Genomic DNA, 139,935 nt, shown 5'->3' on the forward strand with positions numbered 1-139,935 from the left:
TAGTACACTATACCTAAAGACTCTGTCGTTTTTCGGCAATAGTACACTATATACCATTGGACTTAGTCGTTTTTTGGGCTCGTGGAAATAAGCGTTCAGCTCAAGAGTCCCGGGCTAAATCACGCTGCTCCCGAGAAATTCCTACGCTGCTCTCACGCGGGATGTGCAAAATGGTAATGCTGGGAGGGACGGGCGGGCGGTTTTTGAGAATGACGTTTTTCGCAATCGAAACAGGTACATTTCCTGGTTGTGCGGCTACCGGGGGAGGAGCTCGTTTGACGGCCACACGAGAACCGCGATCGATGGGCCCCGTTCTGGTTTTATCCAGCTTCCAAGGCTCCTTCACAGCCGTAATCTCAAGTCATGGTTCGGAGGTGCGGAGGTGAGCGTCGGATCACAGAGCCTCTGAATGGAGCCCCGCGCTCCGCGCTCCTCCGCGCTCTAAGCGCCGCTCAGACCGGGCATGAGAGGGTCTATTTTCGGCTTGATTTTACCAGACTCGCGGGCACTTCCAGAAGCTTGCTGTTTGCTCTGATTGCTCGGGGCAGAGCACAGTGTCACGCCGACCACGGGCTGTACGTGGAGGTGAGAGCTGGTTGTAAGGCGGATCATGGAGCCTCTGAATGAGCCCCGCACTCCTCCCGCTCTTAGCGCCGCCCAGACCCGGCATGAGAGGGTCTATTTTCGGCTTGATTTTACCAGACTCCGGGGCACTTCCAGGCTGACAACGGGCTGTACGCGGAGGTGAGTGCTGGTTGGAGATGCTGGGAATTGAACCCAGGACCTCATACATGCTAAGCATGAGCTCTAAAATGATAGAATGGACAAAAACAATCAATAAGATAAGATAAGATCAGATCAGATCAGATCAGATCAGATCAGATAAGATAAGATATTCCTTTATTGTCCCACATGGGCACGATGGGTTCATACACAGGCCCCAGATGTACAAGGTTGTGGTCCGAGCTGCCCAGGGGAGGGAGGGGGAAAGAGGAATAAGCCTCCTTGGTGTTGGCAAAAAACAAGTCCAATGTTCTATTGTTTCTGGTGGGGCAGGTAACATACTGGGTGTATGTTGGTAGAACAGAAGAGGGAGAAGCGTGGTTAAAGTCACCAGAGACGAGGGAGAGAGCCTGTGGGTGCTGTGTTTGCAGCCTACAAGTGCAGGAGAGCAGTGCTTCACAAGCATATTCAGCATTGGCAGACGGGGCCACATAGACTGCGATCAAAATCACATGTGAGAACTCCCGGGGCAGATAATATATCTTTTCTTCCCGCATTCTCTCGTTCTGTCCGCCCGCAGCAGATGAAAATTGTCCAAACCTACAATAGAGTCTGGCATTTCTGCTGTTAACCAGGTCTCTGTGAAAATCAAGACACTGCTGTCCCTATAAATCCTCTGGGACCGCATGAGGCTCGCTATTTCCGTCATTTTATTTTGAAGGGACCTCACGTTACCCATGACTACGGCGGGAACCGACTTCCTGTTTGTCCCTCTCTTCTCTCGGAGTTTACGTCCAGCCCGTCTGCTTCGTTGCGTTTTCCTTATGATGTCCGCCGGGATAACGTGAAGATCTCCGGGTAAGACGACTGTTCTCCGCAGTTTCATTAGTTCCTCCTCTGTGTAAGCGCGGTACGGCGCCGACTCAGAGCCAAGACACATCGCCACGACACGACGAAAACACTCAATCCAGCCGAATAAAGTCAAAAACAGTTGAATTAAAAATGATTCCAGCGCGTGTCCCTATCCTACAGTAAAATAGAAAAAATATACTAACTATATTTACAAAATATAGGAGATAAAGCACAATAAGTGTGAGAAAAAAGAGAGAGCGTTTACACCGGGCTGCTAGCTGTACCAGCGCCTTATGACGTATAAAGAAGGCCTCATTGATGCTTGAGAGTTAAGGAACAGTTCTGTATGTAATAGATATAAGCCCATTCCACGTGCAACAAGTCTAGGGATTAGTATTTTCCTTGTGGCTCAGCCTATTAGACCATGGACCTGAAATCCACAATCCCGGATTTTGGAGGCTAGTATCCTGTGCATATTGCTTATGGGGTTATGTACCCATAATAGACTCAAATTGCTTCAAAATGTCTATTCATGGGTCTTTTTTGACCTACATCTTCTTTCACTACTCAGCTATCCTTTTCCCCAAAAAAGAAATAACAATATAGGATGGAAAAAAGAAATGTGCTGCTAGATTCAAAGCAAATGTGGAACTGGGAGCTTGCGCTGAAGATCGGCTTCCATCATCCAACACATTACTGACTAGCTTGGTTCATTTGGATTGACAATCGCAATAATGCAAGTAAAAAAAAATCTAGCAGAGGATGGTATCGATCCATCGACCTCTGGGTTATGGGCCCAGCACGCTACCGCTGCGCCACTCTGCTGAATGGCTATGATCATGGGACTCAAACCCACAATCCCGGTTCAAGAGGCCAGTGCGTAATGCCCATGGGGCTGTATACGTCTAATAGACTCAAATTGCTTCAAAATATGAAATCTAATTTTAAAGGAATGTGGAACTGGGATCTTGCTACGAAAGACTGTGCTCTAACACTGAGCTACATAACCATCTCTTGCCTGTCATGATTATTTTCCAAGCAAGACCTGGAGTCAACACTTTTCACTTTGTGCCATCAACAGAATATTGAATGGAGATGCAGGGGATTGAAACAAGGATTTCATACATGCCCTCGTTCTGAAAGAATGGCTCCGAAATTAAACATCACCAAACATGCTGGTTTATAGAATAGAACGCAATCTCAAAATCTGTGCTGCTAAACACACGTTGCTGACAGGAATCGAACCTGCGCGGGGAAACCCCAATGGATTTCAAGTCCATCGCCTTAACCTCTCGGCCACAACAACAAGACACATTTAAACTGTGTTTAAGAAAGTGGAAATTACCCACATTATTTTCTGAAACTAGCGCAATTACATTACCAGATTTAACTCTCCATGAATTCATGGAGACAGCATGTTTTACTAAGCATTCTAAGCTCAGGTTTGGCGAGACATACCTATACTGGAAGTTGGGAATGTCGCCCAGGCTGCCTGAATGGGCCACTTTGTCTCACCTTCCTGCAGGTAGTGTGGATGGATGAAATAATATTGTTTGAATTTTATAAGTGCTGCAAGGTTCAAAGGTAATGCGGGACTGGGAGCTTGCACTGAATCACCACATGTGCTGATTTGAAATATTTCAGTGAAGGTCTCTAAAATTCACTGCAGTGTAATCTGGCAATTGTCTAAGAGAAATGCTCCAAAAAGAAACACCAACCAACCTGCTAGTCTATAGATGCATAGAAAAGCTAAAGGTTGATTACAAATTTTCACATGCTGCGCCCAAATCGATACCATGTTTCTATGCCTCTCTTCACCTCCGTCCAGCTTGAATGTACTCGTAACCACAGCGAGTCTTGTACATAATGCAGCTACAAGTGTTCCAGCAGGACAGACTAGATATTCCCATACCGGGAGTTGAACCCGGGCCACCTGGATTCTTTAGCTAAACAGCCCTAAACAGAATCCCATTCATTTCCTATGGTAGTGTTAAACCACTACGGATGTAATATACTTTTGGCCAGCGGCGGCGCTGTGGCGAGAGCGCGCCATGTTTGAATGCAGAGTGACGTCATTCATTCAGTGCGACCTGGACAAGTTTAGCACTAGATCTGCTCCTGTTTTCACCTTCTTATGGACATTTTACTGCCCCAGAACACTCGTATTTTGTGGCATTTATAACGGGCATTTGAAGACGTTTTCAGGTAAAGTTCGTCTTGTGTTTTGCACTTTTGAAACTGTGTTTTTAGTCACATAAAGTCACTGCTACTTCCATGTCTCTGTTGAACAACTAAACGCGACTTTTCTGTCAGTTTTGTGTGATATTCAGCCCTGTGAAGTTAAACTTTATTACATTTAAAGGTTTGCAGTTGTGCAGTTTTATATAAGGTGCAATATTACGTGATCTGTGTGTTGTGTTGTCTCTTATTGTGCATAAAAGTAGTTGTAGCTTCAACAATTCATCACAAGTAAGAGAGACTTTGTCCCACAATGGGGAAATGCCTTCACTTCATGTTAATGTGGAGGACATTCCACAACTGTTACCTAGCAACAGACTATAAACAAGAGCCAAAATCCATATGAATGACTCAACAATTCCTCCTGTCCTCCTCTGCCCCATCCTCCTCTGTCCTGTCCTCTGTCCTGTCCTCCTCTGTCCTGTCCTCCTCTGCCCTGTCCTCCTCTGTCCTGTCCTCCTCTGCCCTGTCCTCCTCTGTCCTGTCCTCCTCTCTCCTGTCCTCCTCTGCCCTGTCCTCTTTTCCACCCACTCGTGTCCCCACCAGCTCTCCTCGTGAGCCCTTGGGTGAGTATAACTACATAAATCGTGTGTTCTTGGTTTGTGTGGAGTCACACAGAGTCACACCGTGTAGAGGAGCAGTCACTTCTGTTTCATTTCATGTCTTTTCCTTTAGTAGTGGCTGAAGAGGACGCGCTGGAGAGGACAATGCTCAGCATCTCCGTCCAAACAACACGTGGATGTGTGTAATGTGTCTGTAACGCTTAAGCTCCATTTTGGATTTATCATGTGTTAAAAAGGTTTGTCTTTTATTCCAGCCGTGTCCAGTCGCTGCTGAGCTCCATCATCCTCAGGTTTACAGAAGTTCACACACAGATGTCCTGCCATGAAAGACACTTTGGGACACGTTCTGTCCTGTGCATGAGTTCAGTTGTTCCTGACCCTGTTCAGGTCCTGCTCTGAATTCATGCATCTGTGATGAGAGTAAGTCATATTATCTGGTGTTCAATATGAATGAGTGAGAGCTTCTTCTGCTCATTCACACTAACATTGCTAAATAAAACAGCAATATAAACTTACTTATGATATAAACAACAGGTCAAATGTAAGTGTGCGTTGTTACTAACAGCTAAATATGACTCATTATTCTTCTTCTTCTCTTACAGCAACTGTTCTGGAGGAACCACAGGATGTAAGAGCTTTTACTTGTTGCTTATTCACTGTAAGATCAAAGTTGATCAAACGTATCATATATTTCTTTCCTCTCTTCAGCTGCTGCAGATGTGCTGCCCCTTAAGCCTCCAGTGCCACTTCCACAGGAGCTGAGGTTTGTTCTGCCCGAGTCTGGAAGTACTTCAGCTCCAGGTCTGACATTTTAATAGAATAATCTAAACAAACATAAACCTATATTGTGGTGTTTTGGTTGTTTCAGATGCAGCTCGTCCCACACATTCTGCATCTGATGCTCCTGGAGAAGAGACAACCCAAAGTGAGTGAGCTCCATGTGTGTCTGTGTCTGTCTCAGTCAAACCATCACAGAGTGAACAGATGAATGCTTCATGCTCCATGTGTGTCTGTGTCTGTCTCAGTCAAACCATCACAGAGTGAACAGATGAATGCTTCATGCTCCATGTGTGTCTGTGTCTGTCTCAGTCAAACCATCACAGAGTGAACAGATGAATACTTCATGCTGACTGTAGTTTCACAGCCAGTGCAGTGGTTCTAAATGTGTGTCATGTGTTGTATTTCATGTGCACACGTGTTGCTTATCACTAAAACATTCATCTGTTTTGTTCTGTAGTTCCTCCTCCAGTGAAGCTTCAGCCGCAGTCGTCACAACAGGCCGCCTCCCCCTCCACTGCCCCTGAGCCAATCAGCCAACAGCGCGCTACACCCGACCACAAAACTACATATTTGTCATTACATCATCATCACATCAAATTATTAAATGCATCATCTTCACTCAACATCAGCCCGAAAAAGCTGGAGCAAACACAGACACTCTGGCAGCACCACAACTCTGCCTGTCGTCACCACGACAACTGTCGTCACCACGACCATCACCTCGTCTCCTACAGCTCTGACCATCACCGTCTCTTTCTCAGGACGCCCTGAGCAGCAGCCCTGAAGAAACACCACCTTTAAGGACATTGTGGACACAGAGTTCTTCCAGAGGGAGCTGGAGGCCACAAGACAGAGAGAGGAGGAAAGGAAGCAACAGAAGAGGAAGAGAGAGGAGTCACCTGCCCCAGGGAGAACGTGCAGGTTCTGCCCCAGGGAGAACGTGAAGGTTCTGCCCCAGGGAGAACGTGCAGGTTCTGCAAACTGGTGCTGAAGCAGGCCCCGCACAGTCCTCACATCCACACATACTTCCCTGGACTCTATATATCTGTATATTTAATGTAAATACTACTGTCAAGTAATGAATGCTGTCTGAAGTGTAAATAAATTAAACTTAATATTTCTGGTATTTTCCCTGTCAATAAATATTCTTAAAAGTACATGTTTTTTTGTGTTTTCTTTCCAATATAACAATACAACAAAATTATTTAAATGATTGAGATATCATATCATTAACAATATGAGTCAATGTTTTATTTCTCTGCAGAACATAAACTGAACACAATAGTACAGTTCAGTGCTGCAGTGTTAGAGATGTGATAGTGTGACCTCTGACCCCTGCGGACTAAACACCTGGAGTTTTCTGACCCACTCCAAGTTTATTTATGCAGAAGGTGTGACGTGGGTAAATCTCTTAAGGTGAAGCAGAAATCACTATTTGTGATCAATTTGTGATTTTATTAAAATTGCAAATCAGTACCAGCAGCTGCATGTGAGTCCTTCTCATGATCTGACCTTTTAACAAGTGCAAACTGACACACCAACTCATAAACTTTATACATTTAATGTTTGAACTCATAAACTTTGTACATTTAAAGTTTTGATCCTTTGAAACGTTCCTCTTCTTCTGGGCACAGCAGGAATTGAACTCTGGTTTCTTGAGATGAATTTGTGAACGAACACGAATCTCTGCATTCTGATTGGTTGGCCTTCATCACAGTGGCACATGGCACACAGGCTCATTCTGATTGGCTGGCGCTCTATGCCCACTATCCACGGCTGGCCCCTGGATGAGAGCCAGGAATCCTAACCGCTAGACCATATGGGAAGGCTTTGAGAAGGTAAGAGTTGATTTCATGGTAAAGAAGATAAACCAATGGGAACGAGAAGTGAACCTGGTTTTGTCTGACCAAGAGTGTAGAGTGTTTAATCGAAAGAAAAGAAAAAAGGACACACAGAAATAGTTCATTTTCTCGCTACGTTATGCCACACGTTTCCCTCCCTTGCCTAATTTATTCGATAAAGTAGCCGAAATAGCTCAGTTGGGAGAGCGTTAGACTGAATATCTAAAGGTCCCTGGTTCAATCCCGGGTTTCGGCAGGTGTACCTGAATGTTAGTCTTTGCTCAAAAATACAATGAATAGGAATGCTGGGTCTATTGGATCTTTTGCGAGATCAGGACATAAATGGCCTGGAAAGGATCTATAAAACATAAACAGCATGCTTTCATTGGAACATTGTTAGCATGAACATGTTTGGTAACATGTTTGGTTTCGCTGAATGTTGTACCCAAGACCTTCTGCGTGTAGGGCAGATGTGATGACCACCACACAATGAAACCATGAAGCAGAAGTTTGCCTACTTCAATGCTGCTCTCTTTGATATAGCCCAATGATCAAATGTCATACTTATTTTCAAAACAGGATATCCTGTAGAAAGGTGTGGTTCAACGGTATAGCGGTTAGCGCTCTGAATCCAGAGTTTTTCTTCATTTCTTATTGCAATTAGAGGCACAAGTCTTTTATGGATACACCTAGATTCTCGTCTCTGTGGCGCAATCGGCTAGCGCGTACGGCTGTTAACCGAAAGTTTCGTGGTTCGAGCCCACCCAGGGATGACTGCTCACCTTGCCAGAGCAAGCAAGAAATACAATCCCAGAAGTAACCACTGTATGTAATTATGTAAGGAAATCAGGAAATCGTTATGGCGCTGCGGCTTCCTTGGTCAAAGGGCCTGTTTAGTAAACAGGAAATGCCTACTCTTTTGTCTATGAAAAATATTTACAAGGACAGAAAAGCCCACAAGAAGAGCCCTCAAACCCATACCTTTCTCCCTCAAGTTTACTGCTGCTACACTTTGCATTAAGAGAGGGAAAAGTATTGCTGCACATCAAGATTATTTGCACTGTTTGCACTCCTTGTTTCTCATTTTTTAGGCAAGGGATGATTGATGTAAAGACTCCAAGGAGGAGCCTCCGGTTCCATGGTGTAATGGTTAGCACTCTGGACTCTGAATCCAGCGATCCGAGTTTAAATCTCGGTGGAACCTTGAGTGCCCCGAGAGCAGCGCTACTCTTTTGAAAAAGTGCAGAAACAAGAAGAATCTTTGGGTAAAATCTGTGCTTACCCCCTGAAAGGAGCCAACCAAAGCATACAAACTAAACAAAGCTGTTAAAATCTGGAGCTGGTTTTCTTATGACCAAGCTTATGATTCAACGCCTGGATTACAAAAGGCGTAAACGTTTCACCGCATTGCAAAAGAAAATCAAATGAAAAGCATTGATGTGTTGAAGGAATCCTTTGACTTGGAGAGACAGGACTTTTATAGGACTTATTATAAGTAAGAAATGAAACAAAGAAATGACCACTATAATCCTCTGACAGTAATCTTTGTTGAAACCAATCAATCAGAACTTGCGAGGGGAATCATTTCTAAATGATCTCAATGCATTGGTAATCTGGACAACGTTCTGCTAAGTATATTCTAAACCAATGGGAACGAGAAGTGAACCTGGTTTTGTCTGACCAAGAGTGTGGAAATGTAGGAACAGCCCTAAGGAAGACCACAAAATCACATGCCTGAAGGGGAAAAATATGTTTTTTTCACCACACCATGTCAAAGTGTCCATTATTCACAAGGAAATGCTAACTGCTGGAGAAACCAGCAGGCAAACCACTATCAGGTGTTTTGGGGCTGTGCTGTTGCTCAAAAATAATGGACTGAAATTCACAGGGCACTGCAGACTGTTTTTGACTTTTCCATCCCACTCAAATTTAAAACTATGTACTTGGGCCTCAACACTCCTGCCATGGACACAATAAATGGATACCCTTGGAACATACTTTTGGCTGTAGAGAAAAAGGCCATCACAAAGAAATGCTCGACACCAACCACGCCAACGATCAAAGACTTGACTGACATAGTAACAGACATTAGACATTGGATGAATGGAAAACAGTGACATTCAGGCTTAACTTGGATAAGCACTAATTTGATTGACTTGGACCAAGTAGGACCCCTATTTTCATTTAAATGTGATTTTGTTTTTATTTTATTTTATGTTATGTTATGTTTTATGTAACTATTAAGTTATTTTAATTACGATTTTTGCTCCCTGGTCGTGTCCTGTATTGTTTTATGTTTAATCAAAAGAAAAGAAAAAAGGAAACACAGAACTAGTTCATTTTCTCGCTACGTTATTCCTGGTTCAATCCTGGGTTTCGGCAGGTGTACATGAATGTTAGTCTTTGCTCAAAAATACAATGAATAGGAATGCTGGGTCTATTGGATATTTTGCGAGATCAGGACATAAATGGCCTGGAAAGGATCTATAAAACATAAACAGCAAGCTTTCGTTGGAACATTGTTAGCATGAACATGTTTGGTAACATGTTTGGTTTCGCTGAATGTTGTACCCAAGACCTTCTGCGTGTAGGGCAGATGTGATGACCACCACACAATGAAACCATGAAGCAGAAGTTTGCCTACTTCAATGCTGCTCTCTTTGATATAGCCCAATGATCAAATGTCATACTTATTTTCAAAACAGGACATCCTGTAGAAAGGTGTGGTTCAACGGTATAGCCGTTAGCGCTCTGAATCCAGAGTTTTTCTTCATTTCTTATTGCAATTAGAGGCACAATTCTTTTATGGATATGTCCAGATTCTCGTCTCTGTGGCGCAATCGGCTAGCGCGTTCGGCTTTTAATCGAAAGGTTGGTGGTTCGGGCCCACCCAGGGACGACTGCTCACCTTGCCGGAGCAAGCAAGAAATACAATCCCAGAAGTAACCACTGTATGTAATTATGTAAGGAAACCAGGAAAGCGTTATGGCGCTGCGGCTTTCTTGGTCAAAGGGCCTTTTTAGTAAACAGGAAATGCCTACTCTTTTGTCTATGAAAAATATTTACAAGGACAGAAAAGCCCACAAGAAGAGCCCTCAAACCCATACCTTTCTCCCTCAAGTTTACTGCTGCTACACTTTACATCAAGAGAGGGAAAAGTATTGCTGCACATCAAGATTATTTGCACTGTTTTCACTCCTTGTTTCTCATTTTTTTGGCAAGGGATGATTGATGTAAGACTTGTAGCTTTGGATGACCGTTATCCTTCCAAGGAGGAGTCTGCGGTTCCATGGTGTAATGGTTAGCACTCTGGACTTTGAATCCAGCGATCCGAGTTCAAATCTCAGTGGAACCTTGAGTGCCCAGAGAGCAGCGCTACTCTTTTGAAAAAGTGCAGAAACAAGAAGAATCTTTGGGTAAAATCTGTGATTACCCCCTGAAAGGAGCCAACCAAAGCATACAAACTAAACAAAGCTGTTAAAATCTGGAGCTGGTTTTCTTATGACCAAGCTTATGATTCAACGCCTGGATTACAAAAGGCGTAAACGTTTCACCGCATTGCAAAAGAAAATCAAATGAAAAGCATTGATGTGTTGAAGGAATCCTTTGACTTGGAGAGACAGGACTTTTATAGGACTTATTATAAGCAAGAAATGAAACAAAGAAACGACCACTATAATCCTCTGACAGTAATCTTTGTTGAAAGCAATCAATCAGAACTTGCGAGGGGAATCATTTCTAAATGATCTCAATGCATTGGTAATCTGGACAACGTTCTGCTAAGTATATTCTAAACCAATGGGAACGAGAAGTTAACCTGGTTTTGTCTGACCAAGAGTGTGGAAATGTAGGAACAGCCCTGAGGAAGACCACAAAATCACATGCCTGAAGGGGAAAAATATGTTTTTTTCACCACACCATGTCAAAGTGCCCATTATTCACAAGGAAATGCTAACTGCTGGAGAACCCAGCAGGCAAACCACTATCAGGTGTGTTGGGGCTGTGCTGTTGCTAAAAAATAATGGACTGAAATTCACAGGGCACTGCAGACTGTTTTTGACTTTGCCATCCCACTCAAATTTAAAACTATGTACTTGGGCCTCAACACTCCTGCCATGGACACAATAAATGGATACCCTTGGAACATACTTTTGGCTGTAGAGAAAAAGGCCATCACAAAGAAATGCTCGACACCAACCACGCCAACGATCAAAGACTTGACTGACATAGTAACAGACATTAGACATTGGATGAATGGAAAACAGTGACATTCAGGCTTAACTTGGATAAGCACTAATTTGATTGACTTGGACCAAGTAGGACCCTTATTTTCATTTAAATGTGATTTTGTTTTTATTTTATGTTATGTTATGTTTTATGTAACTATTAAGTTCTTTAATTACGATTTTTGCTCCCTGGTCGTGTCCTGTATTGTTTTATGTTTAATCAAAAGAAAAGAAAAAAGGACACACAGAACTAGTTCATTTTCTCGCTACGTTATTCCTGGTTCAATCCTGGGTTCGGCATGTGTACCTGAATGTTAGTCTTTGCTCAAAAATACAATGAATAGGAATGCTGGGTCTATTGGATATTTTGCGAGATCAGGACATAAATGGCCTGGAAAGGATCTATAAAACATAAACAGCAAGCTTTCGTTGGAACATTGTTAGCATGAACATGTTTGGTAACATGTTTGGTTTTGCTGAATGTTGTACCCAAGACCTTCTGCGTGTAGGGCAGATGTGATGACCACCACACAATGAAACCATGAAGCAGAAGTTTGCCTACTTCAATGCTGCTCTCTTTGATATAGCCCAATGATCAAATGTCATACTTATTTTCAAAACAGGACATCCGGTAGAAAGGTGTGGTTCAACGGTATAGCCGTTAGCGCTCTGAATCCAGAGTTTTTCATTTCTTATTGCAATTAGAGCCACAAGTCTTTTATGGATAAACCTGGATTCTCGTCTCTGTGGCGCAATCGGCTAGCGCGTTCGGCTGTAAACCGAAAGGTTGGTGGTTCGAGCCCACCCAGGGACGATTGCTCATCTTGCCAGAGCAAGCAAGAAATACAATCCCAGAAGTAACCACTGTATGTAATTATGTAAGGAAACCAGGAAATCGTTATGGCGCTGCGGCTTCCTTGGTCAAAGGGCCTTTTTAGTAAACAGGAAATGCCTACTCTTTTGTCTATGAAAAATATTTACAAGGACAGAAAAGCCCACAAGAAGAGCCCTCAAACCCATACCTTTCTCCCTCAAGTTTACTGCTGCTACACTTTGCATTAAGAGAGGGAAAAGTATTGCTGCACATCAAGATTAATTGCACTGTTTTCACTCCTTGTTTCTCATTTTTTTGGCAAGGGATGATTGACGTAAAGACTTGTCGCTTTGGATGACCGTTATCCTTCCAAGGAGGAGTCTGCGGTTCCATGGTGTAATGGTTAGCACTCTGGACTCTGAATCCAGCGATCCGAGTTTAAATCTCGGTGGAACCTTGAGTTCCCCGAGAGCAGCGCTACTCTTTTGAAAAAGTGCAGAAACAAGAAGAATCTTTGGGTAAAATCTGTGCTTACCCCCTGAAAGGAGCCAACCAAAGCATACAAACTAAACAAAGCTGTTAAAATCTGGAGCTGGTTTTCTTATGACCAAGCTTATGATTCAACGCCTGGATTACAAAAGGCGTAAACGTTTCACCGCATTGCAAAAGGAAATCAAATGAAAAGCATTGATGTGTTGAAGGAATCCTTTGACTTGGAGAGACAGGACTTTTATAGGACTTATTATAAGCAAGAAATGAAACAAAGAAATGACCACTATAATCCTCTGACAGTAATCTTTGTTGAAACCAATCAATCAGAACTTGCGAGGGGAATCATTTCTAAATGATCTCAATGCATTGGTAATCTGGACAACGTTCTGCTAAGTATATTCTAAACCAATGGGAACGAGAAGTTAACCTGGTTTTGTCTGACCAAGAGTGTGGAAATGTAGGAACAGCCCTGAGGAAGACCACAAAATCACATGCCTGAAGGGGAAAAATATGTTTTTTTCACCACACCATGTCAAAGTGCCCATTATTCACAAGGAAATGCTAACTGCTGGAGAACCCAGCAGGCAAACCACTATCAGGTGTTTTGGGGCTGTGCTGTTGCTCAAAAATAATGGACTGAAATTTACAGGGCACTGCAGACTGTTTTTGACTTTTCCATCCCACTCAAATTTAAAACTATGTACTTGGGCCTCAACACTCCTGCCATGGACACAATAAATGGATACCCTTGGAACATACTTTTGGCTGTAGAGAAAAAGGCCATCACAAAGAAATGCTCGACACCAACCACGCCAACGATCAAAGACTTGACTGACATAGTAACAGACATTAGACATTGGATGAATGGAAAACAGTGACATTCAGGCTTAACTTCGATAAGCACTAATTTGATTGACTTGGACCAAGTAGGACCCTTATTTTCATTTAAATGTGATTTTGTTTTTATTTTATTTTATGTTATGTTATGTTTTATGTAACTATTAAGTTCTTTTAATTACGATTTTTGCTCCCTGGTCGTGTCCTGTATTGTTTTATGTTTAATCAAAAGAAAAGAAAAAAGGACACACAGAACTAGTTCATTTTCTCGCTACGTTATTCCTGGTTCAATCCCGGGTTTCGGCATGTGTACCTGAATGTTAGTCTTTGCTCAAAAATACAATGAATAGGAATGCTGGGTCTATTGGATATTTTGCGAGATCAGGACATAAATGGCCTGGAAAGGATCTATAAAACATAAACAGCAAGCTTTCGTTGGAACATTGTTAGCATGAACATGTTTGGGAACATGTTTGGTTTCGCTGAATGTTGTACCCAAGACCTTCTGCGTGTAGGGCAGATGTGATGACCACCACACAATGAAACCATGAAGCAGAAGTTTGCCTACTTCAATGCTGCTCTCTTTGATATAGCCCAATGATCAAATGTCATACTTATTTTCAAAACAGGACATCCTGTAGACAGGTGTGGTTCAACGGTATAGCGGTTAGCGCTCTGAATCCAGAGTTTTTCTTCATTTCTTATTGCAATTAGAGGCACAAGTCTTTTATGGATATGCCTAGATTCTAGTCTCTGTGGCGCAATCGGCTAGCTCGTTCGGCTGTTAACCGAAAGGATGGTGGTTCGAGCCCACCCAGGGACGACTGCTCACCTTGCCAGAGCAAGCAAGAAATACAATCCCAGAAGTAACCACTGTATGTAGTTATGTAAGGAAACCAGGAAATCGTTATGGCGCTGCGGCTTCCTTGGTGAAAGGGCCTGTTTAGTAAACAGGAAATGCCTACTCTTTTGTCTATGAAAAATATTTACAAGGACAGAAAAGCCCACAAGAAGAGCCCTCAAACCCATACCTTTCTCCCTCAAGTTTACTGCTGCTACACTTTGCATTAAGAGAGGGAAAAGTATTGCTGCACATCAAGATTATTTGCACTGTTTTCACTCCTTGTTTCTCATTTTTTTGGCAAGGGATGATTGACGTAAAGACTTGTAGATTTGGATGACCGTTATCATTCCAAGGAGGAGTCTGCGGTTCCATGGTGTAATGGTTAGCACTCTGGACTCTGAATCCAGCGATCCGAGTTCAAATCTCGGTGGAACCTTGAGTGCCCCGAGAGCAGCGCTACTCTTTTGAAAAAGTGCAGAAACAAGAAGAATCTTTGGGTAAAATCTGTGCTTACCCCCTGAAAGGAGCCAACCAAAGCATACAAACTAAACAAAGCTGTTAAAATCTGGTGTTGGTTTTCTTATGACCAAGCTTATGATTCAACGCCTGGATTACAAAAGGCTTAAACGTTTCACTGCATTGCAAAAGAAAATCAAATGAAAAGCATTGATGTGTTGAAGGAATCCTTTGACTTGGAGAGACAGGACTTTTATAGGACTTATTATAAGCAAGAAATGAAACAAAGAAATGACCACTATAATCCTCTGACAGTAATCTTTGTTGAAACCAATCAATCAGAACTTGCGAGGGGAATCATTTCTAAATGATCTCAATGCATTGGTAATCTGGACAACGTTCTGCTAAGTATATTCTAAACCAATGGGAACGAGAAGTTAACCTGGTTTTGTCTGACCAAGAGTGTGGAAATGTAGGAACAGCCCTGAGGAAGACCACAAAATCACATGCCTGAAGGGGAAAAATATGTTTTTTTCACCACACCATGTCAAAGTGCCCATTATTCACAAGGAAATGCTAACTGCTGGAGAACCCAGCAGGCAAACCACTATCAGGTGTGTTGGGGCTGTGCTGTTGCTCAAAAATAATGGACTGAAATTCACAGGGCACTGCAGACTGTTTTTGACTTTGCCATCCCACTCAAATTTAAAACTATGTACTTGGGCCTCAACACTCCTGCCATGGACACAATAAATGGATACCCTTGGAACATACTTTTGGCTGTAGAGAAAAAGGCCATCACAAAGAAATGCTCGACACCAACCACGCCAACGATCAAAGACTTGACTGACATAGTAACAGACATTAGACATTGGATGAATGGAAAACAGTGACATCCAGGCTTAATTTGGATAAGCACTAATTTGATTGACTTGGACCAAGTAGGACCCTTATTTTCATTTAAATGTGATTTTGTTTTTATGTTATTTTATGTTATGTTATGTTTTATGTAACTATTAAGTTCTTTTAATTACGATTTTTGCTCCCTGGTCGTGTCCTGTATTGTTTTATGTTTAATCAAAAGAAAAGAAAAAAGGACACACAGAACTAGTTCATTTTCTCGCTACGTTATTCCTGGTTCAATCCCGGGTTTCGGCATGTGTACCTGAATGTTAGTCTTTGCTCAAAAATACAATGAATAGGAATGCTGGGTCTATTGGATATTTTGCGAGATCAGGACATAAATGGCCTGGAAAGGATCTATAAAACATAAACAGCATGCTTTCGTTGGAACATTGTTAGCATGAACATGTTTGGTAACATGTTTGGTTTTGCTGAATGTTGTACCCAAGACCTTCTGCGTGTAGGGCAGATGTGATGACCACCACACAATGAAACCATGAAGCAGAAGTTTGCCTACTTCAATGCTGCTCTCTTTGATATAGCCCAATGATCAAATGTCATACTTATTTTCAAAACAGGACATCCTGTAGAAAGGTGTGGTTCAACGGTATAGCGGTTAGCGCTCTGAATCCAGAGTTTTTCTTCATTTCTAATTGCAATTAGAGGGGTAACCCTTTCATGGGTATGTTAAGATTCTCGCCTCTGTGGCGCAATCGGCTAGCGCGTTCTGCTGATAGGCGAAAGGTTGGTGGTTTGAGCCCACCCAGGGACGACTGCTCACCTTGCCAGAGCAAGCAAGAGATACAATCCCAGAAGTAACCACTGTATGTAATTATGTATGGAAACCAGGAAATCATTACGGCGCTGGGGCTTCCTTGGTCAAAGGGCCTGTTTAGTTAACCCTTTAAGCGCCAAAGTCGCAGAAATGCAACTTTACCGTACAAGGAAATTAATGAAATAATAGTAGAAAATGAATCACTTCAGTCATTGGTCGGTTCGGTGCAACTTCCCTTTATTAGCCAGGTATGATCCAGGGCAGATCCGGTAAGGAAAAAAATGGCTGGAGGAAGTTCACGTGGCATGCAATTTACAGCAGATTCTGACTCTGAAGGGTATTATCTCCCCGAGAGTGACGATGGATTTCCAAGTGGAGATGAAGGGACTTCGAAACAACGGACAGGTGCAAAGGACAGACGGAGGTGAGGAACCAGTGGAACCAGTGGCTGCAGTAAAACTTGCCCGGTGGATGAGAGCTGGGACATGCTGAGAGAGGTCGAGGTATTTGAGGCATGGATCAAACCTTTTGAAGACCCAGTTGGCTACACAGGAGAGATGGATCTGACGGATGCTAATCCATTTGATATTCTGTCACTCTTTCTGACCGATCAGTTTTGGACTTTCATTACTGATGAGACAAATAGATATGCACATCAGTGTATGGCACCTATGATTCTGAAGCCACATTCAAGATTTCTTGAGTGGTATGATGTATCAGTCACCGAAATGAAAGCTTTCTTCGCTTTGCATCTCTCCATGGGCCTTGTTGAGAAACCTGAAATCGAGGATTACTGGGGAACATTTTGGCTTACACAAACGCCTGGATTTGGAAATGTAATGTCAAGAAACAGATTTGAAATCATTCTTTCGTTCTTTCATTTTGTCAACAATAATGATTATGTGAGAACAGGCGAGCCCGGGCACGATAAACTGTTCAAAGTCCGCCCAATAATAGATTTGATTATTCCCAAATTTGCAGCAGTTTACAGTCCAATCAAGGAGCTTTCTTTAGATGAAATGACAATAGCTTTCAAGGGGAGATCTTCACTAAAATGTTACTCTCCGAATAAACCTGACAAATATGGCTATAGAGTGTATGCCCTGAGTGAAAGCTGTTCAGGGTATGTTTTGCGCTGGTCAATGCACACTGGACAGTACAAAAATAATGCAAGCAACATCAGTGCAACACACGCAGTTGTCCGTGAGTTGGTTTCTCCCTTTACGGGCAAAGGACACGAGATTTACATGGACAGTTACTATACCTCGCCTGTAATTGCAAATGAATTAGCAGATTTGGAAACTGGACTGTGTGGGACGGTAAGGATTACCAGGTTGGGGATGCCAAAATGCCTTGGTAAAAGTGTCTTACAGCTGAAAAAAGGAGATGACCCAGTTTTTTGCAGAAAGGGAAAACTCCTGGCTTGTGCTTGGCACGATACTAAACGTCTCACCATGTTGTCCACAGTCCATGGAAATGATTGTGTTCAGAGGAGGATCCGATCCAAGACAGATGACACTGGCTTCCGTGACATCAAAAGACCTGTATGTGTCGACCAGTACAACGCCTACATGGGTGGAGTGGACACTGCTGACCAGAGGATGAAGACATACCTCTTTCCACACAGGTCCCGGAAATGGTATCATCGCATATTCAATGCCATTATAAGCATAAGTATTGTCAACTCACACATCATATACACCAAATCCACTCCAGGCCCACACAAACCTTTAAAGGTTTACATTCAGAACATTATTGATGCATTACTGGCTGATCACTCCAAAAAACAAGAAAGGCGCTCAAGACCGGAGGGTGAAATGCCACAGAGACTCACAGAGCGTCATTGGCTTTGTCAAGCAGAGGGACGTCCAGACTGCGCCGTGTGCTCTGACCGCTCTCGTACCAAAGGCAGGCGGCAAACAAAGTACAGGTGCCGTCTGTGTGGCGTTGGCCTCTGTGCGGTTCCATGCAACGAGAGATACCATACGCTAAAAAACTTTAAATGCTGTCATTTGGATATGTAAAAGTGCAGGGTACCTTGACCCTGGATGGACATCTTTTCTGTGATGGCTCTCTCCTTTCTTCACTGCTTTCTCCACAACCTGCCTGGCACCAATGATGGATGTATAAGTTGGAAAAATGAAAAAAATGAAAAAAATACATAATAAATACCGTGTTTGTCATCATTTGGTCAGAACTTGTAATCAGGGCCCGAGTTTGAAGATGTGAGCAAAAGGGGTGAAAATGGGTTAAAATGTGAAAAAACACCAAAATGAGCAAAATGAAATAATCCCCCATCATCAGTGCACAGTTTGCCCCCAGAAAAGCACTCCCCTGGGGCCTGGAGGTGATCTGACCACCAGAATATAGTACCATATACCCCTGCTGGACTTAGAAAAAAAAACGAGCTTCCAGCCAATAGTACACTATACCCGAGGGACTCTGTCGTTTTTCGGCAATAGTACACTATACCCGAGGGACTCTGTCGTTTTTCGGCAATAGTACACTATACCCGAGGGACTCTGTCGTTTTTCGGCAATAGTACACTATACCCGAGGGACTCTGTCGTTTTTCGGCAATAGTACACTATACCCGAGGGACTCTGTCGTTTTTCGGCAATAGTACACTATACCCGAGGGACTCTGTCGTTTTTCGGCAATAGTACACTATACCCGAGGGACTCTGTCGTTTTTCCGGGCCGTAGTATGAAGTTGTGAGCAAAAGGGGTGAAAATGGGTTAAAATGTGAAAAAACACCAAAATGAGCAAAATGAAATAATCCCCCATCATCAGTGCACTGTTTGCCCCCAGAAAAGCACTCCCCTGGGGCCTGGAGGTGATCTGACCATCAGAGTATAGCACCATATGCCCCTGAGGGACTTAGAGTAAAAACCGAAATAGTACACTATGCCTGAAAAGACTCTGTCGTTTTTCGGCAATAGTACACTATACCCGAGGGACTCTGTCGTTTTTCCGGGCCGTAGTATGAAGTTGTGAGCAAAAGGGGTGAAAATGGGTTAAAATGTGAAAAAACACCAAAATGAGCAAAATGAAATAATCCCCCATCATCAGTGCACTGTTTGCCCCCAGAAAAGCACTCCCCTGGGGCCTGGAGGTGATCTGACCATCATAGTATAGCACCATATGCCCCTGAGGGACTTAGAGTAAAAACCGAAATAGTACACTATACCTGAAAAGACTCTGTCATTTTTCGGCAATAGTACACTATACCCGAGCGACTCTGTCGTTTTTCGGCAATAGTACACTATATACCGTTGGACTTAGTCATTTTTTGGGCTCGTGGAAATAAGCGTTCAGCTCAAGAGTCCCGGGCTAAATCACGCTGCTCCCGAGAAATTCCTACGCTGCTCTCACGCGGGATGTGCAAAATGGTAATGCTGGGAGGGACGGGCGGGCGGTTTTTGAGAATGACGTTTTTCGCAATCGAAACAGGTACATTTCCTGGTTGTGCGGCTACCGGGGGAGGAGCTCGTTTGACGGACACACGAGAACCGCGATCGATGGGCCCCGTTCTGGTTTTATCCAGCTTCCAAGGCTCCTTCACAGCCGTAATCTCAAGTCATGGTTCGGAGGTGCGGAGGTGAGCGTCGGATCACGGAGCCTCTGAATGGAGCCCCGCGCTCCGCGCTCCTCCGCGCTCTAAGCGCCGCTCAGACCGGGCATGAGAGGGTCTATTTTCGGCTTGATTTTACCAGACTCGCGGGCACTTCCAGAAGCTTGCTGTTTGCTCTGATTGCTCGGGGCAGAGCACAGTGTCACGCTGACCACGGGCTGTACGCGGAGGTGACCCGCTCCGTGATCTTAGCTTCGCCCAGACCCAGGGCCATCCACCCCGCACACGGCCAGACTTTGCCCGGCCAGGGAGCACCTTCTGCGGGTCGGAGGCTCCGGGTCGGAGCCCCTGGAGCCTGGAGCCCTCACCGGGCCCCGAACTCGGCTGCCGGAGGCAGTGCAGTGCCTCATGGATAAAAGTGCACCCAGCCGGTCTCGAACTCGCGTGAGCATGAATCAACCATGAAAATGGTACAAATCATGGTTCTATGTATACCAGACAAGGAGCTTGGTCGACGGGCACACATGACCCGCCATCGTAGGGCCCCATTCTGGTTTTATCCAGCTTCGAAGGCTCCTGCGCACTGCGGTTTTGTTTACATTTTGCGGCTGTGGTTTGCTCCGGCTAACCTCACGCCGGACACGTTGGAAGCGAGGCCGAGACAGAGGTCCCACCAGGCGCGGGGCGTCAGTCTGACTGGCTTCCCCCGCGCCTGGCCCCTTGTCTCCGGAGATGGGACCGTCACTCACCCCCGCACTGAAGGACGCGCGGCTTGAAGGATGATGGCTGTGCTTAGCCCCTGTGCCAGGTGCTCTGAGCCAGTCCCCTTCAGCCTCAACGCGTCCGGTGGGAACACAGTCCGGGCCCATTGTCACTCACCCCCGCGCAGCAGGAGGCGCGGCTTGAAGGATGATGGCTGCGCTTTGCCCCTGGGCCCAAGGGCTCTGCGCCAGTCCCCTTCAGCCTCAACGTGTCCGATGGCTCTGCGCGGGGCGGGGGGCAGGGCCGGCGCATACTTTTGGTCCGACTCCGGTCCCTTCCTCGTCTCTGAGTTTGTCAAATGCAGCGCCTGTCCAGGGCTCACTTTGCTATCAACTGTGGCTGGTCACCGCCATCGTAGGGCCCCGTTCTGGTTTCATCCAGCTTCGAAGGCTCCTGCGCACTGCGGGGTTGTAGGCATTTGTGGTCCTGATTTGCGCTGGCTCACCCTCACGCTGGACACAGCGCCAGATGATATATTTGGTCCGACTCCGGTCCCTTCCTCGTCTCTGAGTTTGTCAAATGCAGCGCCTGTCCAGGGCTCACTTTGCTATCAACTGTGGCTGGTCACCGCCATCGTAGGGCCCCGTTCTGGTTTCATCCAGCTTCGAAGGCTCCTGCGCACTGCGGGGTTGTAGGCATTTGTGGTCCTGATTTGCGCTGGCTCACCCTCACGCTGGACACAGCGCCAGATGATATATTTGGTCCGACTCCGGTCCCTTCCTCGTCTCTGAGTTTGTCAAATGCAGCGCCTGTCCAGGGCTCACTTTGCTATCAACTGTGGCTGGTCACCGCCATCGTAGGGCCCCGTTCTGGTTTCATCCAGCTTCGAAGGCTCCTGCGCACTGCGGGGTTGTAGGCATTTGTGGTCCAGAGCCCCGGCTCTAAATTAAACCTGTTACCCTAGTAGGCCGGCCTCCGGGTCCCCCCTCTCTTCTTCGGTTATGGAGTACATTGGGCGCGGGGGCAGCCAGTGGAGGGCAAGGGCCCTGCCTCCAAGTGTGGTGTAGGGGACAGGGGAGCCAGGGCCTTGGGGTCCTGGTGCTTTTTATCTTTTAAAGTGGCTCAGAGTACCAAGGGCACGGACTTCCAGGGGGCTGCACCAAGGGTGTGTAGCTCGTGTGGGGGTGCTTAAGTGTGGGTACCCGGGGACGAAAGGTGGGCCGGGGCCGGCGCGAGCCTCTGTGGTGAGTGCTGGGCCGTTCCCTTGGTACTCCAGTCAGAGTACCAAGGGCACGGACTTCCATGGTATAGTACCAAGGGCACGGACCTCCAGGGGGCTGAACCAAGGGTGTGTAGCCCGTGTGGGGGTGCTTAAGTGTGGGTCCCCGGGTTCGAAGGGAGGGCCTGGTCCCCGGTGGTCATCCCCGGAGTCCCAGAGCCTGCAACCCGGGGAAGAGTGGCCCGTCCCCAGACTGAGTTTGGGGGAATGCGGGGTGGCTCTGGAGGGGCTCCAGGGGTTCCAGGGGGTGCTCGGCGGAGGCCATGCCCAGCCAGAGTGGCCCTTCCCCGGGCAGAATCTGGGGAGAGTGGGGGGTGGCTCTGGAGGTGCTCCGGGGGCTCCAAGGGTTCCAGGGGGTGCTCAGTGGGGGCCATGCCCAGCCAGAGTGGCCCTTCCCCGGGGTGAGTCTGGAGGAGTGGGGGGTGGCTCTGGAGGGGCTCCAGGGGTTCCAGGGGGTGCTCGGCGGAGGCCATGCCCAGCCCGAGTGGCCCGTCCCCAGACTGAGTTTGGGGGAATGCGGGGTGGCTCTGGAGGGGCTCCAGGGGTTCCAGGGGGGTGCTCGGCGGAGGCCATGCCCAGCCCGAGTGGCCCGTCCCCAGACTGAGTTTGGGGGAATGCGGGGTGGCTCTGGAGGGGCTCCAGGGGTTCCAGGGGGTGCTCGGCGGAGGCCATGCCCAGCCAGAGTGGCCCTTCCCCTGGGTGAGTCTGGAGGAGTGGGGGGTGGCTCTGGAGGGGCTCCAGGGGTTCCAGGGGGTGCTCGGCGGAGGCCATGCCCAGCCAGAGTGGCCCTTCCCCGGGCAGAATCTGGGGAGAGTGGGGGGTGGCTCTGGAGGTGCTCCGGGGGCTCCAGGGGTTCCAGGGGGTGCTCAGTGGGGGCCATGCCCAGCCAGAGTGGCCCTTCCCCGGGGTGAGTCTGAAGGAGTGGGGGGTGGCTCTGGAGGGGCTCCAGGGTTTCCAGGGGGTGCTCGGCGGAGGCCATGCCCAGCCAGAGTGGCCCTTCCCCGGGCAGAGTCTGGGGAGAGTGGGGGGTGGCTCTGGAGGTGCTCCGGGGGCTCCAGGGGGTGCTCAGTGGAGGCCATGCCCAGCCAGAGTGGCCCTTCCCCGGGCAGAATCTGGGGAGAGTGGGGGGTGGCTCTGGAGGTGCTCCGGGGGCTCCAGGGGTTCCAGGGGGTGCTCAGTGGGGGCCATGCCCAGCCAGAGTGGCCCTTCCCCGGGGTGAGTCTGGAGGAGTGGGGGGTGGCTCTGGAGGGGCTCCAGGGGTTCCAGGGGGTGCTCGGCGGAGGCCATGCCCAGCCAGAGTGGCCCTTCCCCGGGCAGAGTCTGGGGAGAGTGGGGGGTGGCTCTGGAGGTGCTCCGGGGGCTCCAGGGGGTGCTCAGTGGAGGCCATGCCCAGCCAGAGTGGCCCTTCCCCGGGCAGAATCTGGGGAGAGTGGGGGGTGGCTCTGGAGGTGCTCCGGGGGCTCCAGGGGGTGCTCAGCGGAGGCCATGCCCAGCCAGAGTGGCCCTTCCCCGGGCAAAGTCTGGCCGTGTGCGGGGTGGGTGAACCCTGCTCCGCCTCACGCGAGTTCGAGACCGGCTGGGTGCACCTTTATCCATGAGGCACTGCACTGCCTCCGGCAGCCGAGTTCGGGGCCCAGTGAGGGCTCCAGGCTCCAGGGGCTCCGACCCGGAGCCTCCGACCCGCAGAAGGTGCTCCCTGACCGGGCAAAGTCTGGCCGTGTGCGGGGTGGGTGAACCCTGCTCCGCCTCACGCGAGTTCGAGACCGGCTGGGTGCACCTTTATCCATGAGGCACTGCACTGCCTCCGGCAGCCGAGTTCGGGGCCCAGTGAGGGCTCCAGGCTCCAGGGGCTCCGACCCGGAGCCTCCGACCCGCAGAAGGTGCTCCCTGGCCGGGCAAAGTCTGGCCGTGTGCGGGGTGGGTGAACCCTGCTCCGCCTCACGCGAGTTCGAGACCGGCTGGGTGCACCTTTATCCATGAGGCACTGCACTGCCTCCGGCAGCCGAGTTCGGGGCCCAGTGAGGGCTCCAGGCTCCAGGGGCTCCGACCCGGAGCCTCCGACCCGCAGAAGGTGCTCCCTGGCCGGGCAAAGTCTGGCCGTGTGCGGGGTGTGTGAACCCTGCTCCGCCTCACGCGAGTTCGAGACCGGCTGGGTGCACTTTTATCCAAGAATCAACTGGAGTGTGGAGCTTCTACGGGCCTCCAGGGGCACTGCCGACCCAGAGCTGTGCCCCGGCTTCAGTTCTCTGTATCTCAGGAAGTTTTTTATTTATACATTTATTTCATCCATAATCTCTGGCGCCTAAAGGGTTAACCTGGTTTTGTCTGACCAAGAGTGTGGAAATGTAGGAACAGCCCTGAGGAAGACCACAAAATCACATGCCTGAAGGGGAAAAATATGTTTTTTTCACCACACCATGTCAAAGTGCCCACTATTCACAAGGAAATGCTAACTGCTGGAGAACCCAGCAGGCAAACCACTATCAGGTGTTTTGGGGCTGTGCTGTTGCTCAAAAATAATGGACTGAAATTCACAGGGCACTGCAGACTGTTTTTGACTTTGCCATCCCACTCAAATTTAAAACTATGTACTTGGGCCTCAACACTCCTGCCATGGACACAATAAATGGATACCCTTGGAACATACTTTTGGCTGTAGAGAAAAAGGCCATCACAAAGAAATGCTCGACACCAACCACGCCAACGATCAAAGACTTGACTGACATAGTAACAGACATTAGACATTGGATGAATGGAAAACAGTGACATTCAGGCTTAATTTGGATAAGCACTAATTTTATTGACTTGGACCAAGTAGGCCCCTATTTTCATTTAAAGGTGATTTTGTTTTTATTTTATGTTATGTTATGTTATGTTATGTTATGTTATGTTTTATGTAACTATTAAGTTCTTTTAATTACAATTTTTGCTCCCTGGTCGTGTCCTGTATTGTTTTATGTTTAATCAAAAGAAAAGAAAAAAGGACACACAGAAATAGTTCATTTTCTCGCTACGTTATGCCACACGTTTCCCTCCCTTGCCTAATTTGTTCGATAAAGTAGCTGAAATAGCTCAGTTGGGAGAGCGTTAGACTGAATATCTAAAGGTCCCTGGTTCAATCCGGGGTTTCGGCAGGTGTACCTGAATGTTAGTCTTTGCTCAAAAATACAATGAATAGGAATGCTGGGTCTATTGGATATTTTGCGAGATCAGGACATAAATGGCCTGGAAAGGATCTATAAAACATAAACAGCAAGCTTTCGTTGGAACATTGTTAGCATGAACATGTTTGGTAACATGTTTGGTTTCGCTGAATGTTGTACCCAAGACCTTCTGCGTGTAGGGCAGATGTGATGACCACCACACAATGAAACCATGAAGCAGAAGTTTGCCTACTTCAATGCTGCTCTCTTTGATATAGCCCAATGATCAAATGTCATACTTATTTTCAAAACAGGATATCCTGTAGAAAGGTGTGGTTCAACGGTATAGCGGTTAGCGCTCTGAATCCAGAGTTTTTCTTCATTTCTTATTGCAATTAGAGGGACAAGTCTTTTATGGATATGCATCTCTGTGGCGCAATCGGCTAGCGCGTTCGGCTGTTAACCGAAAGGTTGGTGGTTGGAGCCCACCCAGGGACGACTGCGCACCTTGCCAGAGCAAGCAAGAAATACAATCACAGAAGTAACCACTGTATCTAATTATGTAAGGAAACCAGGAAATCATTATGGCGCTGCGGCTTCCTTGGTCAAAGGGCCTGTTTAGTAAACAGGAAATGCCTACTCTTTTGTCTATGAAAAATATTTACAAGGACAGAAAAGCCCACAAGAAGAGCCCTCAAACCCATACCTTTCCCCCTCAAGTTTACTGCTGCTACACTTTGCATTAAGAGAGGGAAAAGTATTGCTGCACATCAAGATTATTTGCACTGTTTGCACTCCTTGTTTCTCATTTTTTTGGCAAGGGATGATTGATGTAAAGACTTATAGATTTGGATGAAAGTTATCCTTCCAATGACCAGTCTGCGGTTCCATGGTGTAATGGTTAGCACTCTGGACTCTGAATCCAGCGATCCGAGTTCAAATCTCGGTGGAACCTTGAGTGCCCCGAGAGCAGCGTTACTCTTTTGAAAAAGTGCAGAAACAAGAAGAATCTTTGGGTAAAATCTGTGCTAACCCCCTGAAAGGAGCCAACCAAAGCATACAAACTAAACAAAGCTGTTAAAATCTGGAGCTGGTTTTCTTATGACCAAGCTTATGATTCAACGCCTGGATTACAAAAGGCGTAAACGTTTCGCCGCATTGCAAAAGAAACTCAAATGAAAAGCATTGATGTGTTGAAGGAATCCTTTGACTTGGAGAGACAGGACTTTTATAGGACTTATTATAAGCAAGAAATGAAACAAAGAAATGACCACTATAATCCTCTGACAGTAATCTTTGTTGAAACCAATCAATCAGAACTTGCGAGGGGAATCATTTCTAAATGATCTCAATGCATTGGTAATCTGGACAACGTTCTGCTAAGTATATTCTAAACCAATGGGAACGAGAAGTTAACCTGGTTTTGTCTGACCAAGAGTGTGGAAATGTAGGAACAGCCCTAAGGAAGACCACAAAATCACATGCCTGAAGGGGAAAAATATGTTTTTTTCACCACACCATGTCAAAGTGCCCATTATTCACAAGGAAATGCTAACTGCTGGAGAACCCAGCAGGCAAACCACTATCAGGTGTTTTGGGGCTGTGCTGTTGCTCAAAAATAATGGACTGAAATTCACAGGGCACTGCAGACTGTTTTTGACTTTGCCATCCCACTCAAATTTAAAACTATGTACTTGGGCCTCAACACTCCTGCCATGGACACAATAAATGGATACCCTTGGAACATACTTTTGGCTGTAGAGAAAAAGGCCATCACAAAGAAATGCTCGACACCAACCACGCCAACGATCAAAGACTTGACTGACATAGTAACAGACATTAGACATTGGATGAATGGAAAACAGTGACATCCAGGCTTAATTTGGATAAGCACTAATTTGATTGACTTGGACCAAGTAGGACCCTTATTTTCATTTAAATGTGATTTTGTTTTTATTTTATTTTATGTTATGTTATGTTTTATGTAACTATTAAGTTCTTTTAATTACGATTTTTGCTCCCTGGTCGTGTCCTGTATTGTTTTATGTTTAATCAAAAGAAAAGAAAAAAGGACACACAGAACTAGTTCATTTTCTCGCTACGTTATTCCTGGTTCAATCCCGGGTTTCGGCATGTGTACCTGAATGTTAGTCTTTGCTCAAAAATACAATGAATAGGAATGCTGGGTCTATTGGATATTTTGCGAGATCAGGACATAAATGGCCTGGAAAGGATCTATAAAACATAAACAGCAAGCTTTCGTTGGAACATTGTTAGCATGAACATGTTTGGTAACATGTTTGGTTTTGCTGAATGTTGTACCCAAGACCTTCTGCGTGTAGGGCAAATGTGATGACCACCACACAATGAAACCATGAAGCAGAAGTTTGCCTACTTCAATGCTGCTCTCTTTGATATAGCCCAATGATCAAATGTCATACTTATTTTCAAAACAGGACATCCTGTAGAAAGGTGTGGTTCAACGGTATAGCGGTTAGCGCTCTGAATCCAGAGTTTTTCTTCATTTCTTATTGCAATTAGAGGGACAAGTCTTTTATGGATATGCCTAGATTCTCGTCTCTGTGGCGCAATCGGCTAGCGCGTTCGGCTGTAAACCGAAAGGTTGGTGGTTGGAGCCCACCCAGGGACGACTGCGCACCTTGCCAGAGCAAGCAAGAAATACAATCCCAGAAGTAACCACTTTATCTAATTATGTAAGGAAACCAGGAAATCATTATGGCGCTGCGGCTTCCTTGGTCAAAGGGCCTGTTTAGTAAACAGGAAATGCCTACTCTGAAAAATATTTACAAGGACAGAAAAGCCCACAAGAAGAGCCCTCAAACCCATACCTTTCCCCCTCAAGTTTACTGCTGCTACACTTTGCATTAAGAGAGGGAAAAGTATTGCTGCACATCAAGATTATTTGCACTGTTTGCACTCCTTGTTTCTCATTTTTTTGGCAAGGGATGATTGATGTAAAGACTTATAGATTTGGATGAAAGTTATCCTTCCAATGACCAGTCTGCGGTTCCATGGTGTAATGGTTAGCACTCTGGACTCTGAATCCAGCGATCCGAGTTCAAATCTCGGTGGAACCTTGAGTGCCCCGAGAGCAGCGTTACTCTTTTGAAAAAGTGCAGAAACAAGAAGAATCTTTGGGTAAAATCTGTGCTTACCCCCTGAAAGGAGCCAACCAAAGCATACAAACTAAACAAAGCTGTTAAAATCTGGTGTTGGTTTTCTTATGACCAAGCTTATGATTCAACGCCTGGATTACAAAAGGCGTAAACGTTTCACCGCATTGCAAAAGAAACTCAAATGAAAAGCATTGATGTGTTGAAGGAATCCTTTGACTTGGAGAGACAGGACTTTTATAGGACTTATTATAAGCAAGAAATGAAACAAAGAAATGACCACTATAATCCTCTGACAGTAATCTTTGTTGAAACCAATCAATCAGAACTTGCGAGGGGAATCATTTCTAAATGATCTCAATGCATTGGTAATCTGGACAACGTTCTGCTAAGTATATTCTAAACCAATGGGAACGAGAAGTTAACCTGGTTTTGTCTGACCAAGAGTGTGGAAATGTAGGAACAGCCCTAAGGAAGACCACAAAATCACATGCCTGAAGGGGAAAAATATGTTTTTTTCACCACACCATGTCAAAGTGCCCATTATTCACAAGGAAATGCTAACTGCTGGAGAACCCAGCAGGCAAACCACTATCAGGTGTTTTGGGGCTGTGCTGTTGCTCAAAAATAATGGACTGAAATTCACAGGGCACTGCAGACTGTTTTTGACTTTGTGTCAAGAAATGAGACATACACCCGATGCTATTCCTTAACACATAGAGAACACAATTCAACTTAGAATATGAAACGACACAGAAAGATCAGACATTTGTATGGCATGCATGGGAGAAAACGCGGGGACTGATCACGCAAGCTGTTGTAAGCAGCTTACGTGATCCTCCTGCGTCTCACCCCCGCGTCTCACCCTGTTATTTCCCATGCTGGTTGGTTTTATTAGATATTCTGGAATAGGCGGGTCACATTTCTCATTGGTCAGCCTCACATCAAGGCACTTGGTATTTTTCCGTAGAGATCAAGCCTTGGGTAAACATTACCCAGACTCCTCTGGGTTATCACCCCCCCTCTGGTAAACATCCTTTGGCCATCTTTACGACCCCTTCACAAATCCAGTTTGTCACACACCCGTTCTTCTCTTAGACTAATGATGCAGATAATATATCACTATTATGCAGATAAAATACATCACAGAAATATAATCATATATTCACATTTTATCACATTTCCCTCCTGTTTATCAAAGCATTAGTCTACTGTCTCATATGCCAAACACATTACTCTTTTCAGTTTTCAACATGTCTTTCATATAGGTGTTAAAATGACACTTTTACACTCAAAAAGTCTATGCACATTTCTCAACATTGAACACACTTCTTTTCTCTCGGCCCACAACATTTCTACAGCATTACTGTCCTAAATTTTGAGTCAGATTGGTCAATCTCTGTAATTTGACAAACAGACAATTTATCTTGTCTATATTTTGTGCGGTGTGATGGGAAATATAGAAGTACAAGCGGAAAGCCCTTAAACCCGCTGCTCTCTGGTCAGTCACTTTGACTCGTCAGGGACCTCTCTGGACACCCCAATAGAATCAAATACGTAGTATCAGGTGCTACTGGGACCAGATTGTCCACTAACCTCTCGCCCTTGACCCTGCGGTATGGTTCTGGGTGATGCTGATCACAAAAGCGATACATAGGCACAACGTCCCACAAGTGTCCCCACATCACCATACGTCCTTGCTTGGTTTCTTAAGAGACCTCCTCCCGCTGCTCGCTTCGGTCACACCTATGACACATATGAACTGGTACATTTCCCATCTCAATTCATAATCTCATTAACATTACATGTAGTTATGTTGTAGCAGATAAAAAATACACTCTGTTCGTGCAAACAACAGTGGCTGTATAATATGCCATTGTGTTTCTTCAGCCTCTGTCATGTCAATTATACATTGTACATTATTACACATCATGCATTTCATAACCTTTCAAGTTGATCACTTATTTGCTTCCCTCTATTCCAGGTCTGTGTATGTTTCATTTCCCGGTATACACAGTTGTGTATGTTGATCGATTGTCCCGATTGTCCCGATTGTCCGGTGCATAATACAGGTGTTCAGCACCCATATTACCGTCATCACTTGATGATGATAACTCGTTGATTCTTTTTCACAGAGTATGGTACTCTGCGCACCGTAGCCTCTGGCTCTCGTTCATCGTAGCAGAGTATAGTACTTTGCCTACACGAATCTGTCTGTCGTCTCTGCATACAGAAACGAAGAATACAAACAAAGTCCTGCGTCTGCGATGTTAAGGATCTGCCGCTGTGTTGTCCAGACATTTCTCTCACTTTCCCATGAGAGCACCCATGTTCTCGTCCCTCCAATGGTCGGTGTGAGGACGACACGATGTGGCTCCGTCCACCTTGCTCGTCCACTTGGCTCGTTTCTGTAAACACCACATCTCCAACACGTTCTCTGCGGTGATAAAGTCTTTTCGACAATTCAGTGTATTTCAGTTTTCTTGTTTACAATTTTTTTTTTAGTAATTTTTGATTCGGAATATTTGTTTACACGTACAATAGCCCTCCTTTTTGAGATATGGCTTTGCCCATTTCTCAAACTTCTACATTTAACCAAAATTCAATAATCCAGATAGTTTACAACGTTCACTAATCCAGGATGTAATCAAGGAAGAGATGGAATTGCGTCTGTCACTCCACTCCGCAATGTCACCTCTTGACTTTTCACAGTTCAGTGGTCACATCCCTGGCTGAGCCCCCCTTCCACGGCGCTGGGCCCCCACCCTGTGTGTCTGTAATCCGACACTGCCTCTGCGATCTGTAACTTGTAAATCTGTTTTACCACCATTTGTTTCAAACTCTAAAGGTTTCAAACTCTAAATGTTTGGTTGTCCACGTGTGCGCGCGTATGTATGTATGTGTGTGTGTATGTGCAATACAACTACAAATACATCAAACAATAATAATTATCTCAATAATTCCCCCGTTGAGCTGGCCATAAGGGTCAGTTCACAACTTAGAATTCTTCACATAATTAATAATTTCACATCTCCTCTGTTTGTGTGGCCTGCATAAAGTCACACATCTAATGTAATATGTGCTAATCTTTTATATGTGCTTCAGGTGAGATTCAAACTCAATCTCTCACACCTGCTCATGTGGTGCTTTACAAACATTGTGTATTAGTTTGTTCTAGCAAGTCTATATGTGTATTAACAATCAAAATGATTCTAAACCTTCCCCTTATCCATAAGGCACGTCATTTTATCAGTCTAACCATCTCTTGCCTCCGTCCTGAGTCCTATAATGTTTAAGTCCTATTATCACTGGTTTTCATAACTTCTATAGCGTCTAAATTTAGATGATATTGTCTTATTTAAATCTATTCAATTCTTGATTGAATCTCAACAATCCTTCAGGTATTTACTTTAGAATGTCAAATTCTTTCTCTGTTAATTTTAACTTTTCCTATTACCCATCACGTCAACCCCCCCTGAGGTGGAGTTGCTGTTAATTGTCACTGTGATACGTAAAGATAACGACATCTGCTCCATCCTGAGTCCTCTCCAGATTCTTTGCCAGTCAATAGCCCCTTATCTCTGACTATCTTTATGACTTGGTGTCCTGTTGTCTTTAGTTAATGACCCATTCATGTCTTTCCAAGGAGGACATTGGCACGTCACTATTTAACTTATTCCCTCACTTACGTCTACATCGCAATACGAGGTTTCCTCATGATAATACAAATAAATAAGTTACTGATATAACTTTTCACTTTACTTACTGCCCATTCTACTGTCCAAAAACATCAGTAGTCATTAATTTACCCACATTATCACACCAGGCCTGTGCCTGCATTTGATTCTAAATTTAAAAACACTTCTGTCTTTTCGTCCTGTACTTTGATCTAGTCATGCATTAAGTCCAAAAAATATTTTTTGTCAAATCCAAAAATAAAACAAAACAAAACGTAGGTTTGTTCTGTGCACTCAAAAAAACACGATACCGTAAAAACACAACTTTTGTCATCTATGTCGGGGACAGGAAGTGTCCTGTCTGTGATCACATTCCCCAAAATATTGGCCATCTATAAAAATCTGAATTCATCTTCATCTCTTATCAAGTTTAATGAAATCTTTATAATTGATTGTTGTCAATCAAACAAAACCCTTAAATTTGTTCTACAGACTAAAATTTAAAACAGCTGAGTTTAGTTCCTAATTCATTCATTCAGAGCGTCCTCTGAGTGCTTTCTCCCCATTCTCCTGTCTTGTTGACCCCCCTTATCTCCCCCTCTCTGCCACGTCATCTGAGCACGCTGGAAGTCTCCCTCCAAAATCCTCTATAACTTTTCCTTTGTCTTTTTACAGTTTGGGGTGATAATTCTGGCATTATGTGGTCTCGGTCGTCTGAGAGAAATGCTACTTGCTTTACAGTCACGGTTAATGTCAAGCTTCTAGAGAAAATTCCTTATTAGATTCCTCCGGACATAAACGTGGTGTTTAAGATTCACCCGTGACTGCAAATTTTAGATCTCTCAGAATAACGCCTTGTGACCCTTGATTAATTGTGATTCTCACACTCGTTAGTTAATCACTTATTAATCCTCATTCACACATTCACACTTCTCTCTTACTTACTTCGCTCGTGCACAGCGCTTACATTCACACATATTTCCTCAGTAATATTAAACTGGGTATTTCCTCATACTGCCTTGCTTTATGTGAGAAACTTATCTCGTCCATAAGCCTACAATATTTTTCCAGTAAATATCAAACTAATGCATAAAAACGTTTTATGGCTAACTCTTTTTCACACACAAAATTTTGTCTGACCTTCTTTGTCGCCTGTGTTCTCCTGCTGCTTCGAAACGACGCGCTCTCCTGGCGGAGAATGAGGTGCGATGGGCGGCCACGGGAAAAGTGGACTTCTTTCAGCTGTGCACAGACTTCACCGATTCACCCGTCAATCTCCGCGAAGGGGCTGCTTGTCATCCGGCTCGATAGGACAAGAAAATGTCAAGAAATGAGACATACACCCGATGCTATTCCTTAACACATAGAGAACACAATTCAACTTAGAATATGAAACGACACAGAAAGATCAGACATTTGTATGGCATGCATGGGAGAAAACGCGGGGACTGATCACGCAAGCTGTTGTAAGCAGCTTACGTGATCCTCCTGTGTCTCACCCCCGCGTCTCACCCTGTTATTTCCCATGCTGGTTGGTTTTATTAGATATTCTGGAATAGGCGGGTCACATTTCTCATTGGTCAGCCTCACATCAAGGCACTTGGTATTTTTCCGTAGAGATCAAGCCTTGGGTAAACATTACCCAGACTCCTCTGGGTTATCACCCCCCCTCGGGTAAACATCCTTTGGCCATCTTTACGACCCCTTCACAAATCCAGTTTCTCACACACCCGTTCTTCTCTTAGACTAATGATGCAGATAATATATCACTATTATGCAGATAAAATACATCACAGAAATACAATCATATATTCACATTTTATCACACTTTGCCATCCCACTCAAATTTAAAACTATGTACTTGGGCCTCAACACTCCTGCCATGGACACAATAAATGGATACCCTTGGAACATACTTTTGGCTGTAGAGAAAAAGGCCATCACAAAGAAATGCTCGACACCAACCACGCCAACGATCAAAGACTTGACTGACATAGTAACAGACATTAGACATTGGATGAATGGAAAACAGTGACATTCAGGCTTAATTTGGATAAGCACTAATTTGATTGACTTGGACCAAGTAGGCCCCCTATTTTCATTTAAATGTGATTTTGTTTTTATGTTATGTCATGTTATGATATGTTTTATGTAACTATTAAGTTCTTTTAATTACGATTTTTGCTCCCTGGTCGTGTCCTGTATTGTTTTATGTTTAATCAAAAGAAAAGAAAAAAGGACACACAGAACTAGTTCATTTTCTCGCTACGTTATTCCTGGTTCAATCCCGGGTTTCGGCATGTGTACCTGAATGTTAGTCTTTGCTCAAAAATACAATGAATAGGAATGCTGGGTCGATTGGATATTTTGCGAGATCAGGACATAAATGGCCTGGAAAGGATCTATAAAACATAAACAGCAAGCTTTCGTTGGAACATTGTTCGCATGAACATGTTTGGTAACATGTTTGGTTTCGCTGAATGTTGTACCCAAGACCTTCTGCGTGTAGGGCAGATGTGATGACCACCACACAATGAAACCATGAAGCAGAAGTTTGCCTACTTCAATGCTGCTCTCTTTGATATAGCCCAATGATCAAATGTCATACTTATTTTCAAAACAGGACATCCTGTAGAAAGGTGTGGTTCAACGGTATAGCGGTTAGCGCTCTGAATCCAGAGTTTTTCTTCATTTCTTATTGCAATTAGAGGGACACCAACCAACCTGCTAGTCTATAGATGCATAGAAAAGCTGAAGGTTGATTACAAACTTCCGCATGCTGCGCCCAAATTGATGCCAAGTTTCTATGCCTCTCTTCACCTCCGTCTAGCTTGAATGTACTCGTAACCACGGTGAGTCTTGTACATAATGTGGCTACAAGTATTCCAGAAGGACAGACCAGATATTCCCATACCTGGAGTTGAACCCGGGCCACCTGAATGAGAGCCAGGAATCCTAACCGCTAGACCATATGGGAAGGATTTGAGAAGGTAAGAGCTAATTTAATGGTAAAAAAGATAAGATAAGATAAGATGAGATGAGATAAGATAATAAGATAAATACATAAATACCATTGCATGTGATCACAACAGTAATTGCACATGAATATGTGTCATGAAGGCACATAGATTGCACATGAATTTCACAGTAATTGCACATGAATTGCACATGGATTCCAACAGCAATTGCACATATGACGGAATTGCACATCAGTATTAGGTTAGGTCAGTATTGCGAGTGTTCAGGACTAACAGTGTTTGTTATAAAGTCTGACAGCAGCAGGAAGGAAAGACCTACGAAACCTTTCCCTCACACAGCGAGGGTGGATTAGTCTCTCACTGAAGCTGCTCTCCAGAGCGGACATAGTGTCCTGCAGGGGATGACACTCATGGTCCAGCATAGATGTGAATCTAGCCAGGACCCTCATGTCCCCCACCTCCTGCACCGAGTCCAGAGCACAGCCCAGGACGGAGCTGGACTTCTCGATGACTTTGTCCAGCCTCTTCCTCTCCCTCTCTGTGATGCTGCTGCTCCAGCAGGCCACACCGTACAGGAGGGCTGATGCCACCACAGAGTCGTAGAAGGTCTTCAGGAGTGGCCCTGTCACTCCAAAAGACCTGAGTCTCCTCAGGAGGTAGAGCCGACTCTGTCTCTTCCTGTACAGTGCGTCTGTGTTATGAGTCCAGTCCAGTTTGTGGTTCAGATCAACACCCAGGTACTTGTATGAGTCCATTCTCTCAATGTCCCGTCCCTGGATGTTCACTGGTAAGGGGGCAGTGGGGTGGCGTCTGCGGAAATCCACCACCATTTCCTTGGTCTTCCCCGCTTTGATGAGGTGGTTCCGCTGACACCAGTCCTCAAAGTCCTGCGCCAGTCCTCTGTACTCTGCGTCATCTTCGTCCGTGATGAGTCCGATGATGGCAGAGTCATCAGAGAACTTCTGCAGGACACAGCTGTCCGTGTCATGTCTGAAGTCTGCAGTGTAAAGGGTGAAGAGAAAGGGCGCGAGGACAGTGCCCTGGGGCGCCCCCACACTGCAGGTCCGAGTGTCAGACACACAATCCCGTGCTCTCACAAACTGTAAATCCTCTGGGACCGCATGAGGCTCGCTATTTCCGTCATTTTATTTTGAAGGGACCTCACGTTACCCATGACTACGGCGGGAACCGACTTCCTGTTTGTCCCTCTCTTCTCTCTGAGTTTACGTCCAGCCTGTCTGCTTCGTTGCGTTTTCCTTAGGATGTCCGCCGGGATAACGTGACGATCTCCGGGTAAGACGACTGTTCTCCGCAGTTTCATTAGTTCCTCCTTTGTGTAAACGCGGTACGGCGCCGGCCGGGGGGCGGGGCCGGAGCCGGGGGACTCAGAGCCAAGACACGACGAAAACACTCAATCCAGCCGAATAAAGTCAAAACAAGTTATTTTAAAGCGATTCCAGTGCGTGTCCCGATCGTTCATGAAGTTCCTCTTTCATATAAACGTGTATATAAGCGTGTACCGACAACACGCCGTACTTTGGCGGCGGCCGGAGGGCGCGGGGGGGCTAGCTCGGAGCTAGCTCACATCACAACAACACGACGAAAAACGCTCAAATCCAGCTGAAAAAAGTCAAAAACAGTTGAATTAAAAACGATTCCAGCGCGTGTCCCTATCGTACAGTAAAATAGAAAAAATGTACTAACTATATTTACAAAATATAGGAGATGAAGCACAATAAGTGTGAGAAAAAAGAGAGAGCGTTTACACCGGGCTGCTAGCTGTACCAGCGCCTTATGGCGTATAAAGAAGGCCTCATTGATGCTTGAGAGTTAAGGAACAGTTCTGTATGTAATAGATATAAGCCCATTCCACGTGCAACAAGTCTAGTGATTAGTATTTTCCTTGTGGCTCAGCCTATTAGACCATGGACCTGAAATCCACAATCCCGGATTTTGGAGGCTAGTATCCTGTGCATATTGCTTATGGGGTTATGTACCCATAATAGACTCAAATTGCTTCAAAATGTCTAATCATGGGTCTTTTTTGACCTACATCTTCTTTCACTACTCAGCTATCCTTTTCCCCAAAAAAGAAATAACAATGTAGGATGGATAAAAGAAATGTGCTGCTAGATTCAAAGCAAATGTGGAACTGGGAGCTTGCGCTGAAGATCGGCTTCCATCATCCAACACATTACTGACTAGCTTGGTTAATTTGGATTGACAATGGCAATAATGCAAGAAAAAACATTCTAGCAGAGGATGGTTTCGATCCATCGACCTCTGGGTTATGGGCCCAGCACGCTTCCGCTGCGCCACTCTGCTGAATGGTTATGATCATGGGACTCAAACCCACAATCCCTGGTTCAAGAGGCCAGTGCGTAATGCCCATGGGGCTGTATACGTCTAATAGACTCAAATCGCTTCAAAATATGAAATCTAATTTTAAAGGAATGTGGAACTGGGATCTTGCTACGAAAGACTGTGCTCTAACACTGAGCTACATAACCATCTCTTGTCTGTCATGATTATTGTCCAAGCGAGACCTGGAGTCAACACTTTTCACTTTGTGCCATCAACATATTGAATGGAGATGCAGGGGATTGAAACAAGGATTTCATAAATGCCCTCGTTCTGAAAGAAAGGCTCCGAAATTAAACATCAGCAAACATGCTGGTTTATAGAATAGAACCTCAAAATCTGTGCTGCTAAACACACGTTGCTGACAGGACTCGAACCTGCGCGGGGAAACCCCAATGGATTTCAAGTCCATCGTCTTAACCTCTCGGCCACAACAACAATATACATCAAAACTGTGTTTAAGAAAGTGGAAATTATCCACATTATTTTCTGAAACTAGCGCAATTACATTACCAGATTTAACTCTCCATGAATTCATGGAGACAGCATGTTTTACTAAACATTCTAAGCTCAGGTTTGGCGAGACATACCCATACTGGAAGTTGGGAATGTTGCCCAGGCTGCCTCGGCGAGAACTAGAAATTCTAACCCCTAGACCATATGAGAAATATAAAGATCAAGTGTAACAGATTGAATTGTAACATAAGCCTCATTGATGTTTGAGAGGTTAAAGAACAGTGCATAGTTGGGTCACCAGCTTTTAAGCAAGCATTTTTAATATCTAAATGTGCTTGGTTCTGCATGTCATGGAGAGAAGCACATAGCTCGGGATTTGTATCTTTCTTTTGGTTCAGCCAAATAGAGCCAGGTCTTGATTTTTAATACAGTTTTTTTTTAATGGGGTAGGAAGCACTATCAAGCAGCTCTGAGTTTGTGTTGTCCCGCCCCAGAAAATCTGGCTGAGTGCTCTAAGGAGCTAGATTTAAGTTCCAGTCCCTGTGAAGGGATGCTTTCAAGTACAACCGCTGCTACGTTGCATGGAACAGCTAAAGGTTGATTACTGCATATTGCACACTGCATCCTAAATGGATGGGATTTTTCAATGTCTCTCTTAACAACCCACAGCGTGTCTTATTCATACTGTGGATTCAAGTCTTCCAAAAGGCTGACCACAATGTTCCCATGCCAGGAGTTGAACCCAGGCCACCTGAATGGGCCACTTTGTCTCACCTTCCTGCAGGTAGTGTGGATGGATGAAATAATATTGTTTGAATTTTATAAGTGCTACAAGGTTCAAAGGTAATGCGGGACTGGGAGCTTGCACTGAATCACCACATGTGCTGATTTGAAATATTTAAGTGAAGGTCTCTAAAATTCACTGCAGTGTAATCTGGCCATTAGCAAAGACTACAGTGTCACCTGGAGATGCTGGGGATTGAACCCAAGACCTCGTACATGATAAGCATTCGCTCTACCACTGAGCTACACCCCCTTCCTAATCAATGCCTTAAAATGATAGAATGGACAAAAACAGAACAGATAGAATAGAATCAACAGAAACAGTGACCAGATAGGCAATTCAATTCTTCATTTTTTTTTGTTTATTCCAATTTGACTGGTTGTGACACAAAGGTTTGTCCCATTGTTACTTTACTTACATGTGCGTCACTTTTTGTGTGTTACAGTAACTTTTTTGGCCTGATCACCCAGTCCACAAGTGTTCCTGTACCTATATATTTACAAATCAAGCACTGTTAAGCAGGTGGCATCCTTTGCTGGTCAGGGGGAAGAGAAAGGTATGTTTCCAGCAGGGTTCTAAGAAATATGAAGCAATGCCAATGGATTTTTTGCCCATCAGCTTGACCACCTGGCCACCACAATACTGCATCTTTGGAAAATTACAGTGAAAGCTTTAGACCAATAAAAAAATCAAGATATGCTTGTCCAGTCAAGAATTGCTGGAAAACATGACTGATCCCAAATGAAGTAAAGTATGCGCTCTACCGCTGACCCACTTTGTCTAGAAATGCTCCAAAAAGAAACACCAACCAACCTGCTAGTCTATAGATGCATAGAAAAGCTGAAGGTTGATTAAAAAATTCCGCATGCTGCGCCCAAATTGATGCCAAGTTTCTATGCCTCTCTTCACCTCCGTCCAGCTTGAATGTACTCGTAACCACGGTGAGTCTTGTACATAATGTGGCTACAAGTATTCCAGAAGGACAGACCAGATATTCCCATACCTGGAGTTGAACCCGGGCCACCTGAATGAGAGCCAGGAATCCTAACCGCTAGACCATATGGGAAGGATTTGAGAAGGTAAGAGCTAATTTAATGGTAAAAAAGATAAGATAAGATAAGATAAGATGAGATGAGATGAGATGAGATGAGATGAGATGAGATAAGATAATAAGATAAATACATAAATACCATTGCATGTGATCACAACAGTAATTGCACATGAATATGTGTCATGAAGGCACATAGATTGCACATGAATTTCACAGTAATTGCACATGAATTGCACATGGATTCCAACAGCAATTGCACATATGACGGAATTGCACATCAGTATTAGGTTAGGTCAGTATTGCGAGTGTTCAGGACTAACAGTGTTTGTTATAAAGTCTGACAGCAGCAGGAAGGAAAGACCTACGAAACCTTTCCCTCACACAGCGAGGGTGGATTAGTCTCTCACTGAAGCTGCTCTCCAGAGCGGACATAGTGTCCTGCAGGGGATGACACTCATGGTCCAGCATAGATGTGAATCTAGCCAGGACCCTCATGTCCCCCACCTCCTGCACCGAGTCCAGAGCACAGCCCAGGACGGAGCTGGACTTCTCGATGACTTTGTCCAGCCTCTTCCTCTCCCTCTCTGTGATGCTGCTGCTCCAGCAGGCCACACCGTACAGGAGGGCTGATGCCACCACAGAGTCGTAGAAGGTCTTCAGGAGTGGCCCTGTCACTCCAAAAGACCTGAGTCTCCTCAGGAGGTAGAGCCGACTCTGTCTCTTCCTGTACAGTGCGTCTGTGTTATGAGTCCAGTCCAGTTTGTGGTTCAGATCAACACCCAGGTACTTGTATGAGTCCATTCTCTCAATGTCCCGTCCCTGGATGTTCACTGGTAAGGGGGCAGTGGGGTGGCGTCTGCGGAAATCCACCACCATTTCCTTGGTCTTCCCCGCTTTGATGAGGTGGTTCCGCTGACACCAGTCCTCAAAGTCCTGCGCCAGTCCTCTGTACTCTGCGTCATCTTCGTCCGTGATGAGTCCGATGATGGCAGAGTCATCAGAGAACTTCTGCAGGACACAGCTGTCCGTGTCATGTCTGAAGTCTGCAGTGTAAAGGGTGAAGAGAAAGGGCGCGAGGACAGTGCCCTGGGGCGCCCCCACACTGCAGGTCCGAGTGTCAGACACACAATCCCGTGCTCTCACAAACTGTAAATCCTCTGGGACCGCATGAGGCTCGCTATTTCCGTCATTTTATTTTGAAGGGACCTCACGTTACCCATGACTACGGCGGGAACCGACTTCCTGTTTGTCCCTCTCTTCTCTCTGAGTTTACGTCCAGCCTGTCTGCTTCGTTGCGTTTTCCTTAGGATGTCCGCCGGGATAACGTGACGATCTCCGGGTAAGACGACTGTTCTCCGCAGTTTCATTAGTTCCTCCTTTGTGTAAACGCGGTACGGCGCCGGCCGGGGGGCGGGGCCGGAGCCGGGGGACTCAGAGCCAAGACACGATGAAAACACTCAATCCAGCCGAATAAAGTCAAAACAAGTTATTTTAAAGCGATTCCAGTGCGTGTCCCGATCGTTCATGAAGTTCCTCTTTCATATAAACGTGTATATAAGCGTGTACCGACAACACGCCGTACTTTGGCGGCGGCCGGAGGGCGCGGGGGGGCTAGCTCGGAGCTAGCTCACATCACAACAACACGACGAAAAACGCTCAAATCCAGCTGAAAAAAGTCAAAAACAGTTGAATTAAAAACGATTCCAGCGCGTGTCCCTATCGTACAGTAAAATAGAAAAAATGTACTAACTATATTTACAAAATATAGGAGATGAAGCACAATAAGTGTGAGAAAAAAGAGAGAGCGTTTACACCGGGCTGCTAGCTGTACCAGCGCCTTATGGCGTATAAAGAAGGCCTCATTGATGCTTGAGAGTTAAGGAACAGTTCTGTATGTAATAGATATAAGCCCATTCCACGTGCAACAAGTCTAGTGATTAGTATTTTCCTTGTGGCTCAGCCTATTAGACCATGGACCTGAAATCCACAATCCCGGATTTTGGAGGCTAGTATCCTGTGCATATTGCTTATGGGGTTATGTACCCATAATAGACTCAAATTGCTTCAAAATGTCTAATCATGGGTCTTTTTTGACCTACATCTTCTTTCACTACTCAGCTATCCTTTTCCCCAAAAAAGAAATAACAATGTAGGATGGATAAAAGAAATGTGCTGCTAGATTCAAAGCAAATGTGGAACTGGGAGCTTGCGCTGAAGATCGGCTTCCATCATCCAACACATTACTGACTAGCTTGGTTAATTTGGATTGACAATGGCAATAATGCAAGAAAAAACATTCTAGCAGAGGATGGTTTCGATCCATCGACCTCTGGGTTATGGGCCCAGCACGCTTCCGCTGCGCCACTCTGCTGAATGGTTATGATCATGGGACTCAAACCCACAATCCCTGGTTCAAGAGGCCAGTGCGTAATGCCCATGGGGCTGTATACGTCTAATAGACTCAAATCGCTTCAAAATATGAAATCTAATTTTAAAGGAATGTGGAACTGGGATCTTGCTACGAAAGACTGTGCTCTAACACTGAGCTACATAACCATCTCTTGTCTGTCATGATTATTGTCCAAGCGAGACCTGGAGTCAACACTTTTCACTTTGTGCCATCAACATATTGAATGGAGATGCAGGGGATTGAAACAAGGATTTCATAAATGCCCTCGTTCTGAAAGAAAGGCTCCGAAATTAAACATCAGCAAACATGCTGGTTTATAGAATAGAACCTCAAAATCTGTGCTGCTAAACACACGTTGCTGACAGGACTCGAACCTGCGCGGGGAAACCCCAATGGATTTCAAGTCCATCGCCTTAACCTCTCGGCCACAACAACAATATACATCAAAACTGTGTTTAAGAAAGTGGAAATTATCCACATTATTTTCTGAAACTAGCGCAATTACATTACCAGATTTAACTCTCCATGAATTCATGGAGACAGCATGTTTTACTAAACATTCTAAGCTCAGGTTTGGCGAGACATACCCATACTGGAAGTTGGGAATGTTGCCCAGGCTGCCTCGGCGAGAACTAGAAATTCTAACCCCTAGACCATATGAGAAATATAAAGATCAAGTGTAACAGATTGAATTGTAACATAAGCCTCATTGATGTTTGAGAGGTTAAAGAACAGTGCATAGTTGGGTCACCAGCTTTTAAGCAAGCATTTTTAATATCTAAATGTGCTTGGTTCTGCATGTCATGGAGAGAAGCACATAGCTCGGGATTTGTATCTTTCTTTTGGTTCAGCCAAATAGAGCCAGGTCTTGATTTTTAATACAGTTTTTTTTTAATGGGGTAGGAAGCACTATCAAGCAGCTCTGAGTTTGTGTTGTCCCGCCCCAGAAAATCTGGCTGAGTGCTCTAAGGAGCTAGATTTAAGTTCCAGTCCCTGTGAAGGGATGCTTTCAAGTACAACCGCTGCTACGTTGCATGGAACAGCTAAAGGTTGATTACTGCATATTGCACGCTGCATCCTAAATGGATGGGATTTTTCAATGTCTCTCTTAACAACCCACAGCGTGTCTTATTCATACTGTGGATTCAAGTCTTCCAAAAGGCTGACCACAATGTTCCCATGCCAGGAGTTGAACCCAGGCCACCTGAATGGGCCACTTTGTCTCACCTTCCTGCAGGTAGTGTGGATGGATGAAATAATATTGTTTGAATTTTATAAGTGCTACAAGGTTCAAAGGTAATGCGGGACTGGGAGCTTGCACTGAATCACCACATGTGCTGATTTGAAATATTTAAGTGAAGGTCTCTAAAATTCACTGCAGTGTAATCTGGCCATTAGCAAAGACTACAGTGTCACCTGCTGGGGATTGAACCCAAGACCTCATACATGCTAAGCATGCGCTCTACCACTGAGCTACATCCCCTTCCTTATCAATGCCTTAAAATGATAGACGGATAGATGGACAAAAACAGAACAGATAGAATAGAATCAACAGAAACAGTGACCAGATAGGCAATTCAATTCTTCATTTTTTTTTTGTTTATTCCAATTTGACTGGTTGTGACACAAAGGTTTGTCCCATTGTTACTTTACTTACATGTGCGTCACTTTTTGTGTGTTACAGTAACTTTTTTGGCCTGATCACCCAGTCCACAAGTGTTCCTGTACCTATATATTTACAAATCAAGCACTGTTAAGCAGGTGGCATCCTTTGCTGGTCAGGGGGAAGAGAAAGGTATGTTTCCAGCAGGGTTCTAAGAAATATGAAGCAATGCCAATGGATTTTTTGCCCATCAGCTTGACCACCTGGCCACCACAATACTGCATCTTTGGAAAATTACAGTGAAAGCTTGAGACCAATAAAAAAATCAAGATATGCTTGTCCAGTCAAGAATTGCTGGAAAACATGACTGATCCCAAATGAAGCAAAGTATGCGCTCTACCGCTGACCCACTTTGTCTAGAAATGCTCCAAAAAGAAACACCAACAAACCTGCTAGTCTATAGATGCATAGAAAAGCTAAAGGTTAATTACAAACTTCCGCATGCTGCGCCCTAATTGATGCCATGTTTCTATGCCTCTCTTCACCTCCGTCCAGCTTGAATATAATTGTAACCACAGTGAGTCTTGTACATAATGTAAGCCGGGAGTTGAACCCGGGCCACCTGGATGAGAGCCAGGAATCCTAACCGCTAGACCATATGGGAAGGATTTGAGAAGGTAAGAGCTAATTTAATGGTAAAGAAGATAAGATAAGATAAGATAAGATAATAAGATAAATACATAAATACCATTGCATGTGATCACAACAGTAATTGCACATGAATATGTGTCATGACGGCACATAGATTGCACATGAATTTCACAGTAATTGCACATGAATTGCACATGGATTCCAACAGCAATTGCACATATGACGGAATTGCACATCAGTATTAGGTTAGGTCAGTATTGCGAGTGTTCAGGACTAACAGTGTTTGTTATAAAGTCTGACAGAAGCAGGAAGGAAAGACCTACGAAACCTTTCCCTCACACAGCGAGGGTGGATTAGTCTCTCACTGAAGCTGCTCTCCAGAGCGGACATAGTGTCCTGCAGGGGATGACACTCATGGTCCAGCATAGATGTGAATCTAGCCAGGACCCTCATGTCCCCCACCTCCTGCACCGAGTCCAGAGCACAGCCCAGGACGGAGCTGGACTTCTTGATGACTTTGTCCAGCCTCTTCCTCTCCCTCTCTGTGATGCTGCTGCTCCAGCAGGCCACACCGTACAGGAGGGCTGATGCCACCACAGAGTCGTAGAAGGTCTTCAGGAGTGGCCCTGTCACTCCAAAAGACCTGAGTCTCCTCAGGAGGTAGAGCCGACTCTGTCTCTTCCTGTACAGTGCGTCTGTGTTATGAGTCCAGTTTGTGGTTCAGATCAACACCCAGGTACTTGTATGAGTCCATTCTCTCAATGTCCCGTCCCTGGATGTTTACTGTTTTTTTTTTTTTTTTTTTTTTTATCTTTTATTATCAAAAACATCAAAACAAGTATTTACATATATTTACATGAATGTACAGACAGACATGACACACAAGGGCAGGGGAATGGGATACACAAGGGCAGGGGGAGACGAGACAAAAAATTACAGAAAATCAAACACACAATCATTCTCCAAACATTCTTCAGTGATGGGGGGTGATGCCGTGGTTGGGGTTGATGCCGTGGTTGGGGGGGTTATGCCGGGGTCAGAAGATGATGTCCAGGTTTCCAGAGGGTGTGAGGTGGATCAGGGTGTTGTGGGGGACGAGGTGGGTGATGAACCGGTGCTCTGCTGCCATGTGGAGGTGTCGGAGGTGTGCGGCCAAGAGTCCTTTGAAGATGGGCCAGGGTTCTGCTGTTTTATTGTCACGGAGATGGATGTTCCTGTTGAGATATAATGTGTACCGGCTATGGAGAGGGTTAGTCGGGCGAGATGGGTGTTGGCTACAGAGCGACTCTGTCCGGGACCAAAGAGGAGGAGCCAGACGGAGGGGCATGTGCGCGAGACCCTCACCGCTGTCTGGAACCGCCACAGTCAGGGGCCTGAAAGTCCTCCACGCCTCCAAGAGTTCCCTCTCGAAGGGGGGGAGGCCTTCCAGGACCGAAACAGGGGGCAACAAACACAAATTATAAACACCAAACTTACCTAGACTATTAACAAACTCACCTATATAATCCTTCCATGGAGCATCTACCTCAACGTCTAGAAATTTCCGAATTGTTTTCAGCCGGAAGGCCTTCTTCCTTAACTCTAAATCTGCTAACTTTAAACCTCCCTGATCGTACTCACCTATCATAACCTTATGTGCAATAAAGCCCCTCTCACGATTCCACAAAAAGTGGTTTATCACTAACCTTAATTTGTTAGCATAGACCCCCGGCAGGCCGTACACGGAGAGTGCATGGTTCAACATGGACATGCACAAAGAATTTACAACTAAGACTTTACCTTTTAATGTCAGATTACGACGTCTCCAAAAATTCAAGCGCGCTGTAATTTTCTCGCACAAAGGCGACCAAAGTGCAGTACGACACGCCTCCTCGTCTCTGCCCAGGGGGACGCCGAGGACCTTGTAGGAGTCCCCGGCCTCCCGGAGCTGGACAGGGAGAGGAACAGGCGTGACGCTGCCGCAAAATTTAACCGTGGTTTTATCGAAATTTATTTTGGCCCCTGAAGCGAGGCCATAAACATTGAGCACGTGGAGAGCCTGAACGCCTCTCTCCACGTGTCCTCGTCTCGGAGGATCAGATTCGTGTCATCTGCGTACTGAAAAATTTTGACTTCCCTACCCGCAGGCGTGGTCAGTCCCCTCACCGCCGCGTCCGCCCGCAACATGGCCGCCAAAGGCTCAGCGGCGATGCTGTAGAGGAGCGACGAGAGGGGACAGCCCTGCCTGACTGATCTTTTTAAGGGGAAAGAGTCAATTAGAAACCCGTTGACTTTGACCTTACTGACCGCAAAGGAATAGATGAGCTGTAGCCAATTAACAAACCGTTCGCCGAAACCTAACTTACCTAATACAGTCCAGAGGAACGAATGCTCAACTCTGTCGAACGCCTTGTTAAAGTCTACACTAACGTGAATACCACCGGTCGCGTGCATCTGCCGAAGGAGATATCTCAGAGACAAAACTATGTCTGAGATGTCCCTCCCGGGGACGCTGTAGGCCTGCGAGGGGTGTATGATGGATCCAATCACACGCTTTAACCTACCTGCTAATACCTTTGCTAAAATTTTATAGACTACGTTCAAAAGGCTAATGGGCCTGTAGTTGGCGAGGCTGCTCCTGTCGCCCTTCTTAAAAAGCAGAGTGACGACACTCATCGCAAAACCATCGCCAACTCTACACTCACTCTCAAAATCCTGATATAATAGGAGTAGGATCGGAGCTAACCTGGAAGCGAAACGCTTGAAAAACTCACAGGTTAGTCCGTCCTCTCCGGGGCTTTTTCCTGTATTTAAACTCTTGACTGCAGCCTCTATCTCCATGAGAGACAGAGGCGCGTCGCACAGCTCCCTATCCTCCCTGCTCAGTTTGCGCTCCAGAGCACCTACAGCCTGGTCTAAAGCCTGCTCTGCCACTCCGTCTGAACTAAAAAGCCTACTATAGAAATCCTGCGCTGTCTCTAAAACCTCACTTACCTCGGAAACAATCTTACCTGTCTTCTCTATCAACTTATCTATGTGCATCTTTCCCTGTGTAGCCTTCTCACAGCCGAAGAAGAACGCTGTCGAGCGTTCTCCTTCGACTGTGTGTCTGGCTTTTGCCCTCAAAATTGCACCCTGACACCTACTTACCTCCAGCTGCTCCAGCTCAGCGCGCACCACCAGGTACTCTGGATCCACAGGGCCAGTGGTGGAAGCTGCGCCCTGGTCCAGGACCTGCAGGCGCTGGCGGAGAGCGGTCTCCCTCCTGGTCGACAGCCACGCCTTGTGTTTGCTGTAATTGACACAGAGCTTTTTAATGCGTGTTTTTGCCGTCGGCCACCAATCGACCACGCTGTCGATCAGCTCCAGCTCCATGTCAAATACATCAAACAAAAAGTCCATTTTCCTACAAAAAGTTTCATCACCGAGGATGGAGCTGTTTAGGACCCACAGTCCTCCATTCCTCGGTGATGAAACTAACCCAAAATAAATATCTAAAGTGGAGTGATCACTCAAGCCTGACCACTTGTAGGAAGCACCACTGACTCTCTGTGCCAGGTCTGAGGAGGCAAAACAGAGGTCAATGCGGGACTGCTTCAGGACGCCCTGCCACCTGGAGAAATCCTTCAGGAAGGGGTGGACGAACCGCCACACCTCCGTCAGGTTCCTGCTGGCGGCTTCTTCCAACAGGGCTGTCCTGGCAGTGCTGTTTTTAAAAGAGTTGTTAATGCCGATGTCTGTCTTGCAAAGTGTTGTATTAAAGTCACCGATTATGATTGTATTGTCGTTTGCAAAGCGAAATATTTTTTTGAAGAATTGCCTCCTCAGACCATCATCGTTCGGGGCGTAGATATTAATTAGTCTGAACTTCACTGTGTCCGTGAAGTCCAGGACCAGGAAGGAGCCCTCTGGGTCGGCGTGTACCAGGGTGGGTTGGCCTAAGACACCAGGCCTCACCACCGTGGCCACATCGCGCGAGCACGCCGTGCCCAGGGCCCAAAATACAGAGCCTACTCCCACGTTCCGCACTCGTTGCGCGTGGCTGACATCCCAATGCGTTTCTTGGATGCAGAGCACGTCCCACTTGGAAAAGTGTAACGCGCTCTGCATCCGCACTGGGCTCCGCAGGCCGCCTGCGTTCCAAGAGGACAAGGAGAACGCCATTAAGAGGAGACTTTGGAGGATACAACCCATCTTTTATTTCGACTTCTTTTTGGCGCCCGTCGCATCTGACTCCCACACTCTTTTTCTGACTTCACGGGTGGAGAAATCCATGAAGTCATCATTAAAAACAGTCTCAAGCTCACCTCGTGGGGCAGAGCTGCGTGTGGAGGATGGTGGGTTGATGGAGCTTTCTGCTGGCGCTTTTGATGTGGCTGGAATGGAGGAGGCGGAGGAGGTGGAGCCGCTCTGAGCAGCAGCGCCCTCTCCATCTCCTGCCACCTGCTTCCTGCGTCTTGTCCCTTTCTTTTCCTTCTTCTCCACCTGTCCCCTCTTACCACCGTCCGACTGGAGCTTGGGATCATCACCCAGCCCTGTGGTGATGTCCCCCCCTTTGGAGGTAAGATGCGGGGCCTGTCCCGCACCCATCCTCCTCCCGGGTTCAGCCTCTGCCTCCACGGGCTTAGGAGTTGGACCCTCACGAGTCCCTTCCCTCTGGTCAGGAGGAGCAGTTTGTCCTGCTCCCACCTTCCCAGACGCCAGCGCTGAGCCGAGCACCATCTCCAGTGCGACGGGCGCCTCCTCGTCTGAGGAGTCAGAGGAGCAAGAGGAGCCGAACACCTCTGGCTCCCCTGACTCCTCCACAGCCTCCTCCTCCAAAACCTCCTCTACTTCGGAGAGAGCAGTTGCGGGCACGTTCTGGGCCACGTCACTGCTCTCTCCTCCAATGGCGTCCTCCCTGTCCTCCCCTCTGTCCTCCCCTCTGTCCTCCTCTCTGTCACCCGCACCACACGGACATAAGTGGCGGAACATGCGGCACTCTCTGCACTTCGGGGCCCACTGCGCGACACACTCGCGCGCGTAATGCCCCTGGCTCCCGCAGTTGCGGCACAGAAAGTCAGGGCACTCCCTCAGAATATGGCCAGGCTGGAGACACCCCCTACACACCCGCACCTGCCTGTCGTGTATTACCCTGAAGTACTCGGGGCCCCCCGCGGTGTCAAACCTGACAGAATACGGTAAGGACTGCACCGTGTCCGTGAACCTTACCCGTACAAACCTGGTGCCGTCCGCCATGTTCGTCCCCGGCCACATTCTCCTCCTCACCTCGGAGACCGCAGAGACCCCCCAGGCGTAGAGCTTGGCCAGGATCTCCTCGTCCTCGATATAAGCCGGCAGCCCCATGAAGGACATGACCAGCTCATCAACCGAGATGTCACGGGCGTGAACCCTGACTCCTCCAATGCAGTACCCATCCAGGAGCCGCTCCTTCGCTTTGGTGGTACTGACGGTTACTTCATATTTGTCCTTTGAGATGAGTCTGCACGCTACTATGGAGCCGCACACCTCCTGAGTTGATTTCAAAAAAGCTAGTGGCGTGATTTGTGCTCCCTCCGTTAGTTCCAATACCACAGTGAGTTCTTTCATAAATGTCATCCTTCTTTCTTTGTTCTTTCTATTATTTACTGATTCTTTCAAACTTTGTCTTGCCTTTGTCGTGTCCATTCCAGTGTCCGATGCCGTGTTGTCCGTCCTTTGAGCCATGCTCACAAAAAAACAAAAAATCCACCTCCCAGTAAGTTTACTGGGAGGGGAACAAACAAAAAAACTGAAAAAAGTAAATGAAAATGATCAAAATAACGATTAAAAACTCCAAAAAACTCCCAAACCTCCAGCTCCAGACCATGCAGCACACCACAAATTGCACGCACCTCAAAAAGGCGAAATCTACGAGGTAACATTGGTCACTGAATATCTAGCTGAAACAGGTGGAGTAGCATTTAAGAGGCGCTGTGGCTGTCTAGTAAACAGGACATCCTGGGTTCAAATCCCAGCAGTGCCTTCATGATAGCCTTTCAAGCAAATCAGTTGTTTACATGTACAGAAAAACTTATCACCCGAAAGAGCTCTTTTACATTTTGCAATTAGAGATTGAAAAGTATCCCTGAATAAACAGAGTAAATGCACTCTTTTCACTCCTTGTTTCTCAGTTTGATGGTAAGGATTGATTGATGTAGACTGTTTTCGGATGACTGTTTTGCTTTTGTGAAAAAGGGGAATCAGACAAAAGTTGCAAAGGCATTCAAAGGCTGTGAGTTCGAGACCCACCAGAGTCACTGTTGTAACCCCTGTTATCTACATTGGTAAATAGGAAAGCCTGCTTGTGTTATTAACTGATGAAAGGAACTGCTAAACTTGGTTCAATTACCACAGAATCCCAGTGTGCTATAGGCTGGCCACTGCTTGGTAGGAGTTTCCCGTACGTGAGTGACTGTTCCTTCCTTCCTTCACGCCCCGCTCAACCTCGTCTTCTTCTAAAGAGCTTGGCGCTGTCATCAGAAGCTTTGGTCTTACTCAGCACCTGAGTGGCCCCACAGAGGGCAAATGGCACACTCTGGACCTGCTAATGACAAAGCGGGTTAATATTTCAAATTCCAGTGTGGTAAATGTTACTTTGTCTGATGGTTTCTGTATTTCTCCAGGTGCAATGAGTTTGCAGTGTTCTTTGCAAGACTCATTTCAGAACATTAATAATACCATTATTTGCAGATAACAAGCACGCAGCCAACTAGACAACTGGAGTTAACCCATTTTGCATTTGTGGCTGACAAAACTTTCCAAGAGATCACCACAAGTCTGAGTTCCACTACATGCTGCCTTTATGCATTGCCTACTAGATTTTTAAAGTCTATGGTGAGCAGTCTGTTGGCTCCAATCAATGAAAAAGTCAACATGTTGCTTGGATCTGGAATTTTCCCAAGAGCCTTAAAACTGCAGTCATTAAGCCTCTCTTAAAGAAGAGCAGTCTTGATGCCACAGTGCTAAATAAATACCGGCCCATCTCAAACCTACTACTACTCAGTTGTCCATTCAAGCATGCAAATTATTTACAACGACAGAAAATGCGCTGCTGTTACAAATTGGAATAAGAGATGGAAAAGTATCCCTGCACACACAGATTAACTGCACTCTTTTCACTTTTTGATTCTCAGTTTGTTGGCAAGGAATGACTGATGTAGACCCATTTTGGATGAATACCGTGTTTTGCGTTTGTGGAAATGAGCATCATGGAAGGATGTATGGGCTCTGTGGCGCAATGGATAGCGCATTGGACTTCTAGGCATAATTTGCAAGGGGATTCAAAGGTCGCTAATGGTGAGAGTACATGGTTGTTTTTTACAATGGAAAGTCTGCTCGCTTTACTATCTGATGAAAGGCACTGCTGAACGAGGTTCAATTGCCAAGTGTGCTTGAAAAAGTAAGCAAATACATCGGCATTATGTCAAATAACATTATCTTGCAATTTTTCCTCAACATCCAGATCAACTGCAGTATATTGAGTGCGCAATAAATTGGCGAGAGTCGATTGATTGAGAGACTTCCAGTTTTTTTATAGCTACATTGGTACAGGGGATTTAGCTCAAAGGTAGAACGATTGATGCCCTCGCTCTCCATTAAACACAGTTGATTGGACAGGGGCTGAACTTTCGAAAGTTGCTGGCTCGCTTTTTTCAAGATTGTTTGCACTGTTTGCAATCCTTGTTTCCCATTTTTGTGGCAAGGGATGATTGATGTTAAGACTTGTAGCTTTGGATCACCGTTATCCGTCTAGGGAGCATTCTGCGGTTCAATGGTGTAATGGTTTGCGCACTTTGAATCCAGCAATCCGAGTTCAAATCTCAGTGGAACCTTGAGTGCCCCGAGAGTAGCGTTACTCTTTTGAAAAAGTGCAGAAACATGAAGAATCTTTGGGTAAAATCTGTGCTTACCCCCTGAAAGGAGCCAACCAAAGCATACAAACTAAACAAAGCTGTTAAAATCTGGAGCTGGTTTTCTTATGACCAAGCTTATGATTCAACGCCTGGATTACAAAAGGCGTAAACGTTTCACCGCATTGCAAAAGAAAATCAAATGAAAAGCATTGATGTGTTGAAGGAATCCTTTGACTTGGAGAGACAGGACTTTTATAGGACTTATTATAAGCAAGAAATGAAACAAAGAAATGACCACTATAATCCTCTGACAGTAATCTTTGTTGAAACCAATCAATCAGAACTTGCGAGGGGAATCATTTCTAAATGATCTCAATGCATTGGTAATCTGGACAACGTTCTGCTGAGTATATTCTAAACCAATGGGAACGAGAAGTTAACCTGGTTTTGTCTGACCAAGAGTGTGGAAATGTAGGAACAGCCCTGAGGAAGACCACAAAATCACATGCCTGAAGGGGAAAAATATGTTTTTTTCACCACACCATGTCAAAGTGTCCATTATTCACAAGGAAATGCTAACTGCTGGAGAACCCAGCAGGCAAACCACTATCAGGTGTTTTGGGGCTGTGCTGTTGCTCAAAAATAATGGACTGAAATTCAAAGGGCACTGCAGACTGTTTTTGACTTTTCCATCCCACTCAAATTTAAAACTATGTACTTGGGCCTCAACACTCCTGCCATGGACACAATAAATGGATACCCTTGGAACATACTTTTGGCTGTAGAGAAAAAGGCCATCACAAAGAAATGCTCGACACCAACCACGCCAACGATCAAAGACTTGACTGACATAGTAACAGACATTAGACATTGGATGAATGGAAAACAGTGACATTCAGGCTTAATTTGGATAAGCACTAATTTGATCGACTTTGGACCAAGTAGGACCCCTATTTTCATTTAAATGTGATTTTGTTTTTATTTTATGTTTAGTGCTATTTATGTTCTTTTTATTTCGATTTTTGCTCCCTGGTCGTGTCCTGTATTGTTTTTATTTTTAATCAAAAGAAAAGAAAAAAGGACACACAGAACTAGTTCATTTTCTCGCTACGTTATGCCACACGTTTCGCTCCCTTGCCTAAATTTTTGAAAAAGTAGCCGAAATAGTTGGGAGAGCGTTAGACTGAAGATCTAAAGGTCCCTGGTTCAATCCCGGGTTTGGGCATGTGTACCTGAATGTTAGTCTTTGCTCAAAAATACAATGAATAGGAATGCTGGGTCTATTGGATATTTTGCGAGATCAGGACATAAATGGCATGGAAAGGATCTATAAAACATAAACAGCAAGCTTTCATTGGAACATTGTTAGCATGAACATGTTTGGTAACATGTTTGGTTTCGCTGAATGTTGTACCCAAGACCTTCTGCGTGTAGGGCAGATGTGATGACCACCACACAATGAAACTATGAAGCAGAAGTTTGCCTACTTCAATGCTGCTCTCTTTGATATAGCCCAATGATCAAATGTCATACTTATTTTCAAAACAGGACATCCTGTAGAAAGGTGTGGTTCAACGGTATAGCGGCTAGCGCTCTGAATCCAGAGTTTTTCTTCATTTTTAATTGCAATTAGAGGGTTAAACCTTTTATGGGTATGTCAAGATTCTCGCCTCTGTGGCGCAATCGGCTAGTGCGTTCTGCTGGTAGGCGAAAAGTTGGTGGTTCGAGCCCACCCAGGGACGACTGCTCACCTTGCCAGAGCAAGCAAGAAATACAATCCCAGAAGTAACCACTGTATGTAATTATGTAAGGAAACCAGGAAATCATTACGGCGCTGGGGCTTCCTTGGTCAAAGGGCCTGTTTAGTAAACAGGAAATGCCTACTCTTTTGTCTATGAAAAATATTTACAAGGAGAGTAAAGCCCACAAGAAGAGCCCTCAAACCCATACCTTTCTCCCTCAAGTTTACTGCTGCTACACTTTGCATTAAGAGAGGGAAAAGTATTGCTGCACATCAAGATTGTTTGCACTGTTTGCACTCCTTGTTTCTCATTTTTTTGGCAAGGGATGATTGATGTAAAGACTTGTAGCTTTGGATCACCGTTATCCGTCCAGGGAGCATTTTGAGGTTCCATGGTGTAATGGTTAGCACACTTTGAATCCAGCGATCCGAGTTCAAATCTCAGTGGAACCTTGAGTGCCCCGAGAGTAGCGTTACTCTTTTGAAAAAGTGCAGAAACATGAAGAATCTTTGGGTAAAATCTGTGCTTACCCCCTGAAAGGAGCCAACCAAAGCATACAAACTAAACAAAGCTGTTAAAATCTGGAGCTGGTTTTCTTATGACCAAGCTTATGATTCAACGCCTGGATTACAAAAGGCGTAAACGTTTCACCGCATTGCAAAAGAAACTCAAATGAAAAGCATTGATGTGTTGAAGGAATCCTTTGACTTGGAGAGACAGGACTTTTATAGGACTTATTATAAGCAAGAAATGAAACAAAGAAATGACCACTATAATCCTCTGACAGTAATCTTTGTTGAAGCCAATCAATCAGAACTTGCGAGGGGAAGAAGAAGAAGAAGAAGAAGAAGAAGAAGAAGAAGAAGAAGAAGAAGAAGAAGAAGAAGAAGAAGAAGAAGAAGAAGAAGAAGAAGAAGAAGAAGAAGAAGAAGAAGAAGAAGAAGAAGAAGAAGAAGAAGAAGAAGAAGAAGAAGAAGAAGAAGAAGGCGGCGGCGGCGGCGGCGACGACGAACACCTTATGCTCTCTAAACGCGGGGAAATCTCGTGGACCTCCAAGCCGTCGCTTGAGAGGCAAGGCGAGGAGGAGGAGAAGTAGGAGTAGACAAGTTGGCGCCCATCAGGGAGCTGTGGGACTTGTGGTGCAAGCGACTGCCGCTCATGTACAATCCGGGATCCAAGGTCACCGTAGACGAGAGGCTGGTTTCGTTTAGAGGTGATTTTTTTTATTTAAACAAATGGAGAAAAAAAAAGAGAAAATAATAATAATCAATAAATCAATAAATCAATAAATCAATAAATTAATAAATTAATAAATTAATAAATTAATAAATCAATAAATCATGAAAAGTAAATTCAAATTAAATAATATTTGTTGTTCTTGTGTTCTTGTTTTTCCTTCATTATTTTTTTTTATTTTTTTTCCCCTTCTTCTTCTTCTTCTTCTTCTTCTTCTTCTTCTTCTTCTTCTTCTTCTTCTTCTTCTTCTTCTTCTTCTTCTTCTTCCTTCTTCCTTCTTCCTTCTTCTTTCTTCTTCTTTCTTCGTTCTTCTTTCTTCTTTGACAGGTCGCTGCCCCTTCCCTCAAAGCCGGCGAAGTACGGAATCAAGCTGTGGGTCGCGTGCGACTCGCTGTCCAGTTACGCCTGGAAGATGCAGGTCTACACCGGGAAATCCGATAAGCGCGCGCCTCCGGAGAAGAACCTGGCCACGCGGGTCGTGCTCGATCTCACCGAGGGACTGGGAAGGGGGGCCGGGGGGGGCGCAACGTCACGTGCGACAACTTCTTCACCTCGTACGAGCTCGCCCGCAGGCTATTCTTCGAGAGGGACGGCCTCACCCTGCTGGGGACGCTGCGCGCCAACAGGAGCGAGTTCCCGCGGGAACTGGTCGACACGAAGCGCAGGGCGATCGCGTCTTCCGTCTCGTGTTCACGTTGGGCGAGACCGCGCCGGGGACCTCTTCCAACGGCTACGGCAACGAACGGAGTCCCCTCGGTCGCCTTGGTCTCCTACCTGGCGAAGAAGAGCAAGAACTTGCAGATCCTCACCACGGTGCGGCGCCACCTACGGAGACGGCAATCGCGGCGGCGGCGAGCCTCCTCCTCCGAGCAAACCGGCGGCCGTGCTGCATTACAATCGCACCAAGGGAGGCGTGGACAACCTGGACAAGGTGACAGGTACCTACAGCTGCAGGAGGAAAACCTGCCGGTGGGCCCTCGTCCTGTTCCACAACATGATCGACGTGTCCGCGTACAATGCTTTCGTCCTGTGGCGGGAGCTGAACCTGATGTGGATGGTCGGCAAACGCCACAGACGCAGGCTGTTCATGGAGCAGCTGGGGAGCGCGCTCGTCGCGCCTCGTATACGCGGGAGGGAGGAGGAAGGGAGGGGAGGGGGAGGGGGGGGGATGACCTGGCGTCATCGGGGACATCTCGGGAGAGGGGAGAAGAGAGGGGAGAGGAGAGGGGAGAGAGGGGGGGAGGAGGAGGAGGAAGAGAACCCGCTGCTGTACCCGCGAAGAGGAAGTGGTGCCGAATATGCCCCAGGAGCAAGGACACTAAAACGACGAACGTGTACCGAGGGTGCCTCGTACACGTGTGTGGCGAGTGCGCCCCCAGCTACTGCCCGCGCTGCGCTCGGACCTAAGTATCTGTCGACCTTACGATCGCTGCCGTTGCCGCCGTTGCCTTGCCGCCGCCAAAAATTTCCTGTGTTGTGTTTTTTTTATTTTTTATATTTGTCCAAGAAGCTTATACCAGGAATGGGATCCGAACCCACGAGGGCCACCGCCCGTCGGATCTTGAGTCCGAAGCCTTAACCGCTCGGCCATCCTGGTGAAAGCCTATAATGGCGTTGCTCGCTTGTAAAAGGGGTGTCGGTCGGTCGGTCGGTCGCCGCCGCCGCCACGCTACTATTTTGAATAAAGAATGCGACAACGCCGAAAAGAGAAAAATAATATATAGATATTTTTTTAAATGCTATTGTGTCAATTTTTATTTTATTTTAAATAATAAGGATGAAAAAAAAAAAAAAAAATTATGTCCTTACGATGAAGAAGTAGAGTGAAAGAGAGAGAAAGAGAAAGAGAGAGAGAGAGAGAGAGAGAAAGAGAGAGAGAGAAAGAGAGAGAGAAAGAGAGAGAGAGTAAAACGGGCGCGTGCGCAATTGCGACACCTGCAGGTCAAGCCGGGGAGGTGGCATGGCTTACTAATGATAATACTTACAGGGGGCGGTGTATCAGCGTATCGTTGTGGCCGAGCGGTTAAGGCGACGGACTCCATATCCATTGGGAGTTTACCCTGCGTTTCAAAAATGCTACTCGAACCTGTTAGTCGATATTCATTGACCAATTTCACCTCGTAGACTTTGCCTGCAATTGCTCTTCCAATCGTCCCTGGGTGGGCTCGAACCACCAACCTCCCGGTTAACAGCAGAGCGCGCTGCCCAATTGCGCCACAGAGTCATACAGCCCACATGGTATAATAATTGCGACTCTACAAGCCGCAATATCTTTTTTTTTTTTTAAAGTGAGCCAGCAACATTCGAAAGTTCAGCCCCTGTCCAATCAACTGTGTTTAATGGAGAGCGAGGGCATCAATCTTTCTACCTTTAAGCTAAATCCCCTGTACCAATGTAGCTATAAAAAAACTGGAAGTTTTTCAATCAATCGACTCTCGCCAATTTATTGCGCACTCAATATACTGCAGTTAATCTGGATATTGAGGAAAAATTGCAAGATAATGTTATTTGACATAATGCCGATGTATTTGCTTACTTTTTCAAGCACACTTGGCAATTGAACCTCGTTCAGCAGTGCCTTTCATCAGATAGTAAAGCGAGCAGACTTTCCATTGTAAAAAACAAATATGTTCTCTCACCATTAGCGACTCATTGCGCCACAGAGCCCATACATCCTTCCATGATGCTCATTTCCACAAACGCAAAACACGGTTTTCATCCAAAATGGGTCCACATCAGTCATTCCTTGCCAACAAACTGAGAATCAAAAAGTGGACTGCTTGCCATTACAACCCTTGAAATCTTGGTCATAAATTTTCTTCTGTTTGAACCGAAAGAAGAAGAATTAAACCCTCTGTAACAATGAGATTGCAACTATTTCACTCAATTCTCATCACCTGTTAAAGTCATCTCTTTATATGTACTCTACATAAATGGAAAGACTTCATCTAGTGTAAGGTTGCCAAAGCATTTACTTTGTACTGATTTTTGGAACGCTATCTTCGAGATAAGGGAGCTCAATGTCAGCATCGCTGAAATGTCCAAGGTGTCAGGGTCAAGGTAAACTCCTACCTAAGCGTAAGCAAATTTGGTCTACAAGTGGAGGAATGGGTTCTAATCCCACTCCTGACAATGGGTTTGTCCTATATTTGACCTCATTGCAAGTGTAGGGGAATGGAGATGGACATTCCACGGCCAGATAACAGAAAATCTCTCTTTGAACATTGGGGGGTTTTCTTTCTCCCTCTCTCCCTCACCGCAGGGAGCCGCTGTGACTTTGGCGATAACAGACCTTCTCCCCCACAGTCTTACAGGAGGACGCCCCGATGAAAACTATGTTTTATGTGATTATGCCATGAATGTTTGTCCGAATCAACTCCGTACACCTCATGTTTCACCTTGTGTTACGTATTTTTCCACTGTTTAAGGTTTTATATTCCCAATGCTTTAACTCGAGTGCCCATCACAGGTGAAAGAAGATGTAAAATGTATCTACCTCAAGGAATAATGTGCACAAACTGCCAAAAGTGTTTAACGTGTCGTCGCAGTAGCGCCCGCCCCTTTCGCTCCCAGCGTGCCCTGCGGCGCTAGGTGACAAAAAGACGCTCCGAGCTTGGAACGCTCTCTTCTCCTCTCTTCTCTTCTTGCTCTCTTCTTCCTTTTTTTTTGTTCAAGCCTTTGTCTATCTCTTTGAAGCCGTCTCCACGGACGAGCCTGTTTACTTTTCCTTTGTCTCAACAAAGCGTCCGCCACGTGGGTCGACAAGACTAGGCCAGCCTCATCGCCCCCCTGAACTCTGAAAACACCTGGAAACACCTGGAACTAAGCTTAAGCGCTAAACCGGACAGAGACTTTCTTTTCTACTTCGCTTCTACTATTTTTGAAGTAATCTACGCCGTTTACGTGGATCAGCGCTACGTTCTCATCTGAGTAAAGGCCGCGTGAGGAGCTAACACGCAGCTAAAGCGTTCTACCGCTAAGGAACTCCCGGACATCGCCACGCGCCATCTCGCGCCACCGCTGCCGCCCCGCGTCACGGACATCGCGGCACGCCACTGCCTTCGCCCGCCACACCGCTCCACGCGCCGCCTCGCGCCACCGCTGCCGACCCGCGTCACGGATATCGCGGCACGCCACTGCCTTCGCCCGCCACACCGCTCCACGCCGCTGCCTCGCCACGGATCTCGTCCGCGGACAAGGACCAGCCGGACCGAGTTCTACAAAATCGTAAGCCGACTTCAGTGTGCGGTTCTTTTGTGGCGTGATTTGGGTAGAACTCAGCTGTTCCTCCTCCCTTAGCTTCTCACTTTCCCTCTTTTTGATATAGATTAGCATAGACACGTTTGATTATCAAAGGCAAAACCCTGGTTTAACATTATCTGCATGAAATCTGCTGTTAAATCTGATATAACATCACCTGTGATTTACCTGTGCGCATTTCTGCTCCGGTGCCCTTTTTGATTGCCCTTTTGATAAATAAACTACACGAAAGAGTTATTGACTATTGTTTGTTTGATTAGACTATGCGTAAGTCCCTGAATCGTGAAACACCCTTCAGACCTTTTAACGAGCGCGATTAAGGACCGTATCTTAGCTTTTTGGGTTTTACCCTGGTGCCCCGTCTTGTCTCGTTTCTGCTAAGAAATCTTCCTTAATCGTAAACTGAATACCTGTAGTTTGAGACCCTACACAAGGATGTGAATAGCCTGTTGGCTCCTGCTTCACTAAAGGTTCTATATCCATTCACTACACAGCTTTCTTGGATGCACTACTGCTGTTACGGCTCTCGACTGACATCTCAATTGCAATAGACTTTAAAACGAAGCATTAGCTTGATGTGGACTTTTAAAGGACGCAGTAGTTTGATGTGACAACAACCACATCAAACTCCTTTAAAAAGAGACAGCAGTTTGATGTGTTTTTTTACCAAAGTATAGGTACGGTCATTTGTGCTACTGTAATAACGGATATGATTCTGTATACTCACAGTTCACGTAAATAAAGTGTCAGGATGGCCGAGCGGTCTAAGGCGCCAGACTCAAGGTAAAATCCTTCCTCGCCACAGGGGATTCTGGTCTCTGAATGAAGGCGTGGGTTCAAATCCCACTCCTGACAAAAAAAAAATATTTCCTTTGGAAAGGAAGCCATTTTTACACCCTAATTTACAAGCACATATGTGTGACAATGGATGAAAAATTGTCGTATTGGCTTAAGATTTCAAATGAAGTGTTACTTCCAATGATGAATTGTGATGTGATGGCCAATCTACTACGTAGATGCTGTACTGTCAAAGCATTGAGTACATTCAGAGTGAACTGTATCATATGTCTTATACTGTAATTGTGACCACTCACTGAGAAATTAAAGTGACAGATTAATTTACCAGACTTAGTACTGAACAATTCTGGGTTTTCATTATGACCTTTTTCTGCCTTTTGGACAGCCAGCCTGGCTAGCTCAGTCGGTAGAGCATGAGACTCTTAATCTCGGGGTCGTGGGTTCGAGCCCCACGTCGGGCGGAGTTGATTTGAAGCTTTATGGACTGCTTGCCATTACAACCCGTGAAATCTTGGTCATAAATTTTCTTCTGTTGGAACCGAAAGAAGAAGAATTAATCCCTCTGTAACAATGAGATTTCAACTATTTCACTCAATTCTCATCACCTGTTAAAGTCATCTCTTTATATGTACTCTACATAAATGGAAAGACTTCATCTAGTGTAAGGTTGCCAAAGCATTTACTTTGTACTGATTTTTGGAACGTTATCTTCGAGATAAGGGAGCTCAATGTCAGCATCGCTGAAATGTCCAAGGTGTCAGGGTCAAGGTAAACTCCTACCTAAGCGTAAGCAAATTTGGTCTACAAGTGGAGGAATGGGTTCTAATCCCACTCCTGACAATGGGTTTGTCCTATATTTGACCTCATTGCAAGTGTAGGGGAATGGAGATGGACATTCCACGGCCAGATAACAGAAAATCTCTCTTTGAACATTGGGGGGTTTTCTTTCTCCCTCTCTCCCTCACCGCAGGGAGCCGCTGTGACTTTGGCGATAACAGACCTTCTCCCCCACAGTCTTACAGGAGGACGCCCCGATGAAAACTATGTTTTATGTGATTATGCCATGAATGTTTGTCCGAATCAACTCCGTACACCTCATGTTTCACCTTGTGTTACGTATTTTTCCACTGTTTAAGGTTTTATATTCCCAATGCTTTAACTCGAGTGCCCATCACAGGTGAAAGAAGATGTAAAATGTATCTACCTCAAGGAATAATGTGCACAAACTGCCAAAAGTGTTTAACGTGTCGTCGCAGTAGCGCCCGCCCCTTTCGCTCCCAGCGTGCCCTGCGGCGCTAGGTGACAAAAAGACGCTCCGAGCTTGGAACGCTCTCTTCTCCTCTCTTCTCTTCTTGCTCTCTTCTTCCTTTTTTTTTGTTCAAGCCTTTGTCTATCTCTTTGAAGCCGTCTCCACGGACGAGCCTGTTTACTTTTCCTTTGTCTCAACAAAGCGTCCGCCACGTGGGTCGACAAGACTAGGCCAGCCTCATCGCCCCCCTGAACTCTGAAAACACCTGGAAACACCTGGAACTAAGCTTAAGCGCTAAACCGGACAGAGACTTTCTTTTCTACTTCGCTTCTACTATTTTTGAAGTAATCTACGCCGTTTACGTGGATCAGCGCTACGTTCTCATCTGAGTAAAGGCCGCGTGAGGAGCTAACACCCAGCTAAAGCGTTCTACCGCTAAGGAACTCCCGGACATCGCCACGCGCCATCTCGCGCCACCGCTGCCGCCCCGCGTCACGGACATCGCGGCACGCCACTGCCTTCGCCCGCCACACCGCTCCACGCGCCGCCTCGCGCCACCGCTGCCGCCCCGCGTCACGGATATCGCGGCACGCCACTGCCTTCGCCCGCCACACCGCTCCACGCCGCTGCCTCGCCACGGATCTCGTCCGCGGACAAGGACCAGCCGGACCGAGTTCTACAAAATCGTAAGCCGACTTCAGTGTGCGGTTCTTTTGTGGCGTGATTTGGGTAGAACTCAGCTGTTCCTCCTCCCTTAGCTTCTCACTTTCCCTCTTTTTGATATAGATTAGCATAGACACGTTTGATTATCAAAGGCAAAACCCTGGTTTAACATTATCTGCATGAAATCTGCTGTTAAATCTGATATAACATCACCTGTGATTTACCTGTGCGCATTTCTGCTCTGGTGCCCTTTTTGATTGCCCTTTTGATAAATAAACTACACGAAAGAGTTATTGACTATTGTTTGTTTGATTAGACTATGCGTAAGTCCCTGAATCGTGAAACACCCTTCAGACCTTTTAACGAGCGCGATTAAGGACCGTATCTTAGCTTTTTGGGTTTTACCCTGGTGCCCCGTCTTGTCTCGTTTCTGCTAAGAAATCTTCCTTAATCGTAAACTGAATACCTGTAGTTTGAGACCCTACACAAGGATGTGAATAGCCTGTTGGCTCCTGCTTCACTAAAGGTTCTATATCCATTCACTACACAGCTTTCTTGGATGCACTACTGCTGTTACGGCTCTCGACTGACATCTCAATTGCAATAGACTTTAAAACGAAGCATTAGCTTGATGTGGACTTTTAAAGGACGCAGTAGTTTGATGTGACAACAACCACATCAAACTCCTTTAAAAAGAGACAGCAGTTTGATGTGTTTTTTTACCAAAGTATAGGTACGGTCATTTGTGCTACTGTAATAACGGATATGATTCTGTATACTCACAGTTCACGTAAATAAAGTGTCAGGATGGCCGAGCGGTCTAAGGCGCCAGACTCAAGGTAAAATCCTTCCTCGCCACAGGGGATTCTGGTCTCTGAATGGAGGCGTGGGTTCAAATCCCACTCCTGACAAAAAAAAAATATTTCCTTTGGAAAGGAAGCCATTTTTACACCCTAATTTACAAGCACAAATGTGTGACAATGGATGAAAAATTGTCGTATTGGCTTAAGATTTCAAATGAAGTGTTACTTCCAATGATGAATTGTGATGTGATGGCCAATCTACTACGTAGATGCTGTACTGTCAAAGCATTGAGTACATTCAGAGTGAACTGTATCATATGTCTTATACTGTAATTGTGACCACTCACTGAGAAATTAAAGTGACAGATTAATTTACCAGACTTAGTACTGAAAAATTCTGGGTTTTCATTATGACCTTTTTTTGACTTTTGGACAGCCAGCCTGGCTAGCTCAGTCGGTAGAGCATGAGACTCTTAATCTCGGGGTCGTGGGTTCGAGCCCCACGTCGGGCGGAGTTGATTTGAAGCTTTATGGACTGCTTGCCATTACAACCCGTGAAATCTTGGTCATAAATTTTCTTCTGTTGGAACCGAAAGAAGAAGAATTAATCCCTCTGTAACAATGAGATTTCAACTATTTCACTCAATTCTCATCACCTGTTAAAGTCATCTCTTTATATGGACTGTACATAATTGGAAAGACTTCATCTAGTGTAAGGTTGCCAAAGCATTTACTTTGTACTGATTTTTGGAACGTTATCTTCGAGATAAGGGAGCTCAATGTCAGCATCGCTGAAATGTCCAAGGTGTCAGGGTCAAGGTAAACTCCTACCTAAGCGTAAGCAAATTTGGTCTACAAGTGGAGGAATGGGTTCTAATCCCACTCCTGACAATGGGTTTGTCCTATATTTGACCTCATTGCAAGTGTAGGGGAATGGAGATGGACATTCCACGGCCAGATAACAGAAAAACTCTCTTTGAACATTGGGGGGTTTTCTTTCTCCCTCTCTCCCTCACCGCAGGGAGCCGCTGTGACTTTGGCGATAACAGACCTTCTCCCCCACAGTCTTACAGGAGGACGCCCCGATGAAAACTATGTTTTATGTGATTATGCCATGAATGTTTGTCCGAATCAACTCCGTACACCTCATGTTTCACCTTGTGTTACGTATTTTTCCACTGTTTAAGGTTTTATATTCCCAATGCTTTAACTCGAGTGCCCATCACAGGTGAAAGAAGATGTAAAATGTATCTACCTCAAGGAATAATGTGCACAAACTGCCAAAAGTGTTTAACGTGTCGTCGCAGTAGCGCCCGCCCCTTTCGCTCCCAGCGTGCCCTGCGGCGCTAGGTGACAAAAAGACGCTCCGAGCTTGGAACGCTCTCTTCTCCTCTCTTCTCTTCTTGCTCTCTTCTTCCTTTTTTTTTGTTCAAGCCTTTGTCTATCTCTTTGAAGCCGTCTCCACGGACCAGCCTGTTTACTTTTCCTTTGTCTCAACAAAGCGTCCGCCACGTGGGTCGACAAGACTAGGCCAGCCTCATCGCCCCCCTGAACTCTGAAAACACCTGGAAACACCTGGAACTAAGCTTAAGCGCTAAACCGGACAGAGACTTTCTTTTCTACTTCGCTTCTACTATTTTTGAAGTAATCTACCCCGTGTACGTGGATCAGCGCTACGTTCTCATCTGAGTAAAGGCCGCGTGAGGAGCTAACACCCAGCTAAAGCGTTCTACCGCTAAGGAACTCCCGGACATCGCCACGCGCCACCTCGCGCCACCGCTGCCGCCCCGCGTCACGGACATCGCGGCACGCCACTGCCTTCGCCCGCCACACCGCTCCACGCGCCGCCTCGCGCCACCGCTGCCGCCCCGCGTCACGGATATCGCGGCACGCCACTGCCTTCGCCCGCCACACCGCTCCACGCCGCTGCCTCGCCACGGATCTCGTCCGCGGACAAGGACCAGCCGGACCGAGTTCTACAAAATCGTAAGCCGACTTCAGTGTGCGGTTCTTTTGTGGCGTGATTTGGGTAGAACTCAGCTGTTCCTCCTCCCTTAGCTTCTCACTTTCCCTCTTTTTGATATAGATTAGCATAGACACGTTTGATTATCAAAGGCAAAACCCTGGTTTAACATTATCTGCATGAAATCTGCTGTTAAATCTGATATAACATCACCTGTGATTTACCTGTGCGCATTTCTGCTCCGGTGCCCTTTTTGATTGCCCTTTTGATAAATAAACTACACGAAAGAGTTATTGACTATTGTTTGTTTGATTAGACTATGCGTAAGTCCCTGAATCGTGAAACACCCTTCAGACCTTTTAACGAGCGCGATTAAGGACCGTATCTTAGCTTTTTGGGTTTTACCCTGGTGCCCCGTCTTGTCTCGTTTCTGCTAAGAAATCTTCCTTAATCGTAAACTGAATACCTGTAGTTTGAGACCCTACACAAGGATGTGAATAGCCTGTTGGCTCCTGCTTCACTAAAGGTTCTATATCCATTCAATACACAGCTTTCTTGGATGCACTACTGCTGTTACGGCTCTCGACTGACATCTCAATTGCAATAGACTTTAAAACGAAGCATTAGCTTGATGTGGACTTTTAAAGGACGCAGTAGTTTGATGTGACAACAACCACATCAAACTCCTTTAAAAAGAGACAGCAGTTTGATGTGTTTTTTTACCAAAGTATAGGTACGGTCATTTGTGCTACTGTAATAACGGATCTGATTCTGTATACTCACAGTTCACATAAATAAAGTGTCAGGATGGCCGAGCGGTCTAAGGCGCCAGACTCAAGGTAAACTCCTTCCTCGCCACAGGGGATTCTGGTCTCTGAATGGAGGCGTGGGTTCAAATCCCACTCCTGACAAAAAAAAAATATTTCCTTTGGAAAGGAAGCCATTTTTACACCCTAATTTACAAGCACAAATGTGTGACAATGGATGAAAAATTGTCGTATTGGCTTAAGATTTCAAATGAAGTGTTACTTCCAATGATGAATTGTGATGTGATGGCCAATCTACTACGTAGATGCTGTACTGTCAAAGCATTGAGTACATTCAGAGTGAACTGTATCATATGTCTTATACTGTAATTGTGACCACTCACTGAGAAATTAAAGTGACAGATTAATTTACCAGACTTAGTACTGAAAAATTCTGGGTTTTCATTATGACCTTTTTTTGACTTTTGGACAGCCAGCCTGGCTAGCTCAGTCGGTAGAGCATGAGACTCTTAATCTCGGGGTCGTGGGTTCGAGCCCCACGTCGGGCGGAGTTGATTTGAAGCTTTATGGACTGCTTGCCATTACAACCCGTGAAATCTTGGTCATAAATTTTCTTCTGTTGGAACCGAAAGAAGAAGAATTAAACCCTCTGTAACAATGAGATTTGAACTATTTCACTCAATTCTCATCACCTGTTAAAGTCATCTCTTTATATGGACTGTACATAATTGGAAAGACTTCATCTAGTGTAAGGTTGCCAAAGCATTTACTTTGTACTGATTTTTGGAACGTTATCTTCGAGATAAGGGAGCTCAATGTCAGCATCGCTGAAATGTCCAAGGTGTCAGGGTCAAGGTAAACTCCTACCTAAGCGTAAGCAAATTTGGTCTACAAGTGGAGGAATGGGTTCTAATCCCACTCCTGACAATGGGTTTGTCCTATATTTGACCTCATTGCAAGTGTAGGGGAATGGAGATGGACATTCCACGGCCAGATAACAGAAAAACTCTCTTTGAACATTGGGGGGTTTTCTTTCTCCCTCTCTCCCTCACCGCAGGGAGCCGCTGTGACTTTGGCGATAACAGACCTTCTCCCCCACAGTCTTACAGGAGGACGCCCTGATGAAAACTATGTTTTATGTGATTATGCCATGAATGTTTGTCCGAATCAACTCCGTACACCTCATGTTTCACCTTGTGTTACGTATTTTTCCACTGTTTAAGGTTTTATATTCCCAATGCTTTAACTCGAGTGCCCATCACAGGTGAAAGAAGATGTAAAATGTATCTACCTCAAGGAATAATGTGCACAAACTGCCAAAAGTGTTTAACGTGTCGTCGCAGTAGCGCCCGCCCCTTTCGCTCCCAGCGTGCCCTGCGGCGCTAGGTGACAAAAAGACGCTCCGAGCTTGGAACGCTCTCTTCTCCTCTCTTCTCTTCTTGCTCTCTTCTTCCTTTTTTTTTGTTCAAGCCTTTGTCTATCTCTTTGAAGCCGTCTCCACGGACGAGCCTGTTTATTTTTCCTTTGTCTCAACAAAGCGTCCGCCACGTGGGTCGACAAGACTAGGCCAGCCTCATCGCCCCCCTGAACTCTGAAAACACCTGGAAACACCTGGAACTAAGCTTAAGCGCTAAACCGGACAGAGACTTTCTTTTCTACTTCGCTTCTACTATTTTTGAAGTAATCTACGCCGTTTACGTGGATCAGCGCTACGTTCTCATCTGAGTAAAGGCCGCGTGAGGAGCTAACACGCAGCTAAAGCGTTCTACCGCTAAGGAACTCCCGGACATCGCCACGCGCCACCTCGCGCCACCGCTGCCGCCCCGCGTCACGGACATCGCGGCACGCCACTGCCTTCGCCCGCCACACCGCTCCACGCGCCGCCTCGCGCCACCGCTGCCGCCCCGCGTCACGGATATCGCGGCACGCCACTGCCTTCGCCCGCCACACCGCTCCACGCCGCTGCCTCGCCACGGATCTCGTCCGCGGACAAGGACCAGCCGGACCGAGTTCTACAAAATCGTAAGCCGACTTCAGTGTGCGGTTCTTTTGTGGCGTGATTTGGGTAGAACTCAGCTGTTCCTCCTCCCTTAGCTTCTCACTTTCCCTCTTTTTGATATAGATTAGCATAGACACGTTTGATTATCAAAGGCAAAACCCTGGTTTAACATTATCTGCATGAAATCTGCTGTTAAATCTGATATAACATCACCTGTGATTTACCTGTGCGCATTTCTGCTCCGGTGCCCTTTTTGATTGCCCTTTTGATAAATAAACTACACGAAAGAGTTATTGACTATTGTTTGTTTGATTAGACTATGCGTAAGTCCCTGAATCGTGAAACACCCTTCAGACCTTTTAACGAGCGCGATTAAGGACCGTATCTTAGCTTTTTGGGTTTTACCCTGGTGCCCCGTCTTGTCTCGTTTCTGCTAAGAAATCTTCCTTAATCGTAAACTGAATACCTGTAGTTTGAGACCCTACACAAGGATGTGAATAGCCTGTTGGCTCCTGCTTCACTAAAGGTTCTATATCCATTCAATACACAGCTTTCTTGGATGCACTACTGCTGTTACGGCTCTCGACTGACATCTCAATTGCAATAGACTTTAAAACGAAGCATTAGCTTGATGTGGACTTTTAAAGGACGCAGTAGTTTGATGTGACAACAACCACATCAAACTCCTTTAAAAAGAGACAGCAGTTTGATGTGTTTTTTTACCAAAGTATAGGTACGGTCATTTGTGCTACTGTAATAACGGATCTGATTCTGTATACTCACAGTTCACATAAATAAAGTGTCAGGATGGCCGAGCGGTCTAAGGCGCCAGACTCAAGGTAAACTCCTTCCTCGCCACAGGGGATTCTGGTCTCTGAATGGAGGCGTGGGTTCAAATCCCACTCCTGACAAAAAAAAAAATATTTCCTTTGGAAAGGAAGCCATTTTTACACCCTAATTTACAAGTACATATGTGTGACAATGGATGAAAAATTGTCGTATTGGCTTAAGATTTCAAATGAAGTGTTACTTCCAATGATGAATTGTGATGTGATGGCCAATCTACTACGTAGATGCTGTACTGTCAAAGCATTGAGTACATTCAGAGTGAACTGTATCATATGTCTTATACTGTAATTGTGACCACTCCCTGAGAAATTAAAGTGACAGATTAATTTCCCACTTAGTACTGAAAAATTCTGGGTTTTCATTATGACCTTTTTTTGCCTTTTGGACAGCCAGCCTGGCTAGCTCAGTCGGTAGAGCATGAGACTCTTAATCTCAGGGTCGTGGGTTCGAGCCCCACGTTGGGCGGAGTTAATTTTAAGCTTTATGGACTGCTCGCCATTACAACCCGTGAAATCATGGTCATAAATTTTCTTCTGTTGGAACCGAAAGAAGAAGAATTAAACCCTCTGTAACAATGAGATTTGAACTATTTCACTCAATTCTCATCACCTGTTAAAGTCATCTCTTTATATGGACTGTACATAATTGGAAAGACTTCATCTAGTGTAAGGTTGCCAAAGCATTTACTTTGTACTGATTTTTGGAACGTTATCTTCGAGATAAGGGAGCTCAATGTCAGCATCGCTGAAATGTCCAAGGTGTCAGGGTCAAGGTAAACTCCTACCTAAGCGTAAGCAAATTTGGTCTACAAGTGGAGGAATGGGTTCTAATCCCACTCCTGACAATGGGTTTGTCCTATATTTGACCTCATTGCAAGTGTAGGGGAATGGAGATGGACATTCCACGGCCAGATAACAGAAAAACTCTCTTTGAACATTGGGGGGTTTTCTTTCTCCCTCTCTCCCTCACCGCAGGGAGCCGCTGTGACTTTGGCGATAACAGACCTTCTCCCCCACAGTCTTACAGGAGGACGCCCCGATGAAAACTATGTTTTATGTGATTATGCCATGAATGTTTGTCCGAATCAACTCCGTACACCTCATGTTTCACCTTGTGTTACGTATTTTTCCACTGTTTAAGGTTTTATATTCCCAATGCTTTAACTCGAGTGCCCATCACAGGTGAAAGAAGATGTAAAATGTATCTACCTCAAGGAATAATGTGCACAAACTGCCAAAAGTGTTTAACGTGTCGTCGCAGTAGCGCCCGCCCCTTTCGCTCCCAGCGTGCCCTGCGGCACTAGGTGACAAAAAGACCCTCCGAGCTTGGAACGCTCTCTTCTCCTCTCTTCTCTTCTTGCTCTCTTCTTCCTTTTTTTTTGTTCAAGCCTTTGTCTATCTCTTTGAAGCCGTCTCCACGGACGAGCCTGTTTACTTTTCCTTTGTCTCAACAAAGCGTCCGCCACGTGGGTCGACAAGACTAGGCCAGCCTCATCGCCCCCCTGAACTCTGAAAACACCTGGAAACACCTGGAACTAAGCTTAAGCGCTAAACCTGACAGAGACTTTCTTTTCTACTTCGCTTCTACTATTTTTTAAGTAATCTACGCCGTTTACGTGGATCAGCGCTACGTTCTCATCTGAGTAAAGGCCGCGTGAGGAGCTAACACGCAGCTAAAGCGTTCTACCGCTAAGGAACTCCCGGACATCGCCACGCGCCACCTCGCGCCACCGCTGCCGCCCCGCGTCACGGACATCGCGGTACGCCACTGCCTTCGCCCGCCACACCGCTCCTCGCGCCGCCTCGCGCCACCGCTGCCGCCCCGCATCACGGATATCGCGGCACGCCACTGCCTTCGCCCGCCACACCGCTCCACGCCGCTGCCTCGCCACGGATCTCGTCCGCGGACAAGGACCAGCCGGACCGAGTTCTACAAAATCGTAAGCCGACTTCAGTGTGCGGTTCTTTTGTGGCGGGATTTGGGTAGAACTCAGCTGTTCCTCCTCCCTTAGCTTCTCACTTTCCCTCTTTTTGATATAGATTAGCATAGACACGTTTGATTATCAAAGGCAAAACCCTGGTTTAACATTATCTGCATGAATTCTGCCTTTAAATCTGATATAACATCACCTGTGATTTACCTGTGCGCATTTCTGCTCCGGTGCCCTTTTTGATTGCCCTTTTGATAAATAAACTACACGAAAGAGTTATTGACTATTGTTTGTTTGATTAGACTATGCGTAAGTCCCTGAATCGTGAAACACCCTTCAAACCTTTTAACGAGCGTGATTAAGGACCGTATCTTAGCTTTTTGGGTTTTACCCTGGTGCCCCGTCTTGTCTCGTTTCTGCTAAGAAATCTTCCTTAATCGTAAACTGAATACCTGTAGTTTGAGACCCTACACAAGGATGTGAATAGCCTGTTGGCTCCTGCTTCACTAAAGGTTCTATATCCATTCAATACACAGCTTTCTTGGATGCACTACTGCTGTTACGGCTCTCGACTGACATCTCAATTGCAATAGACTTTAAAAAAAAGCATTAGCTTGATGTGGACTTTTAAAGGACGCAGTAGTTTGATGTAACAACAACCACATCAAACTCCTTTAAAAAGAGACAGCAGTTTGATGTGTTTTTTTACCAAAGTATAGGTACGGTCATTTGTGCTACTGTAATAACGGATCTGATTCTGTATACTCACAGTTCACACAAACTAACCCTTTAAGCGCCAAAGTCGCAGAAATGCGACTTTACCGTACAAGGAAATTTATGAAATAATAGTAGAAAATGAATAACTTCAGTCATTGGTCGGTTCGGTGCAACTTCCTCTTATTAGCCAGGTATGATCCAGGGCAGATCCGGTAAGGAAAAAAGTGGCTGGAGGAAGTACACGTGGCATGCAATTTACAGCAGATTCTGACTCTGAAGGGTATTATCTCCCCGAGAGTGACGATGGATTTCCAAGTGGAGATGAAGGGACTTCGAAACAACGGACAGGTGCAAAGGACAGACGGAGGCAAGGAACCAGTGGAACCAGCGGCTGTAGTAAAACTTGCCCGGTGGATGAGAGCTGGGACATGCTGAGAGAGGTCGAGGTATTTGAGGCATGGATCAAACCTTTTGAAGACCCAGTTGGCTACACAGGAGAGATGGATCTGACGGATGCTAATCCATTTGATATTCTGTCACTCTTTCTGACCGATCAGTTTTGGACTTTCATTACTGATGAGACAAATAGATATGCACATCAGTGTATGGCACCTATGATTCTGAAGCCACATTCAAGATTTCTTGAGTGGTATGATGTATCAGTCACCGAAATGAAAGCTTTCTTCGCTTTGCATCTCTCCATGGGCCTTGTTGAGAAACCTGAAATCGAGGATTACTGGGGAACATTTTGGCTTACACAAACGCCTGGATTTGGAAATGTAATGTCAAGAAACAAATTTGAAATCATTCTTTCGTTCTTTCATTTTGTCAACAATAATGATTATGTGAGAACAGGCGAGCCCGGGCACGATAAACTGTTCAAAGTCCGCCCAATAATAGATTTGATTATTCCCAAATTTGCAGCAGTTTACAGTCCAATCAAGGAGCTTTCTTTAGATGAAATGACAATAGCTTTCAAGGGGAGATCTTCACTAAAATGTTACTCTCCGAATAAACCTGACAAATATGGCTATAGAGTGTATGCCCTGAGTGAAAGCTGTTCAGGGTATGTTTTGCGCTGGTCAATGCACACTGGACAGTACAAAAATAATGCAAGCAACATCAGTGCAACACACGCAGTTGTCCGTGAGTTGGTTTCTCCCTTTACGGGCAAAGGACACGAGATTTACATGGACAGTTACTATACCTCGCCTGTAATTGCAAATGAATTAGCAGATTTGGAAACTGGACTGTGTGGGACGGTAAGGATTACCAGGTTGGGGATGCCAAAATGCCTTGGTAAAAGTGTCTTACAGCTGAAAAAAGGAGATGACCCAGTTTTTTGCAGAAAGGGAAAACTCCTGGCTTGTGCTTGGCACGATACTAAACGTCTCACCATGTTGTCCACAGTCTATGGAAATGATTGTGTTCAGAGGAGGATCCGATCCAAGACAGATGACACTGGCTTCCGTGACATCAAAAGACCTGTATGTGTCGACCAGTACAACGCCTACATGGGTGGAGTGGACACTGCTGACCAGAGGATGAAGACATACCTCTTTCCACACAGGTCCCGGAAATGGTATCATCGCATATTCAATGCCATTATAAGCATAAGTATTGTCAACTCACACATCATATACACCAAATCCACTCCAGGCCCACACAAACCTTTAAAGGTTTACATTCAGAACATTATTGATGCATTACTGGCTGATCACTCCAAAAAACAAGAGAGGCGCTCAAGACCGGAGGGTGAAATGCCACAGAGACTCACAGAGCGTCATTGGCTTTGTCAAGCAGAGGGACGTCCAGACTGCGCCGTGTGCTCTGACCGCTCTCGTACCAAAGGCAGGCGGCAAACAAAGTACAGGTGCCGTCTGTGTGGCGTTGGCCTCTGTGCGGTTCCATGCAACGAGAGATACCATACGCTAAAAAACTTTAAATGCTGTCATTTGGATATGTAAAAGTGCAGGGTACCTTGACCCTGGATGGACATCTTTTCTGTGATGGCTCTCTCCTTTCTTCACTGCTTTCTCCACAACCTGCCTGGCACCAATGATGGATGTATAAGTTGGAAAAATAAAAAAAATGAAAAAAATACATAATAAATACCGTGTTTGTCATCATTTGGTCAGAACTTGTAATCAGGGCCCGAGTTTGAAGATGTGAGCAAAAGGGGTGAAAATGGGTTAAAATGTGAAAAAACACCAAAATGAGCAAAATGAAATAATCCCCCATCATCAGTGCACAGTTTGCCCCCAGAAAAGCACTCCCCTGGGGCCTGGAGGTGATCTGACCACCAGAATATAGTACCATATACCCCTGCTGGACTTAGAAAAAAAACCGAGCTTCCAGCCAATAGTACACTATACCCGAGGGACTCTGTCGTTTTTCGGCAATAGTACACTATACCCGAGGGACTCTGTCGTTTTTCGGCAATAGTACACTATACCCGAGGGACTCTGTCGTTTTTCGGCAATAGTACACTATACCCGAGGGACTCTGTCGTTTTTCGGCAATAGTACACTATACCCGAGGGACTCTGTCGTTTTTCGGCAATAGTACACTATACCCGAGGGACTCTGTCGTTTTTCGGCAATAGTACACTATACCCGAGGGACTCTGTCGTTTTTCGGCAATAGTACACTATACCCGAGGGACTCTGTCGTTTTTCGGCAATAGTACACTATACCCGAGGGACTCTGTCGTTTTTCCGGGCCGTAGTATGAAGTTGTGAGCAAAAGGGGTGAAAATGGGTTAAAATGTGAAAAAACACCAAAATGAGCAAAATGAAATAATCCCCCATCATCAGTGCACTGTTTGCCCCCAGAAAAGCACTCCCCTGGGGCCTGGAGGTGATCTGACCATCAGAGTATAGCACCATATGCCCCTGAGGGACTTAGAGTAAAAACCGAAATAGTACACTATGCCTGAAAAGACTCTGTCGTTTTTCGGCAATAGTACACTATACCCGAGGGACTCTGTCGTTTTTCCGGGCCGTAGTATGAAGTTGTGAGCAAAAGGGGTGAAAATGGGTTAAAATGTGAAAAAACACCAAAATGAGCAAAATGAAATAATCCCCCATCATCAGTGCACTGTTTGCCCCCAGAAAAGCACTCCCCTGGGGCCTGGAGGTGATCTGACCATCATAGTATAGCACCATATGCCCCTGAGGGACTTAGAGTAAAAACCGAAATAGTACACTATACCTGAAAAGACTCTGTCATTTTTCGGCAATAGTACACTATACCCGAGCGACTCTGTCGTTTTTCGGCAATAGTACACTATATACCGTTGGACTTAGTCATTTTTTGGGCTCGTGGAAATAAGCGTTCAGCTCAAGAGTCCCGGGCTAAATCACGCTGCTCCCGAGAAATTCCTACGCTGCTCTCACGCGGGATGTGCAAAATGGTAATGCTGGGAGGGACGGGCGGGCGGTTTTTGAGAATGACGTTTTTCGCAATCGAAACAGGTACATTTCCTGGTTGTGCGGCTACCGGGGGAGGAGCTCGTTTGACGGACACACGAGAACCGCGATCGATGGGCCCCGTTCTGGTTTTATCCAGCTTCCAAGGCTCCTTCACAGCCGTAATCTCAAGTCATGGTTCGGAGGTGCGGAGGTGAGCGTCGGATCACGGAGCCTCTGAATGGAGCCCCGCGCTCCGCGCTCCTCCGCGCTCTAAGCGCCGCTCAGACCGGGCATGAGAGGGTCTATTTTCGGCTTGATTTTACCAGACTCGCGGGCACTTCCAGAAGCTTGCTGTTTGCTCTGATTGCTCGGGGCAGAGCACAGTGTCACGCTGACCACGGGCTGTACGTGGAGGTGAGAGCTGGTTGTAAGGCGGATCACGGAGCCTCTGAATGGAGCCCCGCGCTCCGCGCTCCTCCGCGCTCTAAGCGCCGCTCAGACCGGGCATGAGAGGGTCTATTTTCGGCTTGATTTTACCAGACTCGCGGGCACTTCCAGAAGCTTGCTGTTTGCTCTGATTGCTCGGGGCAGAGCACAGTGTCACGCTGACCACGGGCTGTACGCGGAGGTGACCCGCTCCGTGATCTTAGCTTCGCCCAGACCCAGGGCCATCCACCCCGCACACGGCCAGACTTTGCCCGGCCAGGGAGCACCTTCTGCGGGTCGGAGGCTCCGGGTCGGAGCCCCTGGAGCCTGGAGCCCTCACCGGGCCCCGAACTCGGCTGCCGGAGGCAGTGCAGTGCCTCATGGATAAAAGTGCACCCAGCCGGTCTCGAACTCGCGTGAGCATGAATCAACCATGAAAATGGTACAAATCATGGTTCTATGTATACCAGACAAGGAGCTTGGTCGACGGGCACACATGACCCGCCATCGTAGGGCCCCATTCTGGTTTTATCCAGCTTCGAAGGCTCCTGCGCACTGCGGTTTTGTTTACATTTTGCGGCTGTGGTTTGCTCCGGCTAACCTCACGCCGGACACGTTGGAAGCGAGGCCGAGACAGAGGTCCCACCAGGCGCGGGGCGTCAGTCTGACTGGCTTCCCCCGCGCCTGGCCCCTTGTCTCCGGAGATGGGACCGTCACTCACCCCCGCACTGAAGGACGCGCGGCTTGAAGGATGATGGCTGTGCTTAGCCCCTGTGCCAGGTGCTCTGAGCCAGTCCCCTTCAGCCTCAACGCGTCCGGTTGGAACACAGTCCGGGCCCATTGTCACTCACCCCCGCGCAGCAGGAGGCGCGGCTTGAAGGATGATGGCTGCGCTTTGCCCCTGGGCCCAAGGGCTCTGCGCCAGTCCCCTTCAGCCTCAACGTGTCCGATGGCTCTGCGCGGGGCGGGGGGCAGGGCCGGCGCATACTTTTGGTCCGACTCCGGTCCCTTCCTCGTCTCTGAGTTTGTCAAATGCAGCGCCTGTCCAGGGCTCACTTTGCTATCAACTGTGGCTGGTCACCGCCATCGTAGGGCCCCGTTCTGGTTTCATCCAGCTTCGAAGGCTCCTGCGCACTGCGGGGTTGTAGGCATTTGTGGTCCTGATTTGCGCTGGCTCACCCTCACGCTGGACACAGCGCCAGATGATATATTTGGTCCGACTCCGGTCCCTTCCTCGTCTCTGAGTTTGTCAAATGCAGCGCCTGTCCAGGGCTCACTTTGCTATCAACTGTGGCTGGTCACCGCCATCGTAGGGCCCCGTTCTGGTTTCATCCAGCTTCGAAGGCTCCTGCGCACTGCGGGGTTGTAGGCATTTGTGGTCCTGATTTGCGCTGGCTCACCCTCACGCTGGACACAGCGCCAGATGATATATTTGGTCCGACTCCGGTCCCTTCCTCGTCTCTGAGTTTGTCAAATGCAGCGCCTGTCCAGGGCTCACTTTGCTATCAACTGTGGCTGGTCACCGCCATCGTAGGGCCCCGTTCTGGTTTCATCCAGCTTCGAAGGCTCCTGCGCACTGCGGGGTTGTAGGCATTTGTGGTCCAGAGCCCCGGCTCTAAATTAAACCTGTTACCCTAGTAGGCCGGCCTCCGGGTCCCCCCTCTCTTCTTCGGTTATGGAGTACATTGGGCGCGGGGGCAGCCAGTGGAGGGCAAGGGCCCTGCCTCCAAGTGTGGTGTAGGGGACAGGGGAGCCAGGGCCTTGGGGTCCTGGTGCTTTTTATCTTTTAAAGTGGCTCAGAGTACCAAGGGCACGGACTTCCAGGGGGCTGCACCAAGGGTGTGTAGCTCGTGTGGGGGTGCTTAAGTGTGGGTACCCGGGGACGAAAGGTGGGCCGGGGCCGGCGCGAGCCTCTGTGGTGAGTGCTGGGCCGTTCCGTTCGAGACCGGCTGGTTGCACCTTTATCCATGAGGCACTGCACTGCCTCCGGCAGCCGAGTTCGGGGCCCAGTGAGGGCTCCAGGCTCCAGGGGCTCCGACCTGGAGCCTCCGACCCGCAGAAGGTGCTCCCTGGCCGGGCAAAGTCTGGCCGTGTGCGGGGTGGGTGAACCCTGCTCCGCCTCACGCGAGTTCGAGACCGGCTGGGTGCACCTTTATCCATGAGGCACTGCACTGCCTCCGGCAGCCGAGTTCGGGGCCCAGTGAGGGCTCCAGGCTCCAGGGGCTCCGACCCGGAGCCTCCGACCCGCAGAAGGTGCTCCCTGGCCGGGCAAAGTCTGGCCGTGTGCGGGGTGGGTGAACCCTGCTCCGCCTCACGCGAGTTCGAGACCGGCTGGGTGCACCTTTATCCATGAGGCACTGCACTGCCTCCGGCAGCCGAGTTCGGGGCCCAGTGAGGGATCCAGGCTCCAGGGGCTCCGACCCGGAGCCTCCGACCCGCAGAAGGTGCTCCCTGGCCGGGCAAAGTCTGGCCGTGTGCGGGGTGTGTGAACCCTGCTCCGCCTCACGCGAGTTCGAGACCGGCTGGGTGCACCTTTATCCATGAGGCACTGCACTGCCTCCGGCAGCCGAGTTCGGGGCCCAGTGAGGGCTCCAGGCTCCAGGGGCTCCGACCCGGAGCCTCCGACCCGCAGAAGGTGCTCCCTGGCCGGGCAAAGTCTGGCCGTGTGCGGGGTGTGTGAACCCTGCTCCGCCTCACGCGAGTTCGAGACCGGCTGGGTGCACTTTTATCCAAGAATCAACTGGAGTGTGGAGCTTCTACGGGCCTCCAGGGGCACTGCCGACCCAGAGCTGTGCCCCGGCTTCAGTTCTCTGTATCTCAGGAAGTTTTTTATTTATACATTTATTTCATCCATAATCTCTGGCGCCTAAAGGGTTAACCTGGTTTTGTCTGACCAAGAGTGTGGAAATGTAGGAACAGCCCTGAGGAAGACCACAAAATCACATGCCTGAAGGGGAAAAATATGTTTTTTTCACCACACCATGTCAAAGTGCCCACTATTCACAAGGAAATGCTAACTGCTGGAGAACCCAGCAGGCAAACCACTATCAGGTGTTTTGGGGCTGTGCTGTTGCTCAAAAATAATGGACTGAAATTCACAGGGCACTGCAGACTGTTTTTGACTTTGCCATCCCACTCAAATTTAAAACTATGTACTTGGGCCTCAACACTCCTGCCATGGACACAATAAATGGATACCCTTGGAACATACTTTTGGCTGTAGAGAAAAAGGCCATCACAAAGAAATGCTCGACACCAACCACGCCAACGATCAAAGACTTGACTGACATAGTAACAGACATTAGACATTGGATGAATGGAAAACAGTGACATTCAGGCTTAATTTGGATAAGCACTAATTTTATTGACTTGGACCAAGTAGGCCCCTATTTTCATTTAAAGGTGATTTTGTTTTTATTTTATGTTATGTTATGTTATGTTATGTTATGTTATGTTTTATGTAACTATTAAGTTCTTTTAATTACAATTTTTGCTCCCTGGTCGTGTCCTGTATTGTTTTATGTTTAATCAAAAGAAAAGAAAAAAGGACACACAGAACTAGTTCATTTTCTCGCTACGTTATTCCTGGTTCAATCCCAGGTTTCGGCATGTGTACCTGAATGTTAGTCTTTGCTCAAAAATACAATGAATAGGAATGCTGGGTCTATTGGATATTTTGCGAGATCAGGACATAAATGGCCTGGAAAGGATCTATAAAACATAAACAGCAAGCTTTCGTTGGAACATTGTTAGCATGAACATGTTTGGTAACATGTTTGGTTTCGCTGAATGTTGTACCCAAGACCTTCTGCGTGTAGGGCAGATGTGATGACCACCACACAATGAAACCATGAAGCAGAAGTTTGCCTACTTCAATGCTGCTCTCTTTGATATAGCCCAATGATCAAATGTCATACTTATTTTCAAAACAGGATATCCTGTAGAAAGGTGTGGTTCAACGGTATAGCGGTTAGCGCTCTGAATCCAGAGTTTTTCTTCATTTCTTATTGCAATTAGAGGGACAAGTCTTTTATGGATATGCATCTCTGTGGCGCAATCGGCTAGCGCGTTCGGCTGTTAACCGAAAGGTTGGTGGTTGGAGCCCACCCAGGGACGACTGCGCACCTTGCCAGAGCAAGCAAGAAATACAATCACAGAAGTAACCACTGTATCTAATTATGTAAGGAAACCAGGAAATCATTATGGCGCTGCGGCTTCCTTGGTCAAAGGGCCTGTTTAGTAAACAGGAAATGCCTACTCTTTTGTCTATGAAAAATATTTACAAGGACAGAAAAGCCCACAAGAAGAGCCCTCAAACCCATACCTTTCCCCCTCAAGTTTACTGCTGCTACACTTTGCATTAAGAGAGGGAAAAGTATTGCTGCACATCAAGATTATTTGCACTGTTTGCACTCCTTGTTTCTCATTTTTTTGGCAAGGGATGATTGATGTAAAGACTTATAGATTTGGATGAAAGTTATCCTTCCAATGACCAGTCTGCGGTTCCATGGTGTAATGGTTAGCACTCTGGACTCTGAATCCAGCGATCCGAGTTCAAATCTCGGTGGAACCTTGAGTGCCCCGAGAGCAGCGTTACTCTTTTGAAAAAGTGCAGAAACAAGAAGAATCTTTGGGTAAAATCTGTGCTTACCCCCTGAAAGGAGCCAACCAAAGCATACAAACTAAACAAAGCTGTTAAAATCTGGTGTTGGTTTTCTTATGACCAAGCTTATGATTCAACGCCTGGATTACAAAAGGCGTAAACGTTTCACCGCATTGCAAAAGAAACTCAAATGAAAAGCATTGATGTGTTGAAGGAATCCTTTGACTTGGAGAGACAGGACTTTTATAGGACTTATTATAAGCAAGAAATGAAACAAAGAAATGACCACTATAATCCTCTGACAGTAATCTTTGTTGAAACCAATCAATCAGAACTTGCGAGGGGAATCATTTCTAAATGATCTCAATGCATTGGTAATCTGGACAACGTTCTGCTAAGTATATTCTAAACCAATGGGAACGAGAAGTTAACCTGGTTTTGTCTGACCAAGAGTGTGGAAATGTAGGAACAGCCCTAAGGAAGACCACAAAATCACATGCCTGAAGGGGAAAAATATGTTTTTTTCACCACACCATGTCAAAGTGCCCATTATTCACAAGGAAATGCTAACTGCTGGAGAACCCAGCAGGCAAACCACTATCAGGTGTTTTGGGGCTGTGCTGTTGCTCAAAAATAATGGACTGAAATTCACAGGGCACTGCAGACTGTTTTTGACTTTGTGTCAAGAAATGAGACATACACCCGATGCTATTCCTTAACACATAGAGAACACAATTCAACTTAGAATATGAAACGACACAGAAAGATCAGACATTTGTATGGCATGCATGGGAGAAAACGCGGGGACTGATCACGCAAGCTGTTGTAAGCAGCTTACGTGATCCTCCTGCGTCTCACCCCCGCGTCTCACCCTGTTATTTCCCATGCTGGTTGGTTTTATTAGATATTCTGGAATAGGCGGGTCACATTTCTCATTGGTCAGCCTCACATCAAGGCACTTGGTATTTTTCCGTAGAGATCAAGCCTTGGGTAAACATTACCCAGACTCCTCTGGGTTATCACCCCCCCTCTGGTAAACATCCTTTGGCCATCTTTACGACCCCTTCACAAATCCAGTTTGTCACACACCCGTTCTTCTCTTAGACTAATGATGCAGATAATATATCACTATTATGCAGATAAAATACATCACAGAAATATAATCATATATTCACATTTTATCACATTTCCCTCCTGTTTATCAAAGCATTAGTCTACTGTCTCATATGCCAAACACATTACTCTTTTCAGTTTTCAACATGTCTTTCATATAGGTGTTAAAATGACACTTTTACACTCAAAAAGTCTATGCACATTTCTCAACATTGAACACACTTCTTTTCTCTCGGCCCACAACATTTCTACAGCATTACTGTCCTAAATTTTGAGTCAGATTGGTCAATCTCTGTAATTTGACAAACAGACAATTTATCTTGTCTATATTTTGTGCGGTGTGATGGGAAATATAGAAGTACAAGCGGAAAGCCCTTAAACCCGCTGCTCTCTGGTCAGTCACTTTGACTCGTCAGGGACCTCTCTGGACACCCCAATAGAATCAAATACGTAGTATCAGGTGCTACTGGGACCAGATTGTCCACTAACCTCTCGCCCTTGACCCTGCGGTATGGTTCTGGGTGATGCTGATCACAAAAGCGATACATAGGCACAACGTCCCACAAGTGTCCCCACATCACCATACGTCCTTGCTTGGTTTCTTAAGAGACCTCCTCCCGCTGCTCGCTTCGGTCACACCTATGACACATATGAACTGGTACATTTCCCATCTCAATTCATAATCTCATTAACATTACATGTAGTTATGTTGTAGCAGATAAAAAATACACTCTGTTCGTGCAAACAACAGTGGCTGTATAATATGCCATTGTGTTTCTTCAGCCTCTGTCATGTCAATTATACATTGTACATTATTACACATCATGCATTTCATAACCTTTCAAGTTGATCACTTATTTGCTTCCCTCTATTCCAGGTCTGTGTATGTTTCATTTCCCGGTATACACAGTTGTGTATGTTGATCGATTGTCCCGATTGTCCCGATTGTCCGGTGCATAATACAGGTGTTCAGCACCCATATTACCGTCATCACTTGATGATGATAACTCGTTGATTCTTTTTCACAGAGTATGGTACTCTGCGCACCGTAGCCTCTGGCTCTCGTTCATCGTAGCAGAGTATAGTACTTTGCCTACACGAATCTGTCTGTCGTCTCTGCATACAGAAACGAAGAATACAAACAAAGTCCTGCGTCTGCGATGTTAAGGATCTGCCGCTGTGTTGTCCAGACATTTCTCTCACTTTCCCATGAGAGCACCCATGTTCTCGTCCCTCCAATGGTCGGTGTGAGGACGACACGATGTGGCTCCGTCCACCTTGCTCGTCCACTTGGCTCGTTTCTGTAAACACCACATCTCCAACACGTTCTCTGCGGTGATAAAGTCTTTTCGACAATTCAGTGTATTTCAGTTTTCTTGTTTACAATTTTTTTTTTAGTAATTTTTGATTCGGAATATTTGTTTACACGTACAATAGCCCTCCTTTTTGAGATATGGCTTTGCCCATTTCTCAAACTTCTACATTTAACCAAAATTCAATAATCCAGATAGTTTACAACGTTCACTAATCCAGGATGTAATCAAGGAAGAGATGGAATTGCGTCTGTCACTCCACTCCGCAATGTCACCTCTTGACTTTTCACAGTTCAGTGGTCACATCCCTGGCTGAGCCCCCCTTCCACGGCGCTGGGCCCCCACCCTGTGTGTCTGTAATCCGACACTGCCTCTGCGATCTGTAACTTGTAAATCTGTTTTACCACCATTTGTTTCAAACTCTAAAGGTTTCAAACTCTAAATGTTTGGTTGTCCACGTGTGCGCGCGTATGTATGTATGTGTGTGTGTATGTGCAATACAACTACAAATACATCAAACAATAATAATTATCTCAATAATTCCCCCGTTGAGCTGGCCATAAGGGTCAGTTCACAACTTAGAATTCTTCACATAATTAATAATTTCACATCTCCTCTGTTTGTGTGGCCTGCATAAAGTCACACATCTAATGTAATATGTGCTAATCTTTTATATGTGCTTCAGGTGAGATTCAAACTCAATCTCTCACACCTGCTCATGTGGTGCTTTACAAACATTGTGTATTAGTTTGTTCTAGCAAGTCTATATGTGTATTAACAATCAAAATGATTCTAAACCTTCCCCTTATCCATAAGGCACGTCATTTTATCAGTCTAACCATCTCTTGCCTCCGTCCTGAGTCCTATAATGTTTAAGTCCTATTATCACTGGTTTTCATAACTTCTATAGCGTCTAAATTTAGATGATATTGTCTTATTTAAATCTATTCAATTCTTGATTGAATCTCAACAATCCTTCAGGTATTTACTTTAGAATGTCAAATTCTTTCTCTGTTAATTTTAACTTTTCCTATTACCCATCACGTCAACCCCCCCTGAGGTGGAGTTGCTGTTAATTGTCACTGTGATACGTAAAGATAACGACATCTGCTCCATCCTGAGTCCTCTCCAGATTCTTTGCCAGTCAATAGCCCCTTATCTCTGACTATCTTTATGACTTGGTGTCCTGTTGTCTTTAGTTAATGACCCATTCATGTCTTTCCAAGGAGGACATTGGCACGTCACTATTTAACTTATTCCCTCACTTACGTCTACATCGCAATACGAGGTTTCCTCATGATAATACAAATAAATAAGTTACTGATATAACTTTTCACTTTACTTACTGCCCATTCTACTGTCCAAAAACATCAGTAGTCATTAATTTACCCACATTATCACACCAGGCCTGTGCCTGCATTTGATTCTAAATTTAAAAACACTTCTGTCTTTTCGTCCTGTACTTTGATCTAGTCATGCATTAAGTCCAAAAAATATTTTTTGTCAAATCCAAAAATAAAACAAAACAAAACGTAGGTTTGTTCTGTGCACTCAAAAAAACACGATACCGTAAAAACACAACTTTTGTCATCTATGTCGGGGACAGGAAGTGTCCTGTCTGTGATCACATTCCCCAAAATATTGGCCATCTATAAAAATCTGAATTCATCTTCATCTCTTATCAAGTTTAATGAAATCTTTATAATTGATTGTTGTCAATCAAACAAAACCCTTAAATTTGTTCTACAGACTAAAATTTAAAACAGCTGAGTTTAGTTCCTAATTCATTCATTCAGAGCGTCCTCTGAGTGCTTTCTCCCCATTCTCCTGTCTTGTTGACCCCCCTTATCTCCCCCTCTCTGCCACGTCATCTGAGCACGCTGGAAGTCTCCCTCCAAAATCCTCTATAACTTTTCCTTTGTCTTTTTACAGTTTGGGGTGATAATTCTGGCATTATGTGGTCTCGGTCGTCTGAGAGAAATGCTACTTGCTTTACAGTCACGGTTAATGTCAAGCTTCTAGAGAAAATTCCTTATTAGATTCCTCCGGACATAAACGTGGTGTTTAAGATTCACCCGTGACTGCAAATTTTAGATCTCTCAGAATAACGCCTTGTGACCCTTGATTAATTGTGATTCTCACACTCGTTAGTTAATCACTTATTAATCCTCATTCACACATTCACACTTCTCTCTTACTTACTTCGCTCGTGCACAGCGCTTACATTCACACATATTTCCTCAGTAATATTAAACTGGGTATTTCCTCATACTGCCTTGCTTTATGTGAGAAACTTATCTCGTCCATAAGCCTACAATATTTTTCCAGTAAATATCAAACTAATGCATAAAAACGTTTTATGGCTAACTCTTTTTCACACACAAAATTTTGTCTGACCTTCTTTGTCGCCTGTGTTCTCCTGCTGCTTCGAAACGACGCGCTCTCCTGGCGGAGAATGAGGTGCGATGGGCGGCCACGGGAAAAGTGGACTTCTTTCAGCTGTGCACAGACTTCACCGATTCACCCGTCAATCTCCGCGAAGGGGCTGCTTGTCATCCGGCTCGATAGGACCAGAAAATGTCAAGAAATGAGACATACACCCGATGCTATTCCTTAACACATAGAGAACACAATTCAACTTAGAATATGAAACGACACAGAAAGATCAGACATTTGTATGGCATGCATGGGAGAAAACGCGGGGACTGATCACGCAAGCTGTTGTAAGCAGCTTACGTGATCCTCCTGTGTCTCACCCCCGCGTCTCACCCTGTTATTTCCCATGCTGGTTGGTTTTATTAGATATTCTGGAATAGGCGGGTCACATTTCTCATTGGTCAGCCTCACATCAAGGCACTTGGTATTTTTCCGTAGAGATCAAGCCTTGGGTAAACATTACCCAGACTCCTCTGGGTTATCACCCCCCCTCGGGTAAACATCCTTTGGCCATCTTTACGACCCCTTCACAAATCCAGTTTCTCACACACCCGTTCTTCTCTTAGACTAATGATGCAGATAATATATCACTATTATGCAGATAAAATACATCACAGAAATACAATCATATATTCACATTTTATCACACTTTGCCATCCCACTCAAATTTAAAACTATGTACTTGGGCCTCAACACTCCTGCCATGGACACAATAAATGGATACCCTTGGAACATACTTTTGGCTGTAGAGAAAAAGGCCATCACAAAGAAATGCTCGACACCAACCACGCCAACGATCAAAGACTTGACTGACATAGTAACAGACATTAGACATTGGATGAATGGAAAACAGTGACATTCAGGCTTAATTTGGATAAGCACTAATTTGATTGACTTGGACCAAGTAGGCCCCCTATTTTCATTTAAATGTGATTTTGTTTTTATGTTATGTCATGTTATGATATGTTTTATGTAACTATTAAGTTCTTTTAATTACGATTTTTGCTCCCTGGTCGTGTCCTGTATTGTTTTATGTTTAATCAAAAGAAAAGAAAAAAGGACACACAGAACTAGTTCATTTTCTCGCTACGTTATTCCTGGTTCAATCCCGGGTTTCGGCATGTGTACCTGAATGTTAGTCTTTGCTCAAAAATACAATGAATAGGAATGCTGGGTCGATTGGATATTTTGCGAGATCAGGACATAAATGGCCTGGAAAGGATCTATAAAACATAAACAGCAAGCTTTCGTTGGAACATTGTTCGCATGAACATGTTTGGTAACATGTTTGGTTTCGCTGAATGTTGTACCCAAGACCTTCTGCGTGTAGGGCAGATGTGATGACCACCACACAATGAAACCATGAAGCAGAAGTTTGCCTACTTCAATGCTGCTCTCTTTGATATAGCCCAATGATCAAATGTCATACTTATTTTCAAAACAGGACATCCTGTAGAAAGGTGTGGTTCAACGGTATAGCGGTTAGCGCTCTGAATCCAGAGTTTTTCTTCATTTCTTATTGCAATTAGAGGGACACCAACCAACCTGCTAGTCTATAGATGCATAGAAAAGCTGAAGGTTGATTACAAACTTCCGCATGCTGCGCCCAAATTGATGCCAAGTTTCTATGCCTCTCTTCACCTCCGTCTAGCTTGAATGTACTCGTAACCACGGTGAGTCTTGTACATAATGTGGCTACAAGTATTCCAGAAGGACAGACCAGATATTCCCATACCTGGAGTTGAACCCGGGCCACCTGAATGAGAGCCAGGAATCCTAACCGCTAGACCATATGGGAAGGATTTGAGAAGGTAAGAGCTAATTTAATGGTAAAAAAGATAAGATAAGATAAGATGAGATGAGATAAGATAATAAGATAAATACATAAATACCATTGCATGTGATCACAACAGTAATTGCACATGAATATGTGTCATGAAGGCACATAGATTGCACATGAATTTCACAGTAATTGCACATGAATTGCACATGGATTCCAACAGCAATTGCACATATGACGGAATTGCACATCAGTATTAGGTTAGGTCAGTATTGCGAGTGTTCAGGACTAACAGTGTTTGTTATAAAGTCTGACAGCAGCAGGAAGGAAAGACCTACGAAACCTTTCCCTCACACAGCGAGGGTGGATTAGTCTCTCACTGAAGCTGCTCTCCAGAGCGGACATAGTGTCCTGCAGGGGATGACACTCATGGTCCAGCATAGATGTGAATCTAGCCAGGACCCTCATGTCCCCCACCTCCTGCACCGAGTCCAGAGCACAGCCCAGGACGGAGCTGGACTTCTCGATGACTTTGTCCAGCCTCTTCCTCTCCCTCTCTGTGATGCTGCTGCTCCAGCAGGCCACACCGTACAGGAGGGCTGATGCCACCACAGAGTCGTAGAAGGTCTTCAGGAGTGGCCCTGTCACTCCAAAAGACCTGAGTCTCCTCAGGAGGTAGAGCCGACTCTGTCTCTTCCTGTACAGTGCGTCTGTGTTATGAGTCCAGTCCAGTTTGTGGTTCAGATCAACACCCAGGTACTTGTATGAGTCCATTCTCTCAATGTCCCGTCCCTGGATGTTCACTGGTAAGGGGGCAGTGGGGTGGCGTCTGCGGAAATCCACCACCATTTCCTTGGTCTTCCCCGCTTTGATGAGGTGGTTCCGCTGACACCAGTCCTCAAAGTCCTGCGCCAGTCCTCTGTACTCTGCGTCATCTTCGTCCGTGATGAGTCCGATGATGGCAGAGTCATCAGAGAACTTCTGCAGGACACAGCTGTCCGTGTCATGTCTGAAGTCTGCAGTGTAAAGGGTGAAGAGAAAGGGCGCGAGGACAGTGCCCTGGGGCGCCCCCACACTGCAGGTCCGAGTGTCAGACACACAATCCCGTGCTCTCACAAACTGTAAATCCTCTGGGACCGCATGAGGCTCGCTATTTCCGTCATTTTATTTTGAAGGGACCTCACGTTACCCATGACTACGGCGGGAACCGACTTCCTGTTTGTCCCTCTCTTCTCTCTGAGTTTACGTCCAGCCTGTCTGCTTCGTTGCGTTTTCCTTAGGATGTCCGCCGGGATAACGTGACGATCTCCGGGTAAGACGACTGTTCTCCGCAGTTTCATTAGTTCCTCCTTTGTGTAAACGCGGTACGGCGCCGGCCGGGGGGCGGGGCCGGAGCCGGGGGACTCAGAGCCAAGACACGACGAAAACACTCAATCCAGCCGAATAAAGTCAAAACAAGTTATTTTAAAGCGATTCCAGTGCGTGTCCCGATCGTTCATGAAGTTCCTCTTTCATATAAACGTGTATATAAGCGTGTACCGACAACACGCCGTACTTTGGCGGCGGCCGGAGGGCGTGGGGGGGCTAGCTCGGAGCTAGCTCACATCACAACAACACGACGAAAAACGCTCAAATCCAGCTGAAAAAAGTCAAAAACAGTTGAATTAAAAACGATTCCAGCGCGTGTCCCTATCGTACAGTAAAATAGAAAAAATGTACTAACTATATTTACAAAATATAGGAGATGAAGCACAATAAGTGTGAGAAAAAAGAGAGAGTGTTTACACCGGGCTGCTAGCTGTACCAGCGCCTTATGGCGTATAAAGAAGGCCTCATTGATGCTTGAGAGTTAAGGAACAGTTCTGTATGTAATAGATATAAGCCCATTCCACGTGCAACAAGTCTAGTGATTAGTATTTTCCTTGTGGCTCAGCCTATTAGACCATGGACCTGAAATCCACAATCCCGGATTTTGGAGGCTAGTATCCTGTGCATATTGCTTATGGGGTTATGTACCCATAATAGACTCAAATTGCTTCAAAATGTCTAATCATGGGTCTTTTTTGACCTACATCTTCTTTCACTACTCAGCTATCCTTTTCCCCAAAAAAGAAATAACAATGTAGGATGGATAAAAGAAATGTGCTGCTAGATTCAAAGCAAATGTGGAACTGGGAGCTTGCGCTGAAGATCGGCTTCCATCATCCAACACATTACTGACTAGCTTGGTTAATTTGGATTGACAATGGCAATAATGCAAGAAAAAACATTCTAGCAGAGGATGGTTTCGATCCATCGACCTCTGGGTTATGGGCCCAGCACGCTTCCGCTGCGCCACTCTGCTGAATGGTTATGATCATGGGACTCAAACCCACAATCCCTGGTTCAAGAGGCCAGTGCGTAATGCCCATGGGGCTGTATACGTCTAATAGACTCAAATCGCTTCAAAATATGAAATCTAATTTTAAAGGAATGTGGAACTGGGATCTTGCTACGAAAGACTGTGCTCTAACACTGAGCTACATAACCATCTCTTGTCTGTCATGATTATTGTCCAAGCGAGACCTGGAGTCAACACTTTTCACTTTGTGCCATCAACATATTGAATGGAGATGCAGGGGATTGAAACAAGGATTTCATAAATGCCCTCGTTCTGAAAGAAAGGCTCCGAAATTAAACATCAGCAAACATGCTGGTTTATAGAATAGAACCTCAAAATCTGTGCTGCTAAACACACGTTGCTGACAGGACTCGAACCTGCGCGGGGAAACCCCAATGGATTTCAAGTCCATCGTCTTAACCTCTCGGCCACAACAACAATATACATCAAAACTGTGTTTAAGAAAGTGGAAATTATCCACATTATTTTCTGAAACTAGCGCAATTACATTACCAGATTTAACTCTCCATGAATTCATGGAGACAGCATGTTTTACTAAACATTCTAAGCTCAGGTTTGGCGAGACATACCCATACTGGAAGTTGGGAATGTTGCCCAGGCTGCCTCGGCGAGAACTAGAAATTCTAACCCCTAGACCATATGAGAAATATAAAGATCAAGTGTAACAGATTGAATTGTAACATAAGCCTCATTGATGTTTGAGAGGTTAAAGAACAGTGCATAGTTGGGTCACCAGCTTTTAAGCAAGCATTTTTAATATCTAAATGTGCTTGGTTCTGCATGTCATGGAGAGAAGCACATAGCTCGGGATTTGTATCTTTCTTTTGGTTCAGCCAAATAGAGCCAGGTCTTGATTTTTAATACAGTTTTTTTTTAATGGGGTAGGAAGCACTATCAAGCAGCTCTGAGTTTGTGTTGTCCCGCCCCAGAAAATCTGGCTGAGTGCTCTAAGGAGCTAGATTTAAGTTCCAGTCCCTGTGAAGGGATGCTTTCAAGTACAACCGCTGCTACGTTGCATGGAACAGCTAAAGGTTGATTACTGCATATTGCACACTGCATCCTAAATGGATGGGATTTTTCAATGTCTCTCTTAACAACCCACAGCGTGTCTTATTCATACTGTGGATTCAAGTCTTCCAAAAGGCTGACCACAATGTTCCCATGCCAGGAGTTGAACCCAGGCCACCTGAATGGGCCACTTTGTCTCACCTTCCTGCAGGTAGTGTGGATGGATGAAATAATATTGTTTGAATTTTATAAGTGCTACAAGGTTCAAAGGTAATGCGGGACTGGGAGCTTGCACTGAATCACCACATGTGCTGATTTGAAATATTTAAGTGAAGGTCTCTAAAATTCACTGCAGTGTAATCTGGCCATTAGCAAAGACTACAGTGTCACCTGCTGGGGATTGAACCCAAGACCTCATACATGCTAAGCATGCGCTCTACCACTGAGCTACATCCCCTTCCTTATCAATGCCCTAAAATGATAGACGGATAGATGGACAAAAACAGAACAGATAGAATAGAATCAACAGAAACAGTGACCAGATAGGCAATTCAATTCTTCATTTTTTTTTGTTTATTCCAATTTGACTGGTTGTGACACAAAGGTTTGTCCCATTGTTACTTTACTTACATGTGCGTCACTTTTTGTGTGTTACAGTAACTTTTTTGGCCTGATCACCCAGTCCACAAGTGTTCCTGTACCTATATATTTACAAATCAAGCACTGTTAAGCATGTGGCATCCTTTGCTGGTCAGGGGGAAGAGAAAGGTATGTTTCCAGCAGGGTTCTAAGAAATATGAAGCAATGCCAATGGATTTTTTGCCCATCAGCTTGACCACCTGGCCACCACAATACTGCATCTTTGGAAAATTACAGTGAAAGCTTGAGACCAATAAAAAAATCAAGATATGCTTGTCCAGTCAAGAATTGCTGGAAAACATGACTGATCCCAAATGAAGCAAAGTATGCGCTCTACCGCTGACCCACTTTGTCTAGAAATGCTCCAAAAAGAAACACCAACCAACCTGCTAGTCTATAGATGCATAGAAAAGCTAAAGGTTAATTACAAACTTCCGCATGCTGCGCCCTAATTGATGCCATGTTTCTATGCCTCTCTTCACCTCCGTCCAGCTTGAATGTAATTGTAACCACAGTGAGTCTTGTACATAATGTAAGCCGGGAGTTGAACCCGGGCCACCTGGATGAGAGCCAGGAATCCTAACCGCTAGACCATATGGGAATGATTTGAGAAGGTAAGAGCTAATTTAATGGTAAAGAAGATAAGATAAGATAAGATAAGATAAGATAATAAGATAAATACATAAATACCATTGCATGTGATCACAACAGTAATTGCACATGAATATGTGTCATGACGGCACATAGATTGCACATAAATTTCACAGTAATTGCACATGAATTGCACATGGATTCCAACAGCAATTGCACATATGACGGAATTGCACATCAGTATTAGGTTAGGTCAGTATTGCGAGTGTTCAGGACTAACAGTGTTTGTTATAAAGTCTGACAGAAGCAGGAAGGAAAGACCTACGAAACCTTTCCCTCACACAGCGAGGGTGGATTAGTCTCTCACTGAAGCTGCTCTCCAGAGCGGACATAGTGTCCTGCAGGGGATGACACTCATGGTCCAGCATAGATGTGAATCTAGCCAGGACCCTCATGTCCCCCACCTCCTGCACCGAGTCCAGAGCACAGCCCAGGACGGAGCTGGACTTCTTGATGACTTTGTCCAGCCTCTTCCTCTCCCTCTCTGTGATGCTGCTGCTCCAGCAGGCCACACCGTACAGGAGGGCTGATGCCACCACAGAGTCGTAGAAGGTCTTCAGGAGTGGCCCTGTCACTCCAAAAGACCTGAGTCTCCTCAGGAGGTAGAGCCGACTCTGTCTCTTCCTGTACAGTGCGTCTGTGTTATGAGTCCAGTCCAGTTTGTGGTTCAGATCAACACCCAGGTACTTGTATGAGTCCATTCTCTCAATGTCCCGTCCCTGGATGTTTACTGTTTTTTTTTTTTTTTTTTTTTTTAATCTTTTATTATCAAAAACATCAAAACAAGTATTTACATATATTTACATGAATGTACAGACAGACATGACACACAAGGGCAGGGGAATGGGATACACAAGGGCAGGGGGAGACGAGACAAAAAATTACAGAAAATCAAACACACAATCATTCTCCAAACATTCTTCAGTGATGGGGGGTGATGCCGTGGTTGGGGTTGATGCCGTGGTTGGGGGGGTTATGCCGGGGTCAGAAGATGATGTCCAGGTTTCCAGAGGGTGTGAGGTGGATCAGGGTGTTGTGGGGGACGAGGTGGGTGATGAACCGGTGCTCTGCTGCCATGTGGAGGTGTCGGAGGTGTGCGGCCAAGAGTCCTTTGAAGATGGGCCAGGGTTCTGCTGTTTTATTGTCACGGAGATGGATGTTCCTGTTGAGATATAATGTGTACCGGCTATGGAGAGGGTTAGTCGGGCGAGATGGGTGTTGGCTACAGAGCGACTCTGTCCGGGACCAAAGAGGAGGAGCCAGGGCTCCTGGTCGTCCCCTCCTAGGGCCGCCGGCAGTGGGAGCCTCCAGGACAGCCTCCGAGCGAGGAGGTCCTGCAGTCGGGACCAGAACGGGCGGACGGCCGGGCAGGTGTACAGCATGTGCTCCAGGGTCTCGGGGGGTCCGTGGCACACGGGGCAGTCCGCAGCGTAGCTGTCGGGAAGAAATGCGTGCAGTGCTGCGGATGTAAAGACGATCCTGTGTCTAAATCTGAAGTCAAAATGACCTACGTTATGTGGGGTGTACCAATTATAGATGTTGGCCCAGATGGTTGCAATGGTGCGTGCGGGGAATGTTAATGACCATTTGTGTTCCGAGGCGGGACGCCTGAGCACTCCCGGCAACAACAACTGATACAGGATGCGGGTGGGTAGGTCTGTGAAAATCCTAAACCTCCCCGTGCTAACAAATACATTAAAATTCAACTTACCTGTCGTGCTCCCCATTTGGCCCAAAGTGCTTCCCCAATGCCTGACCAGATTCCTGTTAAAAATACTTACCATACCACTAATATACTTTTTCCTAAACACTTTACCTGCTAACCTAAAACACTTCCCTATATAATCTACACTAAAATTACCTTTCACGTCAAATACCTTACCTACATATTCCAGCCCAGCCTCCTCCATCGCCCCACTGATCATGCACTCACGCTTCCCGGGGGGAGCGGAGAGCAAGTCAGGGTTATGACGGAGGGGCATGTGCGCGAGACCCTCACCGCTGTCTGGAACCGCCACAGTCAGGGGCCTGAAAGTCCTCCACGCCTCCAAGATTTCCCTCTCGAAGGGGGGGAGGCCTTCCAGGACCGAAACAGGGGGCAACAAACACAAATTATAAACACCAAACTTACCTAGACTATTAACAAACTCACCTATATAATCCTTCCATGGAGCATCTACCTCAACGTCTAGAAATTTCCGAATTGTTTTCAGCCGGAAGGCCTTCTTCCTTAACTCTAAATCTGCTAACTTTAAACCTCCCTGATCGTACTCACCTATCATAACCTTATGTGCAATAAAGCCCCTCTCACGATTCCACAAAAAGTGGTTTATCACTAACCTTAATTTGTTAGCATAGACCCCCGGCAGGCCGTACACGGAGAGTGCATGGTTCAACATGGACATGCACAAAGAATTTACAACTAAGACTTTACCTTTTAATGTCAGATTACGACGTCTCCAAAAATTCAAGCGCGCTGTAATTTTCTCGCACAAAGGCGACCAAAGTGCAGTACGACACGCCTCCTCGTCTCTGCCCAGGGGGACGCCGAGGACCTTGTAGGAGTCCCCGGCCTCCCGGAGCTGGACAGGGAGAGGAACAGGCGTGACGCTGCCGCAAAATTTAACCGTGGTTTTATCGAAATTTATTTTGGCCCCTGAAGCGAGGCCATAAACATTGAGCACGTGGAGAGAGGCGTTCAGGCTCTCCACGTCTCGGAGGATCAGATTCGTGTCATCTGCGTACTGAAAAATTTTGACTTCCCTACCCGCAGGCGTGGTCAGTCCCCTCACCGCCGCGTCCGCCCGCAACATGGCCGCCAAAGGCTCAGCGGCGATGCTGTAGAGGAGCGACGAGAGGGGACAGCCCTGCCTGACTGATCTTTTTAAGGGGAAAGAGTCAATTAGAAACCCGTTGACTTTGACCTTACTGACCGCAAAGGAATAGATGAGCTGTAGCCAATTAACAAACCGTTCGCCGAAACCTAACTTACCTAATACAGTCCAGAGGAACGAATGCTCAACTCTGTCGAACGCCTTGTTAAAGTCTACACTAACGTGAATACCACCGGTCGCGTGCATCTGCCGAAGGAGATATCTCAGAGACAAAACTATGTCTGAGATGTCCCTCCCGGGGACGCTGTAGGCCTGCGAGGGGTGTATGATGGATCCAATCACACGCTTTAACCTACCTGCTAATACCTTTGCTAAAATTTTATAGACTACGTTCAAAAGGCTAATGGGCCTGTAGTTGGCGAGGCTGCTCCTGTCGCCCTTCTTAAAAAGCAGAGTGACGACACTCATCGCAAAACCATCGCCAACTCTACACTCACTCTCAAAATCCTGATATAATAGGAGTAGGATCGGAGCTAACCTGGAAGCGAAACGCTTGAAAAACTCACAGGTTAGTCCGTCCTCTCCGGGGCTTTTTCCTGTATTTAAACTCTTGACTGCAGCCTCTATCTCCATGAGAGACAGAGGCGCGTCGCACAGCTCCCTATCCTCCCTGCTCAGTTTGCGCTCCAGAGCACCTACAGCCTGGTCTAAAGCCTGCTCTGCCACTCCGTCTGAACTAAAAAGCCTACTATAGAAATCCTGCGCTGTCTCTAAAACCTCACTTACCTCGGAAACAATCTTACCTGTCTTCTCTATCAACTTATCTATGTGCATCTTTCCCTGTGTAGCCTTCTCACAGCCGAAGAAGAACGCTGTTGAGCGTTCTCCTTCGACTGTGTGTCTGGCTTTTGCCCTCAAAATTGCACCCTGACACCTACTTACCTCCAGCTGCTCCAGCTCAGCGCGCACCACCAGGTACTCTGGATCCACAGGGCCAGTGGTGGAAGCTGCGCCCTGGTCCAGGACCTGCAGGCGCTGGCGGAGAGCGGTCTCCCTCCTGGTCGACAGCCACGCCTTGTGTTTGCTGTAATTGACACAGAGCTTTTTAATGCGTGTTTTTGCCGTCGGCCACCAATCGACCACGCTGTCGATCAGCTCCAGCTCCATGTCAAATACATCAAACAAAAAGTCCATTTTCCTACAAAAAGTTTCATCACCGAGGATGGAGCTGTTTAGGACCCACAGTCCTCCATTCCTCGGTGATGAAACTAACCCAAAATAAATATCTAAAGTGGAGTGATCACTCAAGCCTGACCACTTGTAGGAAGCACCACTGACTCTCTGTGCCAGGTCTGAGGAGGCAAAACAGAGGTCAATGCGGGACTGCTTCAGGACGCCCTGCCACCTGGAGAAATCCTTCAGGAAGGGGTGGACGAACCGCCACACCTCCGTCAGGTTCCTGCTGGCGGCTTCTTCCAACAGGGCTGTCCTGGCAGTGCTGTTTTTAAAAGAGTTGTTAATGCCGATGTCTGTCTTGCAAAGTGTTGTATTAAAGTCACCGATTATGATTGTATTGTCGTTTGCAAAGCGAAATATTTTTTTGAAGAATTGCCTCCTCAGACCATCATCGTTCGGGGCGTAGATATTAATTAGTCTGAACTTCACTGTGTCCGTGAAGTCCAGGACCAGGAAGGAGCCCTCTGGGTCGGCGTGTACCAGGGTGGGTTGGCCTAAGACACCAGGCCTCACCACCGTGGCCACATCGCGCGAGCACGCCGTGCCCAGGGCCCAAAATACAGAGCCTACTCCCACGTTCCGCACTCGTTGCGCGTGGCTGACATCCCAATGCGTTTCTTGGATGCAGAGCACGTCCCACTTGGAAAAGTGTAACGCGCTCTGCATCCGCACTGGGCTCCGCAGGCCGCCTGCGTTCCAAGAGGACAAGGAGAACGCCATTAAGAGGAGACTTTGGAGGATACAACCCATCTTTTATTTCGACTTCTTTTTGGCGCCCGTCGCATCTGACTCCCACACTCTTTTTCTGACTTCACGGGTGGAGAAATCCATGAAGTCATCATTAAAAACAGTCTCAAGCTCACCTCGTGGGGCAGAGCTGCGTGTGGAGGATGGTGGGTTGATGGAGCTTTCTGCTGGCGCTTTTGATGTGGCTGGAATGGAGGAGGCGGAGGAGGTGGAGCCGCTCTGAGCAGCAGCGCCCTCTCCATCTCCTGCCACCTGCTTCCTGCGTCTTGTCCCTTTCTTTTCCTTCTTCTCCACCTGTCCCCTCTTACCACCGTCCGACTGGAGCTTGGGATCATCACCCAGCCCTGTGGTGATGTCCCCCCCTTTGGAGGTAAGATGCGGGGCCTGTCCCGCACCCATCCTCCTCCCGGGTTCAGCCTCTGCCTCCACGGGCTTAGGAGTTGGACCCTCACGAGTCCCTTCCCTCTGGTCAGGAGGAGCAGTTTGTCCTGCTCCCACCTTCCCAGACGCCAGCGCTGAGCCGAGCACCATCTCCAGTGCGACGGGCGCCTCCTCGTCTGAGGAGTCAGAGGAGCAAGAGGAGCCGAACACCTCTGGCTCCCCTGACTCCTCCACAGCCTCCTCCTCCAAAACCTCCTCTACTTCGGAGAGAGCAGTTGCGGGCACGTTCTGGGCCACGTCACTGCTCTCTCCTCCAATGGCGTCCTCCCTGTCCTCCCCTCTGTCCTCCCCTCTGTCCTCCTCTCTGTCACCCGCACCACACGGACATAAGTGGCGGAACATGCGGCACTCTCTGCACTTCGGGGCCCACTGCGCGACACACTCGCGCGCGTAATGCCCCTGGCTCCCGCAGTTGCGGCACAGAAAGTCAGGGCACTCCCTCAGAATATGGCCAGGCTGGAGACACCCCCTACACACCCGCACCTGCCTGTCGTGTATTACCCTGAAGTACTCGGGGCCCCCCGCGGTGTCAAACCTGACAGAATACGGTAAGGACTGCACCGTGTCCGTGAACCTTACCCGTACAAACCTGGTGCCGTCCGCCATGTTCGTCCCCGGCCACATTCTCCTCCTCACCTCGGAGACCGCAGAGACCCCCCAGGCGTAGAGCTTGGCCAGGATCTCCTCGTCCTCGATATAAGCCGGCAGCCCCATGAAGGACATGACCAGCTCATCAACCGAGATGTCACGGGCGTGAACCCTGACTCCTCCAATGCAGTACCCATCCAGGAGCCGCTCCTTCGCTTTGGTGGTACTGACGGTTACTTCATATTTGTCCTTTGAGATGAGTCTGCACGCTACTATGGAGCCGCACACCTCCTGAGTTGATTTCAAAAAAGCTAGTGGCGTGATTTGTGCTCCCTCCGTTAGTTCCAATACCACAGTGAGTTCTTTCATAAATGTCATCCTTCTTTCTTTGTTCTTTCTATTATTTACTGATTCTTTCAAACTTTGTCTTGCCTTTGTCGTGTCCATTCCAGTGTCCGATGCCGTGTTGTCCGTCCTTTGAGCCATGCTCACAAAAAAACAAAAAATCCACCTCCCAGTAAGTTTACTGGGAGGGGAACAAACAAAAAAACTGAAAAAAGTAAATGAAAATGATCAAAATAACGATTAAAAACTCCAAAAAACTCCCAAACCTCCAGCTCCAGACCATGCAGCACACCACAAATTGCACGCACCTCAAAAAGGCGAAATCTACGAGGTAACATTGGTCACTGAATATCTAGCTGAAACAGGTGGAGTAGCATTTAAGAGGCGCTGTGGCTGTCTAGTAAACAGGACATCCTGGGTTCAAATCCCAGCAGTGCCTTCATGATAGCCTTTCAAGCAAATCAGTTGTTTACATGTACAGAAAAACTTATCACCCGAAAGAGCTCTTTTACATTTTGCAATTAGAGATTGAAAAGTATCCCTGAATAAACAGAGTAAATGCACTCTTTTCACTCCTTGTTTCTCAGTTTGATGGTAAGGATTGATTGATGTAGACTGTTTTCGGATGACTGTTTTGCTTTTGTGAAAAAGGGGAATCAGACAAAAGTTGCAAAGGCATTCAAAGGCTGTGAGTTCGAGACCCACCAGAGTCACTGTTGTAACCCCTGTTATCTACATTGGTAAATAGGAAAGCCTGCTTGTGTTATTAACTGATGAAAGGAACTGCTAAACTTGGTTCAATTACCACAGAATCCCAGTGTGCTATAGGCTGGCCACTGCTTGGTAGGAGTTTCCCGTACGTGAGTGACTGTTCCTTCCTTCCTTCACGCCCCGCTCAACCTCGTCTTCTTCTAAAGAGCTTGGCGCTGTCATCAGAAGCTTTGGTCTTACTCAGCACCTGAGTGGCCCCACAGAGGGCAAATGGCACACTCTGGACCTGCTAATGACAAAGCGGGTTAATATTTCAAATTCCAGTGTGGTAAATGTTACTTTGTCTGATGGTTTCTGTATTTCTCCAGGTGCAATGAGTTTGCAGTGTTCTTTGCAAGACTCATTTCAGAACATTAATAATACCATTATTTGCAGATAACAAGCACGCAGCCAACTAGACAACTGGAGTTAACCCATTTTGCATTTGTGGCTGACAAAACTTTCCAAGAGATCACCACAAGTCTGAGTTCCACTACATGCTGCCTTTATGCATTGCCTACTAGATTTTTAAAGTCTATGGTGAGCAGTCTGTTGGCTCCAATCAATGAAAAAGTCAACATGTTGCTTGGATCTGGAATTTTCCCAAGAGCCTTAAAACTGCAGTCATTAAGCCTCTCTTAAAGAAGAGCAGTCTTGATGCCACAGTGCTAAATAAATACCGGCCCATCTCAAACCTACTACTACTCAGTTGTCCATTCAAGCATGCAAATTATTTACAACGACAGAAAATGCGCTGCTGTTACAAATTGGAATAAGAGATGGAAAAGTATCCCTGCACACACAGATTAACTGCACTCTTTTCACTTTTTGATTCTCAGTTTGTTGGCAAGGAATGACTGATGTAGACCCATTTTGGATGAATACCGTGTTTTGCGTTTGTGGAAATGAGCATCATGGAAGGATGTATGGGCTCTGTGGCGCAATGGATAGCGCATTGGACTTCTAGGCATAATTTGCAAGGGGATTCAAAGGTCGCTAATGGTGAGAGTACATGGTTGTTTTTTACAATGGAAAGTCTGCTCGCTTTACTATCTGATGAAAGGCACTGCTGAACGAGGTTCAATTGCCAAGTGTGCTTGAAAAAGTAAGCAAATACATCGGCATTATGTCAAATAACATTATCTTGCAATTTTTCCTCAACATCCAGATCAACTGCAGTATATTGAGTGCGCAATAAATTGGCGAGAGTCGATTGATTGAGAGACTTCCAGTTTTTTTATAGCTACATTGGTACAGGGGATTTAGCTCAAAGGTAGAACGATTGATGCCCTCGCTCTCCATTAAACACAGTTGATTGGACAGGGGCTGAACTTTCGAAAGTTGCTGGCTCGCTTTTTTCAAGATTGTTTGCACTGTTTGCAATCCTTGTTTCCCATTTTTGTGGCAAGGGATGATTGATGTTAAGACTTGTAGCTTTGGATCACCGTTATCCGTCTAGGGAGCATTCTGCGGTTCAATGGTGTAATGGTTTGCGCACTTTGAATCCAGCAATCCGAGTTCAAATCTCAGTGGAACCTTGAGTGCCCCGAGAGTAGCGTTACTCTTTTGAAAAAGTGCAGAAACATGAAGAATCTTTGGGTAAAATCTGTGCTTACCCCCTGAAAGGAGCCAACCAAAGCATACAAACTAAACAAAGCTGTTAAAATCTGGAGCTGGTTTTCTTATGACCAAGCTTATGATTCAACGCCTGGATTACAAAAGGCGTAAACGTTTCACCGCATTGCAAAAGAAAATCAAATGAAAAGCATTGATGTGTTGAAGGAATCCTTTGACTTGGAGAGACAGGACTTTTATAGGACTTATTATAAGCAAGAAATGAAACAAAGAAATGACCACTATAATCCTCTGACAGTAATCTTTGTTGAAACCAATCAATCAGAACTTGCGAGGGGAATCATTTCTAAATGATCTCAATGCATTGGTAATCTGGACAACGTTCTGCTGAGTATATTCTAAACCAATGGGAACGAGAAGTTAACCTGGTTTTGTCTGACCAAGAGTGTGGAAATGTAGGAACAGCCCTGAGGAAGACCACAAAATCACATGCCTGAAGGGGAAAAATATGTTTTTTTCACCACACCATGTCAAAGTGTCCATTATTCACAAGGAAATGCTAACTGCTGGAGAACCCAGCAGGCAAACCACTATCAGGTGTTTTGGGGCTGTGCTGTTGCTCAAAAATAATGGACTGAAATTCAAAGGGCACTGCAGACTGTTTTTGACTTTTCCATCCCACTCAAATTTAAAACTATGTACTTGGGCCTCAACACTCCTGCCATGGACACAATAAATGGATACCCTTGGAACATACTTTTGGCTGTAGAGAAAAAGGCCATCACAAAGAAATGCTCGACACCAACCACGCCAACGATCAAAGACTTGACTGACATAGTAACAGACATTAGACATTGGATGAATGGAAAACAGTGACATTCAGGCTTAATTTGGATAAGCACTAATTTGATCGACTTTGGACCAAGTAGGACCCCTATTTTCATTTAAATGTGATTTTGTTTTTATTTTATGTTTAGTGCTATTTATGTTCTTTTTATTTCGATTTTTGCTCCCTGGTCGTGTCCTGTATTGTTTTTATTTTTAATCAAAAGAAAAGAAAAAAGGACACACAGAACTAGTTCATTTTCTCGCTACGTTATGCCACACGTTTCGCTCCCTTGCCTAAATTTTTGAAAAAGTAGCCGAAATAGTTGGGAGAGCGTTAGACTGAAGATCTAAAGGTCCCTGGTTCAATCCCGGGTTTGGGCATGTGTACCTGAATGTTAGTCTTTGCTCAAAAATACAATGAATAGGAATGCTGGGTCTATTGGATATTTTGCGAGATCAGGACATAAATGGCATGGAAAGGATCTATAAAACATAAACAGCAAGCTTTCATTGGAACATTGTTAGCATGAACATGTTTGGTAACATGTTTGGTTTCGCTGAATGTTGTACCCAAGACCTTCTGCGTGTAGGGCAGATGTGATGACCACCACACAATGAAACTATGAAGCAGAAGTTTGCCTACTTCAATGCTGCTCTCTTTGATATAGCCCAATGATCAAATGTCATACTTATTTTCAAAACAGGACATCCTGTAGAAAGGTGTGGTTCAACGGTATAGCGGCTAGCGCTCTGAATCCAGAGTTTTTCTTCATTTTTAATTGCAATTAGAGGGTTAAACCTTTTATGGGTATGTCAAGATTCTCGCCTCTGTGGCGCAATCGGCTAGTGCGTTCTGCTGGTAGGCGAAAAGTTGGTGGTTCGAGCCCACCCAGGGACGACTGCTCACCTTGCCAGAGCAAGCAAGAAATACAATCCCAGAAGTAACCACTGTATGTAATTATGTAAGGAAACCAGGAAATCATTACGGCGCTGGGGCTTCCTTGGTCAAAGGGCCTGTTTAGTAAACAGGAAATGCCTACTCTTTTGTCTATGAAAAATATTTACAAGGAGAGTAAAGCCCACAAGAAGAGCCCTCAAACCCATACCTTTCTCCCTCAAGTTTACTGCTGCTACACTTTGCATTAAGAGAGGGAAAAGTATTGCTGCACATCAAGATTGTTTGCACTGTTTGCACTCCTTGTTTCTCATTTTTTTGGCAAGGGATGATTGATGTAAAGACTTGTAGCTTTGGATCACCGTTATCCGTCCAGGGAGCATTTTGAGGTTCCATGGTGTAATGGTTAGCACACTTTGAATCCAGCGATCCGAGTTCAAATCTCAGTGGAACCTTGAGTGCCCCGAGAGTAGCGTTACTCTTTTGAAAAAGTGCAGAAACATGAAGAATCTTTGGGTAAAATCTGTGCTTACCCCCTGAAAGGAGCCAACCAAAGCATACAAACTAAACAAAGCTGTTAAAATCTGGAGCTGGTTTTCTTATGACCAAGCTTATGATTCAACGCCTGGATTACAAAAGGCGTAAACGTTTCACCGCATTGCAAAAGAAACTCAAATGAAAAGCATTGATGTGTTGAAGGAATCCTTTGACTTGGAGAGACAGGACTTTTATAGGACTTATTATAAGCAAGAAATGAAACAAAGAAATGACCACTATAATCCTCTGACAGTAATCTTTGTTGAAGCCAATCAATCAGAACTTGCGAGGGGAAGAAGAAGAAGAAGAAGAAGAAGAAGAAGAAGAAGAAGAAGAAGAAGAAGAAGAAGAAGAAGAAGAAGAAGAAGAAGAAGAAGAAGAAGAAGAAGAAGAAGAAGAAGAAGAAGAAGAAGAAGAAGAAGAAGAAGAAGAAGAAGAAGAAGAAGGCGGCGGCGGCGGCGGCGACGACGAACACCTTATGCTCTCTAAACGCGGGGAAATCTCGTGGACCTCCAAGCCGTCGCTTGAGAGGCAAGGCGAGGAGGAGGAGAAGTAGGAGTAGACAAGTTGGCGCCCATCAGGGAGCTGTGGGACTTGTGGTGCAAGCGACTGCCGCTCATGTACAATCCGGGATCCAAGGTCACCGTAGACGAGAGGCTGGTTTCGTTTAGAGGTGATTTTTTTTATTTAAACAAATGGAGAAAAAAAAAGAGAAAATAATAATAATCAATAAATCAATAAATCAATAAATCAATAAATTAATAAATTAATAAATTAATAAATTAATAAATCAATAAATCATGAAAAGTAAATTCAAATTAAATAATATTTGTTGTTCTTGTGTTCTTGTTTTTCCTTCATTATTTTTTTTTATTTTTTTTCCCCTTCTTCTTCTTCTTCTTCTTCTTCTTCTTCTTCTTCTTCTTCTTCTTCTTCTTCTTCTTCTTCTTCTTCTTCTTCTTCCTTCTTCCTTCTTCCTTCTTCTTTCTTCTTCTTTCTTCGTTCTTCTTTCTTCTTTGACAGGTCGCTGCCCCTTCCCTCAAAGCCGGCGAAGTACGGAATCAAGCTGTGGGTCGCGTGCGACTCGCTGTCCAGTTACGCCTGGAAGATGCAGGTCTACACCGGGAAATCCGATAAGCGCGCGCCTCCGGAGAAGAACCTGGCCACGCGGGTCGTGCTCGATCTCACCGAGGGACTGGGAAGGGGGGCCGGGGGGGGCGCAACGTCACGTGCGACAACTTCTTCACCTCGTACGAGCTCGCCCGCAGGCTATTCTTCGAGAGGGACGGCCTCACCCTGCTGGGGACGCTGCGCGCCAACAGGAGCGAGTTCCCGCGGGAACTGGTCGACACGAAGCGCAGGGCGATCGCGTCTTCCGTCTCGTGTTCACGTTGGGCGAGACCGCGCCGGGGACCTCTTCCAACGGCTACGGCAACGAACGGAGTCCCCTCGGTCGCCTTGGTCTCCTACCTGGCGAAGAAGAGCAAGAACTTGCAGATCCTCACCACGGTGCGGCGCCACCTACGGAGACGGCAATCGCGGCGGCGGCGAGCCTCCTCCTCCGAGCAAACCGGCGGCCGTGCTGCATTACAATCGCACCAAGGGAGGCGTGGACAACCTGGACAAGGTGACAGGTACCTACAGCTGCAGGAGGAAAACCTGCCGGTGGGCCCTCGTCCTGTTCCACAACATGATCGACGTGTCCGCGTACAATGCTTTCGTCCTGTGGCGGGAGCTGAACCTGATGTGGATGGTCGGCAAACGCCACAGACGCAGGCTGTTCATGGAGCAGCTGGGGAGCGCGCTCGTCGCGCCTCGTATACGCGGGAGGGAGGAGGAAGGGAGGGGAGGGGGAGGGGGGGGGATGACCTGGCGTCATCGGGGACATCTCGGGAGAGGGGAGAAGAGAGGGGAGAGGAGAGGGGAGAGAGGGGGGGAGGAGGAGGAGGAAGAGAACCCGCTGCTGTACCCGCGAAGAGGAAGTGGTGCCGAATATGCCCCAGGAGCAAGGACACTAAAACGACGAACGTGTACCGAGGGTGCCTCGTACACGTGTGTGGCGAGTGCGCCCCCAGCTACTGCCCGCGCTGCGCTCGGACCTAAGTATCTGTCGACCTTACGATCGCTGCCGTTGCCGCCGTTGCCTTGCCGCCGCCAAAAATTTCCTGTGTTGTGTTTTTTTTATTTTTTATATTTGTCCAAGAAGCTTATACCAGGAATGGGATCCGAACCCACGAGGGCCACCGCCCGTCGGATCTTGAGTCCGAAGCCTTAACCGCTCGGCCATCCTGGTGAAAGCCTATAATGGCGTTGCTCGCTTGTAAAAGGGGTGTCGGTCGGTCGGTCGGTCGCCGCCGCCGCCACGCTACTATTTTGAATAAAGAATGCGACAACGCCGAAAAGAGAAAAATAATATATAGATATTTTTTTAAATGCTATTGTGTCAATTTTTATTTTATTTTAAATAATAAGGATGAAAAAAAAAAAAAAAAATTATGTCCTTACGATGAAGAAGTAGAGTGAAAGAGAGAGAAAGAGAAAGAGAGAGAGAGAGAGAGAGAGAAAGAGAGAGAGAGAAAGAGAGAGAGAAAGAGAGAGAGAGTAAAACGGGCGCGTGCGCAATTGCGACACCTGCAGGTCAAGCCGGGGAGGTGGCATGGCTTACTAATGATAATACTTACAGGGGGCGGTGTATCAGCGTATCGTTGTGGCCGAGCGGTTAAGGCGACGGACTCCATATCCATTGGGAGTTTACCCTGCGTTTCAAAAATGCTACTCGAACCTGTTAGTCGATATTCATTGACCAATTTCACCTCGTAGACTTTGCCTGCAATTGCTCTTCCAATCGTCCCTGGGTGGGCTCGAACCACCAACCTCCCGGTTAACAGCAGAGCGCGCTGCCCAATTGCGCCACAGAGTCATACAGCCCACATGGTATAATAATTGCGACTCTACAAGCCGCAATATCTTTTTTTTTTTTTAAAGTGAGCCAGCAACATTCGAAAGTTCAGCCCCTGTCCAATCAACTGTGTTTAATGGAGAGCGAGGGCATCAATCTTTCTACCTTTAAGCTAAATCCCCTGTACCAATGTAGCTATAAAAAAACTGGAAGTTTTTCAATCAATCGACTCTCGCCAATTTATTGCGCACTCAATATACTGCAGTTAATCTGGATATTGAGGAAAAATTGCAAGATAATGTTATTTGACATAATGCCGATGTATTTGCTTACTTTTTCAAGCACACTTGGCAATTGAACCTCGTTCAGCAGTGCCTTTCATCAGATAGTAAAGCGAGCAGACTTTCCATTGTAAAAAACAAATATGTTCTCTCACCATTAGCGACTCATTGCGCCACAGAGCCCATACATCCTTCCATGATGCTCATTTCCACAAACGCAAAACACGGTTTTCATCCAAAATGGGTCCACATCAGTCATTCCTTGCCAACAAACTGAGAATCAAAAAGTGGACTGCTTGCCATTACAACCCTTGAAATCTTGGTCATAAATTTTCTTCTGTTTGAACCGAAAGAAGAAGAATTAAACCCTCTGTAACAATGAGATTGCAACTATTTCACTCAATTCTCATCACCTGTTAAAGTCATCTCTTTATATGTACTCTACATAAATGGAAAGACTTCATCTAGTGTAAGGTTGCCAAAGCATTTACTTTGTACTGATTTTTGGAACGCTATCTTCGAGATAAGGGAGCTCAATGTCAGCATCGCTGAAATGTCCAAGGTGTCAGGGTCAAGGTAAACTCCTACCTAAGCGTAAGCAAATTTGGTCTACAAGTGGAGGAATGGGTTCTAATCCCACTCCTGACAATGGGTTTGTCCTATATTTGACCTCATTGCAAGTGTAGGGGAATGGAGATGGACATTCCACGGCCAGATAACAGAAAATCTCTCTTTGAACATTGGGGGGTTTTCTTTCTCCCTCTCTCCCTCACCGCAGGGAGCCGCTGTGACTTTGGCGATAACAGACCTTCTCCCCCACAGTCTTACAGGAGGACGCCCCGATGAAAACTATGTTTTATGTGATTATGCCATGAATGTTTGTCCGAATCAACTCCGTACACCTCATGTTTCACCTTGTGTTACGTATTTTTCCACTGTTTAAGGTTTTATATTCCCAATGCTTTAACTCGAGTGCCCATCACAGGTGAAAGAAGATGTAAAATGTATCTACCTCAAGGAATAATGTGCACAAACTGCCAAAAGTGTTTAACGTGTCGTCGCAGTAGCGCCCGCCCCTTTCGCTCCCAGCGTGCCCTGCGGCGCTAGGTGACAAAAAGACGCTCCGAGCTTGGAACGCTCTCTTCTCCTCTCTTCTCTTCTTGCTCTCTTCTTCCTTTTTTTTTGTTCAAGCCTTTGTCTATCTCTTTGAAGCCGTCTCCACGGACGAGCCTGTTTACTTTTCCTTTGTCTCAACAAAGCGTCCGCCACGTGGGTCGACAAGACTAGGCCAGCCTCATCGCCCCCCTGAACTCTGAAAACACCTGGAAACACCTGGAACTAAGCTTAAGCGCTAAACCGGACAGAGACTTTCTTTTCTACTTCGCTTCTACTATTTTTGAAGTAATCTACGCCGTTTACGTGGATCAGCGCTACGTTCTCATCTGAGTAAAGGCCGCGTGAGGAGCTAACACGCAGCTAAAGCGTTCTACCGCTAAGGAACTCCCGGACATCGCCACGCGCCATCTCGCGCCACCGCTGCCGCCCCGCGTCACGGACATCGCGGCACGCCACTGCCTTCGCCCGCCACACCGCTCCACGCGCCGCCTCGCGCCACCGCTGCCGACCCGCGTCACGGATATCGCGGCACGCCACTGCCTTCGCCCGCCACACCGCTCCACGCCGCTGCCTCGCCACGGATCTCGTCCGCGGACAAGGACCAGCCGGACCGAGTTCTACAAAATCGTAAGCCGACTTCAGTGTGCGGTTCTTTTGTGGCGTGATTTGGGTAGAACTCAGCTGTTCCTCCTCCCTTAGCTTCTCACTTTCCCTCTTTTTGATATAGATTAGCATAGACACGTTTGATTATCAAAGGCAAAACCCTGGTTTAACATTATCTGCATGAAATCTGCTGTTAAATCTGATATAACATCACCTGTGATTTACCTGTGCGCATTTCTGCTCCGGTGCCCTTTTTGATTGCCCTTTTGATAAATAAACTACACGAAAGAGTTATTGACTATTGTTTGTTTGATTAGACTATGCGTAAGTCCCTGAATCGTGAAACACCCTTCAGACCTTTTAACGAGCGCGATTAAGGACCGTATCTTAGCTTTTTGGGTTTTACCCTGGTGCCCCGTCTTGTCTCGTTTCTGCTAAGAAATCTTCCTTAATCGTAAACTGAATACCTGTAGTTTGAGACCCTACACAAGGATGTGAATAGCCTGTTGGCTCCTGCTTCACTAAAGGTTCTATATCCATTCACTACACAGCTTTCTTGGATGCACTACTGCTGTTACGGCTCTCGACTGACATCTCAATTGCAATAGACTTTAAAACGAAGCATTAGCTTGATGTGGACTTTTAAAGGACGCAGTAGTTTGATGTGACAACAACCACATCAAACTCCTTTAAAAAGAGACAGCAGTTTGATGTGTTTTTTTACCAAAGTATAGGTACGGTCATTTGTGCTACTGTAATAACGGATATGATTCTGTATACTCACAGTTCACGTAAATAAAGTGTCAGGATGGCCGAGCGGTCTAAGGCGCCAGACTCAAGGTAAAATCCTTCCTCGCCACAGGGGATTCTGGTCTCTGAATGAAGGCGTGGGTTCAAATCCCACTCCTGACAAAAAAAAAATATTTCCTTTGGAAAGGAAGCCATTTTTACACCCTAATTTACAAGCACATATGTGTGACAATGGATGAAAAATTGTCGTATTGGCTTAAGATTTCAAATGAAGTGTTACTTCCAATGATGAATTGTGATGTGATGGCCAATCTACTACGTAGATGCTGTACTGTCAAAGCATTGAGTACATTCAGAGTGAACTGTATCATATGTCTTATACTGTAATTGTGACCACTCACTGAGAAATTAAAGTGACAGATTAATTTACCAGACTTAGTACTGAACAATTCTGGGTTTTCATTATGACCTTTTTCTGCCTTTTGGACAGCCAGCCTGGCTAGCTCAGTCGGTAGAGCATGAGACTCTTAATCTCGGGGTCGTGGGTTCGAGCCCCACGTCGGGCGGAGTTGATTTGAAGCTTTATGGACTGCTTGCCATTACAACCCGTGAAATCTTGGTCATAAATTTTCTTCTGTTGGAACCGAAAGAAGAAGAATTAATCCCTCTGTAACAATGAGATTTCAACTATTTCACTCAATTCTCATCACCTGTTAAAGTCATCTCTTTATATGTACTCTACATAAATGGAAAGACTTCATCTAGTGTAAGGTTGCCAAAGCATTTACTTTGTACTGATTTTTGGAACGTTATCTTCGAGATAAGGGAGCTCAATGTCAGCATCGCTGAAATGTCCAAGGTGTCAGGGTCAAGGTAAACTCCTACCTAAGCGTAAGCAAATTTGGTCTACAAGTGGAGGAATGGGTTCTAATCCCACTCCTGACAATGGGTTTGTCCTATATTTGACCTCATTGCAAGTGTAGGGGAATGGAGATGGACATTCCACGGCCAGATAACAGAAAATCTCTCTTTGAACATTGGGGGGTTTTCTTTCTCCCTCTCTCCCTCACCGCAGGGAGCCGCTGTGACTTTGGCGATAACAGACCTTCTCCCCCACAGTCTTACAGGAGGACGCCCCGATGAAAACTATGTTTTATGTGATTATGCCATGAATGTTTGTCCGAATCAACTCCGTACACCTCATGTTTCACCTTGTGTTACGTATTTTTCCACTGTTTAAGGTTTTATATTCCCAATGCTTTAACTCGAGTGCCCATCACAGGTGAAAGAAGATGTAAAATGTATCTACCTCAAGGAATAATGTGCACAAACTGCCAAAAGTGTTTAACGTGTCGTCGCAGTAGCGCCCGCCCCTTTCGCTCCCAGCGTGCCCTGCGGCGCTAGGTGACAAAAAGACGCTCCGAGCTTGGAACGCTCTCTTCTCCTCTCTTCTCTTCTTGCTCTCTTCTTCCTTTTTTTTTGTTCAAGCCTTTGTCTATCTCTTTGAAGCCGTCTCCACGGACGAGCCTGTTTACTTTTCCTTTGTCTCAACAAAGCGTCCGCCACGTGGGTCGACAAGACTAGGCCAGCCTCATCGCCCCCCTGAACTCTGAAAACACCTGGAAACACCTGGAACTAAGCTTAAGCGCTAAACCGGACAGAGACTTTCTTTTCTACTTCGCTTCTACTATTTTTGAAGTAATCTACGCCGTTTACGTGGATCAGCGCTACGTTCTCATCTGAGTAAAGGCCGCGTGAGGAGCTAACACCCAGCTAAAGCGTTCTACCGCTAAGGAACTCCCGGACATCGCCACGCGCCATCTCGCGCCACCGCTGCCGCCCCGCGTCACGGACATCGCGGCACGCCACTGCCTTCGCCCGCCACACCGCTCCACGCGCCGCCTCGCGCCACCGCTGCCGCCCCGCGTCACGGATATCGCGGCACGCCACTGCCTTCGCCCGCCACACCGCTCCACGCCGCTGCCTCGCCACGGATCTCGTCCGCGGACAAGGACCAGCCGGACCGAGTTCTACAAAATCGTAAGCCGACTTCAGTGTGCGGTTCTTTTGTGGCGTGATTTGGGTAGAACTCAGCTGTTCCTCCTCCCTTAGCTTCTCACTTTCCCTCTTTTTGATATAGATTAGCATAGACACGTTTGATTATCAAAGGCAAAACCCTGGTTTAACATTATCTGCATGAAATCTGCTGTTAAATCTGATATAACATCACCTGTGATTTACCTGTGCGCATTTCTGCTCTGGTGCCCTTTTTGATTGCCCTTTTGATAAATAAACTACACGAAAGAGTTATTGACTATTGTTTGTTTGATTAGACTATGCGTAAGTCCCTGAATCGTGAAACACCCTTCAGACCTTTTAACGAGCGCGATTAAGGACCGTATCTTAGCTTTTTGGGTTTTACCCTGGTGCCCCGTCTTGTCTCGTTTCTGCTAAGAAATCTTCCTTAATCGTAAACTGAATACCTGTAGTTTGAGACCCTACACAAGGATGTGAATAGCCTGTTGGCTCCTGCTTCACTAAAGGTTCTATATCCATTCACTACACAGCTTTCTTGGATGCACTACTGCTGTTACGGCTCTCGACTGACATCTCAATTGCAATAGACTTTAAAACGAAGCATTAGCTTGATGTGGACTTTTAAAGGACGCAGTAGTTTGATGTGACAACAACCACATCAAACTCCTTTAAAAAGAGACAGCAGTTTGATGTGTTTTTTTACCAAAGTATAGGTACGGTCATTTGTGCTACTGTAATAACGGATATGATTCTGTATACTCACAGTTCACGTAAATAAAGTGTCAGGATGGCCGAGCGGTCTAAGGCGCCAGACTCAAGGTAAAATCCTTCCTCGCCACAGGGGATTCTGGTCTCTGAATGGAGGCGTGGGTTCAAATCCCACTCCTGACAAAAAAAAAATATTTCCTTTGGAAAGGAAGCCATTTTTACACCCTAATTTACAAGCACAAATGTGTGACAATGGATGAAAAATTGTCGTATTGGCTTAAGATTTCAAATGAAGTGTTACTTCCAATGATGAATTGTGATGTGATGGCCAATCTACTACGTAGATGCTGTACTGTCAAAGCATTGAGTACATTCAGAGTGAACTGTATCATATGTCTTATACTGTAATTGTGACCACTCACTGAGAAATTAAAGTGACAGATTAATTTACCAGACTTAGTACTGAAAAATTCTGGGTTTTCATTATGACCTTTTTTTGACTTTTGGACAGCCAGCCTGGCTAGCTCAGTCGGTAGAGCATGAGACTCTTAATCTCGGGGTCGTGGGTTCGAGCCCCACGTCGGGCGGAGTTGATTTGAAGCTTTATGGACTGCTTGCCATTACAACCCGTGAAATCTTGGTCATAAATTTTCTTCTGTTGGAACCGAAAGAAGAAGAATTAATCCCTCTGTAACAATGAGATTTCAACTATTTCACTCAATTCTCATCACCTGTTAAAGTCATCTCTTTATATGGACTGTACATAATTGGAAAGACTTCATCTAGTGTAAGGTTGCCAAAGCATTTACTTTGTACTGATTTTTGGAACGTTATCTTCGAGATAAGGGAGCTCAATGTCAGCATCGCTGAAATGTCCAAGGTGTCAGGGTCAAGGTAAACTCCTACCTAAGCGTAAGCAAATTTGGTCTACAAGTGGAGGAATGGGTTCTAATCCCACTCCTGACAATGGGTTTGTCCTATATTTGACCTCATTGCAAGTGTAGGGGAATGGAGATGGACATTCCACGGCCAGATAACAGAAAAACTCTCTTTGAACATTGGGGGGTTTTCTTTCTCCCTCTCTCCCTCACCGCAGGGAGCCGCTGTGACTTTGGCGATAACAGACCTTCTCCCCCACAGTCTTACAGGAGGACGCCCCGATGAAAACTATGTTTTATGTGATTATGCCATGAATGTTTGTCCGAATCAACTCCGTACACCTCATGTTTCACCTTGTGTTACGTATTTTTCCACTGTTTAAGGTTTTATATTCCCAATGCTTTAACTCGAGTGCCCATCACAGGTGAAAGAAGATGTAAAATGTATCTACCTCAAGGAATAATGTGCACAAACTGCCAAAAGTGTTTAACGTGTCGTCGCAGTAGCGCCCGCCCCTTTCGCTCCCAGCGTGCCCTGCGGCGCTAGGTGACAAAAAGACGCTCCGAGCTTGGAACGCTCTCTTCTCCTCTCTTCTCTTCTTGCTCTCTTCTTCCTTTTTTTTTGTTCAAGCCTTTGTCTATCTCTTTGAAGCCGTCTCCACGGACCAGCCTGTTTACTTTTCCTTTGTCTCAACAAAGCGTCCGCCACGTGGGTCGACAAGACTAGGCCAGCCTCATCGCCCCCCTGAACTCTGAAAACACCTGGAAACACCTGGAACTAAGCTTAAGCGCTAAACCGGACAGAGACTTTCTTTTCTACTTCGCTTCTACTATTTTTGAAGTAATCTACCCCGTGTACGTGGATCAGCGCTACGTTCTCATCTGAGTAAAGGCCGCGTGAGGAGCTAACACCCAGCTAAAGCGTTCTACCGCTAAGGAACTCCCGGACATCGCCACGCGCCACCTCGCGCCACCGCTGCCGCCCCGCGTCACGGACATCGCGGCACGCCACTGCCTTCGCCCGCCACACCGCTCCACGCGCCGCCTCGCGCCACCGCTGCCGCCCCGCGTCACGGATATCGCGGCACGCCACTGCCTTCGCCCGCCACACCGCTCCACGCCGCTGCCTCGCCACGGATCTCGTCCGCGGACAAGGACCAGCCGGACCGAGTTCTACAAAATCGTAAGCCGACTTCAGTGTGCGGTTCTTTTGTGGCGTGATTTGGGTAGAACTCAGCTGTTCCTCCTCCCTTAGCTTCTCACTTTCCCTCTTTTTGATATAGATTAGCATAGACACGTTTGATTATCAAAGGCAAAACCCTGGTTTAACATTATCTGCATGAAATCTGCTGTTAAATCTGATATAACATCACCTGTGATTTACCTGTGCGCATTTCTGCTCCGGTGCCCTTTTTGATTGCCCTTTTGATAAATAAACTACACGAAAGAGTTATTGACTATTGTTTGTTTGATTAGACTATGCGTAAGTCCCTGAATCGTGAAACACCCTTCAGACCTTTTAACGAGCGCGATTAAGGACCGTATCTTAGCTTTTTGGGTTTTACCCTGGTGCCCCGTCTTGTCTCGTTTCTGCTAAGAAATCTTCCTTAATCGTAAACTGAATACCTGTAGTTTGAGACCCTACACAAGGATGTGAATAGCCTGTTGGCTCCTGCTTCACTAAAGGTTCTATATCCATTCAATACACAGCTTTCTTGGATGCACTACTGCTGTTACGGCTCTCGACTGACATCTCAATTGCAATAGACTTTAAAACGAAGCATTAGCTTGATGTGGACTTTTAAAGGACGCAGTAGTTTGATGTGACAACAACCACATCAAACTCCTTTAAAAAGAGACAGCAGTTTGATGTGTTTTTTTACCAAAGTATAGGTACGGTCATTTGTGCTACTGTAATAACGGATCTGATTCTGTATACTCACAGTTCACATAAATAAAGTGTCAGGATGGCCGAGCGGTCTAAGGCGCCAGACTCAAGGTAAACTCCTTCCTCGCCACAGGGGATTCTGGTCTCTGAATGGAGGCGTGGGTTCAAATCCCACTCCTGACAAAAAAAAAATATTTCCTTTGGAAAGGAAGCCATTTTTACACCCTAATTTACAAGCACAAATGTGTGACAATGGATGAAAAATTGTCGTATTGGCTTAAGATTTCAAATGAAGTGTTACTTCCAATGATGAATTGTGATGTGATGGCCAATCTACTACGTAGATGCTGTACTGTCAAAGCATTGAGTACATTCAGAGTGAACTGTATCATATGTCTTATACTGTAATTGTGACCACTCACTGAGAAATTAAAGTGACAGATTAATTTACCAGACTTAGTACTGAAAAATTCTGGGTTTTCATTATGACCTTTTTTTGACTTTTGGACAGCCAGCCTGGCTAGCTCAGTCGGTAGAGCATGAGACTCTTAATCTCGGGGTCGTGGGTTCGAGCCCCACGTCGGGCGGAGTTGATTTGAAGCTTTATGGACTGCTTGCCATTACAACCCGTGAAATCTTGGTCATAAATTTTCTTCTGTTGGAACCGAAAGAAGAAGAATTAATCCCTCTGTAACAATGAGATTTCAACTATTTCACTCAATTCTCATCACCTGTTAAAGTCATCTCTTTATATGGACTGTACATAATTGGAAAGACTTCATCTAGTGTAAGGTTGCCAAAGCATTTACTTTGTACTGATTTTTGGAACGTTATCTTCGAGATAAGGGAGCTCAATGTCAGCATCGCTGAAATGTCCAAGGTGTCAGGGTCAAGGTAAACTCCTACCTAAGCGTAAGCAAATTTGGTCTACAAGTGGAGGAATGGGTTCTAATCCCACTCCTGACAATGGGTTTGTCCTATATTTGACCTCATTGCAAGTGTAGGGGAATGGAGATGGACATTCCACGGCCAGATAACAGAAAAACTCTCTTTGAACATTGGGGGGTTTTCTTTCTCCCTCTCTCCCTCACCGCAGGGAGCCGCTGTGACTTTGGCGATAACAGACCTTCTCCCCCACAGTCTTACAGGAGGACGCCCCGATGAAAACTATGTTTTATGTGATTATGCCATGAATGTTTGTCCGAATCAACTCCGTACACCTCATGTTTCACCTTGTGTTACGTATTTTTCCACTGTTTAAGGTTTTATATTCCCAATGCTTTAACTCAAGTGCCCATCACAGGTGAAAGAAGATGTAAAATGTATCTACCTCAAGGAATAATGTGCACAAACTGCCAAAAGTGTTTAACGTGTCGTCGCAGTAGCGCCCGCCCCTTTCGCTCCCAGCGTGCCCTGCGGCGCTAGGTGACAAAAAGACGCTCCGAGCTTGGAACGCTCTCTTCTCCTCTCTTCTCTTCTTGCTCTCTTCTTCCTTTTTTTTTGTTCAAGCCTTTGTCTATCTCTTTGAAGCCGTCTCCACGGACCAGCCTGTTTACTTTTCCTTTGTCTCAACAAAGCGTCCGCCACGTGGGTCGACAAGACTAGGCCAGCCTCATCGCCCCCCTGAACTCTGAAAACACCTGGAAACACCTGGAACTAAGCTTAAGCGCTAAACCGGACAGAGACTTTCTTTTCTACTTCGCTTCTACTATTTTTGAAGTAATCTACCCCGTGTACGTGGATCAGCGCTACGTTCTCATCTGAGTAAAGGCCGCGTGAGGAGCTAACACCCAGCTAAAGCGTTCTACCGCTAAGGAACTCCCGGACATCGCCACGCGCCACCTCGCGCCACCGCTGCCGCCCCGCGTCACGGACATCGCGGCACGCCACTGCCTTCGCCCGCCACACCGCTCCACGCGCCGCCTCGCGCCACCGCTGCCGCCCCGCGTCACGGATATCGCGGCACGCCACTGCCTTCGCCCGCCACACCGCTCCACGCCGCTGCCTCGCCACGGATCTCGTCCGCGGACAAGGACCAGCCGGACCGAGTTCTACAAAATCGTAAGCCGACTTCAGTGTGCGGTTCTTTTGTGGCGTGATTTGGGTAGAACTCAGCTGTTCCTCCTCCCTTAGCTTCTCACTTTCCCTCTTTTTGATATAGATTAGCATAGACACGTTTGATTATCAAAGGCAAAACCCTGGTTTAACATTATCTGCATGAAATCTGCTGTTAAATCTGATATAACATCACCTGTGATTTACCTGTGCGCATTTCTGCTCCGGTGCCCTTTTTGATTGCCCTTTTGATAAATAAACTACACGAAAGAGTTATTGACTATTGTTTGTTTGATTAGACTATGCGTAAGTCCCTGAATCGTGAAACACCCTTCAGACCTTTTAACGAGCGCGATTAAGGACCGTATCTTAGCTTTTTGGGTTTTACCCTGGTGCCCCGTCTTGTCTCGTTTCTGCTAAGAAATCTTCCTTAATCGTAAACTGAATACCTGTAGTTTGAGACCCTACACAAGGATGTGAATAGCCTGTTGGCTCCTGCTTCACTAAAGGTTCTATATCCATTCAATACACAGCTTTCTTGGATGCACTACTGCTGTTACGGCTCTCGACTGACATCTCAATTGCAATAGACTTTAAAACGAAGCATTAGCTTGATGTGGACTTTTAAAGGACGCAGTAGTTTGATGTGACAACAACCACATCAAACTCCTTTAAAAAGAGACAGCAGTTTGATGTGTTTTTTTACCAAAGTATAGGTACGGTCATTTGTGCTACTGTAATAACGGATCTGATTCTGTATACTCACAGTTCACATAAATAAAGTGTCAGGATGGCCGAGCGGTCTAAGGCGCCAGACTCAAGGTAAACTCCTTCCTCGCCACAGGGGATTCTGGTCTCTGAATGGAGGCGTGGGTTCAAATCCCACTCCTGACAAAAAAAAAATATTTCCTTTGGAAAGGAAGCCATTTTTACACCCTAATTTACAAGTACATATGTGTGACAATGGATGAAAAATTGTCGTATTGGCTTAAGATTTCAAATGAAGTGTTACTTCCAATGATGAATTGTGATGTGATGGCCAATCTACTACGTAGATGCTGTACTGTCAAAGCATTGAGTACATTCAGAGTGAACTGTATCATATGTCTTATACTGTAATTGTGACCACTCACTGAGAAATTAAAGTGACAGATTAATTTACCAGACTTAGTACTGAAAAATTCTGGGTTTTCATTATGACCTTTTTTTGCCTTTTGGGCAGCCAGCCTGGCTAGCTCAGTCGGTAGAGCATGAGACTCTTAATCTCAGGGTCGTGGGTTCGAGCCCCACGTTGGGCGGAGTTAATTTTAAGCTTTATGGACTGCTCGCCATTACAACCCGTGAAATCTTGGTCATAAATTTTCTTCTGTTGGAACCGAAAGAAGAAGAATTAAACCCTCTGTAACAATGAGATTTGAACTATTTCACTCAATTCTCATCACCTGTTAAAGTCATCTCTTTATATGGACTGTACATAATTGGAAAGACTTCATCTAGTGTAAGGTTGCCAAAGCATTTACTTTGTACTGATTTTTGGAACGTTATCTTCGAGATAAGGGAGCTCAATGTCAGCATCGCTGAAATGTCCAAGGTGTCAGGGTCAAGGTAAACTCCTACCTAAGCGTAAGCAAATTTGGTCTACAAGTGGAGGAATGGGTTCTAATCCCACTCCTGACAATGGGTTTGTCCTATATTTGACCTCATTGCAAGTGTAGGGGAATGGAGATGGACATTCCACGGCCAGATAACAGAAAAACTCTCTTTGAACATTGGGGGGTTTTCTTTCTCCCTCTCTCCCTCACCGCAGGGAGCCGCTGTGACTTTGGCGATAACAGACCTTCTCCCCCACAGTCTTAAAGGAGGACGCCCTGATGAAAACTATGTTTTATGTGATTATGCCATGAATGTTTGTCCGAATCAACTCCGTACACCTCATGTTTCACCTTGTGTTACGTATTTTTCCACTGTTTAAGGTTTTATATTCCCAATGCTTTAACTCGAGTGCCCATCACAGGTGAAAGAAGATGTAAAATGTATCTACCTCAAGGAATAATGTGCACAAACTGCCAAAAGTGTTTAACGTGTCGTCGCAGTAGCGCCCGCCCCTTTCGCTCCCAGCGTGCCCTGCGGCGCTAGGTGACAAAAAGACGCTCCGAGCTTGGAACGCTCTCTTCTCCTCTCTTCTCTTCTTGCTCTCTTCTTCCTTTTTTTTTGTTCAAGCCTTTGTCTATCTCTTTGAAGCCGTCTCCACGGACGAGCCTGTTTATTTTTCCTTTGTCTCAACAAAGCGTCCGCCACGTGGGTCGACAAGACTAGGCCAGCCTCATCGCCCCCCTGAACTCTGAAAACACCTGGAAACACCTGGAACTAAGCTTAAGCGCTAAACCGGACAGAGACTTTCTTTTCTACTTCGCTTCTACTATTTTTGAAGTAATCTACGCCGTTTACGTGGATCAGCGCTACGTTCTCATCTGAGTAAAGGCCGCGTGAGGAGCTAACACGCAGCTAAAGCGTTCTACCGCTAAGGAACTCCCGGACATCGCCACGCGCCACCTCGCGCCACCGCTGCCGCCCCGCGTCACGGACATCGCGGCACGCCACTGCCTTCGCCCGCCACACCGCTCCACGCGCCGCCTCGCGCCACCGCTGCCGCCCCGCGTCACGGATATCGCGGCACGCCACTGCCTTCGCCCGCCACACCGCTCCACGCCGCTGCCTCGCCACGGATCTCGTCCGCGGACAAGGACCAGCCGGACCGAGTTCTACAAAATCGTAAGCCGACTTCAGTGTGCGGTTCTTTTGTGGCGTGATTTGGGTAGAACTCAGCTGTTCCTCCTCCCTTAGCTTCTCACTTTCCCTCTTTTTGATATAGATTAGCATAGACACGTTTGATTATCAAAGGCAAAACCCTGGTTTAACATTATCTGCATGAAATCTGCTGTTAAATCTGATATAACATCACCTGTGATTTACCTGTGCGCATTTCTGCTCCGGTGCCCTTTTTGATTGCCCTTTTGATAAATAAACTACACGAAAGAGTTATTGACTATTGTTTGTTTGATTAGACTATGCGTAAGTCCCTGAATCGTGAAACACCCTTCAGACCTTTTAACGAGCGCGATTAAGGACCGTATCTTAGCTTTTTGGGTTTTACCCTGGTGCCCCGTCTTGTCTCGTTTCTGCTAAGAAATCTTCCTTAATCGTAAACTGAATACCTGTAGTTTGAGACCCTACACAAGGATGTGAATAGCCTGTTGGCTCCTGCTTCACTAAAGGTTCTATATCCATTCAATACACAGCTTTCTTGGATGCACTACTGCTGTTACGGCTCTCGACTGACATCTCAATTGCAATAGACTTTAAAACGAAGCATTAGCTTGATGTGGACTTTTAAAGGACGCAGTAGTTTGATGTGACAACAACCACATCAAACTCCTTTAAAAAGAGACAGCAGTTTGATGTGTTTTTTTACCAAAGTATAGGTACGGTCATTTGTGCTACTGTAATAACGGATCTGATTCTGTATACTCACAGTTCACATAAATAAAGTGTCAGGATGGCCGAGCGGTCTAAGGCGCCAGACTCAAGGTAAACTCCTTCCTCGCCACAGGGGATTCTGGTCTCTGAATGGAGGCGTAGGTTCAAATCCCGTCCTGACAAAAAAAAAATATTTCCTTTGGAAAGGAAGCCATTTTTACACCCTAATTTACAAGCACATATGTGTGACAATGGATGAAAAATTGTCGTATTGGCTTAAGATTTCAAATGAAGTGTTACTTCCAATGATGAATTGTGATGTGATGGCCAATCTACTACGTAGATGCTGTACTGTCAAAGCATTGAGTACATTCAGAGTGAACTGTATCATATGTCTTATACTGTAATTGTGACCACTCACTGAGAAATTAAAGTGACAGATTAATTTACCAGACTTAGTACTGAAAAATTCTGGGTTTTCATTATGACCTTTTTTTGCCTTTTGGGCAGCCAGCCTGGCTAGCTCAGTCGGTAGAGCATGAGACTCTTAATCTCAGGGTCGTGGGTTCGAGCCCCACGTTGGGCGGAGTTAATTTTAAGCTTTATGGACTGCTCGCCATTACAACCCGTGAAATCTTGGTCATAAATTTTCTTCTGTTGGAACCGAAAGAAGAAGAATTAAACCCTCTGTAACAATGAGATTTGAACTATTTCACTCAATTATCATCACCTGTTAAAGTCATCTCTTTATATGGACTGTACATAATTGGAAAGACTTCATCTAGTGTAAGGTTGCCAAAGCATTTACTTTGTACTGATTTTTGGAACGTTATCTTCGAGATAAGGGAGCTCAATGTCAGCATCGCTGAAATGTCCAAGGTGTCAGGGTCAAGGTAAACTCCTACCTAAGCGTAAGCAAATTTGGTCTACAAGTGGAGGAATGGGTTCTAATCCCACTCCTGACAATGGGTTTGTCCTATATTTGACCTCATTGCAAGTGTAGGGGAATGGAGATGGACATTCCACGGCCAGATAACAGAAAATCTCTCTTTGAACATTGGGGGGTTTTCTTTCTCCCTCTCTCCCTCATCGCAGGGAGCCGCTGTGACTTTGGCGATAACAGACCTTCTCCCCCACAGTCTTACAGGAGGACGCCCCGATGAAAACTATGTTTTATGTGATTATGCCATGAATGTTTGTCCGAATCAACTCCGTACACCTCATGTTTCACCTTGTGTTACGTATTTTTCCACTGTTTAAGGTTTTATATTCCCAATGCTTTAACTCGAGTGCCCATCACAGGTGAAAGAAGATGTAAAATGTATCTACCTCAAGGAATAATGTGCACAAACTGCCAAAAGTGTTTAACGTGTCGTCGCAGTAGCGCCCGCCCCTTTCGCTCCCAGCGTGCCCTGCGGCGCTAGGTGACAAAAAGACGCTCCGAGCTTGGAACGCTCTCTTCTCCTCTCTTCTCTTCTTGCTCTCTTCTTCCTTTTTTTTTGTTCAAGCCTTTGTCTATCTCTTTGAAGCCGTCTCCACGGACGAGCCTCTTTACTTTTCCTTTGTCTCAACAAAGCGTCCGCCACGTGGGTCGACAAGACTAGGCCAGCCTCATCGCCCCCCTGAACTCTGAAAACACCTGGAAACACCTGGAACTAAGCTTAAGCGCTAAACCGGACAGAGACTTTCTTTTCTACTTCGCTTCTACTATTTTTGAAGTAATCTACGCCGTTTACGTGGATCAGCGCTACGTTCTCATCTGAGTAAAGGCCGCGTGAGGAGCTAACACGCAGCTAAAGCGTTCTACCGCTAAGGAACTCCCGGACATCGCCACGCGCCACCTCGCGCCACCGCTGCCGCCCCGCGTCACGGACATCGCGGCACGCCACTGCCTTCGCCCGCCACACCGCTCCACGCGCCGCCTCGCGCCACCGCTGCCGCCCCGCGTCACGGATATCGCGGCACGCCACTGCCTTCGCCCGCCACACCGCTCCACGCCGCTGCCTCGCCACGGATCTCGTCCGCGGACAAGGACCAGCCGGACCGAGTTCTACAAAATCGTAAGCCGACTTCAGTGTGCGGTTCTTTTGTGGCGTGATTTGGGTAGAACTCAGCTGTTCCTCCTCCCTTAGCTTCTCACTTTCCCTCTTTTTGATATAGATTAGCATAGACACGTTTGATTATCAAAGGCAAAACCCTGGTTTAACATTATCTGCATGAAATCTGCTGTTAAATCTGATATAACATCACCTGTGATTTACCTGTGCGCATTTCTGCTCCGGTGCCCTTTTTGATTGCCCTTTTGATAAATAAACTACACGAAAGAGTTATTGACTATTGTTTGTTTGATTAGACTATGCGTAAGTCCCTGAATCGTGAAACACCCTTCAGACCTTTTAACGAGCGCGATTAAGGACCGTATCTTAGCTTTTTGGGTTTTACCCTGGTGCCCCGTCTTGTCTCGTTTCTGCTAAGAAATCTTCCTTAATCGTAAACTGAATACCTGTAGTTTGAGACCCTACACAAGGATGTGAATAGCCTGTTGGCTCCTGCTTCACTAAAGGTTCTATATCCATTCAATACACAGCTTTCTTGGATGCACTACTGCTGTTACGGCTCTCGACTGACATCTCAATTGCAATAGACTTTAAAACGAAGCATTAGCTTGATGTGGACTTTTAAAGGACGCAGTAGTTTGATGTGACAACAACCACATCAAACTCCTTTAAAAAGAGACAGCAGTTTGATGTGTTTTTTTACCAAAGTATAGGTACGGTCATTTGTGCTACTTTAATAACGGATATGATTCTGTATACTCACAGTTCACATAAATAAAGTGTCAGGATGGCCGAGCGGTCTAAGGCGCCAGACTCAAAGTAAACTCCTTCCTCGCCACAGGGGATTCTGGTCTCTGAATGGAGGCGTGGGTTCAAATCCCACTCCTGACAAAAAAAAAATATTTCCTTTGGAAAGGAAGCCATTTTTACACCCTAATTTACAAGCACATATGTGTGACAATGGATGAAAAATTGTCGTATTGGCTTAAGATTTCAAATGAAGTGTTACTTCCAATGATGAATTGTGATGTGATGGCCAATCTACTACGTAGATGCTGTACTGTCAAAGCATTGAGTACATTCAGAGTGAACTGTATCATATGTCTTATACTGTAATTGTGACCACTCACTGAGAAATTAAAGTGACAGATTAATTTACCAGACTTAGTACTGAAAAATTCTGGTTTTTCATTATGACCTTTTTTTGCCTTTTGGGCAGCCAGCCTGGCTAGCTCAGTCGGTAGAGCATGAGACTCTTAATCTCAGGGTCGTGGGTTCGAGCCCCACGTTGGGCGGAGTTAATTTTAAGCTTTATGGACTGCTCGCCATTACAACCCGTGAAATCTTGGTCATAAATTTTCTTCTGTTGGAACCGAAAGAAGAAGAATTAAACCCTCTGTAACAATGAGATTTGAACTATTTCACTCAATTATCATCACCTGTTAAAGTCATCTCTTTATATGGACTGTACATAATTGGAAAGACTTCATCTAGTGTAAGGTTGCCAAAGCATTTACTTTGTACTGATTTTTGGAACGTTATCTTCGAGATAAGGGAGCTCAATGTCAGCATCGCTGAAATGTCCAAGGTGTCAGGGTCAAGGTAAACTCCTACCTAAGCGTAAGCAAATTTGGTCTACAAGTGGAGGAATGGGTTCTAATCCCACTCCTGACAATGGGTTTGTCCTATATTTGACCTCATTGCAAGTGTAGGGGAATGGAGATGGACATTCCACGGCCAGATAACAGAAAATCTCTCTTTGAACATTGGGGGGTTTTCTTTCTCCCTCTCTCCCTCATCGCAGGGAGCCGCTGTGACTTTGGCGATAACAGACCTTCTCCCCCACAGTCTTACAGGAGGACGCCCCGATGAAAACTATGTTTTATGTGATTATGCCATGAATGTTTGTCCGAATCAACTCCGTACACCTCATGTTTCACCTTGTGTTACGTATTTTTCCACTGTTTAAGGTTTTATATTCCCAATGCTTTAACTCGAGTGCCCATCACAGGTGAAAGAAGATGTAAAATGTATCTACCTCAAGGAATAATGTGCACAAACTGCCAAAAGTGTTTAACGTGTCGTCGCAGTAGCGCCCGCCCCTTTCGCTCCCAGCGTGCCCTGCGGCGCTAGGTGACAAAAAGACGCTCCGAGCTTGGAACGCTCTCTTCTCCTCTCTTCTCTTCTTGCTCTCTTCTTCCTTTTTTTTTGTTCAAGCCTTTGTCTATCTCTTTGAAGCCGTCTCCACGGACGAGCCTCTTTACTTTTCCTTTGTCTCAACAAAGCGTCCGCCACGTGGGTCGACAAGACTAGGCCAGCCTCATCGCCCCCCTGAACTCTGAAAACACCTGGAAACACCTGGAACTAAGCTTAAGCGCTAAACCGGACAGAGACTTTCTTTTCTACTTCGCTTCTACTATTTTTGAAGTAATCTACGCCGTTTACGTGGATCAGCGCTACGTTCTCATCTGAGTAAAGGCCGCGTGAGGAGCTAACACGCAGCTAAAGCGTTCTACCGCTAAGGAACTCCCGGACATCGCCACGCGCCACCTCGCGCCACCGCTGCCGCCCCGCGTCACGGACATCGCGGCACGCCACTGCCTTCGCCCGCCACACCGCTCCACGCGCCGCCTCGCGCCACCGCTGCCGCCCCGCGTCACGGATATCGCGGCACGCCACTGCCTTCGCCCGCCACACCGCTCCACGCCGCTGCCTCGCCACGGATCTCGTCCGCGGACAAGGACCAGCCGGACCGAGTTCTACAAAATCGTAAGCCGACTTCAGTGTGCGGTTCTTTTGTGGCGTGATTTGGGTAGAACTCAGCTGTTCCTCCTCCCTTAGCTTCTCACTTTCCCTCTTTTTGATATAGATTAGCATAGACACGTTTGATTATCAAAGGCAAAACCCTGGTTTAACATTATCTGCATGAAATCTGCTGTTAAATCTGATATAACATCACCTGTGATTTACCTGTGCGCATTTCTGCTCCGGTGCCCTTTTTGATTGCCCTTTTGATAAATAAACTACACGAAAGAGTTATTGACTATTGTTTGTTTGATTAGACTATGCGTAAGTCCCTGAATCGTGAAACACCCTTCAGACCTTTTAACGAGCGCGATTAAGGACCGTATCTTAGCTTTTTGGGTTTTACCCTGGTGCCCCGTCTTGTCTCGTTTCTGCTAAGAAATCTTCCTTAATCGTAAACTGAATACCTGTAGTTTGAGACCCTACACAAGGATGTGAATAGCCTGTTGGCTCCTGCTTCACTAAAGGTTCTATATCCATTCAATACACAGCTTTCTTGGATGCACTACTGCTGTTACGGCTCTCGACTGACATCTCAATTGCAATAGACTTTAAAACGAAGCATTAGCTTGATGTGGACTTTTAAAGGACGCAGTAGTTTGATGTGACAACAACCACATCAAACTCCTTTAAAAAGAGACAGCAGTTTGATGTGTTTTTTTACCAAAGTATAGGTACGGTCATTTGTGCTACTTTAATAACGGATATGATTCTGTATACTCACAGTTCACATAAATAAAGTGTCAGGATGGCCGAGCGGTCTAAGGCGCCAGACTCAAAGTAAACTCCTTCCTCGCCACAGGGGATTCTGGTCTCTGAATGGAGGCGTGGGTTCAAATCCCACTCCTGACAAAAAAAAAATATTTCCTTTGGAAAGGAAGCCATTTTTACACCCTAATTTACAAGCACATATGTGTGACAATGGATGAAAAATTGTCGTATTGGCTTAAGATTTCAAATGAAGTGTTACTTCCAATGATGAATTGTGATGTGATGGCCAATCTACTACGTAGATGCTGTACTGTCAAAGCATTGAGTACATTCAGAGTGAACTGTATCATATGTCTTATACTGTAATTGTGACCACTCACTGAGAAATTAAAGTGACAGATTAATTTACCAGACTTAGTACTGAAAAATTCTGGGTTTTCATTATGACCTTTTTTTGCCTTTTGGGCAGCCAGCCTGGCTAGCTCAGTCGGTAGAGCATGAGACTCTTAATCTCAGGGTCGTGGGTTCGAGCCCCACGTTGGGCGGAGTTAATTTTAAGCTTTATGGACTGCTCGCCATTACAACCGGTGAAATCTTGGTCATAAATTTTCTTCTGTTGGAACCGAAAGAAGAAGAATTAAACCCTCTGTAACAATGAGATTTGAACTATTTCACTCAATTCTCATCACCTGTTAAAGTCATCTCTTTATATGGACTGTACATAATTGGAAAGACTTCATCTAGTGTAAGGTTGCCAAAGCATTTACTTTGTACTGATTTTTGGAACGTTATCTTCGAGATAAGGGAGCTCAATGTCAGCATCGCTGAAATGTCCAAGGTGTCAGGGTCAAGGTAAACTCCTACCTAAGCGTAAGCAAATTTGGTCTACAAGTGGAGGAATGGGTTCTAATCCCACTCCTGACAATGGGTTTGTCCTATATTTGACCTCATTGCAAGTGTAGGGGAATGGAGATGGATATTCCACGGCCAGATAACAGAAAAACTCTCTTTGAACATTGGGGGGTTTTCTTTCTCCCTCTCTCCCTCACCGTAGGGAGCCGCTGTGACTTTGGCGATAACAGACCTTCTCCCCCACAGTCTTACAGGAGGACGCCCCGATGAAAACTATGTTTTATGTGATTATGCCATGAATGTTTGTCCGAATCAACTCCGTACACCTCATGTTTCACCTTGTGTTACGTATTTTTCCACTGTTTAAGGTTTTATATTCCCAATGCTTTAACTCGAGTGCCCATCACAGGTGAAAGAAGATGTAAAATGTATCTACCTCAAGGAATAATGTGCACAAACTGCCAAAAGTGTTTAACGTGTCGTCGCAGTAGCGCCCGCCCCTTTCGCTCCCAGCGTGCCCTGCGGCGCTAGGTGACAAAAAGACGCTCCGAGCTTGGAACGCTCTCTTCTCCTCTCTTCTCTTCTTGCTCTCTTCTTCCTTTTTTTTTGTTCAAGCCTTTGTCTATCTCTTTGAAGCCGTCTCCACGGACGAGCCTGTTTACTTTTCCTTTGTCTCAACAAAGCGTCCGCCACGTGGGTCGACAAGACTAGGCCAGCCTCATCGCCCCCCTGAACTCTGAAAACACCTGGAAACACCTGGAACTAAGCTTAAGCGCTAAACCGGACAGAGACTTTCTTTTCTACTTCGCTTCTACTATTTTTGAAGTAATCTACCCCGTGTACGTGGATCAGCGCTACGTTCTCATCTGCGTAAAGGCCGCGTGAGGAGCTAACACGCAGCTAAAGCGTTCTACCGCTAAGGAACTCCCGGACATCGCCACGCGCCACCTCGCGCCACCGCTGCCGCCCCGCGTCACGGACATCGCGGCACGCCACTGCCTTCGCCCGCCACACCGCTCCACGCGCCGCCTCGCGCCACCGCTGCCGCCCCGCGTCACGGATATCGCGGCACGCCACTGCCTTCGCCCGCCACACCGCTCCACGCCGCTGCCTCGCCACGGATCTCGTCCGCGGACAAGGACCAGCCGGACCGAGTTCTACAAAATCGTAAGCCGACTTCAGTGTGCGGTTCTTTTGTGGCGTGATTTGGGTAGAACTCAGCTGTTCCTCCTCCCTTAGCTTCTCACTTTCCCTCTTTTTGATATAGATTAGCATAGACACGTTTGATTATCAAAGGCAAAACCCTGGTTTAACATTATCTGCATGAAATCTGCTGTTAAATCTGATATAACATCACCTGTGATTTACCTGTGCGCATTTCTGCTCCGGTGCCCTTTTTGATTGCCCTTTTGATAAATAAACTACACGAAAGAGTTATTGACTATTGTTTGTTTGATTAGACTATGCGTAAGTCCCTGAATCGTGAAACACCCTTCAGACCTTTTAACGAGCGCGATTAAGGACCGTATCTTAGCTTTTTGGGTTTTACCCTGGTGCCCCGTCTTGTCTCGTTTCTGCTAAGAAATCTTCCTTAATCGTAAACTGAATACCTGTAGTTTGAGACCCTACACAAGGATGTGAATAGCCTGTTGGCTCCTGCTTCACTAAAGGTTCTATATCCATTCAATACACAGCTTTCTTGGATGCACTACTGCTGTTACGGCTCTCGACTGACATCTCAATTGCAATAGACTTTAAAACGAAGCATTAGCTTGATGTGGACTTTTAAAGGACGCAGTAGTTTGATGTGACAACAACCACATCAAACTCCTTTAAAAAGAGACAGCAGTTTGATGTGTTTTTTTACCAAAGTATAGGTACGGTCATTTGTGCTACTGTAATAACGGATCTGATTCTGTATACTCACAGTTCACACAAACTAACCCTTTAAGCGCCAAAGTCGCAGAAATGCGACTTTACCGTACAAGGAAATTTATGAAATAATAGTAGAAAATGAATAACTTCAGTCATTGGTCGGTTCGGTGCAACTTCCTCTTATTAGCCAGGTATGATCTAGGGCAGATCCGGTAAGGAAAAAAATGGCTGGAGGAAGTACACGTGGCATGCAATTTACAGCAGATTCTGACTCTGAAGGAAATTATCTCCCCGAGAGTGACGATGGATTTCCAAGTGGAGATGAAGGGACTTCGAAACAACGGACAGGTGCAAAGGACAGACGGAGGCGAGGAACCAGTGGAACCAGTGGCTGCAGTAAAACTTGCCCGGTGGATGAGAGCTGGGACATGCTGAGAGAGGTCGAGGTATTTGAGGCATGGATCAAACCTTTTGAAGACCCAGTTGGCTGCACAGGAGAGATGGATCTGACGGATGCTAATCCATTTGATATTCTGTCACTCTTTCTGACCGATCAGTTTTGGACTTTCATTACTGATGAGACAAATAGATATGCACATCAGTGTATGGCACCTATGATTCTGAAGCCACATTCAAGATTTCTTGAGTGGTATGATGTATCAGTCACCGAAATGAAAGCTTTCTTCGCTTTGCATCTCTCCATGGGCCTTGTTGAGAAACCTGAAATCGAGGATTACTGGGGAACATTTTGGCTTACACAAACGCCTGGATTTGGAAATGTAATGTCAAGAAACAGATTTGAAATCATTCTTTCGTTCTTTCATTTTGTCAACAATAATGATTATGTGAGAACAGGCGAGCCCGGGCACGATAAACTGTTCAAAGTCCGCCCAATAATAGATTTGATTATTCCCAAATTTGCAGCAGTTTACAGTCCAATCAAGGAGCTTTCTTTAGATGAAATGACAATAGCTTTTAAGGGGAGATCTTCACTAAAATGTTACTCTCCGAATAAACCTGACACATATGGCTATAGAGTGTATGCCCTGAGTGAAAGCTTTTCAGGGTATGTTTTGCGCTGGTCAATGCACACTGGACAGTACAAAAATAATGCAAGCAACATCAGTGCAACACACGCAGTTGTCCGTGAGTTGGTTTCTCCCTTTACGGGCAAAGGACACGAGATTTACATGGACAGTTACTATACCTCGCCTGTAATTGCAAATGAATTAGCAGATTTGGAAACTGGACTGTGTGGGACGGTAAGGATTACCAGGTTGGGGATGCCAAAATGCCTTGGTAAAAGTGTCTTACAGCTGAAAAAAGGAGATGACCCAGTTTTTTGCAGAAAGGGAAAACTCCTGGCTTGTGCTTGGCACGATACTAAACGTCTCACCATGTTGTCCACAGTCCATGGAAATGATTGTGTTCAGAGGAGGATCCGATCCAAGACAGATGACACTGGCTTCCGTGACATCAAAAGACCTGTATGTGTCGACCAGTACAACGCCTACATGGGTGGAGTGGACACTGCTGACCAGAGGATGAAGACATACCTCTTTCCACACAGGTCCCGGAAATGGTATCATCGCATATTCAATGCCATTATAAGCATAAGTATTGTCAACTCACACATCATATACACCAAATCCACTCCAGGCCCACACAAACCTTTAAAGGTTTACATTCAGAACATTATTGATGCATTACTGGCTGATCACTCCAAAAAACAAGAGAGGCGCTCAAGACCGGAGGGTGAAATGCCACAGAGACTCACAGAGCGTCATTGGCTTTGTCAAGCAGAGGGACGTCCAGACTGCGCCGTGTGCTCTGACCGCTCTCGTACCAAAGGCAGGCGGCAAACAAAGTACAGGTGCCGTCAGTGTGGCGTTGGCCTCTGTGCGGTTCCATGCAACGAGAGATACCATACGCTAAAAAACTTTAAATGCTGTCATTTGGATATGTAAAAGTGCAGGGTACCTTGACCCTGGATGGACATCTTTTCTGTGATGGCTCTCTCCTTTCTTCACTGCTTTCTCCACAACCTGCCTGGCACCAATGATGGATGTATAAGTTGGAAAAATAAAAAAATGAAAAAAATACATAATAAATACCGTGTTTGTCATCATTTGGTCAGAACTTGTAATCAGGGCCCGAGTTTGAAGATGTGAGCAAAAGGGGTGAAAATGGGTTAAAATGTGAAAAAACACCAAAATGAGCAAAATGAAATAATCCCCCATCATCAGTGCACAGTTTGCCCCCAGAAAAGCACTCCCCTGGGGCCTGGAGGTGATCTGACCACCAGAATATAGTACCATATACCCCTGCTGGACTTAGAAAAAAAACCGAGCTTCCAGCCAATAGTACACTATACCCGAGGGACTCTGTCGTTTTTCGGCAATAGTACACTATACCCGAGGGACTCTGTCGTTTTTCGGCAATAGTACACTATACCCGAGGGACTCTGTCGTTTTTCGGCAATAGTACACTATACCCGAGGGACTCTGTCGTTTTTCGGCAATAGTACACTATGCCCATCGACTCTGTCGTTTTCCCGGGCCGTAGTATGAAGTTGTGAGCAAAAGGGGTGAAAATGGGTTAAAATGTGAAAAAACACCAAAATGAGCAAAATGAAATAATCCCCCATCATCAGTGCACTGTTTGACCCCAGAAAAGCACTCCCCTGGGGCCTGGAGGTGATCTGACCATCATAGTATAGCACCCTATGCCCCTGAGGGACTTAGAGTAAAAACCGAAATAGTACACTATACCCGAAAAGACTCTGTCATTTTTCGGCAATAGTACACTATACCCATCGACTCTGTCGTTTTTCCGGGCCGTAGTAAGAGGTTGTGAGCAAAAGGGGTGAAAATGGGTTAAAATGTGAAAAAACACCAAAATGAGCAAAATGAAATAATCTCCCATCATCAGTGCACTGTTTGACCCCAGAAAAGCACTCCCCTGGGGCCTGGAGGTGATCTGACCATCATAGTATAGTACACTATGCCCCTGAGGGACTTAGAGTAAAAACCGAAATAGTACACTATACTCGAAAAATTTCAAAGTGTGGTTAAGAGTACCAAGGGCACGGGCTTCCATGTCAGAGTACCAAGGGCACGGGCTTCCAGGCGGCTGCCCCTAAGGGGTTTAGCCCGCGAGGGGGTGCTTAAGGGTGGGTCCCCGGGTTCGGAGGGAGAGCCTGGTCCCCGGTGGTCATCCCCGGAGTCCCGGAGCCCAGGACCCGGGGAAGAGTGTGCCCGGGTCGGGGCTGAGTCTGGTGGAGTGGGGGGGTGGCCCTGGGGGTGCTCCGGGGTCTCCAGGGGGTGCTCGGCGGAGGCCATGCCCAGCCAGAGTGGACCTTCCCCGGGGTGAGTCTGGGGAGAGTGGGGGGTGGCTCTGGAGGGTCTCCGGGGGCTCCAGGGGGTGCTCAGTGGAGGCCATGCCCAGCCAGAGTGGCCCTTCCCCGGGCATAGTCTGGGGAGAGTGGGGGGTGGCTCTGGAGGTGCTCCGGGGGCTCCAGGGGGTGCTCACTGGAGGCCATGCCCAGCCAGAGTGTCCCTTCCCCGGGCAGAGTCTGGAGGAGTGGGGGGTGGCTCTGGAGGTGCTCCGGGGGCTCCAGGGGGTGCTCGGCGGAGGCCATGCCCAGCCAGAGTGGCCCTTCCCCGGGGATAGTCTGGGGAGAGTGGGGGGTGGCTCTGGAGGTGCTCCGGGGGCTCCAGGGGGTGCTCAGTGGAGGCCATGCCCAGCCAGAGTGTCCCTTCCCCGGGCAGAGTCTGGAGGAGTGGGGGGTGGCTCTGGAGGTGCTCCGGGGGCTCCAGGGGTTCCAGGGGGTGCTCAGCGGAGGCCATGCCCAGCCAGAGTGGCCCTTCCCCGGGGTGAGTCTGGGGAGAGTGGGGGGTGGCTCTGGAGGTGCTCCGGGGGCTCCAGGGGGTGCTCAGCGGAGGCCATGCCCAGCCAGAGTGGCCCTTCCCCGGGCAGAATCTGGGGAGAGTGGGGGGTGGCTCTGGAGGAGCTCCAGGGGTTCCAGGGGGTGCTCGGCGGAGGCCATGCCCAGCCAGAGTGGCCCTTCCCCGGGGTGAGTCTGGAGGAGTGGGGGGTGGCTCTGGAGGAGCTCCAGGGGTTCCAGGGGGTGCTCGGCGGAGGCCATGCCCAGCCAGAGTGGCCCTTCCCCGGGCATAGTCTGGGGAGAGTGGGGGGTGGCTCTGGAGGTGCTCCGGGGGCTCCAGGGGGTGCTCAGTGGAGGCCATGCCCAGCCAGAGTGGCCCTTCCCCGGGCAGAGTCTGGAGGAGTGGGGGGTGGCTCTGGAGGTGCTCCGGGGGCTCCAGGGGTTCCAGGGGGTGCTCAGTGGGGGCCATGCCCAGCCAGTGTGGCCCTTCCCCGGGCAAAGTCTGGCCGTGTGCGGGGTGGATGATCCCTGCTCCGCCTCACGCGAGTTCGAGACCGGCTGGGTGCCCTTTTATCCATGAGGCACTGCACTGCCTCCGGCAGCCGAGTTCGGGGCCCGGTGAGGGCTCCAGGCTCCAGGGGCTCCGACCCGGAGCCTCCGACCCGCAGAAGGTTCTCCCTGGCCGGGCAAAGTCTGGCCGTGTGCGGGGTGGATGATCCCTGCTCCGCCTCAAGCGAGTTCGAGACCGGCTGGGTGCCCTTTTATCCATGAGGCACTGCACTGCCTCCGGCAGCCGAGTTCGGGGCCCGGTGAGGGCTCCAGGCTCCAGGGGCTCCGACCCGGAGCCTCCGACCCGCAGAAGGTGCTCCCTGGCCGGGCAAAGTCTGGCCGTGTGCGGGGTGGATGATCCCTGCTCCGCCTCACGCGAGTTCGAGACCGGCTGGGTGCCCTTTTATCCATGAGGCACTGCACTGCCTCCGGCAGCCGAGTTCGGGGCCCGGTGAGGGCTCCAGGCTCCAGGGGCTCTGACCCGGAGCCTCCGACCCGCAGAAGGTGCTCCCTGGCCGGGCAAAGTCTGGCCGTGTGCGGGGTGGATGATCCCTGCTCCGCCTCACGCGAGTTCGAGACCGGCTGGGTGCCCTTTTATCCAAGAATCAACTGGAGTGTGGAGCTTCTACGGGCCTCCAGGGGCACTGCCGACCCAGAGCTGTGCCCCGGCTTCAGTTCTATGTATCTCAGGAAGTTTTTTATTTATACATTTATTTCATCCATAATCTCTGGCGCCTAAAGGGTTAACTGATGAAAGGAACTGCTAAACTTGGTTCAATTACCACAGAATCCCAGTGTGCTATAGGCTGGCCACTGCTTGGTAGGAGTTTCCCGTACGTGAGTGACTGTTCCTTCCTTCCTTCACGCCCCGCTCAACCTCGTCTTCTTCTAAAGAGTTTGGCGCTGTCCTCAGAAGCTTTGGTCTTACTCAGCACCCGAGTGGCCCCACCAAGGGCAAAGGGCACACTCTGGACCTGCTAATGACAAAGCGGGTTAATATTCCAAACTACAGTGTGGTAAATGTTACTTTTTATGATGGTTTCTGTATTTCTCCAGGTGCAATGAGTTTGCAGTCTTCTTTGCAAGACTCAGTTCAGAACATTAAAAATACCATTATTTGCAGATAACAAGCACGCAGCCAGCTAGACAACTGGAGTTAACCCATTTTGCATTTGTGGCTGACAAAACTTTCCAAGAGATCACCACAAGTCTGAGTTCCACTACATGCTGCCTTTATGCATTGCCTACTAGATTTTTAAAGTCTATGGTGAGCAGTCTGTTGGCTCCAATCAATCAAAAAGTCAACATGTTGCTTGGATCTGGAATTTTCCCAAGATCCTTAAAACTGCAGTCATTAAGCCTCTCTTAAAGAAGAGCAGTCTTGATGCCACAGTGCTAAATAATTACCGGCCCATCTCAAACCTACTACTACTCAGTTGTCCATTCAAGCATGCAAATTATTGACAATGACAGAAAATGCGCTGCTGTTACAAATTGGAATAAGATGGAAAAGGATCCCTGCACACACAGATTAACTGCACTCTTTTCACTTTTTGATTCTCAGTTTGTTGGCAAGGAATGACTGATGTGGACCCATTTTGGATGAAAACCGTGTTTTGCGTTTGTGGAAATGAGCACCATGGAAGGATATATGGGCTCTGTGGCGCAATGGATAGCGCATTGGACTTCTAAGCATAATTTGCAAGGGCATTCAAAGGTTGTGGGTTCGAGTCCCACCAGAGTTGCTAATGGTGAGAGAACATATTAGTTTTTTACAATGGAAAATCTGCTCGCTTTACTATCTGATGAAAGGCACTGCTGAACGAGGTTCAATTGCCAAGTGTGCTTGAAAAAGTAAGCAAATACATCGGCATTATGTCAAATAACATTATCTTGCAATTTTTCCTCAATATCCAGATTAACTGCAGTATATTGAGTGCGCAATAAATTGGCGAGAGTCGATTGATTGAAAGACTTCCAGTTTTTTTATAGCTACATTGGTACAGGGGATTTAGCTCAAAGGTAGAAAGATTGATGCCCTCGCTCTCCATTAAACACAGTTGATTGGACAGGGGCTGAACTTTCGAATGTTGCTGGCTCGCTTAAAAAAAAAAGATATTGCGGCTTTTAGAGTCGCAAATATTTTATTGAGGGGGCTGTTTGTCTCTGTGGCGCAATTGGCCAGCGCGCTCGGCTGTTAACCGGGAGGTTAGTGGTTTGAGCCCACCCAGGGACGATTGGAAGAGCTATCGCAGGCAAAATCTATGAGGTAACATTGGTCACTGAATATCTAGCTGAAACAGGTTAAAGTAGCATTTAAGAGGTGCTATGGCTTAGATGGTCAAAGTGCCTGTCTAGTAAACAGGGGATCCTGGGTTCAAATCCCAGCAGTGCCTTCATGATAGCCTTTCAAGCAAATCCGTTGTTTACATGTACAGAAAAACTTATCACCCGAAAGAGCTCTTACATTTTGCAATTAGAGATTGAAAAGTATCCCTGAATAAACAGAGTAAATGCACTCTTTTCACTCCCTGTTTCTCAGTTTGATGGTAAGGATTGATTGATTGATTGATGTAGACCGTTTTCGGATGACTGTTTTGCTTTTGTGAAAAAGGGGAATCAGACAAAAGTTGCAAAGGCATTCAAAGGCTGTGAGTTCGAGACCCACCAAAGTTACTGTTGTAACCCCTGTTATCTACATTGGTAAATAGGAAAGCCTGCTTGTGTTATTAACTGATGAAAGGAACTGCTAAACTTGGTTCAATTACCACAGAATCCCAGTGTGCTATAGGCTGGCCACTGCTTGGTAGGAGTTTCCCGTACGTGAGTGACTGTTCCTTCATTCCTTCACGCCCCGCTCAACCTCGTCTTCTTCTAAAGAGTTTGGCACTGTCCTCAGAAGCTTTGGTCTTACTCAGCACCTGAGTGGCCCCACCAAGGGCAAAGGGCACACTCTGGACCTGCTAATGACAAAGCGGGTTAATATTTCAAATTCCAGTGTGGTAAATGTTACTTTGTCTGATGGTTTCTGTATTTCTCCAGGTGCAATGAGTTTGCAGTCTTCTTTGCCAGACTCAGTTCAGAACATTAAAAATACCATTATTTGCAGATAACAAGCACGCAGCCAGCTAGACAACTGGAGTTAACCCATTTTGCATTTGTGGCTGACAAAAGTGTCCAAGAGATCACCACAAGTCTGAATTCCACTACATGCTGTCTTTATGCATTGCCGACTAGATTTTTAGAGTCTATGGTGAGCAGTCTGTTGGCTCCAATCAATGAAAAAGTCAACATGTTGCTTGGATCTGGAATTTTCCCAAGATCCTTAAAACTGCAGTCATTAAGCCTCTCTTAAAGAAGAGCAGTCTTGATGCCACAGTGCTTAATAATTACCGGCCCATCTCAAACCTACTACTACTCAGTTGTCCATTCAAGCATGCAAATTATTTACAACGACAGAAAATGCGCTGCTGTTACAAATTGGAATAAGATGGAAAAGTATCCCTGCACACACAGATTAACTGCACTCTTTTCACTTTTTGATTCTCAGTTTGTTGGCAAGGAATGACTGATGTGGACTCATTTTGGATGAAAAACGTGTTTTGCGTTTGTGGAAAGGCACCATGGAAGGATGTATGGACTCTGTGGCGCAATGGATAGCGCATTGGACTTCTAGGCATAAATTGCAAGGGCATTCAAAGGTTGTGGGTTTGAGTCCCACCAGAGTCGCTAATGGTGAGAGAACATATTAGTTTTTTACAATGGAAAATCTACTCGCTTTACTATCTGATGAAAGGCACTGCTGAACGAGGTTCAATTGCCAAGGGTGCTTGAAAAAGTAAGCAAATACATCGGCATTATGTCAAATAACATTATCTTGCAATTTTTCCTCAATATCCAGATTAACTGCAGTATATTGAGTGCGCAATAAATTGGCGAGAGTCGATTGATTGAAAGACTTCCAGTTTTTTTATAGCTACATTGGTACAGGGGATTTAGCTCAAATGTAGTAAGATTGATGCCCTCGCTCTCCATTAAACACAGTTGATTGGACAGGGGCTGAACTTTCGAATGTTGCTGGCTCGCTTTAAAAAAAAAGATATTGCGGCTTGTCGAGTCGCAAATATTTAATTGGGCGGGCTGTTTGTCTCTGTGGCGCAATTGGCCAGCGCGCTCTGCTGTTAACCTGGAGGTTGGTGGTTCGAGCCCACCCAGAGAAGATTGAAAGAGCTATCTCAGGCAAAATCTATGAGGTAACATTGGTCACTGAATATCTTGGTGAAACAGGTTAACGTAGCATTTAAGAGGATCTGTGGCTTAGATGGTCAAAGTGCCTGTCTAGTAAACAGGAGATCCTGGGTTTAAATCCCAGCAGTGCCTTCATGATAGCCTTTCAAGCAAATCAGTTGTTTACATGTACAGAAAATCTTATCACCCGAAAGAGCTCTTACATTTTGCAATTAGAGATTGAAAAGTATCCCTGAATAAACAGAGTAAATGCACTCTTTTCACTCCTTGTTTCTCAGTTTGATGGTAAGGATTGATTGAATGATTGATTGATTGATTGATTGATGTAGACCGTTTTCGGATGACTGTTTTGCTTTTGTGAAAAAGGGGAATCAGACAAAAGTTGCAAAGGCATTCAAAGGCTGTGAGTTCGAGACCCACCAAAGTTACTGTTGTAACCCCTGTTATCTACATTGGTAAATAGGAAAGCCTGCTTGTGTTATTAACTGATGAAAGGAACTGCTAAACTTGGTTCAATTACCACAGAATCCCAGTGTGCTATAGGCTGGCCACTGCTTGGTAGGAGTTTCCCGTACGTGAGTGACTGTTCCTTCCTTCCTTCACGCCCCGCTCAACCTCGTCTCCTTCTAAAGAGTTTGGCACTGTCCTCAGAAGCTTTGGTCTTACTCAGCACCTGAGTGGCCCCACCAAGGGCAAAGGGCACACTCTGGACCTGCTAATGACAAAGCGGGTTAATATTCGGCAGGAGTTATTAAAAGTTGGTTTAATAACTGTAAAGAGACTAAAAATCTTGGGAGATATACAAGATAAGCATTTGTAAAGAAACTTGGAAAGACCTTTTTTCCACATCAAATTTTACAGTTCTTCAACCACACATGAAGAGTCACCTGAACAGGGACTTGAACCCTGGACCCTCAGATTAAAAGTCTGATGCTCTACCGACTGATGGACGCATCATATGGCAATGGCATACAGTACATACATTGGCCATTCTCTCACCTTAGCCAGCACAACAGCCCAGAGGCAGCCATGAAGACATGTGAAGAGGATCCATTGCGTTGTCAGTGCAGGCAAATAAATGAACCATTTTATTGTCACCACTTGTGCTTCTTCATGTTCCTCATTTGGTTTGTCTTGTCAAAAATAGGAATTGTACTGCAGCAATCATGACTCTTGTTCCAAGTTTTATTTCCAATTAGACCTCAACCAGATCCACTGTCTGTCTGCAATTCACAGAAAGTGCTTCATAGTTGGATTGTAGTTTTAGCTTCGCCCCCACTTGAATTGAATATTTTTGTATGGGTACTTTCTTTGTGTGTGAGTATTTTTCATTCTGATCATTTTTGCCAGAGTTCATTTCTATACAGCTACTTTTTGCTAAGGTAACATTTTGATCCAAGTCGTGTCTACCCTTGCCCTCATGTGCTATGTCTGTGTGCATTTAATAGTGCAATTATTTGTAAAATGGCTTATGATTTTCATATTTTGGCTAATAAATAAAAGTAGATCCTGATTACCTAGTCTTGATCAATGTTCGTGTAGTTCTGCACCTTTATAATGTAGCTCCAATTTGAGCTATGTGAAAGACAGTTACACAAAAGACTTGCAAAACAAATAGTAGATTTACTCAACAGGGCAAATCAAAGAGAGCAGCCATGTAGAATGCAGGCACATGCTCTGTGGTTTCATTGTGTAGAGGTCATCACATCTGCTTTACACGCAGAAGGTCCTGGGTTCGATCCCCAGTGAAACCAGCTGTGTGTTTCATGCAAACTCTCATTGACTTTGAGCATGCTGTTGGAGCTTTAAAGCTCCATGACTTTACTGTGCCCCTCTTGCATACTGAAATAAAAGCTTCATCTGTTGAGCTCATATTGTGTTCAATAGCTACAGCGTACCTATCATCTTGTATCTTTCATTCAGTCCTCTAATTCTTTCAACAAGGTTTAAAGAAATGCGCTTTCTATGTTCTCATGCAGAAATCTGGGGATGAACCAGGGACTTCTAGATCTTCAGTCTATCGCTCTGCCAAATGAGTTATTTTGGTAAGGACAGCTGGTGGGTTCATGTCTTAAACAGGAACCTACTTATACACCCCAAGCATTTGATATTTGCTGGATGCCAATGGAAATGCGTGTGCACAATCTCTCTAGGTAACTTTGCTGTGGGTTGGTTATCAATCTGATATGATTTAAAACACACGTTCAAGGGTGTTTTTTACGTAGGGGGACAATGTGAAGATTGTTGCGTCATTCCACCCCAAATTCTGTCAACAAGTCGGCAGGAGTTATTAAAAGTTGGTTTAATTAAAACCCTTTAAGCGCCAAAGTCGCAGAAATGCGACTTTGGCGTACAAGGAAATTTATGAAATAATAGTAGAAAATGAATCACTTCAGTCATTGGTCGGTTCGGTGCAACTTCCTCTTATTAGCCAGGTATGATCTAGGGCAGATCCGGTAAGGAAAAAAATGGCCGGAGGAAGTACACGTGGCATGCAATTTACAGCAGATTCTGACTCTGAAGGAAATTATCTCCCCGAGAGTGACGATGGATTTCCAAGTGGAGATGAAGGGACTTCGAAACAACGGACAGGTGCAAAGGACAGACGGAGGCGAGGAACCAGTGGAACCAGTGGCTGCAGTAAAACTTGCCCGGTGGATGAGAGCTGGGACATGCTGAGAGAGGTCGAGGTATTTGAGGCATGGATCAAACCTTTTGAAGACCCAGTTGGCTACACAGGAGAGATGGATCTGACGGATGCTAATCCATTTGATATTCTGTCACTCTTTCTGACCGATCAGTTTTGGACTTTCATTACTGATTTGGGCGGCAGTAGCTCAGTGGTAGAGTGCTCGTCTTCAGATCCAAAAGTCGGCGGTTCGACTCCCCGCTCAGTCAGAGCGGTCAGATCCACTGGCCCGCAGGTTGGCGGTGCGATCGCAGCTGCCTCATGTGAATACTGCCGTTGTGTCCTTGGGCAAGACACTTAACCCAACTTGCCCCCCAGTGTCTGCGTACATCTGGGGTGTGAATGTGTGTGTGAATGGGTGACTGGTTCCTTGATGTAAAGCGCTTTGAGTACCTTGACGGTAGAAAAGCGCTATATAAATGTGACCATTTACCATTTACTGATGAGACAAATAGATATGCACATCAGTGTATGGCACCTATGATTCTGAAGCCACATTCAAGATTTCTTGAGTGGTATCATGTATCAGTCACCGAAATGAAAGCTTTCTTCGCTTTGCATCTCTCCATGGGCCTTGTTGAGAAACCTGAAATCGAGGATTACTGGGGAACATTTTGGCTTACACAAACGCCTGGATTTGGAAATGTAATGTCAAGAAACAGATTTGAAATCATTCTTTCGTTCTTTCATTTTGTCAACAATAATGATTATGTGAGAACAGGCGAGCCCGGGCACGATAAACTGTTCAAAGTCCGCCCAATAATAGATTTGATTATTCCCAAATTTGCAGCAGTTTACAGTCCAATCAAGGAGCTTTCTTTAGATGAAATGACAATAGCTTTCAAGGGGAGATCTTCACTAAAATATTACTCTCCGAATAAACCTGACAAATATGGCTATAGAGTGTATGCCCTGAGTGAAAGCTGTTCAGGGTATGTTTTGCGCTGGTCAATGCACACTGGACAGTACAAAAATAATGCAAGCAACATCAGTGCAACACACGCAGTTGTCCGTGAGTTGGTTTCTCCCTTTACGGGCAAAGGACACGAGATTTACATGGACAGTTACTATACCTCGCCTGTAATTGCAAATGAATTAGCAGATTTGGAAACTGGACTGTTTGGGACGGTAAGGATTACCAGGTTGGGGATGCCAAAATGCCTTGGTAAAAGTGTCTTACAGCTGAAAAAAGGAGATGACCCAGTTTTTTGCAGAAAGGGAAAACTCCTGGCTTGTGCTTGGCACGATACTAAACGTCTCACCATGTTGTCCACAGTCCATGGAAATGATTGTGTTCAGAGGAGGATCCGATCCAAGACAGATGACACTGGCTTCCGTGACATCAAAAGACCTGTATGTGTCGACCAGTACAACGCCTACATGGGTGGAGTGGACACTGCTGACCAGAGGATGAAGACATACCTCTTTCCACACAGGTCCCGGAAATGGTATCATCGCATATTCAATGCCATTATAAGCATAAGTATTGTCAACTCACACATCATATACACCAAATCCACTCCAGGCCCACACAAACCTTTAAAGGTTTACATTCAGAACATTATTGATGCATTACTGGCTGATCACTCCAAAAAACAAGAAAGGCGCTCAAGACCGGAGGGTGAAATGCCACAGAGACTCACAGAGCGTCATTGGCTTTGTCAAGCAGAGGGACGTCCAGACTGCGCCGTGTGCTCTGACCGCTCTCGTACCAAAGGCAGGCGGCAAACAAAGTACAGGTGCCGTCAGTGTGGCGTTGGCCTCTGTGCGGTTCCATGCAACGAGAGATACCATACGCTAAAAAACTTTAAATGCTGTCATTTGGATATGTAAAAGTGCAGGGTACCTTGACCCTGGATGGACATCTTTTCTGTGATGGCTCTCTCCTTTCTTCACTGCTTTCTCCACAACCTGCCTGGCACCAATGATGGATGTATAAGTTGGAAAAATAAAAAAAATGAAAAAAATACATAATAAATACCGTGTTTGTCATCATTTGGTCAGAACTTGTAATCAGGGCCCGAGTTTGAAGATGTGA

The 139,935-nt window shown here is 46.1% G+C and overlaps 47 non-coding genes across 47 annotated transcripts; 36 read left to right on the forward strand and 11 right to left on the reverse strand.

Moving 5' to 3' along the window:
- Positions 1 to 2,328: 2,328 nt before the first annotated feature.
- Positions 2,329 to 2,400, reverse strand: trnam-cau (transfer RNA methionine (anticodon CAU)). Its single transcript has one exon. It is a non-coding gene; the product is annotated as a tRNA-Met (tRNA).
- A 399-nt stretch (positions 2,401 to 2,799) lies between these two features.
- Positions 2,800 to 2,881, reverse strand: trnas-uga (transfer RNA serine (anticodon UGA)). The gene has a single exon. It is a non-coding gene; the product is annotated as a tRNA-Ser (tRNA).
- A 4,299-nt stretch (positions 2,882 to 7,180) lies between these two features.
- Positions 7,181 to 7,253, forward strand: trnaf-gaa (transfer RNA phenylalanine (anticodon GAA)). Its single transcript has one exon. It is a non-coding gene; the product is annotated as a tRNA-Phe (tRNA).
- An 876-nt stretch (positions 7,254 to 8,129) lies between these two features.
- Positions 8,130 to 8,201, forward strand: trnaq-cug (transfer RNA glutamine (anticodon CUG)). The gene has a single exon. It is a non-coding gene; the product is annotated as a tRNA-Gln (tRNA).
- A 2,079-nt stretch (positions 8,202 to 10,280) lies between these two features.
- trnaq-uug (transfer RNA glutamine (anticodon UUG)) lies at positions 10,281 to 10,352 on the forward strand. The gene has a single exon. It is a non-coding gene; the product is annotated as a tRNA-Gln (tRNA).
- Positions 10,353 to 11,963: 1,611 nt separating this feature from the next.
- Positions 11,964 to 12,037, forward strand: trnay-gua (transfer RNA tyrosine (anticodon GUA)). Its single transcript has one exon. It is a non-coding gene; the product is annotated as a tRNA-Tyr (tRNA).
- Positions 12,038 to 12,422: 385 nt separating this feature from the next.
- Positions 12,423 to 12,494, forward strand: trnaq-cug (transfer RNA glutamine (anticodon CUG)). The gene has a single exon. It is a non-coding gene; the product is annotated as a tRNA-Gln (tRNA).
- Positions 12,495 to 14,574: 2,080 nt separating this feature from the next.
- Positions 14,575 to 14,646, forward strand: trnaq-cug (transfer RNA glutamine (anticodon CUG)). Its single transcript has one exon. It is a non-coding gene; the product is annotated as a tRNA-Gln (tRNA).
- Positions 14,647 to 24,959: 10,313 nt separating this feature from the next.
- On the forward strand, positions 24,960 to 25,032 carry trnaf-gaa (transfer RNA phenylalanine (anticodon GAA)). Its single transcript has one exon. It is a non-coding gene; the product is annotated as a tRNA-Phe (tRNA).
- Positions 25,033 to 25,924: 892 nt separating this feature from the next.
- trnaq-cug (transfer RNA glutamine (anticodon CUG)) lies at positions 25,925 to 25,996 on the forward strand. The gene has a single exon. It is a non-coding gene; the product is annotated as a tRNA-Gln (tRNA).
- A 1,621-nt stretch (positions 25,997 to 27,617) lies between these two features.
- On the forward strand, positions 27,618 to 27,691 carry trnay-gua (transfer RNA tyrosine (anticodon GUA)). The gene has a single exon. It is a non-coding gene; the product is annotated as a tRNA-Tyr (tRNA).
- Positions 27,692 to 28,067: 376 nt separating this feature from the next.
- On the forward strand, positions 28,068 to 28,139 carry trnaq-cug (transfer RNA glutamine (anticodon CUG)). The gene has a single exon. It is a non-coding gene; the product is annotated as a tRNA-Gln (tRNA).
- Positions 28,140 to 34,757: 6,618 nt separating this feature from the next.
- On the reverse strand, positions 34,758 to 34,829 carry trnae-cuc (transfer RNA glutamic acid (anticodon CUC)). The gene has a single exon. It is a non-coding gene; the product is annotated as a tRNA-Glu (tRNA).
- Positions 34,830 to 37,547: 2,718 nt separating this feature from the next.
- Positions 37,548 to 37,629, reverse strand: trnas-uga (transfer RNA serine (anticodon UGA)). The gene has a single exon. It is a non-coding gene; the product is annotated as a tRNA-Ser (tRNA).
- Positions 37,630 to 38,611: 982 nt separating this feature from the next.
- Positions 38,612 to 38,683, reverse strand: trnad-auc (transfer RNA aspartic acid (anticodon AUC)). The gene has a single exon. It is a non-coding gene; the product is annotated as a tRNA-Asp (tRNA).
- A 742-nt stretch (positions 38,684 to 39,425) lies between these two features.
- trnae-cuc (transfer RNA glutamic acid (anticodon CUC)) lies at positions 39,426 to 39,497 on the reverse strand. Its single transcript has one exon. It is a non-coding gene; the product is annotated as a tRNA-Glu (tRNA).
- A 2,748-nt stretch (positions 39,498 to 42,245) lies between these two features.
- trnas-uga (transfer RNA serine (anticodon UGA)) lies at positions 42,246 to 42,327 on the reverse strand. Its single transcript has one exon. It is a non-coding gene; the product is annotated as a tRNA-Ser (tRNA).
- A 14,164-nt stretch (positions 42,328 to 56,491) lies between these two features.
- On the reverse strand, positions 56,492 to 56,574 carry trnal-caa (transfer RNA leucine (anticodon CAA)). Its single transcript has one exon. It is a non-coding gene; the product is annotated as a tRNA-Leu (tRNA).
- A 3,408-nt stretch (positions 56,575 to 59,982) lies between these two features.
- trnal-caa (transfer RNA leucine (anticodon CAA)) lies at positions 59,983 to 60,092 on the forward strand. Its single transcript has 2 exons — positions 59,983 to 60,020; positions 60,047 to 60,092. It is a non-coding gene; the product is annotated as a tRNA-Leu (tRNA).
- Positions 60,093 to 60,423: 331 nt separating this feature from the next.
- trnak-cuu (transfer RNA lysine (anticodon CUU)) lies at positions 60,424 to 60,496 on the forward strand. The gene has a single exon. It is a non-coding gene; the product is annotated as a tRNA-Lys (tRNA).
- A 2,252-nt stretch (positions 60,497 to 62,748) lies between these two features.
- On the forward strand, positions 62,749 to 62,858 carry trnal-caa (transfer RNA leucine (anticodon CAA)). The gene is made up of 2 exons: positions 62,749 to 62,786; positions 62,813 to 62,858. It is a non-coding gene; the product is annotated as a tRNA-Leu (tRNA).
- A 331-nt stretch (positions 62,859 to 63,189) lies between these two features.
- trnak-cuu (transfer RNA lysine (anticodon CUU)) lies at positions 63,190 to 63,262 on the forward strand. Its single transcript has one exon. It is a non-coding gene; the product is annotated as a tRNA-Lys (tRNA).
- Positions 63,263 to 65,514: 2,252 nt separating this feature from the next.
- On the forward strand, positions 65,515 to 65,624 carry trnal-caa (transfer RNA leucine (anticodon CAA)). The gene is made up of 2 exons: positions 65,515 to 65,552; positions 65,579 to 65,624. It is a non-coding gene; the product is annotated as a tRNA-Leu (tRNA).
- Positions 65,625 to 65,955: 331 nt separating this feature from the next.
- On the forward strand, positions 65,956 to 66,028 carry trnak-cuu (transfer RNA lysine (anticodon CUU)). Its single transcript has one exon. It is a non-coding gene; the product is annotated as a tRNA-Lys (tRNA).
- Positions 66,029 to 68,280: 2,252 nt separating this feature from the next.
- On the forward strand, positions 68,281 to 68,390 carry trnal-caa (transfer RNA leucine (anticodon CAA)). Its single transcript has 2 exons — positions 68,281 to 68,318; positions 68,345 to 68,390. It is a non-coding gene; the product is annotated as a tRNA-Leu (tRNA).
- A 330-nt stretch (positions 68,391 to 68,720) lies between these two features.
- On the forward strand, positions 68,721 to 68,793 carry trnak-cuu (transfer RNA lysine (anticodon CUU)). Its single transcript has one exon. It is a non-coding gene; the product is annotated as a tRNA-Lys (tRNA).
- Positions 68,794 to 79,314: 10,521 nt separating this feature from the next.
- On the forward strand, positions 79,315 to 79,386 carry trnaq-cug (transfer RNA glutamine (anticodon CUG)). Its single transcript has one exon. It is a non-coding gene; the product is annotated as a tRNA-Gln (tRNA).
- Positions 79,387 to 86,004: 6,618 nt separating this feature from the next.
- Positions 86,005 to 86,076, reverse strand: trnae-cuc (transfer RNA glutamic acid (anticodon CUC)). The gene has a single exon. It is a non-coding gene; the product is annotated as a tRNA-Glu (tRNA).
- A 2,718-nt stretch (positions 86,077 to 88,794) lies between these two features.
- trnas-uga (transfer RNA serine (anticodon UGA)) lies at positions 88,795 to 88,876 on the reverse strand. Its single transcript has one exon. It is a non-coding gene; the product is annotated as a tRNA-Ser (tRNA).
- Positions 88,877 to 103,743: 14,867 nt separating this feature from the next.
- Positions 103,744 to 103,826, reverse strand: trnal-caa (transfer RNA leucine (anticodon CAA)). The gene has a single exon. It is a non-coding gene; the product is annotated as a tRNA-Leu (tRNA).
- A 3,408-nt stretch (positions 103,827 to 107,234) lies between these two features.
- trnal-caa (transfer RNA leucine (anticodon CAA)) lies at positions 107,235 to 107,344 on the forward strand. The gene is made up of 2 exons: positions 107,235 to 107,272; positions 107,299 to 107,344. It is a non-coding gene; the product is annotated as a tRNA-Leu (tRNA).
- A 331-nt stretch (positions 107,345 to 107,675) lies between these two features.
- trnak-cuu (transfer RNA lysine (anticodon CUU)) lies at positions 107,676 to 107,748 on the forward strand. Its single transcript has one exon. It is a non-coding gene; the product is annotated as a tRNA-Lys (tRNA).
- Positions 107,749 to 110,000: 2,252 nt separating this feature from the next.
- Positions 110,001 to 110,110, forward strand: trnal-caa (transfer RNA leucine (anticodon CAA)). The gene is made up of 2 exons: positions 110,001 to 110,038; positions 110,065 to 110,110. It is a non-coding gene; the product is annotated as a tRNA-Leu (tRNA).
- A 331-nt stretch (positions 110,111 to 110,441) lies between these two features.
- Positions 110,442 to 110,514, forward strand: trnak-cuu (transfer RNA lysine (anticodon CUU)). The gene has a single exon. It is a non-coding gene; the product is annotated as a tRNA-Lys (tRNA).
- A 2,252-nt stretch (positions 110,515 to 112,766) lies between these two features.
- trnal-caa (transfer RNA leucine (anticodon CAA)) lies at positions 112,767 to 112,876 on the forward strand. Its single transcript has 2 exons — positions 112,767 to 112,804; positions 112,831 to 112,876. It is a non-coding gene; the product is annotated as a tRNA-Leu (tRNA).
- A 331-nt stretch (positions 112,877 to 113,207) lies between these two features.
- Positions 113,208 to 113,280, forward strand: trnak-cuu (transfer RNA lysine (anticodon CUU)). Its single transcript has one exon. It is a non-coding gene; the product is annotated as a tRNA-Lys (tRNA).
- Positions 113,281 to 115,532: 2,252 nt separating this feature from the next.
- Positions 115,533 to 115,642, forward strand: trnal-caa (transfer RNA leucine (anticodon CAA)). The gene is made up of 2 exons: positions 115,533 to 115,570; positions 115,597 to 115,642. It is a non-coding gene; the product is annotated as a tRNA-Leu (tRNA).
- Positions 115,643 to 115,973: 331 nt separating this feature from the next.
- On the forward strand, positions 115,974 to 116,046 carry trnak-cuu (transfer RNA lysine (anticodon CUU)). Its single transcript has one exon. It is a non-coding gene; the product is annotated as a tRNA-Lys (tRNA).
- A 2,692-nt stretch (positions 116,047 to 118,738) lies between these two features.
- Positions 118,739 to 118,811, forward strand: trnak-cuu (transfer RNA lysine (anticodon CUU)). The gene has a single exon. It is a non-coding gene; the product is annotated as a tRNA-Lys (tRNA).
- Positions 118,812 to 121,063: 2,252 nt separating this feature from the next.
- On the forward strand, positions 121,064 to 121,173 carry trnal-caa (transfer RNA leucine (anticodon CAA)). The gene is made up of 2 exons: positions 121,064 to 121,101; positions 121,128 to 121,173. It is a non-coding gene; the product is annotated as a tRNA-Leu (tRNA).
- Positions 121,174 to 121,504: 331 nt separating this feature from the next.
- Positions 121,505 to 121,577, forward strand: trnak-cuu (transfer RNA lysine (anticodon CUU)). The gene has a single exon. It is a non-coding gene; the product is annotated as a tRNA-Lys (tRNA).
- A 2,252-nt stretch (positions 121,578 to 123,829) lies between these two features.
- Positions 123,830 to 123,939, forward strand: trnal-caa (transfer RNA leucine (anticodon CAA)). The gene is made up of 2 exons: positions 123,830 to 123,867; positions 123,894 to 123,939. It is a non-coding gene; the product is annotated as a tRNA-Leu (tRNA).
- Positions 123,940 to 124,270: 331 nt separating this feature from the next.
- On the forward strand, positions 124,271 to 124,343 carry trnak-cuu (transfer RNA lysine (anticodon CUU)). Its single transcript has one exon. It is a non-coding gene; the product is annotated as a tRNA-Lys (tRNA).
- An 8,271-nt stretch (positions 124,344 to 132,614) lies between these two features.
- Positions 132,615 to 132,705, forward strand: trnar-ucu (transfer RNA arginine (anticodon UCU)). The gene is given in 2 exon segments: positions 132,615 to 132,651; positions 132,670 to 132,705. It is a non-coding gene; the product is annotated as a tRNA-Arg (tRNA).
- A 577-nt stretch (positions 132,706 to 133,282) lies between these two features.
- trnat-agu (transfer RNA threonine (anticodon AGU)) lies at positions 133,283 to 133,356 on the forward strand. Its single transcript has one exon. It is a non-coding gene; the product is annotated as a tRNA-Thr (tRNA).
- A 1,242-nt stretch (positions 133,357 to 134,598) lies between these two features.
- trnar-ucu (transfer RNA arginine (anticodon UCU)) lies at positions 134,599 to 134,689 on the forward strand. The gene is given in 2 exon segments: positions 134,599 to 134,635; positions 134,654 to 134,689. It is a non-coding gene; the product is annotated as a tRNA-Arg (tRNA).
- Positions 134,690 to 136,889: 2,200 nt separating this feature from the next.
- Positions 136,890 to 136,962, forward strand: trnav-uac (transfer RNA valine (anticodon UAC)). Its single transcript has one exon. It is a non-coding gene; the product is annotated as a tRNA-Val (tRNA).
- Positions 136,963 to 139,935: the final 2,973 nt, after the last annotated feature.

Source organism: Eucyclogobius newberryi, unplaced genomic scaffold (genome assembly GCF_026437365.1).
Source record: "Eucyclogobius newberryi isolate DKJ021-1_F unplaced genomic scaffold, fEucNew1.0.hap1 SCAF_46, whole genome shotgun sequence".
In the NCBI taxonomy this organism is placed as follows: Eukaryota; Metazoa; Chordata; class Actinopteri; order Gobiiformes; family Gobiidae; genus Eucyclogobius; species Eucyclogobius newberryi.